The sequence below is a fragment of the Lygodium microphyllum genome, chromosome 2 (genome assembly GCF_053477565.2).
Source record: "Lygodium microphyllum isolate KBCC chromosome 2, Lygodium_microphyllum_v1.1.10, whole genome shotgun sequence".
NCBI classification, from domain to species: domain Eukaryota; kingdom Viridiplantae; phylum Streptophyta; class Polypodiopsida; order Schizaeales; family Lygodiaceae; genus Lygodium; species Lygodium microphyllum.
In genome coordinates, this window is record NC_141136.1 from 147,077,391 (window position 1) to 147,221,569 (window position 144,179).

Below are 144,179 nucleotides of genomic sequence, written 5' to 3' on the forward strand. Positions count from 1 at the left end.
GAAACTATGCATAATCCTTTCCTAGACCATTCAAGGTCACAGAAACTAAATCATCATCTTCCACTGGTGACCCAATGGAAGCAAGTGCATCTGCAATCTTCTTCACCTTCATGTGGTAGTCGTTGATGCTCATATTTTCTCTTTGCACATTGTGCAACTCTTGCTTGAGCTGCATTTTCCTGGCTTGCGTATTTGTGCTATACATTTTTGACAAAGTATCCCATGCCTCCTTTGGCGTACTTGCATCCTGAATATGCACAATCATAGAGTCTGAAATGCTGATACACAGCCAATACATAACTTTCCTGGCTCTCTCATGCCATGCTTTAAATGCCTGCATTTGCTGTTGATTGGGAATATCAGGAAGAACTGGTTCTTCTTCATTTCCTGCAACAAATTCCCAATATCCTTTTCCCATAAGGAAATTCGTCATTCTAAACTTCCGTGCTTGGAAGTTGTTCTTGTCAAGCTTTTCAGTGACAATCTGTGAAAGAGAATCAGATGCCATTACAGAAGACTGCAAAAAATTCTGTCACTGCAAAAACCACAGCTTCACCCTCACAAGGGAAAATCTGCAAAACTGGCGAAAGTGGTATTTGACCACGCAGTCACTTCCTAGTGACGATTTTGCATAAACAGGAACCAAGGATGATTCTGAAACTCCCAATGTCTCTGCGCACAAGCATACGATGCAATTTCTACATTAACTTTTCATCGACCTGTAGAACAGTGGGGCTGAACAGCATAAAACTGAGCCTTTTCCTGAGTGCGTGCAGAAAACTTCCGCCTCCAAAACAGGCCCCAAAATGGCCTCAAATCAAAAAAACAGGGGAGAGCTAAAGCTCTCGCCCGCAGCATATACTGCCCTCTTGCTTCACCGCGAAGGGCGTCTCAACCTGAGACAATGCACTCCTGCAATTTTCGGTTGTGCTACCTGCAGAGATCTGCTCCCAAAACAGAAAATGAAAGCAACACTGCTCCTCTTACCAGACCACCGTGAGCTTGGCTTGCTTTCTTGAGCCCCTTACCACGAACAAGGCTCTGATACCATGTCAAGATTGTGGGAGAGAAGGAAGGAGTCTCGCTTGAAGCTTTCTTGCTTGCACAATGGGGGAAGACACACAAGGGTGGAGGCTGAAAACAGTTTTCCTCTTCTTAGTTGTGTAAGCCAAAAGAACTCAAGTACAAAGAAATAGAAGAACCCTATATATGGGTCTCAAACCAAACTCAACTAACTAAGGTGGCATACTAACTGAGCCACGAACTAGAGTAGATAAGGATAGCTATCATGTAGCTATTATTCATGGGCGGTGTACCAACCGCGTCTGCAACTGACAAGTCGGTGACATAAATACACAACGGTCACCCTGGCGTATCACGAGTGGAGCTCGATATCTCAACAACTACCACTATAATAAACAAGAATAGAAGAAAGATTAACAATAACTACTACTACTACTGCTACTACTACTACTACAAACAAGAAAAGAAAAAAAAACTACTACTACCACTACTACAACAACAACAAACAAGAAAACTAAACAACAATAAACAAGAAAAGAAATAAAACTACTACTACTATCTCTACTACTACAACAACAAACAAAAAAACAATCACTACTACTATAACCATGACTATAGCTACGACTACCACTACAATAAACAAGAAAAGAAGAAAAAACAATAACAACAACAACTACTACTACTACTACAATAACAACAAACAAGAAAAGAAGAAAAAACTACTACTACTACTACAACAATAACAAACAAGAAAACTAAACAACAATAAACAAGAAAAGAAAAAAAGCTACTACTACTACAACAATAACAAACAAAAAAACTACTATTACTACTACTAGTACTACTACTACAATCACGACTACGACCACGACTACGACTACCACAACAACAATAAACTAGAAAAGAAGAAATTAAACAACAACTACTACTATCACTATCACTACCACTACTACTACTACGACTATCACAACAATAACAAACAAGAAAATAAGAAATTAAACAACAACTACCACTACCACTACCGCTACCACCACCACCACCACCACCACTACTACTACGATAACCATAAAAAAAACAAACAAGAAAATAAGAAATTAATCTTCAACTATTGCTACCGCTACCATGACTACCACAAAAACAACAAATAATACAAAAAGAAAAGAAGAAACAAAACAACAACAACAACCTCTCCCTCCTTCTCTCTCTCCCTCCCTCTCCCTCTCCCTCTCTTTCCCTTTTATGTTTAATATTTTCTCCCTCTCTCTCTCGTTCCTTCTTTCCTTTTCTGTCTTCATCTTCCTCTCTCATTTTCTCCCTCCCTCTCCCTCTCCCTCTCCCTCTCTTTCTCTCTTTCCCTATTATGTTTAATGTTTTTTCCCTCTCTCTCTCGTTCCTTATTTTCTTTTCTCTCTTCCTCTCCCTCTCTCATTTCCTCTCCCTCACTCTCATTCTCTCTTTCCTTATTATGTTTAATATTTCCTTCTCTTTCATTTTCCTCTCTCTCCTCTCCCTCTCTCGGTGCACAGATCGGATGCCATAAGCACGCGTAGTGAGCGGCAAAAGGTCCCCAAGAACAAAAGAACTCTACTTTTTGCACACAAATCAATGTAGAAGACTTGCACGACATGAGCAAGAGACCAATTAGGTGCAATCTCCCCCCATGCCTTGTGTGAGCGCTCCACAAAGCATGTATTTTATGTATTAATCATCTTCAAGCTCAAATAATAGCCCAAATTACAAAATAGTACGCTTTTGGCTTTTGAGTTTGCTTTTGTGCCAAATAGAAATAAAGCTAATGGGCACCCAAGAAGTCAGGCGTACCCAAATACAATGTCCAAGTACAAATATCTAAATCGTGCGCCCATGCGCATACAAAAATAATAAATAAATATCAAACGCCTTGATAAATAGACGTGACAAAATATAGGTACCATGCCTAAGGTATGCGCCCATCAAAATATAGATGATAACTCGAATATACGCTATCCTCCAATGCTTTCCACTACCACCGCTGCTATCTCTACACATCAATTGAAGCATTCACAATCGTTAGTAAAATAATACAATTAAATCGACAAAAGTGAATACCTAGCAGTCTTCATCTACATAAATAAGTTAATTGGTTAGAAATCAATCCTAGCCTTAATTTATTACCAGTGCACACTCTAAACTCATAAACGCTTATTAATTTAAATATGTATTTTGCGGAATCACCCGCTATGGAATCACCCATGTACACATAAAATTAACAAAACACCCAAAAAGGATAGGCGTCCCCATCGACTTCTCGCACAAAGAATCCACTTTGTATATGAGCCTTGGTAATAAAAGTTTACGAAGTCCACCGTAAAACCTCACGGCATCTTCAAGCTCAAATAATAGCCCAAATTACAAAATAGCACGCTTTTGGCTTTTGAGTTTGCTTTTGTGCCAAATAGAAATAAAGCTAATGGGCACCCAAGAAGTCAAGCGTACCCAAATACAATGTCCAAGTACAAATATCTAAATCGTACGCCCATGCGCATACAAAAATAATAAATAAATATCAAACGCCTTGATAAATAGGCACGACAAAATATAGGCACCATGCCTAAGGTATGCGCCCATCAAAATATAGATGATAACTCGAATACACGCTATCCTCCAATGATTTCCAGTGCCACCGCTGCTATCTCTACACATCAACTGAAGCATTCACAATCGTTAGTAAAATAATACAATTAAACCGACAAAAGTGAATACCTAGCAGTCTTCAGCTACATAAATAAATTAATTGGTTAGAAATCAATCCTAACCTTAATTTATCACGAGTGCACACTCTAAACTCATAAACGTTTATTAATTTAAATATGTATTTTGCGGAATCGCCCGCTATGGAATCACCCATGTACACATAAAATTAACAAAACGCCCGAAAAGGATAGGCTTCCCCATCGACTTCTCACACAAAGAATCCACTTTGTGTTTGAGCCTCAGTAATAAAAGTTTACGGAATCCACCGTAAAACCTCACGGAATCCACCTTGACATGGAATCTACCATGTAATATGCCTCCTGGAAAAGTATCTGAAGGAGTACTAATGTCGTCATCATCTTCTGTAAAGTCAAGTATTTCCTCACGTTCTTGTTATTCCATTGCTCCAAGATAATTGATATGGACAGGTGGCTTTTTTTTTTTGACAATTGGATGCTAGATGTCCAGGTTGATGGCATTTATAACAAACTATAGGTTTGGCTTTAAATACATTGTTGGTAATGGCAAGAAGTCTAGGAATATTTGGATTTAACTGTGAGGATGGCTTAGGGTTTGGATTGGTATTTCATGGCAAAGCAGGTGGTCGTGTCCAAGACTTACGGAATGAAGATGGAAGAAAATGACTTTGATTGAATCTTCTAAAATTTGAATTGAATTGTTTGGAACCATAGTTACCATTAGCTTGAAATTGTTGTGGTCGCTTGTCTCTTCCGCGAATCTTGTCTTTAGTGTCATGAACCAAGGAAATTACATCTTCAAGGGTTGTTGGCTTGAACATATTGACTTCAGCATAGTAATGTCCAAGTAAGCCAGACATAAACTTGCGTTTGTGAGTCGCTTCAGGTACATCTTTGAGCATGCGTAGTTGCAATAGGGCATTCCAAAAACGTTCAGTGTATTGGGAAATAGGTTTACGATCTTTTTGCTGTAGAAGATCCCATTGCGAATTTATGGCTTTTTCATGAAATTGAGGAGGAAGAAAATTTAGCAAAAACTTCTTTTGGAAACTCTCCCAGGTAGTGGGACAATCAATGCTCTTGCAAACCACAGTCCACCATAGAGATGCTCGATCGACTAAATGATTAGTGACACATTTAATTTTGTCTTTCTCAGCATATGTCTCTTCATGAAAGTAATCATCAAACTGATTGATAAATGCAAGTACAGTCTTTCCATCTCGAGATCCATTGAAAGTACAAAATTTAAAGTTTCTTTTACTTATCTTTGTTTCTTTGCGGATGGATTGGGCTTCGAGTGTTGCATCGATGGTACATCGTATAAGATCTTCGGGTTGCGGTCCATCTTTGTCGGTGGTAGATCGTTGGAAATTGGCCAATTGAACTTGCAAAACTTGTCGAGCTCTTCGTTCTTCATCAAGCTGCATCATAATCAAATCCAATTTTTGTTCCATCATTGGTTCGGGTAAATCACCTTCAGCCATTAAATCATCCATGTTTTGTTCCGTCATCCTGTAAAATCCAAAAGACCTCACACTCTCGAAATCTGATTAGCGGGATGAGCATGGCTCAAAGTCGGGTATACAAGGCTTATATATTTTGTTTGGCTTTTGTAGTCTTTGTCTTTTGCGATTGTGGTGTTCATTGTCTTCGTAGAAGTTGCGTATAATCTTCGTATGATCTGCATATGAACTTCTGCATTTGGTGAAACTGGTTTAGCAAGTCTGCAAATAGGAACAGGGTCTTCCAGAGAGCAATTAACGAACTCTGTGCTTCTGCGTATGAACAATCTTTATGGGAATAGTTGGAGTAAGTCTGTGGTGACTTGATTAACCTTTGTGACTTGTAGAGGTAAATTAACTTGGTGACTTAGAGGACTAAAGAGCTTAAGTAACTAAGCGTGGATTTTGTGGACAGGAGGACGTTGTGAACAGATTCGCCACCATCCATATTATATTCTTGCCGCCCGTCGTCGAATTTCGTGATTGAAGCTTTTTAAGCTTCTTATAAAGCTTATCACTTAAGCTTTGACTTAAAGCTTTTGAAAGTTGTGGGCTATGGAAGCTTACTATTCTCTGTTGAAAAACGACTTGAAGAACGAGATTTACAAGTGGTCCTCCGCCTCCTCAGGCCGGTCCTTAGCGATCAGAGGATGCAGATAGGGGTTCTAGACCGTCAGGAAGTCACCGGTATCGACCGTTCGTGATGAAACTGACTGTAGATCTCGATCATTCCAGGAGCTCCGCCTTCACGCAAGATGGTAAGTGATTGGAAGCTCTCGATCTCAGCTTCGCTTTGATACCATTGGTGCACAGATCGGATGCCGTAAGCGCGCGTAGTGAGCGACAGAAGGTCCCCAAGAACAAAAGAACTCTACTTTTTACACACAAATCAATGTAGAGACCTTGCACGACATGAAAAAGAGACCAATTGGGTGCAATCTCCCCCCATGCCTTGTGTGAGCACTCCATAAAGCATGTATTTTATGTATTAATCATCTTCAAGCTCAAATAATAGCTCAAATTACAAAATAGCACGCTTTTGGCTTTTGAGTTTGCTTTTGTGCCAAATAGAAATAAAGCTAATGGGCGCCCAAGAAGTCAGGAGTAACCAAATACATTGTCCAAGTACAAATATCTAAATTGTGCACCCATACGCATATAAAAATAATAAATAAATATCAAATACCTTGATAAATAGGCACGACAAAATATAGGCACCATGCCTAAGGTATGCGCCCATCAAAATATAGATGATAACTCAAATACACGCTATCCTCCAATGCTTTCCACTGCCACCGCTGCTATCTCTATACATCAACTGAAGCATTCACAATTGTTAGTAAAATAATACAATTAAATCGACAAAAGTAAATACCTAGCAGTCTTCAGCTACATAAATAAATTAATTGGTTAGAAATCAATCCTAACCTTAATTTATCATGAGTGCGCACTCTAAACTCATAAACGTTTATTAATTTAAATATGTATTTTGCGGAATCACCCGCTATGGAATCACCCATGTACACATAAAATTAACAAAACGCCCGAAAAGGATAGGCGTCCCCATCGACTTCTCACACAAAGAATCCACTTGTGTATGAGCCACGGTAATCAAAGTTTACGGAATCCACCGTAAAACCTCACGGAATCCACCATGAAATATGCCTCTTGGAATCATCTCTTTCCTCTCCCTTCCTCTCCCTCTCCCTCTCTTTCTCTCTTTCCCTATTATGTTTAATGTTTCCCTCTCTTCCTCTCCCTCTCTTTCCTCTCCCTCCCTCTCCCTCTCCCTTTCTTATTTCCTCTCCCTCTCCCTCTCTTTCTCTCTCATTTCCTCTCCCTCTCTCAATACACATGAATTTTAACAAAAACAAGTAAAAGAGAAAGAGAAAACACAAAAACAAAGCAAGAAGGAAGAATGCACTCACCGTAAAGGCTCGAGGATAGATTCAGCGGTTCCTCTTCGCGACGGCGACTCCTCTTCGCCCTCCGTACACTTCCTCCTCTTCTTTGCGAATGGCAGCGGGGCGACGGTGAGAAGCTTTCCTTCTCCCTCTTTCTCTCTCCCTCTCCCTCTCCCTCTCAAATGCAAGATGAAGTTCGCTCTCCCTTTCGCTCTCTCTTTTGTGTATGCACGCAAAATAACGTACTCGGGTTTCAGCCCGCATTTTTTTTATTTGAGCACCGTCACTATCGACACTGCTATTTTGTGTCGGAAAGAGCCGTCACTATACCTCCATATCCTTGTAGGGCTAACTAGTACTAGGGCCTCAAGAAGTCCATAATGAGTCATGGAGAGGTTTGGATGATTTCTAGGAGTCTATGAGTTTAATGGGCAGAGTCCCCTTGGCACCCTTAACTGCTCCTATCCAAGGATCCCCCTACGGAACAACCTCTTGCTCCATCGAAGGGTCAATCCGAACTCTTCAAGGTGGCAATACTAATCCCCCTTGGAAAAGGGATATAGAGCCAGCCTTGGAGGAGGTCTAGCATGCTTTCCTTTTTATCATGCAATCAGAGCAAGATCCTAACTTTGCAGCAATTCTTTCCAACTTGGTCCTATTCCTAGATTCTTGGATTTCTCCTAGTTTCCCTTTGGATTTTTCTTTCCTAAATTCCTTTTTGAGATCTAAATTCTGATTAGTCTTTCTTTGTTGGATCTTTCCTTGGTTATCATTAGTCTCTGTTCTCACTCTTTCTTGTAACCCTTGTTAAAGGTTGGTTGATTGACCTTATTACGATCTTCTATATGTTGGAAAATGGTTAAATTTTATCTTAATTTGTGGAAACTAAGTTGGAACCTTGGAATCGTGATTTTTCCTTAGAAGCTACGTGAGTCAACAAGGCAAGTATTTTTTGTAAGAATTTTTAAAGCTTTATTTTTCTCAAATGAAATTTATACCGTCCTTTTGGTTATTTCATGACCTAGGACTTGTATTTCACTTTGTTATGTTGCCAAAGTGAATTGGTTTGATTATCTTAGGTTCTAACAGTTATATATTTAATTCAATAATTTTTAATGAACTATGTATGTAATTTAATAATTTCAACTTAATTAATAATGGTAGAAATTTTCTCTAAAGAGAGTACTTCTAATCAACAATTTTAATCACCTATTTCAATTATCTTTATTCACTTTATATAGTTTATAAATACCAAGAGTTTCTATTTCTCTATGTTTATATGCTTTATAAATACTAAGAAAAAAATCCTCTATATTTATGAATTTTGAATACTAAAGAAATATTGTTAATGCAATTTTCACTTTTCCTAGAGCTAAAAGAAATATTCTTGATGCAATTTCTTGCTTCTTTAGATGGAGTTCGATGAATATCAATGAATTCACACGCATGGAGCCACATTGACTCTACCTTCCCATGCTTTGTCCGAGAGCCAAGGAATCTTTGGCTTGGTCTTCCTATGGATGGTGTGAACCCATTCAATCTGCGCTCAACTTCTTACAATGTGTGGCCTATAATCCTTGTCAACTACAATATCCCTCCATCGCTTTCTATGAAGATATGACATCTCATCCTTAGCTTACTTGTTCCCGGCCGCCACAAAGTCAAAAATATGGACGTGTATCTTTGTCCATTAGTCGATGAGCTTAAGATTTTGTGGGAGGAGGGGGTCACCGTGCAAGATATGAGCAAGCACGATAGTCGACGGTTCACCAATATTCGAGCCATTCTCATGTGGACCGTGCATGACTTTTCGGGATTCGGAGAGTGCTCAAGTAAGTAGGCTTCCGTTCTCGTTGGTAATATCTATCATAGCTCGTTCAAGTTTGTATTCACTAGATAGAGATGTTGGGACATGTCTGGTTACCTCAGATTATCATGCATGTTCATTGTGTAGGCCACAGTTGGACTCCTGAAGGTCACAAACCATGAAGAAGATGGTATATCAAGGACACGCCGCTTTCTTGCCAAAGGGTCATGAACTCATGGAAGGTTTTCTTGGACGACCTCCAACATGTATAAATGCCCAAAGCTAGTATGAGCTGAAAATGGTCCACATGGAGTCACATCTAGATGAAATGTGACGGTTCTCAGTTTTCTACGAGTTGCCATATTGGACCCACTTACAGATCAACCACTTTTTGGATCCCATACATATTTTCAAGAATGTGGGCAGCTTGCTATGGGACCACATCACAGGAAAGAGAGACACTGTAGGGGCACAAATGGATTTGAAGGAGGTAGGCAAGATGGAGGCTCTTTGGCCGCAATTAAGTCTTGATGGTCGCTTGCAGCTACATCACACTCCTTGGGGTTTTGCCCACTAAAGAAGAGGGCATTGTGAAGCAAATAGTCAAGTCTATCCGCACTCCGATGGGTATGATGTGTTCTCTCATGTTTGTGTTTTCTAAAGACGACCAATTATCAGGGCTAAAATTCCATGATTGACATAAGATATGTCAGATTTGTACTACGAATGGATTGTAAGTGGCATGTGTATTTTGATATTGGAGTGTAGTCGTTGTTCATAATGCTTTCTCATTTGTGGCAGTTTGTACTAGCGATCGCGATCACAGGATGCCTTACTCCAAAAATACGCAGGGCGATTTATAGATTGTCAACTTTAGTGCAATGGATCTCACAAAAGGAGATTAAGACGTCCTCTACTGAATTCGCGAGGCGGGGAGCAGTGGAGACGGTCTGTCTCTTTGAGAAATACCTGCATACCAGCATGCTCGAGATACAAATCCACCTTCTTGTGCATCTTTGTAGATGAAGTGGAGATTGTTGGACCTATCCATATGCAATGGATGTTCTTCTTGGAGCGCTTCATAAAAACCCTAAAAGGCTTTGTGTGACAACGAGCTCGACTAAAAGGTAGCATGGCTGAGGTTGGTTGGTGTCTGAGGCACTAGTACATATTTCACAATGGCTACCAATGATGGATTCAAACAACAGTATGCTATGGTCGCTAAAGGAAGATGATAGACTGACCGGAGATGTGGTGGTTGGAAATGGGATAGAAAAAAGAATGGATGCTGCAATGGAGGAGAAAGTGAATCGCTTCTGTATGTTGCACCATGCCTCTATGGAGACGTGGCTCGCTAAGCACTAGCAAGCTAGGAAAGATTGAGAGGAAGCGCAATCTGAATTTCAATGTAGTATGCACTATTGACTGATTCTATATCCCAAGGACATGGAGGAGATGCCACGATTTATGTTGACGCGATGGTTGCATGGATCTTTGACCGTAGTGTTTCGCAAAGGGACGGAGGTCTCAACCGAGGAGTGGAAATTCTTGAGGGGATGTAGTCCAAAGGTGATGACAATTTTAGGGTTTGTCATATCTACATTTTATATGCGACAACTAATTGAGTGTTTCAATGTATAGTATAGAATATATAGTGTAGCGTGGTCGCACGGACGGTATTTTCGCGTGGAGCGTATTGAAAAAATGCGCTCCACAACAGATTGTGGTATCATGGCAAGGTTCGAGCAAGAGAGCTGACGACAAGCAATGGATCCAAACATAGTTATAGATGAGATGGAGTATTTTGGGAACTTGCAAAGTATTGTCACAGTGGATATTAACTTCTCCATGATCCTATTCGATGTGCAGTGGTTCAAAGTGGTACTTGAAGGAGCTGAAGCAATAGTTTGACGAGGTACATCTGGATTTCTCGAAATAGATTCCCAAAAAAAATGGACGGATTTGCGCGTCATGTTTGTGTTGCCGGATGTTAACTCCAACACGAAGAAAGCAAAAGGAAATAAAAAAGACCCAGGGCAAAGGTGGAAAAAAGGTAGTCCAACTAAAGAAAGAATAGGAGAAAAGGCCAAAAGTGCAAGGGCAACCTTAAAAGTCCAAGGCAAATGCAAAAGGGGAAAGGTGAATTTTAAAATACAAAGGGGCTCCCTGAGATCTTGTAAAAGAGTGCCAGGTGGTGGAAAATCCAGAAAGCCAAAACAGAAGATAAAGACAAAGGCCAAGGCAAAGAGAAACGGAAGACAAAGGCGCACGAGGAAAAGCGCAAGTCAAACTATTGTAAAAGAGCGCAAGCGCATCATGGTTTAATTCCAGGAGTGCACCCGTGCAATTTGTAAATGTAGACGGGCGGTGGAAAGGAAGCTAGGAAGATAGAAGGACAATGGGAAAAAGGGCCTGGGCTACTGCCGGCCATGTAAAAAGGGGAAAAGGGGATGACCGCCCAAAAAGGGATTTAGGGTTTTGTATATAAAGTTGAAAAGTGAATGAGAAGCTCATTCTTGTGTGTGGCCAAAAGTGGCTCTCCTCTTCTTCTTCTTCTCCTTCTTCTTACTTGCTTGAGCTTGTGCTTGAGAGAGGGAGTGTGAGAGTGTGAGGGAGTGAGTGTGTGAGGGTGAGGGACCGAGGAGGAGAAGCTCTCCATCTTCTCCTCTCTTCTTCTCTTCTCGTCTCTTCTCTTGTCTTGCTCGCGGACATGGAGCTTGGAGTGTGGAGCTTGAGGATGGAGCTTGCTTGAAGCTTGCACTTGGATTGTGGAGCTACCAGAGTGCGTGGGAGAGGAGGTAACTCGAACGGCATCAAGGTAAGCTCACTACACCCGTAAGGTATGCATTGCGCATCGGCTATGTGAGAGGTAGCCATTAGTGCTCGGCTTGGAACGCTTGAAACAATAAGCGGTCTGAGGGTCTCGACGGTTGAGTGAAAGTTTCCACATTTTAGTTCCGTTGCTGGGACAAACGGATTCAAGCCTTGAGCGCTTGCGCGCTTCGAATCGAGCATTGGAGTAGGGTTTCCCCGAACCGGTGCTTGAGGTAGATAGGTAGGAAGCGAGGGGGTTGAAGAGGGTATTCGATCTCCTTGGCAAGTAGGTTTTTTACTTTCTGAGATTTATGTTGTGGAATGGAGTAGTATAGGTATTTATTTTGTGATTTGGATGCATTTAGGGTAGGAAAAAAACAAAGAAAAATAAGAAAAAAACAAGTAATCAGTAGGGTTTTCTATTGCTGTATAACAGGCTAAAACATGGAAACAATGGACTAGATTCAAGTTTCTAGGAAGATAGGGACAGGAAACTAGCTGTAAGGTTCTACAGTGCTGGGAAAGGACCTTAAGAGGCCTAGGAGGCTAGGACAGACCTCATTTCCTTGGTTTGCCTTGTGAGAGAGAGAGAGAGAGAGAGAGAGAGAGAGAGAACTTCTGGTTCACAGGACGAGGAAGCGCTGCCCCGATTTCTAGGCGTCGGTGATTTGTGCTACTCCAAGTGAGTCTGGTGTTTTCCAACAACTGCCCTGATCAGATCTAGAAAGTCTATGGTGATTGTGTGCACCAGACAGTGAGGAGGGGTTAAACGCGCGGGAATTGCGCCCGCCGCCGACGCACTTGGACGAACTCGCTGTGGTCCAATTCCCAGAATCGGACCACCCGAGTTCAGGAGTCAGACCGTCCGATTCCCAGAATTGGACCAGCCCGATCGAACGTGCCACGTGGCACTCGGACCAACCCGTCCGATTTTGGGAATCGGACGCTCGGACTAATTCGTCCGACTCGAACACTCGGACGAGTCCATAATCGGACCACTCACAATTGGACCAGGCCGTCCGAGTCCCAGAATCGGAGTAGCTCAGAATCGGACGACCACCCTGTCCGATCCGATTCCCAGAATTGGACCACTTGAAAATCGAAACACTTTTTGATCCGACTCCTAGAATCAGACGTGACCAAAATCGAACCATTGGTCCAATAGGACCCACCCAAAATCGGACGTCCAATTTTGATAATCGGAATCCTAAAAATCGGACATCTGAGAATCGAACAAAAAACTGTCAAAATCGGACATGTGTCTAGAACACAAATTCTAATACATCTAAACCCCGAGATTGACCCCTAAGGCTACATAGAGCTGAAGGCACATCACAGATCCATAACCGGGCTAAAATTTAGAGCATGTAGTTCAAAATTTGGCTATAAACGGTCCTCCAAATTGCATATGGCGTCTACCGTAACGGCCCTGCGTGCCGGGGAGGACTGCCTCCCCCCCCAGGACCCCCGCAGAGGGGGCCCTCCGCACCTCCCCCGAGTAGGTTGGAGAGAAAACGCGCGCCGTGACAGGTCCTCCAAATTGGGACCTAGTGTAGTAATGGCTCTACACGAGCATGGATTCTCACTTGCAAAAGAGCAACCAAAAGCCCATACCCAGGCAGAGAGAAACAGAGACCCTAGAACTTCAATGGGCCAATCTAGCCAACAAGGGCAAAAAGGCCACACCATGAGAACACAAAGACATTGTGTTCATACCATGTCTAGTCAAAGCGAAGTGCAATATCAGCAAGCTACAAATGCCAAGATGACTAGAAATGACACTCTTGACGAGAGATGTACCTTGAATAGCATTGCACTGACGATCCAAGACAGCAGTGGAGAATCCACATCTGGTCGTGCAGTCGAGAACTCAAGGGCATCTGTCAGAAGGCTTAAATTTACAAGCCAGGACTCGGAAGATGAAGACATAGTACCACCTGCTTATCTTAGGGTCAAACTTACCGCGAAAAGAGAGCATATTATCGATGCTCTGATTGATGAAGGAGCAGATTTTAACATCTTGACCTATGAATCATGGACCCTACTAGGCCAACTAGAGCTCACACCGACTAGTGCAACTCTTAGCCCCTATGGGGGACACCCACAAGCACTCATAGGGAAGTGCAAAATCCTTGCGACAATTGAAACGGAAAGCTTGCCTATCCTATTTCATGTTCCTTCAAAAAGTGCTAGCTGCAGGAAAGAAACCCTCCTGGGAAGACCCTTCAAAAGGGTGACCAAATGTGAGGCTGACTATGTAGCACAGAGGATACACTTGACACTACCGGGTGTGAGGATAGTCACCACCTTTAGCAAGGGTGACCTCATCAAACCTCAAGGGAAAGGCAAGGAAGCTGCTGACGTAATAGTCAAGCCTACTAACGAGAGCAAGGACTTGTTGGAAGAGTTAATACAAGCACAGGTCGAACAACGAGAACTAGTAAGTGAGGCCAGGCCTGAAACAAGAAGGTCAAGAGACAATGCTAAGGACGGGCTTTGGACTTACAAATATCGTAGGAGACCCCAAAAGAAGCCCAAGCCTTATAGACGAAGGCATCAATGGAGAGTCAGCACAACGCCGTGATGGATATCCAAAGCGTTGCTACGTGCTCAAGGATACTACGCAGGTAACCAATGGATTTGCGTACCAAAATCCCCTGCTAAACCGCCTCTATCAGCTGAAGGCCAGAGTGCCTCAAAAGCATGGCATAGGAGGAAATCTAAGAGAAGCTCTAGATCTCAAGGCAAGAAACCAGACATGATTGTTCAAAGGAAAGAGCCCCAGCCTAGCATGCTAAATAGACAGATGTCATACGTAGCCATTGAGCAGGCACAAGAATCATTAGTGCCCAAGGAGCCTTTGCTTTCCCAAGGGGAGAGCAAGCATCATAGGCACAACATTGCTCAAGGCAAGGCTGATCGCTCAACAAAGCAAATGGCACAATCGTCTAAAAGCCTCGAGCAAATCATTCAGCCAGTGCCAAGTCCACCTAAGAGTCCTAGATCTCCTACATCCTCTTTTTCCAAATGGGCACAGGAAGCACAACAATGGTTGTCAAGGGAAACTGCTCAATTCCAATCTCTATCTCCACCTAAGCTTCAAAATGTCCAAGAGGTGGGACATGACTCCATCTGTAGCTCTCGACCCAAGGATATGCATGAGCAACCTAATGTGACTAGATCAACTCATGCTCGATCTACGCAGATGAGTGCTCAAGGGCCAACAAAAGACACAACCACTTCTGATCGCCCTAGGGACTTGACACCGCAATCCACCAAGGGTAGCCAGCCCACTAAACTAGCTGCTACTACTTCCAATCAGGGACCACACCAGTCACAGCCCTTGGCTGTGACAATGCCCCTTGTGGAATGTGTCCTTAGTAGTTTATTTGTGGAGGAGGTGTTGCAACCAAAGCCCTCGACAACTCAGCACTTTCAAAGTGCCTAAAGCCTAAGACGAAGGAGTTAAACGCAAGGGAGTTGGTTGAAAAGCTAGACTTTCCGAAAAGAGCGGTAGTTGTGCCCTCACAATCGGGCAAGGCTAGTCAGCAAACCACGACTATGCCCCATAAGGACACACTAGAGAAGGGAAATGCTGAGGCCCGACTAAGCACATCAACGGTCAATATAGCCCAGGATCCTGAGTCATTGAGAGAGGCACCTTCACTGACTAAGAAAAAGAGGAGAAAGCAGAGAAAACAACAATAGTTGCAGGTGGTTGTGGACCCCAAAAACATTGAGACGAAGGGCGCTGGAGAGCGGATGAATAAAGCATCAAGTCCATCCACCAATGAGCCCACTGATGCCTCTCCTAATAGCGGTGAAACCTCAGACACATCCGTGTGTTCTAAGAAACCAAAGCAACCATTGCCATCAACAGTTGCTTGCAACACTCTATCCACTGACAATAGAACTCACATTAATCAATCAAGAGTGGATACAATGCTGTCACAACAGGGTGACAAATCTATACCAGTCACATCCGAGAAGAACCATGATGAAATAACAGCAAAACCTCAGGAGAAACGTGAGAACCCCAAGAGCATAAGAAAACCTAGCGTGGACCAATCTTGCTCATCTAGGCCTGAGCCCCCAGCCATGCTAAAGCCTAAGGAAACTCTTAGAACTTTTGCATGAGATAGCAACCAAGCAAGCCCTCGTTGAACATAGAAGTGTCGCAGAATGCTTAACTGAGTTGGAGGCTAAGCTCAAAGTGGTCGCATGTGTCTACGTCCTTGCGGACGTGGGCACGATCCCCAAGGAGCAGCTTGGAGATTACTTTACTTTTCCTCTATCATGGGAAGAACAAGAACATCTTAACGGACACTACGACAGGCTCCTGCATGAACAGATGCGACTCATCCCTGACGAGGAGGCTGACGAACTACGCTTAACCGTCACGTTCAATGAAATGCTCTGCCGACCTAATCTCATAGACATAGAGCTACTAAAGCGACTGTCAGTAGGCCAGAGTCAATTTGAGCAGCGTTGGTGCAAAAGCCGCATTGCAATGGCCGAACTAGGGGCTCAGATCATGATAGTCTCTAAGGAGCGATTGGCCAAATGGCGATCCCAAAGGGACCCAACCTATGTGGCACCAACTTCCCTTCGAGTACTCACTGACATTCGGGGTACGGACTTAACTGGGACTAGGCTTCAGGGCCCTTTGATTGATAAGGTTCTCACTGAGGAGGAGTTACATATTGCCAGTAGATTCGGTTAAGGTTCCATGCTACTCAACGTGGCAAAATATCTATCAGTGTTAAGTCAGCTGCCACGAATACTAGATGCATGTGCCACGCTCCGGTACAACCCCGAGTTCTACACTTGGTTCTTATGCTCGTGATGTGACATGGATTCATAGATATGTATATAAATAAACACTAATTTTTGTGTCACCATGTATAAACAATATCAACACACACAAGCAATGATAGTCAAGCGCAGGGAGGAGAGTCGGGTTGGACAGGCTAAGCTCTTCAGGTCCTCCTCTCATCACACTTTTGAAAGTCGTGTGACTAGCCCCACCTCCAAGTGAAGGGCATGCAACCCACATTACCTCCAGAGGAAGCCTTGACCAACAACTCTGATGGTGTAGACAGGGTGGAGTCTCTTTCTATACACCTTCTTCCCTTTTTGGTCTATCCTTTCGAGGATGTGCCCTGTCCCACTCCATGACAACCAGTCCACACAACTTAGCATAAGCCAATATCTGCTAATGACTGGAGGCCACGCGAACATCAGCATGGAGGCCATTTCTCTACAACAAACACCACATGCCTCACCCCTCCCCTTCTTGTCATATGCGCTTCATAAACCACACTAAAATCCCTTCCATGCAAACAGTTGTATCCTGTATCAAGGTTAACCCTGGGATTGCGTCTTGCAGGTTTCCTTTTGCGCGGAACGCATGGAGAATCATGGAGATCTAGCATGCAAAGACGCTCTTTGCAAAAGGCGGGAGCATGTGGCACACGCCCCTCCACCGGAGCGCTATGTGCCCACCATCAAGAGGTATGCCAAGAGGCGAGGCCCTAAGTGACACTGTCGAGGGCGAAGGCCAAAGAATCCTCGAGTCAAAAAGGTCGAGACTCAAAACGCGCAACAGGTGGCAACACTAGTGGCACGAACCCCCAGCTCCCACTCAGGCCCCAGATGCTCAAGGGCAGAAAGGGTAGCTCGGGAAAGAGAGGAATTTAATGAATTATTTAAAGACATTCTGGAGATGGTAGCGGGCCGGGACTACACCATTCATGTCCCAGTCGACATGTTCCCTGCTCAACCCCACGGGAGCCCCACACCAGTAGAGCCCCAAGCACCCGGCCACCCAGACTTGCCCCGCCTCGTACAAATCGAGTAGCCCCATGTTGTATACAGGGCTTATCAAATGCTACCGGGCCATGACTTTTTGTCTTTAAATGGTTAAGTATTGACATGTTCCCGAATTGTACGAACTTTGCATATCTGTGTTTAATACATTTCACGTCTTTAGCAAAAGAAAAAGCTAATTAAGCACAGGTGATAAATATCTAAGTCAACACCATAGAATTCCGATAAGTGATGTCTCCTTGCATTGCACTGGTTTATTATAGTTGTGGCATGTACAATGCATGTACTCTCATGAAGCGACAAGTGGATGCAGGATAATACAGGTCCTTGTGCGAAAATGTTCAATGCCCAATCACCACAACACCAACAACCCCACAATGAGCTGCGGCAAAGCCACACTGCCGAAAGCACCCTTGCCAACCGCCCCCATGGCATGGTCCAAAGCACATTCATGGGACACTCTCTCTTTCTGGGTAAAACTCTATAGTTGGCTCACGACAGTCGTTACCTCACTTGTACCAACATTGAGTGTGTCGCAAGGAGGTTTACAAAATCTCAAGTGTATCTCTTCATCTCAACAACAGTTCCTCTAGCATCAAGGCTGGTGACACAATCATCTCTGTAATATCCATCCTTCATAGCCTTTGGATCCCAACATTTCTCAATCCAAATGAAAGGCTAACAGCCTCAATGTATGGCATTGATTGTATTCATTTTTCCCACCAAAATAAAAAATAAAAAAAAGAGAGAGAGAAAGAAAGAAAGAAAAAAAAAGGGGGGAGAAAAAAGAAAAAGAAAAAGAAAAAGAAAAAAAAAGAGCACACACGATCACGGCACCACACCTAGGGGTCCTCAAATTAGGTACGTCTAATGACCTTGGTCGGCTGGCTCCGTCCCTAATCCCCTAGCCCTTTGTACATCCCCCACAATTGTTTAGGGCACATTAAGGGCAAGACATACCTAGGGAGCTTGCCTCACCTATAGTTAGACCTGTCACCCTGAACCACTTGTACAATTCTTTTGCACTAATCTCAATGCCATTACAATCCATAGTGGTAAGCAAGGCATGAAAGACAATGGAAAAGTACACCATACCTTTCACGCACTATAGGTAGTCACTAGCTACCAAGAGTTAGACATCAAGGAGCTCACTTATGCTACATGGCCTTGACAAGACCATAATGATATCTCAAGCAATCTTCAAGTGTACTCCCTGTCTTCATCGACAAATTTTTCCATCAACTTAGCCCCTTGCTTCACTGATTGCTATACAAGGAACTAGGCCGATAGTCTTCTAACTAAGTAATACCTAAATATGCACGTGTACACACTTAATATTCACACTATAACCTATACAAGGTTTGGGTCCTCAAGTGTAGGACCATACTCCAGGCTTGCTTAGAGTTTGACCTGTCTCCCAAACTACTCAAAATATGTATTGTGCACGATAAGAAGACTAGCACTACCCCTTGAGAGACCACATGCGAGGTTTTCCAATTGCAGGTATAAGGCGTTGTTCGCTCTTCATCAACACTCAACTCTGACTGCTTATCCCTTACCATCCGACAAGCCCGCAAAGAATCATCATGTGCAGAATCCCCAACAAACTACCACTTGTGCTAGCCCTCAATGCAACCCCCAACACACAATAGCCCTACCACCAACTCCAACAACCTTGCACCAGCCACCCTGGCCACTAACAGGCCCTGAGGACCTTCTTCCACACCACCACCAACACTCCTCCACAGAAACCACCGGCGTCCTTGTCACCCACGTCTTCGGTACATGCTACAACCTGCTACCTATGACGGTGAGTGCCATGGGACCGGCACTCGTCTAGGAGGGGGGTAATGTTAATCCCAACACGAAGAAAGCAAAAGGAAATAAAAAAGACGCAGGGCAAAGGTGGAAAAAAGGTAGTCCGACTAAAGAAAGAATATGAGAAAATGCCAAAAGTGCAAGGGCAACCTTAAAAGTCCAAGGCAAATGCAAAAGGGGAAAGATGAATTTTAAAATACAAAGGCGCTCCCTGAGATCTTGTAAAAGAGTGCCAGGCGGTGGAAAATCCAGAAAGCCAAAACAGAAGATAAAGACAAAGGCCAAGGCAAAGAGAAACGGAAGACAAAGGCGCACGAGGAAAAGCGCAAGTCAAACTATTGTAAAAGAGCGCAAGCGCATCATGGTTTAATTCCAGGAGTGCACCCGTGCAATTTGTAAATGTAGACGGGCGGTGGAAAGGAAGCTAGGAAGATAGAAGGACAATGGGAAAAAGGGCCTGGGCTACTGCCGGCCATGTAAAAAGGGGAAAAGGGGATGACCGCCCAAAAAGGGATTTAGGGTTTTGTATATAAAGTTGAAAAGTGAATGAGAAGCTCATTCTTGTGTGTGGCCAAAAGTGGCTCTCCTCTTCTTCTTCTTCTTCTCCTTCTTCTTACTTGCTTGAGCTTGTGCTTGAGAGAGGGAGTGTGAGAGTGTGAGGGAGTGAGTGTGTGAGGGTGAGGGACCGAGGAGGAGAAGCTCTCCATCTTCTCCTCTCTTCTTCTCTTCTCGTCTCTTCTCTTGTCTTGCTCGCGGACATGGAGCTTGGAGTGTGGAGCTTGAGGATGGAGCTTGCTTGAAGCTTGCACTTGGATTGTGGAGCTACCAGAGTGCGTGGGAGAGGAGGTAACTCGAACGGCATCAAGGTAAGCTCACTACACCCGTAAGGTATGCATTGCGCGTCAGCTATGTGAGAGGTAGCCATTAGTGCTCGGCTTGGAACGCTTGAAACAATAAGCGGTCCGAGGGTCTCGGCGAGTGAGTGAAAGTTTCCACACCGGCCCATTGTGAACAAGTGCATGAACTCATGTGTTTTTTAAATTGTATTACAACATGGTATATGTCACAATAGTTGAATCTCTCTTGTACGTGATTATGAACATGTAATTTTCTATCCAAACCCCCGACAACCTCGATGGTGGTATGTTATACCTTCAGCTCCCCGAAGTGCGAGAGTATATGATCAAAGCGATGTTTCGAGCGTAGACGAGGACAATATGCAAATAGAGGGGTCGATATTGCAAGGGGTGGAGGCCACCGAAAGCTTGAAGAATGTAGAGGAGCTAGCATCGGGTAACAATGATGGAAATACAGGAGTCCAAGAGTTCTTTGAGAATGAGGTGGACTCATCCTTTTGTGGTGACATGACTATCGACCTTCCGGTGTATGCAAAGTTATGTCAGGAGATTGACATGGGACCATAGGGTACTTCATACTTGGAGCATCCACCTACTCAATTCGTTGACGAATCGCTTATAAGGGTACATAAGATATGCATTTTAAGTAAGATCATTTTTTTAAGATTTATATTACAGTGCTTTGTATGATTTATATTAATTATGCTAACAACATTTTTTGTATGTGCAAGTAACCTTTATGGATATTTAGATCATCAAGATGAGTCGAGGGATGAGCGATGAGGAGCTACAGGAGATCTTCATGCGTATGTCTCCAAATCAGATGGCGAGATTCAGAGATATGGCAGACTAGGAGCTGTCTCAGACACCGTTAGGCTGCTCTATTAGATCTACTTTGGCACGCTCTGATGCTTCAGTTTCGAGCAGCGGTTCGAGAGAGCGTGGCTCATGTAGTTGCTGTGGAGGTACAAATGCAATGTCTCTGTCTCGTTGTTTTGCTGGAGTTGCGTCACCTTTGGGATTTGTCACACCAACTTTTGCTTAGTCGTCTGCAGGTGGCACCCCTATGGGTGCTACTCCGATAAATACTACCCCAGTAGGTACACCAGATGTACAGGGGTCTCCTGGATATGCCCAAGAGCATGGTCGCAGGTGGGAGAGGACCCATCTTAAGCATGCCCCAGAGGGGTAGACCTACCTTGTAGATGATAGGTCAAGAGCCATCATCATGAATGATGAGGGGAGGAGGGCGATGCCTCGCATGAGAGAGTTATGCCAACAAGTTTTTTGACACAACGTCTTGGATCATTGGAAGAACGTACCGGAGGGGAGCAAGGACTACATAGTAGCATCCTTGCATGAGGAGTTTCTGGTACCAGCCGTAGCAGATAGGTTTTCTACGGGCTGGATGATGGAGTGCATGCGTGCATATATGTCACATAGATGATCAGACGCACGCACGGCACTCAAGAGTAGGGCTTCAAAGCTCGAGTAGCTAGACGCGGATGACTAGCGCCAATTCAAGGAGGAGGTTACAAATTCTCTAGGACGTTGGAGACAGCAACGCGAGGCAGCGAGGGCACGACTAGAGGCCGGAGTGGTCCATCATCTTGCAAGTGGTGGCCACATGATATATTTAGAGGACTTTGTAAGTTTTTCTTTTGTTTTGCTTGCTTATTTTTTTGCAATATCCTTTGTACTAACAATTGCGTTTCTAATAGTTGTATTTTGTTTTCTTTGCAACACTCCATTACAAATTGCGATCCCACTAGCCTTGAGACTCGATATGCAGAGAGGCACAGTCTCACTGCATTGATGGACCGATTGTATGGACGCGGCGGCCGTGTAAGTCACTCATCTTTCTTGTCCGTAGTTACTATGTTTAATTAGAATGCATTATTGTTGGTGGACTGATGTGTAGTTGTTTCTTTTTTGCAGAGTTCGTTTGATGCTCCTTTGCAGTGGGACGGGGTTTCGGATGGCGAGGATCTATAGCTCGCCCTTGGATCCCTGGAGCTCACATACCCTTCTTTTTTGGTCATGTGATATATGTAGACATTTTCTATGTAGTAGTAGTATCTTGCCATGATTGTACCAGTCGCTTTCATTATGCAATCATGTATTTATTTCATGTATTAGTGTTATGATTTAAGTACACTTTGCCTTTATTTACACGAGCATTGTACACATTACTGAAACTATTTTGTATAGCCCAAATAAAGCACATAGTGCCCACAAATTTATTTTTTCCATGTTACCGTCACTATTAGTATCGCAAATTTACTACACGCGTTGCTATTTGCGTCAACACAAATAGCAAGGCTGATAACGATGCTAATACCGATTGTTTTCTATGGCATCGCCAATAACGATGCTTTTTGCGATGACGAGGGAAAATTTCTTTATGAACATTTTTGTCGCTTTTAACGTCGGTATAAGACCTATATCTTGTAGTGATTGAACGATGTCTTCTCAAACTTCCCTCCTCTCAGAGTGATGCCCTTGAGACTGATTAAGCAAAGCCTAGTTGTGTGATTGATGTGATGACTTTGAAGAACATTTAAGTGGTGATCAAACAGAGATGAGGTGGCGACAACTCATGATGATGATGATGAATTTGAAGAATCCATCATCCAAATTTTTGGCGTGGATTTCCTTCTTCATTTTCAAAATTTTCTAAGGTTATAATCCTTAGTTAATCCTCCCCTATGTGCCCCTTTCATGCATGGGCCTTTTCAAAAGGCTGGGGCATTACATTATGTGATTGGCTCAATGCCCTTAGACCTACCATATTCACATTATTTGGGGGCAAGAAACCTTCTATTTTCAAGTGGGTCTAAAGGCAATTCACCTTTCATTTTAGTAATCACATGCTTCTACGCAAACAACATGCCCTTGCCCCTCTTTTTCCTCCCTAATATCTCCTCTCTTTTGAACCTAGCCTACCCAAATAAGAAAATTCATTTTTAAAGTACACATAGGAGCAATTTTTGTAGGGATTTTCAATGGAAAACCCCCCATTAAAATTTTGAAAAAGAGGGAAAGCCATGCCTCTTGCCAACATACTAACTGCAACTCATCCCCACCACATCATCAACCCCATGCTTCCAACATTCTTGTAGCCTTCAATGCAAATTTATGATGGTACAATTCCTTGTTATTACACCTGCCTTGAAATCACATGACATGTGGAAAACCTATGTGGTTGAAAATGCAATATGAGCAAGAAATTTATAGATTTGACAATTTGAATTTGCATACATAGTCTACACAAATTTGTAGCACCTTTGATTAGATAGTGTAGAGAGGAACGTCAAGTAGTGGCCCTGTAATGACATGGCACCATGCCACTTGTAAGGCTTTTAAATTAGGAACTATGAGAATTTGAACTCGAGCATTCACATTGATAACACCAATGGTTGCTAAACATGCTCACATATGTACAAACAACATGCCTACAAATGAATGCTAAGAGAAATGGTATGAAATGCTGCAAAAATGAAAAAGAAATAGAGTGGACAGACAATTGAAACTTGCTCAAGCATTACATGTATTATGTGAAATGAAACATAGGCCATTGCTCATTTTTTACTTTGGAGTGTTCAAAGTAATACATGGCTGCTCTTTTGGGAAGATAGAAATGCCTGAAACCTACCCAAAATCGACTACAATGGCCAAATACAAGTGAAATGAAATTGCAATAGTTTATGCAATGACACATGACATTTGCACCTATGAGCTACACATTTGCTTATTTTGCTGAAGCGCATTGCACGCATGCAGGCTGTCATTACTCTTTGGGTATACACATATGTTAGGTGGTCTATTCTTGAATTTGCTATTCCCAAGCCAGCTTCATGGATGTGCAAGTAGAGAGTGTGCTTAATATCACATGACAAATGTAAGTGGAATCATAGAATGACATAGCTCCATGCATTTCTTCAATGTACCTTTCAACTTTACATGTGCTTGATAAATTTGAAAGCAAAATAGATGCAATCCAAGTTACTATTATCACTCCTAGAAAAATGAGATGGCAAGTTTGGTGACGCTTCCAAATAGCACAAACTTTAGTTGCACCCACAACAATATGCCAATGCCTCCACCTCATAGAGATTGGCACAAATATTGACCTTTGTGAACCAAAAACCAGGCCACCATGTCAATTTTGTAATAGTCATAGACGTGTTCTTTTGAGCTACACATTTGCATAAAAAACAAGCATGTACTTGAAATGCAACTTGCTATGAAATGACACTACAAATTTTGATTTTTTAATATTCCAATATTGCCAATGTTTATGCAAATCAAGCAAAAAAGGCATTAAATGCAAACTTCACCCTGAATATTGCCCCATAGTGATGTGTCTACCCGAATATTGGCAGTGATATTGTTACTTGCACATTTACTTCACTTTTTTTATTTCCATTCTTATAATTACAAAAGTGCACAACTTGTAAAATTTCAAACATCAATGAGATGCTCATACATGACGACATCAAAACACAAAATACGTTCCTACATTAGAGATGGCAAAAGCATTTCATTGTGAATTATGCACTTGGGATGATTGTGTAATTGGTATGCAATTCACTTGCTCTTTTGCTACATTTGGCATCACCTTCTGCCTTTCTCCTTGGATGATACCTGTCTTTGACAGGCCCTCCATCATTTGCCTTGTAGTCTCCTCTAGATCCCTTCCCACACCGTTGTTCAATTTGGTTTGTGATACTTGCGACCACATATCATGAAATCATCCCCAACAAGTTCCTCTTCAATGAATACACCTTCTCCTTCTCTTAGCATAGCAAGAACATTCTCAACATTGTTTTGAGTCACTTGCATTTTACTCAAAATGCATTTTACTCTCTCAAGTGTCCTCCACATCTACTCTCAATTGCATTTTAAATCTCCATGTCAAAAGTTATTGACTGCTTCCTTGTCTTCCTTTCCCTACTTGTCATGTGCGAATAGGATGGATGCCTTGATGTGCAATATATTCCCATCTATAGCCATTCATTCTGAATTGTGGAGATAGCTTTTTGGCCTTAATCATGTCCTCCAAGTCAAGCTTGGCCTTGATGAGAACCATTGTCTCCCTAGCATCCCAAGGGTCATTATTCACACCTTTGTTGTTTGGTGGAGGGTAGTTGTCATTGTTATTTTCGCTAAGCTAGATGCACTTGATCTTTTGAAGATACATTTGCTTCTCATGGATTATGCTCATTATTTTCATTAGAATCTGGTATCCATTATCTTGGTTCTTTTGTTGTTGCTTGTGTAAGAGAGCCTATGGATATCCAAGCTTGAAGGGATGCACATTAGAGAATGTGATGTTGTTGTGGTGCATGGCCACATGACACGGAGAGTGATGCATCCTATATGTGAATCCAAGAATAGTGGTGTTCATATCCAAATTGAGTTGAAAGGATGTTACAATAGAGTCATCTAATCTGTCCAACTCATTTGTCTAGGACCACTCATGTGAAGACATGCTAAGACAATTGCAAGGCATCCAACACAAATGACAAATTAGTAAAATGTCCACATTTAGGCCTACATGCACATACAATATGAAAACATTGCAACACTTCTATTATGTTTTTACATAAGAATAGCAAACCTTACCAAAAGAAGTACAAACGAGGTGAACTTGTAACACTACATTGATGTGATCTATGTTATAGAGATTCAAGGAATGAATTAATAACACAATAGCATGGGATTGGAAATGCTACAGACTCAGAGTAAGTCAACATGATAACTTTGGCCTCATTTTAATACAAGAAAAATTTTGAAAAGAAATCTTCTTTAAATAATCATTACATTTTTGGCACTATAATAAAAAAATATTGATGATGACCATATTTGACCTCAAACATTCCTTATCTTCCTTCCTCTTGCAAATTGAGAGTAGCATGAGACATAAAGGAGTGTTGATTGTCAAGCCATTGAGGTCTCCAATCATTTAATGTTTTTTTGCAAGGGGGGACTGCTCTTCTTGGTAGGCTAAACCTCAAGATTGCATAATATGGGGCTAGCTAACAGTATATGACAAAGAGAAAGGTCTAAGAAACTCCTTGTTGACATGTGGTGAGAGAGAGAGAGAGAGAGAGAGAGAGAGAGAGAGAGAGAGAGAGAGAGAGAGAGAGAGAGAGAGAGAGAGAGAGAGAGAGAGAGAGAGAGAGAGAGAGAGAGAGAGAGAGAGAGAGAGAGAGAGCCTGGAACCACGAAGTAAGTGTGTAGTATACTAGTGCATTGAAAGAATATTTGTGCTTCAATCAAGAGCTTCGAACTGCTTGATGACCTACAAGCACACACATAAAGTGTTGAGCAGGGAGTTTCAGTTGGAGAGACATGCCCCTTCCCCCCTCAGCCCTGGCGCCCCAATAGGGAATTCTCATTAGAAAGGGGAGTTTTTTTAGAAAATAAAAATACCCCCACGTGACCTTGAGGGGTTTCTACGGTTTCTTGAAAAACCATCCTCAACCCTTCTCTCTTCTCCCACCCTAATTGGGAATTCTCGTTGGAAAGGGGGGTTTTTCCAGAAAATTGAAAACCCCCCATGTGACCTTCAAGGGTTTCTTGGTTTCTTGAAAAACCATTCTAGTAAATGGACGTGTGAAGTACTTGGCTTTTGGAAGTTCCACAGCCCAGTGATTAGCCCTTTTCTAAAGACTTTGCCTAGTCTTTGTAGTCCCTCTATTTTTAGGGGGACTACATGAACTTCCAGAAGTTAAATTATGTGGCAACATAAGAATTTCTCTCTCTTCTCTCATGAAATGATTTTTTAAATATTTATTTGTATTTTTAAATTATATTCCTACCCAATTAGCATGTGCTTTGCTACGAGGTCCACACAAGTACAGACTTGTGTGTGGTAGCCTTTATTTTTGCAAGTAAGGACCCTATTATCACAAGAAGGGCATTCTTCAAGGTTACCTTTCTTTAGGAAAGGAAAAATTTTTCTAGTGCCTTTCGAGAGAATAGCCAATAAAAAAATGCATTTCTTAAAAATTGTTTCTAAATATATAAATTAAAAAAATCTATTATGTAAACTTAAAAGTTACAAGTCTCTACTAAACTAAAAATGCAAACCACATTGTAAGGCTTCAAAAATTATCATAAATGAAAGCTTAGACATTCTTTATTATATTGAGAAAAAAATCTTAATGGATCAACACATGCCGTCAAAAGCAACAAGAAGATAACCACTTTCTTATGTTGTCATCACATTAGGATTTTGATGCTCATTCAAGCCATCCCAAGCAATGTACATGGCATCCCAATCCACAACACGAGGATTTCTCTCACCATTGTAGGATAAAAACATCAACATATTTAATGTCTCCAAAGTTAAGTGATTTCTCTCAAGAGACTTAATTCTATTCATTTGAGAAAACCCTCTCTCACAATCCACTGTACTTGCAACAATCACTAGACAAGCTCGGCAAAGTTTCTTCATTTCTCCATACAGTTGCTCCAAATGCTCATCAACTCCACATATTGCCCATGCCTCATGCATACTCATGCCTGGGCAAATCCTTTTCAATCAGATCATGAAATCCTCATACTGCAAGTTACATGCATTCACATCAACCAAGTCCCCAAATTTTTCTAACAAAATAGGCATCCAAATCCTTCCCATTGCAAACATTGCCTTGTGCTCAATAGGATAGTCTTTTGGACTAAACACTTTTGCTGCTTCAAAGAGTTTATGTCTTTGAATCATAGACACAAGGATGATATAAAATTTCTAACAAATTGTCTACCTATAGATTTTCAACTCTCCCAAGAGTTTAGATTGCCACTTGCATCCTTATCTCCCAATGAACGAGTGTGAAGAGCATGCACTTCTTGTCCATATGCATCACATGTATAGTGGAGATATCCATCATTGGCTTTTTCAACAAAGGATGTGAATTGTTGTGCTCCAATGCCAAATACATATCCAAGAAACCTTGTCTCCAATGTCTCCATTGTCACTACAAGCTCAGTGCCAATGGAAGTCACATCAACATTTTTGCTTTGGAATTTTAGATTGAGCATGTTTAAATAATGAAATACATCTGCAACAATGTGTAGAAAGAATTGTATCTTGAAAGATGTAAGAAAGTCATACAACTCATGACTTTCTAACTTCAAAAGATGCAATAAGACAAGCATAAGTTTTACAAACCTTAGTGCAACATCACCTCATGAAAGCCAACGAATATCATGCATTCTCAAAACCTCTTGCACAGGCAACTCAAAGGCATTGGTAAGCTCTTTCAGCTTCTTATGGTGTTTATAAGAGCTTCTAACCCACTTGTATGCTTTTTTAATAATCTTTTCCAAGAGTTTAAAAACAGAAAATGGCTCCAATGCAACCTTGGTAGCTAGTGCCTCTCTGTGTGCCATGTAATGCACACCCACTAGATGGGGAACTTCCCTTGCAAACTGAGTCGCAAGGCCATTTTGACTACCAGTCATTATAGTGCATCCATCACTTGCAAAACGAACAAGTTTTGCCTCAGGCAACTCAAGCTCCAAGAGGTATGATGTAATACTTGCATACAATGCATCTGCGGAACCATCTATTGTCTCCAATAGTCTCATAAATTGACTGCAAATGGACCCATTCCCTTTTTTAGTAAGATACGTGATACATACAAACATTCTATGATTACATGATATGTCTGTGCTTTCATCAACCATTATTGAGAAGTATGGACTTTCCTTTAGTTCAATACTGATCTTATCATAATATACATTATAACAAGCTGTGAGAAAAAGCTTTGCAGCATATGAAGATGTGTATGCACCATAAGAGTTCAATGTCGGTGCATTTCGGCACATCATAGAAAACTAGTTCCTCAACATCTGCCTCAAAGTCAGAAATAGGTTTTTCTCTCAAAGCAATTGCATGAATCTTTTGAAGAAGTAATTTGATGCGAGATATCCTTTTTTCCTCTTCACTATCATGCAAAACTTGCATATGCTTTTCAATGGGCAAAGTGGTCCTTTTTTGCTTTTCAAACCACATCTACTTTGCCTTTTTATGCTCTTTTGATTGTTGATGGCCTTCTAGACTAGGTTTTTGAACATTCTTGCTACCTGTTGTGCCAAAAGGATTTTGCATTTTGAAGTGTGCACACCAAGGACAATGTACTCTTTGTTGCCCCTCATCATCATAAGATGAATAACTCCATTTATAATACACCTTCCAGTGCTCCTTATAAGTTCGAATACCCTTGTGCTTTTTGGGAGGCTTTTCATTTGTCCTTTGACCATGCATAGCATATTGGGCTTGAATCTCATGAAGATTCTTTAATGCATCTTCAAGAGGAGAAGCTAGATCCACATGACTTGGATGTAATCCATCTCCCCCATCATCAATCACACTTTGCAATGGTATATTCAAATCCAAACTCACTGATATATTAGCATTAAATGCATCATCACATGTCATACCATCACTGCTAGCATTTTGCAAAGAGCTTGCATTCCATACATGATCGTTTCCTACATCATTAAAAAAACCTCACATGTAGCATTGTGCGGCATTTCCAAGTGCATATTTGTATCTATAACCCATTCACCATGTATACCATCACTTGAATTTCTGACATCTGTGTTGCATATTTCAGTATGCAATGTCATGGCTGACGTATCTACATCATCATTTTGACCTGCATGAGAACTAATCGAATTTGATGATGATCCCACAATGTCCCTTTGTGCAGTTCTCTTTCGAGAGAATGCACTAGAAATACTTAATTGTAGAGTATCTCTCTTTGGCCAACCAGGACCCATAATCTGGAGAAAGTCATATAGCTTATATGCTATCATTAATCAATACACAAAACCACACAACAATGGTACTAGGCTTAGCATATACACACGCACGCACGCACACGTCACAAAACCACACACACACACACACACACTCTCTCTCTCTCTCTCTCTCTCTCTCTCTCTGTGCAAAAAAGAAATGCATAAACATAGATGAATAACTCAAAGAAAGATATCATATGTGCACGGTGCACCTACCTTGATAAGTGGAGTTGCAACTTGAACTGTGTATTCTGGAACAGTGGAAACTTGAAGGCGGGCCGCGAGAGCCGGGCGGCCATTGGAGCACACGTCGGGCGGGCATTGGTGATTGGCAATGGGCAAGGCCCAAGGGGTGAATGTACTGGTGACTGGGCAGGAGTCGTTGGGCGGGCACTGGTGACTGGTGACTGGGCGGGGGGCCACAGTCTAGTGGGCGCCGAGCAGGGAGTCGAGCGACGGGCGGGGGCACTGGGCGGGAGTCGCTAGCGGGTGGGCACTAGGCGAGAGTCTCGGGCACTGGGCGGGCCATGGGAGTTGTTAGTAGAGCGAGCGCCGGGCAGGGAGTCGAGTGGCTCGCGGGCACTAGGCGGGTACCAGGACTCGGGAGTCATGACTCACGAGCGTCGAGTAGGCATGCGGCGGGCAAGGGGACCCGGGGGCTAGTGGCCATAGTGCACACTGCACACTAGTGACTGCAATCTAGAGTCTGGACTTTGCATAGTCCAATGGATGGGGGGTCGGGGCCACCGTAGACGTGACTTGTGAGAGTCGAGAGTCAAGACATGTCACACTGAGCAGTGAGACGTCCAACTTCCAAGCGAGCGCCGAGGAGCCAGGGCCCAGGGTCCAGGGATGATGCAGGCAGGCTGCAGCCAACAACACTAAGCAAACGTTGGGCGAGGGGATGCATTGTGCCAATGTGCACTGTGCAGATGTAGACAATACTAAGTAGACATGAGCACTGAGCAGGCTGAGGCGATGGCAGCAGCGTCGATGTGACTCTTGAGCAGTGACTCATGAGTTGTAATGAAATTCAAATCCCTAGTCACAACTCACAAGTCTTCCAGGACGGCAGGACCGTTTGATCTTGGAGGAGAGGATCTGAGCCTTGAGGATGATGGATTATTATAATTATAAATTGTAATCTTATTTTTAATAATAATACTACTTATTTTTTTTAAAAAAATATCTGCTTTTCACAGGCAAGGTTATGATATTTTTACATTTCTTTAAAAAAAGCAATTTTTTCATTTTGCCTTTCGCAAGAAGTCTTGATTTATTTCCTCATTTCTTTAGCAAGGGAAATTACCATTAGAAAGGCGTAGCAAGTTGCAAAAATAATCCCTGGCACTGTGCTTTACATCCGCACACAGTGTGCGGATGTAAGCTTTCACTGTCGGAGCCCCCTAGGTCACATTCATGTACTCAGGCATGGCGTCATGCGTGGCCTCTAGTGAGCTGCTCCAGAGTTTTCCAGGTAGCCCTGATATCCCAATAAATGATGGGCTCAAGAGTGCTTCGCACGCCATTTATATCAAGAATTTGTCTTTTAAAAAAAAACCAAAGCAACAATAATCGTCCCCCCCACGATCTCCGGAATAGGCAAAACATGTGCACTTTTCTTCTTCGTTTTTCTTCGTCGTCTTTTGAGGTGCTGTGTGAAGCCGAAGCTCCGATTGCCTTTTCATATTCATGTAAACGAGGAAGAGGAAGGACGGGAAATCATTGTGAAGATGCTCGATTTTCTACATTCAGATTCAGAGTGAGGAGAAGGAGAGACGACAAGCCGCCATGAACGCCAACCGCGTGCGCATTCCTGTCCTTGCGAGGCAGGTGAGATCGATTGGCTCTAAGCGTGTGCGAGCCGCACGAAGAGACGGAATTGAAGACACCCATCAACACGAGGTAGTGTTATCACCTCAGCCATGGCAAAAGTCCTTTCTTTGACAAAGGGATCAAGACATGCACGCACACCTCTCTCTCTCTCTCTCGCTGTGGCACCCGCGCATGCACGCGTTATCTTTCTCCTTGTGCTGCACGTATGGCGATAATGGAATGTTATTTGTGAGGTGGAAGGAAGGGAGATACTACTGGCCTTTAACAAGGACGTTCGCGGTACCATTGCTTCATGAATTTACCTTCACAGAAGTTCAGGTTCGAGTTCAAGAAATCAATACACGTTCACCTACCTTTACTGGATAATTGAAGACACCTTTGTTCCACAAGCCTTTATGGCACGCAGCAGATTGATATGGTTCAGGCCTCTTGTCCTTTACAATATTTTGAGTTGGAGAAAGCTCAAAAAATGATACGTTGTGACTGGCTACTAAATGTAGCAAGGCCTATTTGTAGAGCTTAGTTTTTTTAAATAGCTCTGTGCAAATGCTGTCCGTCATTTGTTCAACTTTTTCACGCATTGAAGGAAAGAAAGTCTGTTCCATGAATGTGGATTTGCTACTTGCTGTGGAATTGGATTCAGGCTGCTGAAGACTGTTTTGTTGTTGTTTGTTTGTTTTATGAAATCCTTTTGCATTAAAAGAGTAAATACATCGTGACTGACAAGAGAAGACACGTTGACTTGTAGAGCTCGATTGTTTTCGATAGCTCTCTGCAGGAGCTACTATCCTTTGTTTCAATAATGTGGATCGTGTAGCCTTTATCCCCACCAGGTGAATCTGGTTTAGGCTTCTGAATCTTCTTTATTGGAGAAAATTGATACATTGTGACTGTATAGAGTGTACTTAGATACGTCTTAAGGTGTACATCCTAAATTGTAGAGCGTACTCAGGTAGTTCTCTGCAATATTTGACCATCCTTGATTACACATTATGAAGATATGGCTGCACTGGATTCTATCACCAAGTGGAGTTGTCCAAAGCCATTCTTAGCAGTCTTATATATGTTTATTGTAAGAATGTTTCAGCTGTCAATCTGCATTTCCTTTTCAAGAACTAATTGAAAGGTACAGAATTTTCTAGGTGAGCTATTTGGCATCTATCTTTCACAAAGAATCAAACTTCTTTTCATTTTCTGATCCTGGGCATGCATGCACATTTTGTCAAAGTATGGTTTGACTTGGAAACATAGAGCATTACTCAACACCAGTCGAGGCTGATACTTTTGTGAACTTGTCTTTGAGCAACCATTCATTAGGCTGTTTCAAATAGTGAAGTAGGCAAGCAAGTATTCCACTACTGAACATTTGTCATCGAACACCAGCTTGGACAAAGCAACGTTGGATGTGCAGCAGTGAGTCAGCTGGAAAATCAGAGGGGATTGCATTCTGTGCGGGTCTCTCACTTTAAATTGTCAGATGATTCAACCTCTACTGGAGGTTATTTTCTTGATATTCTTCTACTGTCATATTTTGGTTGAAACTTATAATCTTAAGTAATAACACTTGAATCAAAATCTTGAGCTCTTAAGAAGGTTTGGTATTAACAGAATAGAATCTGAATTATGCAGGTCATGGTGGGGATTCTAGGTCAGAACAAGTCAGTACAGCATCAAGTATAGGAACATCTCAATTATCTACAGCATCTGATGGTTTGATGGAGGAGATTTTGGAAGCAGATTTTGGAGACCCCACAAGGAAATTGAAGGCTGAATTTGAAACTGCAAGGCTGTGCTTCAAGAATATTCCATCAGCACTAAAGGAAATGCCAAAAATGGATCCAAATGGTACATTCCAATGCACTCCAATGCACTCAAATCGTCGAACTTTTGAATATAAGCTACTTAGATATGGGATTCTGGGTTGTATAGGTGACGTTGAGGAATATCAAGACTACTTTATTTGAGGAAGCACATTTTGTTGCTCAGAATCATCAAACTTTTTGAATGTAAGCAACTTAGCTACCCAATCATGGGTCAGATAGGTAATGTTGAAAAACTCAAGGCTGACTTCCTTTGCTTCCTTTGAGAAAGCAAGCCTTGTTGATAGAAAAAACATTGGCAGCTGTTATGTTCAGGGCACAGTTTGGTTCTTGTCTAAAGATATGATGTATTCTTATGTGTCCACTTGAATGTGTGGGTATTGGGTTATGACCATGTCCATGGGGTGTGCTAAAGTGAAATGTAAGGCATGCGAACATAGTGGGAGGCAGCAAGGAGCTGAAGGGGTTGAGAGTGATTGTGGAAATAGGTGACCAGCTGGGTGTATTTATTATGGCCAGCTGGGTTTCTTGTTGTGATCAGGCATGGAGCTGTTTTGACCTACTTGGATTTAGGCAGCCCTAGTGGATTTTCTTGTTTTGACTAGGCATGCAGTACTTGTGAGCTACTTGGACATAGGGCAAATACTATCATATGCAAAGACAGCCGAAGCTAAAATGAAAACATGGTGTGTATTAGGAAAAAGGATGGTGAGGTTCATGTGTAGTTGGTATGGATGGAGTTGAATGGAGCTAGACAAGTTATATAACTGGGGAATCTTTTTGAATTTTGAACTTCACTCGTAATGTAGGTGGGAGCACAAGGAAGATGTTGCAAGATGAAAGATGCTAGAAAGGAACTAGCATTGCAGTAGTCTCTCTTACAGGTTGGCTGTTGTAAGCAGCCAATCGCAAGCGATGAGGTATCTAGAACCTGCCCATCTTGTGACGAGTTGCCAGAACTTGCAGTTTAGGTTCAAAGCATGTGGTCTAACAAGGAACTTGAGAAATTTCAACATCTGTTAAGAGGCCAAAATAGTGATTACCACTCCTCTATGGTAGGTTAAATCATCAACACATGAAGAAGAATACGAGTTATTATAAAAACAGCGATGATGATGCAATCAATTGCACAGGAGCTCTTGGCTCTCTTACCGTCTAGAAGACTTACTATAGGGTCGTGGTAGAGGAATATCAACTCCTCTATGATAGAGTTAAATTAAGTGAATCTCCTCGGGTATGTTTGGCTATGGTGAGAGGTCTATGAATCTTCATTTTGTGGATGTTGCTCGAAGCTTATCGTATGCTTCCTTGGATGTCTTGCATAATCGGATGTGTGGAATAATGGCTCTCTTCACGGATAAAGCGATTAGGGCATGCGCTTGGGCGTCACGGCCATTCCGTTGAATCTGATCTTGAGTGGGAGCCACCTTGCGATGTGGAAGCAGGAGGTGGTGCTGGTGTTGGAGAAGCTCGCCTTTGCTTGGTACAGGAGGCGTTGCTGAAGAAGAAGATGATCCAGCATCATGAGAGCCACCTTGCGATGTGGAAGCAGGAGGTGGTGCCGGTGTTGGAGAAGCTTGCCTTTGCTCGGTGTTGTTGGCTATATGCCATAGATTCTTTGCGATGAGAACATGTCGCATCATGTAAGCCCACGTTGGGTAATTGGTGCTGTCGCGAGAGAGCTTGTCGTTGCCAAGAAGCATACCCAACAAATCATTATTATTGTTGGCCACGAGTGATGATCAGCAATAAAATAATATTTTCCAAGTGAAGAGAGAGAAAATAGATGCCCAAACAATAATAAATCATTGAGGTATGTTGCTCGCCTCACTGAAGTTGAGTAATATAAAGGATACTAATTTCTCTTGCTGTTGTTTTTGCAAAGGAGAGAGAAAAATATGCAAGAAATAATTAATTTCAGAAATCAGATATTACCCCGATCAAGGTGGTGATCAACAATATGCTGAAATCAGAGATTAATGGCTGGAAACGCTACAATAATGTGGACAGCAGCTGAATATACTGAAAATTCGCCCAATAATACGCCAAAATAATAAAATTTGTCGTCAATGCTGGGAGAGAATAGGGCCGGCAGCTGAATAATATGATTTTGGAGCACATTGGGGGCCAAGAAGATGAATTGAGGCAAAAGCCCCAAAATTTCCTGGAAAAATGAAGAGAAATTGAAGAAATTGGGTAAAATTTTTACCCAATTAATGCCCAGTGCCACACCTTAAGCTTCATTGAGCCTCGATATTGATGAAATTTAATGAATTTCAGAAAAGCCCCAATTTTTTTTTTTTGAAATCGAGGTGAAATTGGGCTCAAATGTTGAAAAGCCCTAAATTTTACTGGAAAATTGAAGAGAAATTTGATAACTTTTTGTAAAATTTTTACCCAAAGATGTCGAATGTCGTGCCCAATGATGAATTCCACGTGAATGTCGATGTAGAATGCCGAATTCTCGAAAATTCCAAAATTTTTGGTGAAATTTGAGCAAAATCCAGCCAACATGAAAACCCCAAAATTTTTAGTGATGAATGGCTAATTTTTTCAATTTAGTGACGAATTTTTGAGAAATAGCAAGAGGCCCCAAAATTTTTTAATGAAATCTAGGATGGATTGGCTGATTTTGATGGAAATCCCCAAATTTTCCCCAAACTGTGCTTGAGAGGGGCATTGGGTAGAAATAGGGGCTTGGTAGAATAAAAGAAGTGATTAAATGTCCTTGTTTAATAGACTTTGGGTTGTTGGGCACTTGTTGGTGATGTGGGGGCAGGATTAATAAGGATCAAGCAGCACATTTGACATGGTAGGACTGTCGACTGAGCCTAGGTGTGTTGGCTGAAATGCATGGACTTGTCGGTGTTGAGGCATGTCAATTGCCAGTGTGATGGGCCAGGTGTCGTGTGTGTATCGGCTAGGTAGGCGAGCTTGAAGGGCAGGCCACAAGACGGCAGTAGGCTGGCTACCAGCGTGGGGAGGTCACAGCAAGGCAACGTGATGACAGATGGTGAATCTGATGGCTGGGGGCTGGCAGCGACCACGCCTATAGGCCGACAACTGGCTGATCCAAATTGTTGGATGCAATGAACAAACAGGCTGTTCTTTAGGTGGCAGCCACACGCAAACGAGCGAAGATGACAACACAAGGTGTGCAATTGAGTTGGCACAAGGATGATGGCTTGAGGGATAGTTGGCTGAGCAGGAGGAGCTCAATGGCGATGGCTGGTGGCGAATGATGGCGAGCGTAATGAACGAAATTTCACACCAATACCACTGTGGCCCATGTGTGAAGTAATTGTGCGATTAATTTGATTGAAAATGAATGAGAATGAAAGAATTAATCGATGCACAACAACACTCCATCATGAATGAGAAGTAATGAATTAATGTGAGAGAGAGAGAGAGAGAGAGAGAGAGAGAGAGAGAGAGAGAGAGTACAATGCTCTAGGTGATCACACTGAATAATGCCACACACGTGCAAAATGAGGCACAAAGTGTCTTTAAATAATAAAATATGAAACCCGAATGGCTTAAATGTCATAAAAAACCCTAAAATAAACCCTAATCCTAGTGTCACTTAGTGCTAGGACATTAGGGGCAACAATTGCATTTAATGACAATTTAAATACCTAGGGAGCCCGGGCCATGGATCAAAGGGCATCAATGTGTAGCCCATGAGATGGCCTACATGGATGGTCTTGAGGGTCAAGCATGGGATACTATGGTGGGTGGCCTTGGCCTTGAAACATGACATGTGGTTGTGGTTGCATCCTTGCGAGTTTGGATTTACATATCGGTCTCTTTAAGCTTTGGGCACCTTGGCTAGGTTGGATAGGATGTACATTTGCCAAAATGAGTCTTTTCTTCCAGTAGTGATTGACATGTGGGTGGAGTGGCAGCATGTCCTTTTTGATCATGACCCTTGATTTTGGAAATGACTCGTTGGTTGGTGCATGTCACGACAACATGAAATTTTGTGATGCTAGAGAAGTTTCATTAATTTAATAATCAAATGTGCAATGTTGTGATGCACATGTAGATATTTCATGGTAATAGGCCAAAGACAATGAGTGTCAAAGGAAAAAGTTGTAACAAGGTAGGTTCTAGGTGGCAGTTGGTGTTAGTTTGGCCCTAGGACGATTAATTGGCCTGCAAGTGTTAATGGTGACACTAGGAACTAGGCATTAATTAATTAATTAATTAATGCATATCCATGGCTCCATTAAGGCTTGGGACCACTTGGGGTTGCAAATGGCCTAGCTAATTAAATTGTGGATGGGTACATCTACTTTTGGGTAGGTTAGAAAGGGCTGAAATTAATTTTCATTTCAGAATTAATTAGTTCAGAAAATTAATTAAATGGCTGAAAATTGTTAGAAAATGGAAAAAAGAGGCAGCCACTTGGCAAAAATCCCCATAAAATGGGAGAAAAGGTTGTTTGGGGTTGGTGGAGGCTGATTCATGCATTTAGGTTCAAAGAGAGAGAGAGAGAGAGAGAGAGAGAGAGAGAGAGAGAGGGAGAACCATTTCTTGATTTGTTTGGGGGTTGGTGGAGGCTGATTCATGCATTCAGGTTCTGAGAGAGAGAGAGAGAGAGAGAGAGAGAGAGAGAGAGAGAGAGAGAACAGGCTGCTGATCAGTTTTCCAACTATGGGAGAGGCTTGTGAGGTTGGTGACTGCTGCAAAAGCTCTATAGGAGGCAGGCAACAGCAGCCAGGGTCTGGTGCCAGCATTTATTGCACCCTCTTGCAGTAGGGGACAACTTCTAGGTTGATTTGGACAGGGCAGCAGCCATTTTCGGTGTTTTTGCGCGTGGAAACTTTGATAATTCTCTTTCTACGTCATTCTCTCACCTTCTCCAGCCTATTTTGTGATAATCTTAGCAAATTAGTCATTTGGAGCAGATTGCAGCCAGATTTGGTGGGCAACAGAGGAATTTCTGGTGTAAACCCTAATTTGTAGCAGAAATTAGGTTTTAGCAGCCACATTGGGGCCTGTGCCAGCAATTAGAGGTATCAAAGACTGAAATCGGCAGCTGGAATTCAAGGAACTGCCAGACATTTTAGATGCCAGCCCATCTTAGTTGATTTGGGGCAGCATTTGGCTAGTCGAGGGTCAACGTTTGACAAGTCTTGGGTGAAGATCAAGGGGCAGATTGCTCAAAGGGCTTGCTAATCATTTATGATAGCAAGGGGCATCTGGATCAGCAGAGGAGATCAAAGAATCTCAGTTGTACTCCTTCCAATTGCAATATAAGTTAAAGAATTATTGTACGGGGCACTGGTTTTGGGGCCAACAGGGTGTCCAATGTCCAAGATTGTATAGTAAAGTGTGCATTTCAGTTTTGTGAATTTGTTTGTTGCTGTAATTAAGTACTAGATTAGGTCATTACCTCCCTATCTGAGGAGGAAAATTGGTTTCAATGCATGCCTTCAAGGCTTTGCTCGCCTGCTTGCCTTTAGGTTTCAATCAGTCTTTCTTTTCGAATGATTAGTCTTTTGGGCATCTGCAACACATTGTCTTTACAATATGGTATTAGCATGCATATGTTTGTAGATATGTCAGCTCATGTGTGAGTTTGAGTTGTAGAGGCTTGGGTACATTATTTAGGTTATTTAGGCATTTTTTATTTTGTCATTTTATGGTCATATTTGGCATTTATTGTTGGCCAACCAACATTAAATGCTGGTTTTCCTGACATATTTTATGGCATTATTTGTGCCTATTTATTCCGGGCTCCTCCTCCTTAGTTGGTCAGTTCACCACCTGGAGGTCTCGTGGAGAGAGGAGCCGGTGCTGGTGCCCACGCAACCAGTGACTCACTGTTGCATGCGACAGTCTCGTGTCTGATATATGGATTTTATTTCTCGAGCATACATCTGAGTTCTCATTCGTATTGTGTTCTTTCTTTCCCTTTCTCTTTTGTCTTGTGTTTCAGCAATTTATTTCAACTTATGTTTAGGCTTCCATTGCTGCACCACTTCTGACATGGTATCAGATTTCAGGATTTGTGTTCTTGCTGTGTTTTCTTGCTGATTTCAGGATTGTTTTCACCCTTGCTGATCAGGTGACAGCTGTTTCATATAGGCGACCTGTTTTACGTGGGTTTTCTGTAGATTTGCCATCGCCTGCTGTCTACAGGCCGTGCCTGCATTTTCAGTTTTCAGGCTGTTGCAACAGTTTTTCAGTCTATTTGTGGCAGTATTCAGCCTGCGTTTTGGTGTTCTTGACTCCTTCCTGGTTGGGTGATTGTACTTTCAGGTCGTTTTTGCTGTTTTTGATTTATTTTTTGATCTTTGCAGCAGCTTTTGTCTTCTTTTGGTTTGATTTTGGGTTATATACTATATGTGAACTCTTGGTTTTTGCAGTCTGTGCATGTATTTTGGCTGTGTTCCTTGTCCAAATACCTTCTTTTCTCTACTTCTCTTCTAAATCCTCTACAGATGTGGCTTTGTCGTGCACACCCACTGATGATACATTACATGGAGGTTTAGGTGTGTCAGAGATCATAGCCTGTTTTCAGGCAGGCAGCAGCTGCACAGTCCAGCTGCACAGTCGGACTGTGCAGTCGGACTGCCACGTGGCAGTCCGACTGCCTGCAGCTGATTTTTATCAGGCTGCGCCCTATTTTGGCGCCCCATTCTAGGCAGATTTTCGCCTATTTATTGCTGACGTTTTCAGCAGTCTGGCATTCATTCTCTGTCGCAGATTACAGACCGGTGCCGTGCAGATCTCTGTCTCTGTTCGCAGATTTCAGACAGCAGACAGTGCAGACTGCAGCAGACTTCGAGGTGGACAGCAGGTCGCATCGTCGAGGTGGAGACACGCAGTCCAGCGCACTGCGCCCGTGTATATCTTTGTATTCAGCATTCTTTATACAGCAGATCTTCAGTGTACACTGTCTCTTTCTCTCCCTTCTCTCTCTGCGTTCTCTCTCTCTCAGTCCTACGCTTCCGCACCGCTGCACTCTGACATGGTATCAGAGCAGTGTTTGAGGGCTGACTGAGCGCAGAATCAACCTGAAGTGGAGTTTCCATCGCGACACAAATTTGCGTTTTTTGCGTTTAAGGGCAGACAGGAGGGCTGCGCCTTGGAACAAGGCTGAAACGAGTGTGGGCGCAAAGGAAAGGAGTACAGGTGGTGGATTTGCTGCTGTTTACTGCTGTTTGACGCGGAGAAAGTTTGAGTTTTCAACCTAAAAGTGCAGGTTTTGCTTTTTCATCGCCTCCGGCGGGTGAAGAAGCTTCGGGACGCTGAAGAGCCTTAGCAGGCTGAGTCTACTCAGTCAGAGGGGGCTGCTTTTGCGTTTGAGAAGGCATTGCAGGTGAAGATGTCTTCAGAGATGGACCTGGAGTTCCAGGCGATTATGGACCGGAAGGTGCCTGTCCTACCGGCTCTTCCTACAGATCAGAAGCTCGACGGCGACAACTACCGCATTTGGCGCGTTATGATGTTGGCCATTCTGGAGTCCTATGATTTGGCGGAGTTGGTACAGGAAGATATTGACCGGCCTTCGGTAAGAGATGAGTCCAAACTCTCTTCCGATGCTCGTGCGGAGTTGGCCAGGGCCCAGTCTCATTGGGACAAACTGAATGCCAGGATTCGATCCTTTCTCTTTCTATCATGCACTACAGCCGTGATCGCTCACATCGAGCACTTGACGGTGGCTCGTGAGATATGGCTGGAGCTTGATCAAATGTACAATCGGATGACCCTGATGAAGAGGGTTTCTTTGGAGGTACAGATGCGGACCTTGTCCGTCAATAAGTCTTCTTCGCTAAGGGAACACATTAACAAGCTAAGGAAGCTACAGATGCAGGTTCAGAATGCGGGGAAGCCGATCTCCTCCGAAGACATGGCGATTACACTCTTGTCCCAGTTGCCGCCACGATTCGGTACATTTTACTCTGCCCTTATTGCTTCAGGGCGAGAGTCTACTCTTCGGTGGGAGGAGTTGGTTCCTATGGTCTTGGACCAAGAGGAACAGTTAAAGGGATAGAATGCTTCCAAGACGGAGGCGTTGACAGGTCAAGCCTCTCAGAAGAAGGGGAAGGACCAAAAGAAGAAGAAGGGGGATAACAAGTCCAAGAAGGACAAGGACAAAGACTCCACATGCCATATTTGTGGAAAGACTGGCCATTGGAAGAAGGATTGCCCTGACAAAGACTCGAAGGACACCAAGAAGAAGGACACCAAGGATTCTGGAGCGGTGGCTGCACCCTCATCAGCTGCATTTCTACATCTAGTTGTCATTGAGGACGCTTCACCGAATGCTTCTGATGCTGCGATGGCGGCTTCCCAATCTCGAGAGTGGATTATTGATAGTGGTGCCTCACGGCACATGACTCCTTCATCAGATGGTGTTGCCCAGCTGCGCCCGTCGCGTGGGCAGGTTCTCATTGGAGACAGCTCTTCAGTTTCTATTGCAGGTCGGGGTAAGATGCAGCTTATTCCGGATGGACGAGGTGGCACCCATACTTCAGAGGTTTTGCATGTACCAGGATTGGGGTACCATCTCCTTTCAGTCCATAAGATTTGTTCCCTTGGTCTTTTGGTGGAGTTTGACAGTTCTACAGTGCAAGTCCTTGATCGTGAATCGAGGAAGGTTCTATCATCTGGATATGAGGAGAACGGCATTTACAAACTGAAGTCTTCCACTGCCCTCTCTACTATTCTTCTTACCTCACAGTCACAATCTGAATTATGGCATGCTAGGTTTGGTCACCTGAACTATGACTATCTTCGGAAGGCGTCACGGGGACAACTTGTTCGAGGGTTGCCGGATATAGTGGTGAGCCAGCAGCCATGTGTCTCCTGCATAAGGGGGAAGCAGCATAGGGATGCCATTCCCCACACCGCTTCGCGGCGGTCTACTTCACCGATGGAGTTAGTATCTACGGATCTATGTGGCCCTATGAGGAATGAGTCCCTGCGTGGGAGCTCGTACTTCATGCTGATCGTGGATGACTATAGCAGGATGACATGGGCCTACTTTTTGGTACTAAAATCAGAAGCTTTCTCGCACTTCAAGGATTGGCTTCTCTTTGAGGAGAACCGATCAGGCCGGAAGTTGAAGACCTTGCGATCCGACAAGGGAGGTGAATTTGTCTCTAATGAATTTGCTCGGTTTTGTGCAGATAGAGGAATTCACCAGGAGTTTGCCAATACAAATACTCCACAAGAAAATGGTATTCTCGAACGGAAGAACCGCAGTGTGATCGAGATGGCGCGCACCATGATGGAGCACCGACAGACCCCCCAGGTTCTGTGGGCCGAGGCTGTGGCTACTGCAGTCCACATTCTTAACCGATCTCCTACTTCGGCCATGGAAGGGATGACTCCATTTGAGGCGTATTTTGGGTCGAAGCCAGATGTTTCTTACTTTCGGGTCTTTGGGTGTGATGCCTATGTTCACATTCCCAAAGCTCACCGTGACAAATTCGAAGCGGCTTCCCGCAAACAGGTATTTGTTGGCTACAGCTCCCAGTCCCAAGGCTACCGACTGTATGATCCCGTCAAGCGGGATGTATATACTAGCCGTGATGTGCGGTTTGTGGAGGTTCCGGTTTCTTCAACGGGTGAGGAACATCCCGTTCTTGGAGATCCAGGGGAGAGTTTGGCTCCTTCTACAGTTCCACTGGAGCCTGTGCCGTTTGATTATGATTCTGTTTCTGACACAGAGTCTACTATTCCACCGGATCCTTCTGAGGAGTTACCACCGGTGGACATTCCAGAGTCTTCTATTGATGGAGAACGACGAGGGGAGGTTCGGCCTCCTCCTCGCTGGGCCCGTGACACACTCCGTGATTCAGGGATTGAGGGGGTTCCTGAGGAGTGGGGACCGCAGGATGGTCCGCGGCGGTCACGGAGACACCAGGCGCATTCTTCGGAGCTTGTGTGCTCCAATTACTGTTTGATGTCCCGAGTTATGCAGGATCGAGAGCCCACCTCCGTGAAGGAGGCTTTACAGTCCGTCCCATGGAAGAAAGCTATGGAAGCTGAGTTGGAGGCTATTGAGAGGAATGGCACTTGGTCACTTGTGCCACGCCCCCCGAAGAAGAAGGTGATTGGAGTCAAGTGGGTCTTCAAGACCAAATATCTCAGTGATGGTACTTTGGATAAGCACAAGGCTCGCCTTGTTGCTAAGGGTTTTGCCCAGCGCCCAGGGATTGACTGTCATGACACCTTTGCCCCTACAGCTCGTATGGCAACCATTAGAGCTGTTCTTGCTTTGGCTGGCCATAGGAGATGGCCTGTTTATCAGCTGGATGTGAAGTCGGCCTTCCTGAATGGTGATTTGAAGGAGGAGATCTACGTCGAGCAGCCTCCTGGCTTTGGTTCTTCAGATGGGAAAGTCTACAGGTTGAAGAAGGCCCTGTATGGTCTCAAGCAGGCCCCGCGAGCTTGGAACGAGAAGATTGATTCGTTCCTCCAATCTCAGTTGGGATATCGGCGGTCCAAGGCCGATCCGCAGCTGTATGTTCACACTTCCGAGGATGGTTGTGTGCTGTTTGTATTATATGTTGATGATTTGATTGTCACAGGTGATGATGCACAGCAGGTCCAGGAGACAAAGTCAGCTTTACATCGGACGTTCGAGATGACGGATTTGGGGCTACTCCATTTCTTTTTAGGACATGAGATTTTTCAGTCTCAGAGGGGGATCTTTCTCTCCCAACAGAGATATGTACATGAGCTCTTGGTGTCTTTTGAGATGGAAGATTGTCGGGCCCTCTCTACTCCTATGGATCCGAACTGGAAGGCCACTTCCCACTCAGCTTCTCCTTTGGCGGATGCTTCCCGCTATCGACAGTTGATAGGGTCTTTGATTTGGCTTCTCAACACCAGGGTTGATCTATGTTTTGCTGTTGGGCTCTTGGCCGGGTTCATGAGTGAACCTAAGACGGTGCATTGGCAGGCTGCTCAGAGGATACTTCGGTATCTGAGGGGGACGTCTGATTTGGGGATTCATTACCCCGCAGGGACAGATGGGTCAGAACTTGTACTTGCAGGTTGGAGCGACTCGGATTGGGCCGGTGACGTGGACCACAGGCGGTCTACAACAGGTTACTGCTTTACTTTGGGTGCAGGTGTTATTTCTTGGAGTAGCAAGAAGCAGCCCACGGTAGCCCTTTCGTCTACTGAGGCGGAGTATCGGGCCGCGTCTTCCACCACATGCGAGGTTGTGTGGCTTCGGAGACTGTTAGAGGAGCTTGGGTGCCCCCAGACTCGTCTTACATTGCTGCGATGTGACAATGAGAGTTGCATTGCCTTGGCGAGGAATCCTGTTTTTCATGCCCGGACGAAGCACATTGAGATCCAGTACCACTTCATCCGAGAAAAGCTTTTGGATGAGACCATCACTGTGGAGTATTGCAAGACGGAGGATAATCTTGCGGATTTGTTTACGAAGGCGCTTCCTCAGGCTCTACTTCGGCAACATTCCAGATCCCTCAGGCTTCTGCCCTGTCCAGGCTCTGAGAGGGGGTGTCAGAGATCATAGCCTGTTTTCAGGCAGGCAGTAGCTGCACAGTCCAGCTGCGCAGTCGGACTGCCACGTGGCAGTCCGACTGCCTGCAGCTGATTTTTATCAGGCTGCGCCCTATTTTGGCGCCCCATTCTAGGCAGATTTTCGCCTATTTATTGCTGACGTTTTCAGCAGTCTGGCATTCATTCTCTGTCGCAGATTACAGACCGGTGCCGTGCAGATCTCTGTCTCTGTTCGCAGATTTCAGACAGCAGACAGTGCAGACTGCAGCAGACTTCGAGGTGGACAGCAGGTCGCATCGTCGAGGTGGAGACACGCAGTCCAGCGCACTGCGCCCATGTATATCTTTGTATTCAGCATTCTTTATACAGCAGATCTTCAGTGTACACTGTCTCTTTCTCTCCCTTCTCTCTCTGCGTTCTCTCTCTCTCTCAGTCCTACGCTTCCGCACCGCTGCACTCTGACAAGGTGAGGCTCTTGCAGCTTGAGAGAGGGGTTTGAAGATGAAGAAGTCGAAGGCCCAGTGTTATCACAGTGGCAAGAAGGGCCATTTACGAAAGGACTACAAAGAGTTAGCAGCTTTAAGGAAGAAAAAGAAGTAGAAGACAACGCGGGATGCGGACTCCTTCGACGGGTCATTATCTTCCTTAGATTTCGACTCAGATCTTCTGGCTAAGGCGAAGTCCAAGGCATGGAAGGGATCCTCTTCTTCGGATCATGGAAAGGGGTTGGTGGCCCCTTTCTTAGCTGCTTTCTAGTGGTGGTAATGAGGTCATCTCTCAAGACTTTCTAGTGCCAGAGAGGGAGTGTGAGAGGGTGGTGAGATGGGGTAGCCGTGTCTCATCTATATTTCTATATAGATGCACAGGATCCAGAGAGGGACATCCCTGATGCATTGACCGAAGTTTGGTAGGTACCAATCTTGGAGCTAGGATTGACATCCAGGTTCATGATGGTGTGGTTCCTTGACAAAGAGTAGGTGGCTTTCGTTTGGAGCTCACATGAGGGGACACTTTGGCGGTCAGGCCAAAGGAGGGGAATCCATGATCATTTATGTGTTGTGGCATTGGTGACATGATGGTCACATATGCTACATTAGAGGCATTGTTGACAGACACTGAGAGTAACTATGATTTTCTCTATCTTCAAGAGCTTGTATGATCGACATCGACATCAGGTTCTCTTCAAGGCACCTTGGTGGTAGCTTGATCACCCATTGCTTGGGTATCCATGGTTCTACTTGGTGGTTCTATGTTGTATGGTTTTTGATTCATTCTCATTGTAACATTGTATTGTATCAGATTACCCATGATCTGAGAGAGGGTGCTAGCAGATATGTTAGCTCATGTGTAAGCCTGAGCTGCAAAGGCTTGGGCACATTATTTAGGTTATTTAGGCATTTTTTATTGTGTCATTTTATGGTCATGTTTGGCGATTATTGCTGGCCGACCTGACATATTTTATGGCATTATTTGTGCTTATTTATTATGGGCTCCTTCTCAGTTGGTCAGTTCACCACCTGGAGGTCCCGTGGAGAGAGGAGCCGGTGCCGGTGCCGGTGCCTACGCAGCCAGCGACTCATTGTTGTATGCGATAGTCTCGTGTTTGATATATGGATTCCATTTCCCGAGCATACATCTAGGTTCTCATCTGTATTGTGTTCTTTCTTTCCCTTTCTCTTTTGTCTTGTGTTTCAGCAGTTTATTACAGCTTATGTTTATGCTTCCATTGCTGCACCACTTCTGAAAGCATCAACATTTCATGCTGAATTGCAATATTTGCACTCTTTATTGGAACATTTGGTCAGTATGCAAGAGGCTGGGGAAACCTCTGTTGACTTGATCACATGCTCTGAATGGCTAAAATGCAGAGTTTTAGCTCTCCAAGAGGAGGAATATGCTAAATTTAAATTGTTGGCTCGTTTGGATGCATTGCATGATAATACTTGTCAGATTTATCACTTCTTTGCTCGTCTACATTAGAAATATTCTTGGGAGAATATTGTGCGATTGATGAATGAGCAAGGCAATATGGTTGTTGAGCCAACATCTATTATCCGGATGTGCCTTGAATACTATAGATCTTTGTTGGGTCCACAGGAAGTTCTTTCTAGTGCTGTTCATTTTACTCGTCGATACATTTGTGACTTGGTTCATAATCAGGTTAAGGCTGAATGGGTAGACTTGATGGAAGCATATATTATTGAGAAGGAAGTGCTTTCCCATTTACCACATAGGAAAAGCTCCAGTTGGGGTGGCCTCCTTAATGAGTTGTTTTTAGTCAATATGGAGTAGCTTAAGGACCCTTTGACTCGCCTTTGCCAGCATGTGTGGAGACTGGATTGATGCCTTTGGATTGGATGATTGCAATTATTCGTTTGTTGTCCAAGGTTCCCTCACCGTGTACTTTGAAGCAGTGGAGATTTATTTCCTTGTATAAAATCTTTTCCAAAGTTGTTATCAACAAATTGCAAAAAGTGTTCCCACAGTTGATTCATCCACATCAGTATGGTTTCATTAAGGAACGGAGCATTATGCATAAAATTTCGAATGTTTGGATGGGGATTGATGATGCCAAAGCCTTTGGCCAATAGGTTGTCATGATCCAACAAGATATTGAGAAGGCTTTTGATCATGCCAACTGGTCTTTCATGCGGCAATTGATGTCCACCATGGGCTTTGGCCCCATATGAGTTCTCTTATTGACAGTACTAGCTAGAATGTAGTGGCACATGTTGTGCTTCATGGGGGAGTCGTAGATGAGATTGTCTTAGCTCACTCTCTATGTCAAGGATGCCCTCTTAGTCCTTTATTGTTTGCATTGGTCACTCTCCCAATGCTCTCTTTGCTGAATAGGAGGGCTAGTGATGGGGAGATTGTTGGTTTATCTCTTTCCAATGGTCCCCAACTTTTGGATCAATCATTGGTAGATGATTCATTTATGTTTTTTAAGGTTGACCAGACTGACGTGAATTAGGCAATGGCTTTTTGGTGTCTATTTGGTTTAGCCTCGAGCCTTCATATAAATGCTCAAAAATCCACATTGATCTCTTGTACAGAGACTGATTTGCAAGCATTGGGCTAGGAGCGAGCTATTATTTCTAAAGGTGATATTACCGAGCACTTGGGATATCCCATTGGTGTGGATGCGTCTCCTAGAGCATTACTTGATTGGATGTCTTGCCGAGTCCATGATAGGTTTATGTATTGGAAATCTCAGGGCTGGTCTCTTCATGTGTGGCTCGAATTGGCCCAATCTATCATGATGAGTGTGCTCTCTTATGTTTTATCCTTGCTTTCCTGGACCAAGAAGTCTTTTTTGGAATTGGTGCAGCCCATTTGCTTTATGTTGTGAAAAAGAAAGACAATCATTTGGGTTAGGTGTGGATACCTTGGTAGCATGTCACAACTCCTAAATGGTTGGGGGGAGTTGCGTTGTTAGTTGCGTTGTTAGATGTAAATCTTCATATGGTAGCTTTGAGAATGGCACTTTTGCAAACCTTGTGTGTGCAAAGTCACCCTTGACTGATGTTGCCAAACTTTTTCTTGAGGAGACTGGTATCGCTCATGGTGCCACGGTTATCCAAACATCTTGGTGGCATGTGCTGAATTCTACAAGGCCTCTCAAAACATCACAATCATTTCTCCTTGTTCATTTGATTGCCTCTTGGCAATAGATTCTTTGCTTTACAGTTTGGTGTCCTCCTGATCTCGGAAAGGAGGCTAATTCGTTATAGGTAGAAGTGTTGGCTAGTTCTAGGCTGCTTCATTGGCCATATAAAGATTTACATAGAGATGAGTTTAATCATATGACTTGATTGGGGCTGCAAATAGTGAGTGATGCTGTCATTCTTGTGCAGTCTCTTCTTTATTCATTCCGTTGCGTATGTTGGTACTTTTGGGTGCCCAAAGGCTATTTGAGGGGGGGTTGTTGAGAAATCAAATGATGTATGCCCATAGCAAGAGTAGCTTGAGCGATATAATCCATTGCTTGCTCTTCAGCCTGCTTCCCCTTGGTAGAACTGGATGTTTGTGAAACCTGACGACTTTCTAAAAAGGTCGACTAATCAGATCTACCATAAGTTGGTAGAGGATAAGAGATGGGTTACTAAGAAAGCCAATAAGGTTTGGTGTGTTCGGGATAGTAGATTGAAGTGGCAGGACAGATTTCTTCAATTGTGGAGGTCTAAGATTCCTTGTTAAAGGAAATTACTTATATGGAGGCTGCTTTGTCGGAGGTCTTCGTAGTGGAGATGTGCTATGTGCCCACAAGATCTCACATGGTAGATGTATCTTTTGTACTACATATGATGAGACACCGATTCATCTCTTCATCCCCTTCCCTCTAGCTAGACAGATTTGGAGCTTTGTTTCTTGTGTATGGACCTCGGTGACTCCACAACATTGATAGCTGTCCATTCTTGGGTCTTGGGAAAGATGCCTTCGTCCACTTTGCAATCAAATCATCCTTGCCTCTTCCATTTCTCAAATGGCCAGCTCTCTTGCACATCTAGTGCACCCGTAATGCCTTCATTTTTGATTTGGCCTTGGATATTCATTGTCACGTGGCCTGTGTCAAGGATTACTGTTATGGCAGATCTCTTCCGTGGTTTCGACAGATGTGGTCCTTCTTGATGTGGCTGCTCCTTGGCTAGATATTGTTCGCTCTACTCCTATTGTGCTACTAGCATGATGTTTGTGTGCTAGATTTTGGTAGCCTATTGGGTTAACTTGTCGATTCTTAGGATTTTATGGTTGGCTAGAAGGCTTGATGTAAATACATTTACTTATTTAATCTAAGCTTCTTCATGAGAGAGAGAGAGAGAGAGAGAGAGAGAGAGAGAGAGAGAGAAGAGAATCCATGGTGTGATGGGCCTGTTGCTGCTTGCACAGATTGTGGGTGGACCCTATTTTTTAGACAGATATTGATGGGCATGCTCCAGCTTCCTTTAGTTGTCTTGCAATGGTTAGAGAGAAATGAACTGGAATTGATGTGCTGTTTTGGCAGCCATTTGTACACACACACACGCACACACAAAAAACTTTCCTTTCTCATTTGATTGCATCCTGGCAGGAGATCTTATGTTTTTCAGTTTGGCGCCCCCCCTGATATTCGTAAGGAGGTGAATTCTTTGCAAGGAGAAGTACTGACATTCTCCAGGTTGTTGGATTGGCCGGACAAAGATTTGCAGAAAGTCAAGTTTAATTGGATGGCTTGTTTGGGGTTGCAGATAGTTTTTGATGGTGTTATTCTTGGGCAGTCTCGTCTTTATTCTTTTCAGCGTATTCGTCAGCACTTTCGGGTACCCCGTGGATATTGTGACATGTGGTCATCCATACAGGCCAGACTTCAGAGGTTCTTTCCTTTGCCTGTGCTACAGCCATTGTCTCCATGGCGTGATTGGAAGTTCGTGCTTCCAGATGATTTTGAGAAGAGGTTTGCTAACCAGATACATCATCAAATGGTGGAGGCCAAGAGATGGGTCACTACCACAGAGGGCAAAACTCAAACCCGAAACGCAAAACTCAAAACTCAAACACAAAAACTCAAACACAAATAGAAGAAGGGAGAGAGAGAACACAACTTTGAAGTGAATGAATGCTGTAAATGAATGTAAGAGTGTACAGTGTGCTCAAGGGCAGAGCAATGTCGGAGTGTGACGTCCACCGAAGACGGATCCCAAGTCTGTGACCACCAGTCGGAGGGTAGGAGTGCTGAATAGTGAATGGCAACAGGCTGGTCACCAAAATGCAGCAGTCGGGAGGTTGGAAACTGGTAAACGCAGCAGTGTACCACCGATCGGGGGCTGGAAACTGTGCACAGTCTGCTGTAAACAGCAGGCTGAAACAGTGTCTGAGAGTGATAGGGCCTGCAATGCTGAAAACGCAGGCTGGCTGACCTTGGAGATGATGGACAGCAGGCTGAACAGCAGTCTGGGACAATTTGGAGCAGTCGCGCCAGCAGCTGAGAGCTGTGTCGCCTATAGCAATGGACAGGCTGAAGATGATGTGGCTGCAGTCGATGATGGTTGGACAGTAGATGGAGACGGGCTGCAGGCTGGAAACTGGGCTCCAACAGCAGGAGAGGGTGTGTGGGCTGGTGTAACCTGCAAAACAAGGATGATTATTGAATGGGGGCAGCCTGTCTATTTATAGATGTGGAAGGGCACCCCAAAAATTAGGGTTTCCACTAAACTTTCTCGAACCGCTCCTCGTTTTAGGGTTTCCACTGAACTCTCTCGAACCGCTCCCCGTTTTAGGGTTTTACTCTTAAAGAGCATTTTTAGTGTGTTTTGGGGTGTTTAAGAGGCTAATCAACAAGTAATGCATATTTTAGTTGAACAGTATGTGCTTAATTCCATGAGGCCTATTAAGGTCTCGTAGTCTTTTCTCCTTTCTCATTTGATTGCATCTTGGTAGGAGATGTTATGTTTTGCAATTTGGCGGCCTCCTGATTTTCGTGAGGAGGAGAATTCATTGCAAGGAGAAGTATTGGCTACCTCCAGGTTGTTGGATTGACCTGATAAAGATTTACAGTGAGGCAAGCTTAATCAGATGGCTCGTTTGGGGTTGCAGACAGTCCTTGATAGTGTCATTCTTGAATCCTAGGTAGCCCCGTCTTTATTCTTTCCAGCGTATTCATTAGCACTTTTGGGTACCTTGAGGATATCATGACATTTGGTCGTCGATACAGGACATGCTTTTGAGGTTCTCTCCTTTGCCTGCGTTACAACCATTGTCTCCTTGGTGTTATTGGATGTTTGTGCTTCTTGATGATTTCGAGAAAATGACAGCTAACTAGATATATCATCAAATGGTGGAGGGCAAGAGATGGGTCATTGGAAAGGCTAATAAATTATGGCATTTTTGGGAGAGCAAAAAGAAGTGGCAGGAAAGATTCATCCAACTATGGAAGTCTAAGGTTCCGTATCAGGGTAAAGTGTTCATGTGGAGGTTGATTATTGGGGGTCTTTCAACTGGGGATGTGTTGCATGCCTGCAAGATCTTTGCTGGTCGTTGTGTATTCTCTGCACTACATGTGATGAGACATTGCTTCATCTCTTTGTCTCTTGCCCTGTTGCTCGACAGATTTGGAGTTTTGTTTCTTGTGTGGTCCTCGACGACTTAGCATCGGATATCCGCTTGTTTGTGGATTATGGGAAAGATGACCTCTATGTCTACTTTGCATTTAGATTATTCTTGCCTCTTCCATTTCCTTAGATGGAAAACCCTGTGGCGTATTTGGCATACTTGGAATGCCTTTATTTTTGATTCACTATCGAGCATCCATGGTCATGTGGCCTGTGTTCGTGGTTTGGTGTTATGGCAGATCTCCTCTATGGTCTCAGCTGATTTGGTTCTTCTTGACATAGTTGCTCCCTGGCTGGATATTATTCACTCCACACCAGCTGTCCTTTCTGTGTGATATTTTTGTGTTGAGTCTTGTAAGACTTTCATTTGTGTCTGTTTTTTCTTTGCTGACCTGATGCTCTGATGTAAATATTTACTACTTAATTCAATTATCTTCACGAAATAGAGAGAGAGAGAGAGTCTCCAAAGAGGAGAAGAGCAGAGAACAGATGAGATGCTGCCCTGAGAGACTGATTTGCAGCAGACATGTCTGAGTTAAACACTGATTTTTTCGACCAAGTGGTGGATAATTTGGAACCTGATTCTGATGCTGGGAAAGGGGAAGGCATGGTTCCTTGTACCGAGATGGAGGTCCCTTGTTTTGAGGTTCCGCCTGGCCTTGATGTCCAGCCACTGATTAATCGCAGGAAACATGCCTTTGATGCCATGAGGGAGGAAACTGATGGAATGATGCCAACTCATAATTAGGCATGCTCCTACATGCAGGTCATGTCCATCATTGAAGACTCTCAGGTCCTTGATTGGGAATACTTATTGGAGTTTGCGAGTTTGCCAACGGACAATTATGTTCAACACAACCATGAAACATTCTCTGATCAGGATCAGGATGATGTTTTAGATGCAACCATTGATACCAAGATAGTGCTGTTCTTTCTTGGCATTTCATGAAAGAGGGGTCCTCTTTTTCAAGGGAGGATCCCAATTCTTTCATGGCTATGCCAATGGTTCAACTCAATGCTATTGGGTGCCCATGTGGAGGAAATTTTCGTGGGACCAGGGGGCTTTTATGAAGTAATGCTCAAATCAAGTGTTGTGTGACAACCTCTTGGCAAAAGTGCCTTTTGTTTTTTCATCATCACCTTGTTTATGCGGTACCATGGAGATTGATGGCCAACTTTTAGTGTGTGCTCCAACAAGAATGCTCAGTTTGAGTGGAAGTGGAGGCCTGCCTTGCTGTGTATTGGCCTTTACTTAAGGAAGCCATGCCAACCATTGGCAGGATTATGGGGCCCCTTAGCTTGAGGGCTACTGATCGCAATCGCATGTGTATGTTGTGGGATATTGCTCGCAAGCAACCTAACTGGTTAAGGCTAAAGTGTCTTGAAATGCCATCCTTACATTACTATTTGAAATGGGGCACCTTTGTTGGACATTGTTTCTCTTGCGAGTAGTTGGGGTATTTTATGGCTGAGTGCTTGTATAAAAAAATAATTCCAGAGCTGAGAATTCCACTAGTGGCTGAGGAAGATCTCATGATTTAGCTCAGGTGAGGAGGTTCCAACACCACCCACCAACATAGACAAAGGGAAAAAACCTACGGAGTCCTAGGATCAATTGGAAGAGGATTGGATGGATGTCCATTCCAAAAGGAACAAAAAGATTAATATAGACATCTCGGCTGCTAATTCGATGCTGTCCAAGATTCCTTATGGATCTATGTGTGACGTAAAGATAAGCAGCCCATGGTGTATCCATTTGCTGAAAGGGTCTCTTTTGATCCACGGAATGCTTTTGCCAAGAAAACCCCCGTGGATTGCTTCAAAGATCCCCCATCCGTAGTTGCTTTTGATACACGAGGCAAGGTGTCACGAAGACATGAAATTTTGAGATGTTTTAATCTTGTTGATAACATTTGATTAAGTTATTAATCAAATGTGCAAGGTTATTTAGCACATGTGATGCACATGGTAGTCATTTCATGGTAATAGGCCAAGGACCCTGCGGATGTAGTGGGTGTCAAAGGCAAAAGTTGTGATAAGTTATACTAGTTGGGCTTTAGGGGTCAATTGGTGTCAGTTTTGACCTTGGGATAGTTACTTGTCCAATAAGTGTTAGTGGTGATACTAGGGACTAGCATTAATCAATTAATTAATGCCAATCTAAGGGTAAACAGAGGTTAAGGAACACTCCGGGTTGCAAATGGCCTAGCCAAATTAATTATGGATGGGCACATTTAATTTTGGGCAAAGTCACAAGGGTTGAAATTAGTTTTTAGGAGTATTTAATTTTAAAAATTAATTAAATGGCTAGAATCTAGATAATGCTAAAAAATGGGTTTAGAAGGTTGCCACTTTGGGTCTTAGTCACTCAGTTAGTTTATAGCTTGGGAGAGGAAGAGAGAGAGCTACTGGTCCATTTTCTGATCGGAGAACAGCAATTTGCTGTAGAAGACAGCTATCTAGGGGCCTCAACAGACAAGGGACGGTAGAGAGTCATCTTCCAGGGGCTGGCAATAGCATTGCTGATCAGGTGACAGCATTTTGGAGGTGCTTGGCAGTAGGTGACTGCATTAAATGCAGGCTAGAGTAGGCAACATGCAGAATTTAGGGTTATCTTGCGAAGAAGATCAGATTTCTCTCTCATCTTGGCTTTTTCTCACCTTCCCTAATCCATTCTTAGGAAATTTCAGTATTTCTCAGCCATTTTGAGCAGATATCGGTCAAATTTGGTGGTGAGTAGAGAGACCTCTGCTGTAAACCCTAAATTTCTGCAGAAATTAGGGTTTAGTAGCGACCTTGGGACCCGTGCCAACAGGAGAAGGCATTGTACATTGAAATCAGCACCATGAAATTCATGGAATTGACAGGGATTTCAAATACCAGGCCATCTATTGTGAATCGGGGCAACATTTGGCTAGTTGATGGTTCCATTTGTGCAATTCTTGGGTGAAAATCAAGAGGCAATTGGCCCAAATTGCTTGTTGATTGTATGTACTGCAAGGGGCTTTTGGATCATCAAAGGAGATTGTGGAATCTCAACTTGTACTCAATCCATTAGCAATTAAAGTTAAAGAGATACTAAAAGGGGAGCCAGTTTTGGGGCCAACAAGGTGTCTGTTGTCCGAGATTATTAAGGTAAATTGTGCATTTCAATTTATGTTTATTTTTTGATTGCTGTTTTAAGTGCTTAATTAGGGAATTACCCCACCCTTTTCAAGAAGGATGGTTTCACAAGGTGATCACTCCATGGGATTGGCATTATTCCACATCTGTTTCCAAGAAGGGGATTGATCCCTCTCTCTTTAAATCGATGAGTTAGCACATGAACTCATTTGTTGTATTGGATGAGGGAACGCTTGAGCTGTTAGCACAAAAAGTTAAAGTGAGATATGATTCACAACACTACTCTAGCATTGTCATGGTGGTTCATGAGAGATTTCGGTCGCTTTGTGGTGATTAAAGTTGTACTTGATGGGGAGGTCCTGTGACTGGTTGGTCTCTATGCTTTGAATGATCTCGTGTCTAGAAATGATGTGTGGAGTAGACGAACAACCTCTTTGACACTTGGCAGACCAAGCTTGCTGATGGGAGACTTCAACACATGTGTGGATTCATTGTAGTCTACTTCAATGATGGATGCTCCTGAGAATTGGGTCGGGGTAAGAGTTTGCCTTGAACATTCTTAAAGAAGACCTTTGGTCTTGGTTGCATCAATCCAATTTGGGATTCACATTTCATTCGGTATAGTATTATGCTCCATGATCTAGATTGGATCGCATGTATGTCTTGCATACAAAATGTTGCATTTTGCTAGAGATCTTGGAGATGCAAGTCTTGAATCAATATGCCTTATCAGATCATTTTCCTCTACAATTCAAGATACTTGCACAATTTGTCGCAACTTTTGCACAATTCTTGGAAAAGCTTCCTTTGTGCTTTAATTCCTCTTATTTGAAACACTTGGCTTTTAATGGCTACATGGGATAATTGCTTGACCACTTCTTGTTAGACTTTCCAATGAGCGGCAATTGATCCTTTGAGCAATTGATTAGTAAGTGGTAATAGGAGCCCCTTCTAAAGAGTGAGTATTACAAAATTAATCAGACAACTGAGGGTAAAACTTCAAGGATTGTTGTGAAATATATACTCCATGATATTTAATGTCACGTCAAATGCCAAATTAAGCCTCAACAGAGATAAATTCACCCAAAATCGATGAAAGTTTGAGATTTGTGAGCAAATTTTTATTGGAATGCTACCTGATGTCATGCAAAATGTTAAATTAAGCCTTGAACATGATGAATCCTAGCAAGATTCGCAAAAGACCCAAAATTTACTCGAATATTGAAGAGAAATTTGAAGAATTGTTGTGAAAATACACTTGAATGATTTTCAATGTTTACAAACTCAAAAGAACACAGTTAGGGTTAGGGTAACTTAGAGACAATCAACACAATGGAAATCTGAATCAATGATTGAATGCTGAATATACAATGCTTATGCAACAAATAAACCATGCACGAATGAAAAATGTACCCTGAACTCTTGTGTCTCGAGGACCAAGGCGGAGGTGCTACGTTAGAAGGTAGAGAGGATTGAAGCTCAGCGGAGAGTGTAGTAGATAGTGTGGAGAGTGAAGTATGACACCCAATGCAATACACTGAAAATGTAAGATGAAAGTACAAGGAACAACCCTTAAACCTTAGGGTTCTAAGAGAGTGTTCACACCCGAAGTGTGTGCAACACTATAAGTGCCCGTAAATGTGTAACATAGGCACATAAAATAAAGAGAATAAATCAAGGGAAAAAAATCTATTGTATGGAGAGTAAAAAGTGCCCCAGTGTCCTATTGATCACCGAGACTCCTCCGTGAGCGTAGGCGTGAGTGAAACCCAACAAACCCCCTTGGAGTGAAGAGTGATCAAAATACTAGGATCATCCTCCACCAAAGGAGATCAAATTTGAAGCATAGCGAGTAAAGTCATCAATAAAAGTCACAAAATAGTAACATCCACCCAATGACTTTGTCTGCATAGGGCAACATACATCCGAGTGCACCAACTTTAACTTGGCTATGGCTCTAAAAGCAACATCATGGGGAAATGAAAACCGATGCATTTCTCCAAAAATACATCCCTTGCATGAGTGCTCAGGAGGTCTCTCCAAGAGAAGTTATCCATCTAGCATCTGTGTACGCTGTAAGAGCATCAAGCTACCATAGTTCACATGCCCCATGCGAGCATGCCATAACTCCGCCTGTAACATTGCAGGAGTAAGAGTGGATGCTAAATATGTTGATTGATCAATTGAAAGAGTATCCAACTCATATAGCCCATGACATAGAGTGCTAATCAAGACTAAAGTCATGTATTCCTTATCTCGCACCATGCGTCTGTCATTATCAAAGGTGACTTGTAATCCACACTGTGCCAAAGAAGAAACAGATAGCAAATTCTTCTTTATATCTGGCACAAGCAAAGCATCCTGTAGGTGGATAATAGAGCTATCAATGGCTGTGAGCACAATGTCTCCAATATCTCTAACAGGGTATGATGCATTGTTGGCACATTGTATAGACTTGCCAACTGGTACTGCACCAACTGAAGTAAATAAATATTTGCAAGATGTGATGTGTCTAGAAGCACCATTGTCAAAAAACAAAGTGCTTGCATCCTTAGTAGAGCTAAATGCTCTATCAGCCCAAGAAGAGTCATAACTGCATGTATAAAAACAATAGTCCCTGTTTGCAACAAAGGACATTGACTTAGTAGTAGTGGAAGGAGCATCAGAAATAGATACTCTTGACTCCTCCTTGGGTATGCGCTTTCTACACTCAGTGATGTAGTGGCTTGGCTTCTTGCAATAATGGCATTTTCCATTCTTGGCTTGCGTGCCCCCTTGTTTTTTATTACCTTGTGAAGTGCCTGAAGTGCCAGAGCTTTGCGGAGCATTCTTTGCTTGGCTGCTCTTGTCCTTTTGTTGTGCCATAAAAGCCTACTCAGAGGCTATGACATCCACACCACTGTTTCTTCTTGTCTGCTTCTCCTCAAAGAGCAAATTGACCAACTAAAGAAAAGTAATCAGTTGTGAGGTAATCCTCATGGTGAGGTTCAAGGCCGTATGAAAGGCCAAGTACGAGGGTGGCAATGAGTTCAATGTAGTAGATATCAACTATGCATTTGAGTAATACTCATCGACATTCATAAGCTGCTTATGCAAGCCCTGAATTTTGTTTAGGTGATCGTGTATAGAATCACCCTCATCCATCTTTAGTGTCAATGTGAGATGGAGAGGATCGAAGCTTAGTTGAGAGTGTAGTAGACAGTGTGGAGAGTGAAGCATGACACCCAATGCAATAGACTGAAAGTGTCGGTTACAAGAGGGTGTTCACATCCGAAGTGTGTGTAACACTGTAAGAGCCCGTAAATGTGTAAAATAGGCACATAAAATAAAGAGAATAAATTAGGGAGGAAAAACCTCTCGTACGGAGAGTAGAAAGTGCCCCAGTGTCCTAGTGATCACTGACACTCCTTTGTGGGCGTAGACGTGAGTGAGCCCAACAAATCCCCCTAGAGTGAAGAGTGATCAAAATACAAGGGTCATCCTCCACCAAAGGAGATTAAATTTAAAGCATTGCGAAATGCTTCAAATTTGTCACGAGGAAGAGCTTTGGTGAAGATGTTTACTACATTACTGGTGGTAGGATAATAGACAAGGCTGATATCTCCTGCATGTAGCCGCTCTCTAACAAAGTGATAATGTATCTCAATGTGTTTCGTGCTTGCATGAAACATTGGGTTCCGTGCCACTGCAATGGCACTTTGATTGTCAGTGAACAAAGGAGTAGACTCTGTGACAGATACATCCAGATCATGTAGTAAGCATCTAAGCCATACACATTCAACTGTGGTAGTGAAAGCTGCCTTGTATTTAGCTTCATATGATGATGTGGCAATAGTGGATTGTTTCTTGCTAAGCCAAGATATGCAAGATGAGCCTAGAAAGAAATAATTGCCACTTGTAGAGTGACGTAAATCATAATCACCAGCCCAATCAAAATCACTGTAAGCATGTAAGTGTAGTGGTCCCCCCTCGGTATAAAGCAATCCAAGAGATCTAGTACCTTGCAAGTAACGGAAAACACGCTTGACAGCTTGTCAATGTGACATACCTGGCTGATGCATATATCTGCTCAGGGTTAAAACTACAAATTATATTTTCGGCCTGGCATTGCATAGGTAGATAAGGCATCCAACTGTTGAAGCATATGTGTGTATATCAAACAAATCACTGTCATCATGCAATGACAGCTTCAGTCCAGGTTCCATTGGTGTACAGAGATTGGCTTGCAATCTTGTAAGCCAAACCTCTCAAGGAGTTTACCAAGGTATCTTGATTGTGATAAACCGATAGCTCTAACATCATGTATGAATTGAATGCCCAAGTAATAATGCAAAGAACCCAAGTCTGACATCTCAAAAGTTTGATGTAAATTTTGTTTAAATGCTGAAATCCGATCAGCATGTGTCCCTGTAAGCAAAAGGTCATCAACATATAGACAAATGATCAGCATGGATCCCCCCTCTTTACATACGTACAGGGTAGACTTTGATGAGCTGTTTATAAACCCTTGACTGAGTAAAAAGGCATCAATCTTTGCGTACCAAGCTCTAGAGCTTGTTTCAAGCCATATAAAACCTTTTTCAGCTTGCAAACCAAGTGTTTGGATCCCTCAACTGTAAAACCAATGGGCTGCTACACATATACTTATTCATGAAGTTCCCCATGTAAAAATGCAGTCTTAATATCTAATTGATGCATAGTCCATTCATAATGGGCAGCCAAAGAAACCATAGACCTGATGGTAGTCATGCGGGAGGTAGGAGCAAATGTCTCCCCATAGTCAATGCATTTCTTTTGTGCATAGCTCTTGGCTACAAGCCTGGCTTTATATTTGTCAATGGATCCATCTACATTCCTTTTTAGCTTGTAGACCCATTTTGTTCCAATGTCTTTCTTCCCAATAGGCAAAGACACTAAATTCCATGTTTGATTCTTAATGATGGAATCAAACTCAGCTTGCATTGCTGCCATCCAATGCACACTATATTGTGCATCCTCAAAACATTCAGGCTCTCATCATCAACTGTATTTGTTGCCATAACAAACTTCATGGTATGTGCAGTATCATGCATATGAGCTTGCTTTCTAGTACAACCAGCTATGGGAGCATCCAAATGACTATCTTTCATAGTTTGTAAATACCATCTAGGCATTTGTCTTGCCTCCTAATTGTGCACAAGCTCTTACTGAATTTCAGATTCAGCACCTTGCTGAATATTCAAATCAGCCATTGGCTGCTTTTTTGCATTTCCCAATGGAGCAGCTGGCTGAACATTAAGTTTACTTGCTGAAACTCTAGCTGAATCACCAATGAAATGGGCAGCAGACCTTCAAATACATCACTGGCAGCCTGATATGTGTCAAAACCAGCAAGGGATAATTCTGTTTTTTCATTGAAAAGTACATTCTTACTGACAAATTTCTTTCTAGAGACAGGATCATATAGTCTATATCCTTTGCTCTAACTGCAGCACCCTCAAAAATGCATTTGACAGCCTTGTTATTCAACTTTTTTCTAAGTACCTACCTTGGGAATGTGTGCATATGCAATACACCCAAAAGTACGAAAGTGTCCAACAAAAGGTTTCTGGCTGTTTCAAGCCTCAAAAGGCGTGACATTCTTTAATGCTTTGGTGGAGCATCTGTTCAAAACATGGCAAGCACACATAATGGCTTCCATCCAAAAAGTGTGTGGCAAGCTCTTTGCTTCAGCATACATCTGGCCATCTTCATGAGTGATCGATTCTTCCTCTTTGCAACCCCATTTTGATGTGGAGTATAAGCAATACTGAATTGATGAACAATGCCCTTTTGCTTCAAAAAAGAATTCTGCATAGAGGACATATATTTCCCCCCTCAGTCCGAACGGAGAGTCTTTACTTTGCAGCCAGATTAGTTTTCAACAAGTGCTACAAAAGCCAAAAATGCATCATACACTTCTGAATTTTTCACTAAAGAATAGACCCAATAAAAGCGAATAAAGTCATCAATAAAAGTCACAAAATAGTAACATTCACCCAATGACTTTGTTTGCATAGGGCCACATACATTTGAGTGTACTAATTGTAACTTGGCTGTGGCTCTAAAAGCAACATCAGGAGGAAACGAAAACCGATGCATTTTCCCCCAAAATATATCCCTCGCATAAGTGCTCAAGAGGTCTCTCCAAGAGAGGTAATCCATCTAGCATCTGTGTACGCCGTAAGAGCATCAAGCTACCATAGTTCACATGCCCCGTGCGAACATGCCATAACTCCGTCTGTAACATAGCAGACGCTAAATATGCTGACAGATCAAGTGAAAGAGCATTCAACTCATATAACCCAGGACATAGAGTGCCATTCAAGACCAAAGTCTTGTGTTCCTTATCTCGCACCTTGCATCTGCCATTATCAAAGGTGACTTGCAATCCATACCATACCAAAGAAAAAATAGATAGCAAATTCTTCTTTATACCTAGCACAAACAAAGCATCCTGTAGGCATAGAATAGAGCCATCAATGGTTGTGAGCACAATGTCCCCAATACCTGTAATAGGGTATGATGCATTCGTTGAGATATTGGCAATCACACCTAGCTTAGCCTCTTTGTATGGAGCAATGGGGGTCAGGATGCAGAATCCCATATGCACAGTGGTGAAAAGTGCAGCCTAGTCTATTCCTATAAAGCATTGTACTTGCTCTCTTTTTGAATATAATGTCATAGTACTTTTGTACTTCCAACAAAGTGTCTGTGTCATTGTCAACACACACGATTATGTTTATGAGTCCAGGCTTACATCTTGGAATCTAATTCATTTGTGTAACATTTGGTCTTGATGTTTGTTACCTCATGAGCTCACTCTTCCTCTTTTAACCTTCATAGCCATGCTTTAGATCCGACATTTTTACATGGTATCAGAATCCAGTTGGGCATGGCTTACCTCTACAAATCACTCCTTTAGCTCCTCTCAACCTTTGGTTAGCTCAACTTGACATAAATCCTTTATCTTCCACCTCCATCTTCACTCTATCTCTCTTAGCTGCTGCAGACAACACCTACCTACCTTTGTTGGACAGCCATATCTCTTAAACTAGGCCATATCTCTTTGAGCTTTCTCTTCGAGAGTTGTTCCTTAGGTCAAGACACATCTTTCCAGTTCAAAATCACTTGACATTGTGCAACATACATCCCGACATTGCTTAACAACTCAGATTTGGCACAAATTTCACTACTGTAAATAGGACATGTTTTCTCTTCCTACTGTGAGCATTATTCCACGAGTTATCATAGGGCATTTGTTAGTTATATAGGTGACTTACTTGAGCTAAGAGGGCTTGAGAAAATTCCACTCCAGTAGAGAGATATTAGAAGATTACTTAGAGGTGGTGCTTCAAGAAGCCATAGCCAGCGTGCTTCTGTTCAATTGATGGCACCATCATCACGCCTCACAATGTCAAGGGCTACCATAGGGATTTTGAAGTTTATCATATGGGCTATCTTATGACAAAATTTCAACTCAAATGGTCAACTAAGTGAGTTACTACAACCAAAATATCAAGTTGCTATCCTGAAACTGTAACTGACAGCCATAGCTAACTTACTTGAAACTTCAACTTTCCTTCGTTTTCTCTCTCTTGGCACTCAAACGAAACCTCTACCACTCTGATCCAATGAGAATTGAAGTTTCTAGCAAGATTTTAGTATCCAACAAGCAAGCCTTGAATGAAGTACATGGAAGAGATTAGATACTTTGTTTGGTGTACAATCAAAGTCATCTAGATACGGATTATTGATTGAATTTTTTAGGCTAGATATAAAAACAAACACATCTCTTGCAACTCACTTAAACTACATGGAAAGTCTCTTAACTCAGCTTGTAGGAATTGATCTCAAGATGGATGAAGATATTTGTATTGGTGTGTTGTTGAAAAGCCTGTCTCTTGACTATAATAATATGTCATCTACATTAATCAACATACTAGTTCTAAACTAGTTGATATTAAGGCCTTCCTGCTAGAAGAAGAAAAGAAGATAAAATTCAAAGAAGAATCAAGCATCTCTAAAGATGAACAAATGTTATATGTTGGTATCAGGTACAAGGGCAAGAAAGATCAATTGATATGTGACTTTTACAAAAGGATCGAGTACACAAAGAAATAGTGTCATGCCAGGAAGAGGTCCCAAAAAGGCCTATTTAGTTGCTGTTAAAGAAGAAGAAGACCATGGAGCAAAAGAAGAAGAAGACCACCCAAGCCTCATCAGTCCTTCTATTTTGATAGACTTTTTTAGCCTTGTATTGTCTAGACGTAATGCTTCTGATATAAGCTTGTAAACTCCTCATGTAATTGTACTATGCCTTTGTACACTTTATGAGGCCCCTGTTACAGCCTCCGGATGTCCACTATGTCTTTGGTACCCACATTTAGCCTTTTTTGCGACAGCCTCTAGTGTTTACCAAGTTTGTGGTGTGCCCACACTTTGTAGGTGGTTGCTCACTAAAGCCTTTACACACTTTGTACTTCTCTGGTTGTGATTGAGGAGGGGTGTTGAGATATTGGCAATCACACCTAGCTTAGCCTCTTTGTATGGAGCAATGTGGGGTTAGGATGCAAAATCCCATACACATAGTGGTGGAAAGTGCAACTTAGTCTATTCCTATAAAGCATTGTACTTGCTCTCTTTTTGAATATAATGTCATAGTACTTTTGTACTTCCAGCAAAGTGTCTGTGTCATTGTCAACACACAAGATTGTGTTTACGAGTCCAAGCTTCCATCTTGAAATCTAATTCACTTGTGTGACATTTGGTCTTGATGTTTGTTACCTCATGAGCTCACTCTTCCTCTTTCAACCTCCATAGCCATACTCTAGATCTGACATTTTTACAGCATTGTTGGCACATTGTACAGACTTGCCAATTGGAGCTGCACCAACTGAAGCAAATAAATCTCTACGGGATGTGATATGCCTAGAAGCACCATTGTCAAAAAACCAAGTGCTTGCATCCTCGGTAGAGCTAAATGCTTTATCAGCCTAATAAGAGTCATAACTACATGTATAAAAACAATAGTCCTTGTTTGCAACAAAGGACGTTGACTTAGTAGTAGTGGAAGGAACATCAGAAACATACATTCCTGACTCCTCCTCCTTCTCCTTGGCTATGCGCTTTTTACACTCAGTGATGTAGTGGCCTGGCTTCTTGCAATAATGGCATTTGTCCTTCTTGGCTTGCGTGCCCCCTTGTTTTTTAATATCCTGTGAAGTGCCTGAAGTTTCAGAGCTCTGCGGAGCATTCTTTGCTTAGCTGTCCTTGCCCTTCTATTGTGCCATAAAAGCCTGCTCAGAGGCTATGACATCCACACCATTGTTTCTTCTTGTCTGCTCCTCCTCTAAGAGCAAACTGACCAACTGAAGAAAAGTAATCGGCTGTGGGGCAATCCTCATGGTGAGGTTCAAGGCCATATGAAAGGCCAAGTAGGAGGGTGGCAATGAGTTTAATGTAATAGATATTAGGTGTGCATTTGAGTAATATTCATTAACATTCATAAGCTGCTCATGGAAGTCCTGAGTTTTGTTTAGGTGATCTTGCATAGAATCACCCTCATCCATCTTCAGTGTTTCAAGCTCTTTCTTTAAGAAAGAGATCCTTGTCTCATTCTTACTAGCAAACATCTGCTCCAAAGTCAGCTAGGCTTCTCGTGAAGAAGCTGCATACCGAATGTGAGGTACAATAGACCCTTGAACTGCCAATGCAATCAGTGACAAAGCCTGTGCATCCCGTGTATCCCATGCCTTTTGAGCTACTGATCATTGGTGTACTGACTGAAGTGGAGCAGGCTGAACAAGCTGAGTTGCTCGTTGTCCACGTTCTCCTTGAGGAGTAGCAAGAGCCACAACTTTGGGCCTAACTTCTTCTCCGCTTACGTAGTCCCAAAAATTCTTCGCAATCAGCACATTCTTCATCATGAAGGACCAGAGTGAATAGTTGTTGCCATCCAACCTATCCTCCTTGGATACATAGGTAAATACATCACCTCCTTGATTTGCCATGATAATCAATGCCAAAAAGAGCAAAAAGAGCAATGTCCAAGCTAGGACCAACTTGGAAATCTCAAAATTTCCAGAAGTTACAGCAAATAGGTTGCTGCAATTAGAAAAATGAAGTTCAATCTGTCAAAACTGTCTGTAATGCACACAGTCCAAGGTGCATTTAATGCACAGCAACACTGTAGAAGAAAAAGGCCCAAAATTTCTTGCCCTAAAATGCTTAAAAACAGTCTATTTCAGACTGAAATTGCTCTGCATGTACTAATGTCTTCATAAAACCCAAAAGCCCAAAAATTCTTGACTGATTTTTAAGAAAAATTTGCATCAATCGTGTCCTAGACACATATTCAGATTGCTGTGCTTGCCCGAGCAGAAACCTTTGTTCCAGAGATTAATCTGGAATAAAAAATATATTTACTTTGACAAATTGTATTTTGTGGTCCCTCAGGAGCAGTCATAGTCGTGTTGGTAGCTGGAGGCAGACTGGAGGACTGGAGAAGGACCGGTGGCAGACAAGCGGTGCTGGGTACAGGGGCGCAGGCAGGCGAGTGTGGAGCAGCAGGTGCTGCTGGAGATTAGAGGCGGCATAGAGTTGGGGCAGTGTGGAGATGGCGCAGAGACCAGGGTCGGTGTAGGGGGCTCAGCAGGGGTGGCACAGGTCGTGCCGGAGGCAGCGCAGGTGGGGCAGTAGGTCGAGCCAGAAGAGGCGCTGCTGCTGCTCGCCTGTTGCAGGTGAGCAGCAGTTGCAAACTTCAGGTCACTAGTAACAGGTACAGTGTGAGGCAGTTGGCAGGCACTCTTGGAGGTTGAGGCCAGAGCAGAGCTGAACTGAGCTGAACTCAGCTCTGATACCAAATGTGAGAAGGTGGAGAGGATCGAAGCTCAATTGAAAGTGCAATAGACAGTGTGGAGAGTGAAGCACGACACCCAATGCAATAGACTGAAAGTGTAAGATGAAAGTACAAGGTACAATCCTTAAACGTTAGGGTTGTAAGGGATGTTCACACCTGAAGTCTGTGCAACACTATAAGTATCCGTAAATGTGTAAGATAGGCACATAAAATAAAGAGAGAAAATTTGGGGGAAAAAACCTCTCGTACGGAGAGTAAAAAGTGCCCCAGTGTCCTACTGATCACCGACACTCCTCTGTGAGCATAGGCGTGAGTGAAACCCAACAAAATTAAGCCTCAATGTAGATAAATACACCCAAAATCGATGAAAGTTGGAGATTTGTGAGCAAATTTTTACTAGGATGCTGCGTGATGTCATGCCAAATGTTGAATTAAGCCTAGAACATTATGAATCCTAGCAAGATTTGCGAAATACCCAAAATTTACTCGAATATTGAAGAGAAATTTGGAAAATTGTTGTGAAAATACACTTGAATGATTTTCAATCTCTACAAACTCAAAAGAACACAGTTAGGGTTAGGGTAACTCAGAGACAATCAACACAATGGAAATTTGAATCAATGATTGAATGCTGAATATACAATGCTTATTCAGCAAATAGACCGTGCACAAATGAAAAATGTACCTTGAACTCTTGTGTCTTGAGGATTGAGGTAGAGGTGCTGAGTGGGAGAGTGTGTTGTACTCCTGACGGATCCTGAAACACAACAAAGGCAGCCTCTGAGTCATACACTAGCAAATGTAACATTGTATGTCGGAGTTTGTGACAAACAGATAGTGAGGAGAGAGAAAATCTGCAAATGCAGGATGTGGCAGCTTGTATGGCAGCCAGCTGTACAAAATGCAGGTTGTTCTTGAGTCGCCTACAGCAAGGCGGCAGCGAGCAGTGGAAAACACAAATATGGCAGTTGGCTGCAGCAGGAGAGTGATTTGTAGTAGAGGTCAAGGCTGGACAGCAGCAGTTGGCAATGAAAACTACGTGATGAAGGCTGTAAATAGATGCTTGATGGATGTAGACAGCAACAGGCAGCTTTGCTGAGATATTCTCCTTGAATGGGGTTTGGGCAGTGAAGCTAGAAGGCCTGAAACTTGCAAAAATGAGATGGGGCTAAATGGAGGGCATTATGGCTATTTATAGAAAGTTTCTCGACCTCGTACCGCATACCGTATAAAAACTCTCTTGAATCACGCACGATTTGAGGGTTTTGATTAATTAAGCATTTTTGGGGATGTTTGAGTGGCTTATTCAGAATGTAATGCTTATATTAGCTCAACACCCCCTCTTAGGCCCAAAAACTGAGCTAGAAAGGAAGGCCAACCCAAAGTTTTGAGTGTTTTGTTTTTAGGTGTTTTTACTCCAAGGCGGCCTATCCCAAAGCAACGAGGGCATCGGAAAAAGCGTGCAAGAAGGTGGCTGCACAATTGCCTACCAATACTATAGAGGTGATGGTTACTTACCAAGGGAGTCAAAGTGGTCATCCTAGAGAGGCCAAGGCAGTGGACAAAGGATACATGTTAGCTATCTAGTGGCTTACGAAGTCCTACAAAGGCAGGTGGAACCATAGTGAGTTTTTTTTTTTTTTTTTTTTTGGTTTGGGTGTTGATAATGGCTGTTTTAAAAAGTAGAGATGGTGGTTGATTAAGTAAGGGATGGGAGACTAGTAGCCAAACCCAAAGGCTTTCACAACATAAGCAAGCTATCCTCACCACTATTAGATGTTGGTGACGAAGGAAGAGGTTTAATGTTGTGTGAAGCTAATATGGTGGGTATATGGAGAGGTAAAAGAGATGTGCAGAAAGTGAGCTAGTAAAGCAAGCGAGCAAGGGAGATTGCCATGTCCAATGCTGTAAATATGGTGGATCCAAAGTTGACCACTCAAAAAAGAACGAAAAGAGATAAATGCATACAAATACATATTGACAAGAACAGAATGCCTATGGATTGGAGTGATACAAGAGGCAATGCAAGTGTGATCATGCTCATGCAAAATGTTGTGTAATGGTGCCACTTAGACAATGCCTTTGCAAGGGAATTGTTCACTTGCCCTAGTGTCCTTTTACAATCATGTCATCTTGATGATGTAGATGAAGATAAAAAGTACAATATATAAAAATTTCTGAAAAGAAACTGTAAACAACATCTTGTCATCGATAAGAGAAGAAAGCCGCCCCCTCTCAAACTGAAAGGGAAAGCTCAAGGGAATCACCCTTTCCCCGTCAATTTGAAGAAGTAGAGGAGCGTGTATCCAAGCTGATCTTGGGCAGAATATATTGCAATACCAGCCGATTGATCCCCTTGGTTAATATGTTTGAAAAATTGTCAGAGGCAAGCACAAACTCTAGGTGCATGGTGCCTAGCTTAACTTGCTCTTTGGTGAAGTGGAAATGCACCTCCACATGCCTCATCCGTGGTGTAATGATCCGATGGCCTGCAAGGGCAATGGCACTCTGGTTGTCGTAATAGACAATGGTGAAAGAGTTGCATGGAAATTGGGGTGCCACTAGTAAGCTCCTCAAATAGATAGCCTCCATTGTACCATTAAAAAGAGCCCCATACTCGATCTTGGTTGTGGAAGCCACCATTGTCTCCTGCTTATGACCGGTCCAAGAGATGGGTACCATGCCCAAGGTAAAGAGGTAGCCACCATGGGAATACTCAGTGTTAGGATCTGCTCAGTCAGAGTTAGTGTATCCTTGCAAACATAAACCAGATCCATAAGTTAGGTGTTAAGAATGGGTACATAGCAAGTATCTAAAAACACGAAGACATGCAATTCAATGTGATATCCTAGGTGCATTGAAATACAGACCAAGCAAACCAATTGAGTAAGCTAAATCTGGTCTAGTGTAAATCAACCAAAGAAACTTCCCTACCATAGATCTATAGGTATGCTCTCGTCAAAGGGTTGACGGAGGGTATCCTTAGAAAGATGGATAGTGGGGTCAAGAGGCATGGCCACAAGTTGTGCCTGATCTGTGTAACACTGTTCCACTAAGTGAAGAGTGTACTTCCATTGTGATAGGAAACTACTATTTCCAAATCAAACTATCTCCATTCCTAAAAAATAAGACAACAAACCAAGGTATGTCATCTTAAAAGTAGACAAAGCTAGGCCTTTATTTTTGCTATGGTAGCAGAAGCTAAGCTAGTGATAAGTAAATTATCTACATACAACAAGATGTAGCTAATCCTCTCTGAAGTAGATAGTGGGAGTGATGTACTCTTTGTCTCTTCACACTTTGGTGCACATGCATTACTTGCAGATACAAATGATGACATGCATACCTGGATTCTTGATTCAGGTGCTTCCTTTCATGTCACCCCTCATCGTGAGTGGTTCTCTGTCTATACGGAGGGTCGACATGGTGTTGTCCATCTTGGGGACAACTATGCATGTGAGATTGTAGGTATTGGCAGTGTGTAGTTACAGTTTCAGCATGGCTCTGTCTTTACACTTCAGCATGCACGGCATGTACCTCAGCTCAAGAAGAGCTTGATTAGTATAGGGCAACTAGATGATGATGGCTTTCATACCACCTTTGGTGATGGAAAATGGAAGATTTGTAAGGGATCTAGGGTTATTGCCACAGGTTGCAAGAGTGATACTTTGTATCCACCTCATGTATCTAGTGTGCGTGACCATGTTGTTGCCGTGATTGAGTAGCCAAGCGTTTCTTTGAGGCATGGCCGGTTGGGACATATGAGTCAAACAGGAATGAAAGTGCTTTCTCGTTTGGGTTACTTGTCTTGTCTTCATTATGCTGATTTTGAGTATTGTGATCATTATATTTATGGCAAATATGCACAGGCGTCTCACAAAAAGTCTCTCTCTCTCTCTGAAATCTTCTCCTCTAGAGTTAATACATTCGGATATATGCCAAATGCCAGGATTATCTTTAGGGGGAAAGAAATATTTGGTCACCTTTGTCGATGATGCTACACGGAAAGTATGGGTTTACACTCTTCGTAGCAAGGATGAAGTACTTGACAAGTTTAAAAAATTCTTGGCATTGGTTGAAAATCAGACAGATAAGACACAAGTGTCTTTGCTCTGACAATGGTGGGGAATATGTGTCTAAGGCCTTTCAGGCATTTTGTGATAGCAAAGGGATAAAGAGGGAGCTCACTGCCCCTCATAATCCACCCCAAAATGGAGTTGCAGAGCGTATGAATTGGACCATACAGGATAAGGTCCATACGATGCTGTCTCATACTGTATTATCCCATGGTTTTTGGGAAGAGGCTGTTATGACAGCTGTTCACTTAATAAATCGATCACCAAACAGTTCTTTGGGGGGGAGGGGGGATTTGCCCAAGAAGCGTGGTCGGGCAAGCCACTTTTATATGCTCATTTGAAAGTGTTTGGCTGCGAGGCTTTTGTGCACATTCGTAAAGAAAAACGCAACAAACTTGAGCCACAGTCCTGTAAATGCATTTTCCTAGGATATGGTGACGAGGGTGAAATGGGATATAGATTGTGGGATCCTGAGAAAAGGAAAGTAGTACCAGCAATGACGTTATCTTTTGGGAAGATTGCATGCACAAACAGCCCGAAAAGACTAAGGAGGTCTGTAGGGTTGTATTCCGGGAAGAAATACCTTTTGGATAGCAAAATGTGCCCGCTGTACAGCAGTAAATACCTGCTGTAAATGAACCTATAAATGCAGGAAATGATGCTGGAAATGGTCAGCCAGCTATTGCCCATGAAAATGAGCCATTACATGTGCAGGAACAACCAAGACAACAAGCTGTTAATACTGATTTGTAGGCTGAATTGCCAGGACAGCATGCTGAAAATGGAAATTTGCAGGAACAGCGAGCAAACAATGACCATTGGGTTAGGAGATCGTCTAGGGCTACCAGACAACTTGACATGTTTGTTCCTGGTGCAATTAATGTGGCTGATTATGTCATGTTGACATACTGTGGTGAACCGTCTTGCTTCAAGGAAGCAATGGACAGATAGGATAGTAAGAAATGGTATAAAGCCATGTTGTCAGAGATGGAATCTCTTGAAAAAAATGGCACTTGGGACTTGTTGCAATTGCCTAAAGGGCAGAAAACCCTTCCATGCAAATGGGTTTACAAGATGAAGGTCACTTCTGGTTGCTCATCAAAGTACAAAGTAAGACTGGTTGCAAAGGGGTACAAGCAGGAGCATGGAATTGACTTTGATGAGATTTTCTCTCTTGTAGTCAAGATAACTACATTGAGAACCATTTTGGGCCTGGTTGCAGTTGAGGATATGAAGCTCATACAGATGGATGTCAAGACTGTGTTTTTACATGGTGATCTGCTTGAAGACATATATATGCAATAGCGTGAAGGGTTTGTTGAACAAGGGAAGAAAAAAATGGTATGTAAACTCAAAAGGAGTTTGTATGGGCTGAAACAAGCACCAAGAGAATGATATCATAAGTTTGATTCATTCACGCAGTCCCAAGGCTTTCATAGAAGTCAAGTGGATCACTGCTTGTACACCAAGAAGGCAGTAGATGGCAGCTTGGTTATCTTGGTTTTGTATGTTGATGACATGCTGATTGCTGGCATGGATACTCATGCCTTGGATTCATTGAAGCAAAGTCTTCATGGCAGCTTTGATATGAAGAATCTTGGTGATGCAAATCACATTCTTGGCATGCGAATACTTAGAGATAGATCGAAAGGCTTACTCTATCTATCTCAACAGGAGTATATCTCCAAAGTTTTGCAGTGTTTCAATATGGAGGGGGGGAAAACAATTGGGGTTCCATTGCCTCCATATGTGAAACTTAGTGCAGAGGACACCCCTACATCTGATGATGAGAAGGTTGAAATGGCCAAGATACCATATGCTTCAGCTGTTGGCAGTTTGATGTATGCTATGGTTGCTACACGTCCTGAAATTGCCTTTGCAGTGGGAGTGGTTAGCAGATACATGGCAACCCCTGGCAAGAAGCATTGGGATCCAGTGAAAGGTATTATGAGATATCTCAAAGGCACAAAGGAGTTGTGCATTTGCTTTGGAAAGCAGAAGGCATCTGTTGTTGGCTTTACAGATGCAGACTATGCTGGTCATGCAGACTGCAGGAAGTCCACTTCTGGGTATGTGTTTATTTTCACAGGAGGAGCAGTCTCTTGGATCTCCAAGCTACAAAAGTGTGTTGCATTGTCTACTATAGAGGTAGAGTATGTGGCTGCCACTGAGGCATGCAAGGAGGCTTTATGGTTTTCGGTGGGAGAGCTTGGCATCACAGAGTTACCTGTTCTCCATTGTGATAGTCAGAGTGCTATCATGCTAACATGGAATCTTGTCTTTTCTTGTCTTGTTGAGTTGTGGAATTTGAACATGGGCAGCTTATACTTTGTGTGTGTGCACCCATCAATTCAAGATTGTTTTCATTTTATCGCAAAACTTCATATCTGTCCAGCCTGTGCACAATCCTGTGTGATGTTGGTGTTCTAGCATTGCACTTTTTCCTTTATACATTTGTTTAAGACAGAAATCCTACTCACTTTTGTTTTACAGTTTATTTCCTGCTTGTTCAATCTGATGTGCTGTTTCCTGCTTGTTCATTCTGGTGTGCTGGGGTGTGTTTGAGTTAATGCCTGTGTGTGGGCTGGATTGTAAAATCTAGAATTGAGGAGATCTGTTTCGAATTGAATCTTGGTTCAGTCAGGTCTCTTTGGGGTGTACACCATATTGTCTAACTAGAAAGCTGCTGAGGCATGGTTTATTTTACATGCTTCTTTTGTGATCCTAGACAAACATTTTATGCATTTTATATCTGAAACTTTACATGCTACATGCATGTATTCTCCCATGCAAGGTATATGATTCCTCTGTTGATTTTCTTCTTCCTTCAAGGTGTTTATGCAAATCATAATTTGAGGCTTGATCGAATTCGGGTTTATGGATTTGATTATGACTACACATTGGCTCATTACACACCAGATTTGCAAACACTAATATATGACCTTGCAAAAGAACATCTTGTCAAAGAGGTAAGGGTGCTCATTTTTGTGTTATTTGTTTACGCATATGAGCTGGATGTAAGTTTTCGTGTCAGTTTCAGCACTGGAAGGATCTTATAATTGATGCTTGCTTTTTGCATCTCATGAACGGGCAGCACAGATACCCAGAAACTTGCTTGAAGTTCGAATATGACAAAGGATTTCCAATACGAGGGCTTTATTATGATAAAAAGAAAGGATTCCTATTGAAGCTTGATTTCTTTCATTCAGTTGAACCTGAGGGCTGTTTTTTTGGACGGCGAAGGGTGAGTTTGTTTTCGATCCTCAGTTTGCTACTCAATCTTAAGTAAATACTGTGTTACTTCCTGGCCACAGTGGATAGTTCTTATCATGCATTTCTAAACCTTAAGTAAAAGTTGTGTAGTCACTCTCATATGCAAGATCAAGTACTGTGATTTTGAGTCTTAAGTGAATAGTGTAATTTTGTGATTAGTGTAATGTTTTTAGATGCAGTTCTAAATCTTAAGTACATACCGTGCAATTACTCCAGAGTGTGAGATCTTCACCTAGTTATGGAGTTTATTGCAGTAGTTAGTGACTTTTGTGATTTATGAAATTTCTTTACTAAGTGATTTACAATTTAACTGAAGTTTTTTCCCTCCAGAGAAAAGAATGATTACTCCAAAGCAAAAAAATTAGCCCTGTAAGGGACTTTACAGAAAACAAATATACAATATAAATGAAGTCTATTGTAAGGCTTGAACGAATATCCAATGAGGTCGTCTATAATGCCAAGCCATCTGTGGCTAACAATGAAAGAAAGTTACTTTGACTTCTTGGGAACATATATATCATCTTAACACTCAACCAGATAAATTTAAATGCTAAATGTGTCCCCAGATTTGTGGATCAGAAAGTTGATTTATGTACTCAATGTAAGGGACTTTACAGAAAACAAACATACAATATAAATGGAGTCTATTGTAAGGCTTGAATGAACATCCAATCAGGTTGTCTATAATGCCAAGCCATCTGCAGCTAACAATGAAAGAAAGTGACTTTGACTTCTTGGGAACATATATATCATCTAAACACTCAACCAGATAAATTTAAATGCCAAATATGTGTCCCCAGATTTGTAGATGAGAAAGTTGATTTATGTACTCAATATAGAGAAACTAGTAGATGCACAATATCTTTTAAAGGATGCCAAAATCTTTTTGGACAAAGAATTTGAAGGTGTAGTGAAAAGAGAGCAAAGTTGATGCTCTTGGTCATACAGGTTCATGAGGACTTCAGTGAACACATTTCCTACTGAAGTGACATTTGATATCCCAAGCTAGCTCTTAGTATCTTTTTGCATGTTTATGTTTTTGATATTCAAAGTTAAAGAAATGACCATGATCATTGTGTAGGATTTATGCACCTACAGCCTCACGTTGACCAAAAAGTATGTGGTTTGAGCAGGTAACAGAAACTGAAATTGAAGATGCATATGGTGGCAAGCGGATCAGTGCAGAACACATGCCAAACCTTGTGGCGCTCATGGATCTTTTCTGTTTAAGTGAGGTGTAGACATCATTAAAAAATTTCCAATGATTTAAGTGATTAATAGAATGGAGATTAACTTGGATGTTTTATATTCTACCTTGCTGGGCATATATGTGTTCCATTGACTTATGAATTTAAGAGGGGATGAATGTCTGAAAGAGTAACCTTTTGCTTTTCTAGCAGGGCTGCTTACTTTGGTTTCTGTTTGCACAAATCTGCTATCTACAGGTTTGGAAATGAGATGATACTGTTAGCATCTTTAGGCATGAAGTGCGGTTCAGACTAAGATGGATGTTGGGAAAAACACAACCAAGAAGCATGGTAGTTTTGCGTTAAGCACAGACTGCCAATGCTGGCATTCTAGATGGATGGCTTAAAACAATTAATGTGCTTTTTTTCCTCCCAAGATAGAAAATCCCGTAGGACCAGCTGGTGGCTGGAAACTGAGCAAAAACAATACACCTATAGAATCCATTTGGCAAATTAGAGAAGAAAGGAATCAGTACAATTTCCCCACCTGGCTCCAATCCATGTGGAAGATTAGAGAAGAAAGGAGTTAGTACAATTTCCCCACCTGGCTGCTTTCAAGGGAGATAGTCTCATACCATGGGTTCAATAAACATCCAATCCAAAAGAGAGTGTCCTACAAATGCATGTGGGGGAAGGTGTTGAAGAAAAAATTTCATGATCTCCAAGTGGCTGGGAAAGGCTTCTGTGTTTTTACATGCTGTCTGAATCACCCTAGTCTTTCCATGATTTCCAAGTGGCTGGGAAAGGCTCCTGTGTCCTCTGCATGCTGTCTGAATCACCATAATCTATCCCATGTCGTTTAAGTGTATGTGCAGTCTCAATCTAGATCTGGGAGATGGTCTTTAATGTTTGAGTAGCTCGATGATCTATGGCCTATCTGCATTTGACTGTAAGGAAACATACCATGCAATAACGGTAGTGATGTAAGAGCGGTGGTACATATAATCTAGTTCCTTAGGCTAAGGAAATTTGTCCGTTAAGTAAAGCTTGATCATCAAGTATTAATCTCCAAGAAAATTGAGCAAGCACACATAAAGTGGATTGTGTTTTTGCCATATTCATGGCCAACTTTTTTACTTTGTCACATGATTGGCATAGCTAGCTCTTCAAGGACACATACAGTCATAAGCTACATGAGTATACGATATATCACACTTGCCATTAGTCCTTTAGCTACCAGTGAGCTGTCATATGACACACTTCAACTTATGAGCTCATTTCACTAATACATGTTACTTGGCTCTGATCTCTTCACATAAGGTACATCTAAGTCACTATCATGGGTCCCACATGGAAACCTCTTTGTATGGCCCCATATGCTGCTTCGTATGCTGCATCATGGTGTATGGCATCTCATACATCAAATCCAACTCCATGTTACTAACAGCTAGGATACTGATTTCTGATTATATATGACCTCAGTCCACCATACACATTAGACCCTAATGCATTTATAGTCTTTGCAAATATCCTTTAGTTGCACCATAACATCAAGAGGTCGTAACATAAAGGTGATACTGCACGTATACAAAAGTAGAGAATCCTCAGAAACAAGAATTGTCATTGTTGAGGATAAAAAGATGATACCTTCTTCAATGTATTTTAATAAACTCAATCCTTTTTCTTTACAAGAAGCTGATCTATTTTGACTTTCCTGTCATGAGTAAGGCAAATATGGAAAGTTCAGATATGCTTATGACTCCATATGCCTGTGCATTCTTTCAGGTTTTTCAGCATAAATTCATCCAAAATGGACACAAAAAATACTTGCATCAGTTCTAACCATATGCTCTGCGAACCAGCTTATGTAATTCTTTATTGCAATCAGTTGATAGTAGCATAGCACATTCTAACAGTAAGTGTTTTATTCATGCAGGTTTGTCTAATTACAGATGTAATCCAACATTTCGTTGATGAGAATCTAGAGTTTGATGCTTCTTATGTATACGAAGATGTAAAACGGTCTATTGAGTTTGTACATAAGAGTGGCCTTCTGCACAAGAGGATATTGGAAAACCCTTCAAAGTATCTTGTCAAAAGTGTAAGCTAATCTAATTCCAATTTGCCATCTCTAAATTCTTTCTTTGCTTGTATTGAAATGAATAAGCTTATGCACAATATCACTTGAGGCTTACTGTTAAATTGGAACTTGTATCTGCACATCAGTTGCTTGCATGTGTTGGAAGATACTCTTCTACTTGGTTTGACATAATAGAGATTTGTTCCTTGAATTTGTTGAACTGAAATGCTTGAAGTATGAGCCCGCCAGAATGGACTAGGTCACAAGCTACGTGTCTACATTGTTATGTGATCAGCAAGCTTGGTGTATTTAACTGAGTTGGCTTTTATTTATGCTTGACAATGTCTCCCAGAAGTCATTCTATGGCAACAACACTCTTGTTATCCATAGTTGACAAATGGGTTTCTATGTGGAGATTTACAAAATCTCTTTCATATGAAGACAAGGGGTACCTTTCAAAATGTGAAATGGAGAACTTTGAGAAGTACACTAATATAATTGTGAAAGGTAGTGAGAAAATCAGCAAAGAAACATTTGACAAAGAAACCTTTGGGTGATACTTGGGCCAAAGATTAAGAAATGGTGAAATGGAAACGGTAACAAACAATCTTAAGAAAGAGTTTTCAAGTGAAAAGGCAAGGAAATGGCCATTTCTTGTGACTGCAATCTGCATCTCTGTGGCTTTATCCAAGGTAACTCCCCATGGTGCGTTTATAAGTCTATTTGAGGTGTGCATTCCAGTGTTTGATGTGGCTGTATTTTGCACTGCCATATATCCCCAAGGACTGAGGTACCTCCCTCAGGATTGCATCAGATGCTCTCTATGCCTGCACAGCTCTAAAAGGACGAATCCAACATGACTTTAATTTGGAAAGAGTATCACCCTAGATAGTGGTCGAAAAACCCTCTTGGAACAGGCAGTGGGAGTGCCATCTGATCTTGTAATACATTGGACATTTGTATATATAGTGCTCCTTTATCTATGGCTCAAGCTGGCAGACCAAAAAACATTGATCCTCAGTGACAGGGCTGGGGGAGTGGGGTTTTTGGGTTTCGTTTACTCCATAGTGATCTGTCTCTATCTGAGGATGTGCAAGCTGACCAGTGGCAGTCTGTATTCTATGGGAGATTTGTGTCCATATATATTGGGAAAATTACAAAACCATGAGGGGTGTCCAGACAGATGAAGAAGTTGTGGTCAATAGAAAGCCATCTTCGTCCCTAGAGCTTACGAAAGGTGAATCACTGATCCAATCTAGTTAACCCATGCTTGTGTAGTATTGACACCATGACCTTGATCCTTTCCAGCTTTGCTGAGAGGTCTCTGCTAGTGCAAAAAAGTTTGAAAGTATCTAAATTCTGCTCTAAACCCTTAGGAGAGTGTGAGGTGAGCACAATATCATCAGCATACAATGAAGTGATATTTACTCACAGGGTGAAAAATATCTGGCATCAATGGGGCTAGTCTGAGACAGATTGCTTTTGCAAGGATCTTGTAGACAGTTCTAAGCAAAGTCATCAGCCTCTATCGTATGATCTCCAATCTGTTGAAACTACCCTTTGGAATGAGATGAATCAATCCTTCAGATAGTCTAACATATCCCTTGCTGCTAGAATCCCCTGGAAAGCTATGATGAGGCCTGCACCGGTAAGATCCTGATAGCTTTTTGTACTTGTCCATTGCATCTTCTCCTGAGCACTTGCTCAAGGGTAAGGCTAAAAGTGTCTTCTCCATCTCCTTTGTACAAAGAGCCATCAGTTGCCTGCCCATCCTGTTGGTGACTACCCTCTTGGTGTTCTACTCGTGGATCCTAGCAAAGCTGTGTAATACTTTGTAGCCACTTGCCATGCCTCCAAAGGGCCCTGTGCAATAGATCCAATAACTTTCTTGAGTCTCTGTATGCCTTGTCTAGAGTGTTTTGGGCTTGTGATGCATAAGAAATCTCTATTAATTGCCTCCTAATTGAGTCCAAAGGAAGCTTTCACATGGAAATTGTACTCCAATCTTGCTTCCTTGATGGCATCAAATCTTTGCTCTAGCACTGCATCCTCTCAGCTATGCATTTGCAACTTGGATGTCTCTCCTCCTGTCTTTGGAGTGTAGCCAGTGATGTTTTGGCAGTCCTCTCCTTCTCTAGAAGGCCGTGTCTCCTCATGGCCTCCTCCTTGAAGAAGGAGCTGATCTCCTACAGGCTCTTGCCCAAGTCTCTAGTCACCTGTTTAGCTGAGAAAGGTCTAGATCCCCAAAACCATGCAACCGACCCTCTAAGATCATCATCATGAAACAAATGCTTTTGAATCTTGACATTGGAGTAGGGTCCTCTGACGCAGCATTCTTGCATGTCTGCTAGCTCCATTTGACAATTCCTAATCAGCTGATACTGGCCCCACCGTGGCGGTTTTGACCCTTGAGGAGAAGGTTGTGGGGGTGAAGGGGAGATGGAAGCGGCTTGGGGCAAGGAAATGGATGAAGGCTGCTAGGGTGGAGGGGGAGGCTGAGGGTGTTTCCATGTCTAGACAGAAGGAACCAGTTGTCAAAAGATGACGTACCAGTGAGACAGTAGGGTTTGCGGGGAGGAACACAGAGTGAAGTCGGCAAACATGGAGAAGAGAAGAGAAGAGAAAAGAAACTCTGATGAATGGAATGATGAAGTTCTGAATCATGGAGTGAATGTGATACAAGGGAACAAAGGTGCTGTAGCACAAGGAAGATGATGAAGACAGCCACGAACCACAAACCACAATGTCCTCCTAAAGGGGTGTAAGGGCAGTGGAGAGGTTCGAGAGAAGAGGTGACGGACTGAATGAATCAGCCGTGAAGAATGAGTGATAGAGGCAGCCTATAAATAGGCAAGAGATTGTCTAGGGTGGCACTCGGAGGGAGGGCATTGGTTGTCCAGGGTGGCGCCCCATTATGGGCGCCCAGTCCCTTTTTGGGGCTGTCCACTATGAAACCCTAAATATAAAATGCAAAACCCTAAACACAAATTGCATGTGAAGGGTTTCTCAATACCCCCCCTCAGGCCCAAAAAGGAGAACAAGAGAAGAGTGAGGGGGAGATGGAATGCTACATGCTGAAGAATGCTCGTGCAGTAGGTGCCACTTGGACAGTGTCCCTCATGGGGAAATTGTTCACTTGCCCAAGTGTCCTAGTACAAAGATGATGAAAACATGCAATGCATAGGAGGAATGTCGGACTTTGTGTGGTGCTGAGAACCATAAGGATATGCCCGTACTTGATCTTGGGAGTTGTCTCCATGTTGACCAAGTGACCAAGGCAAGAAGAAGATGTAGAGGATCCCTAAGATCCAAGATTTCCACCTGAAAGGTAACCTGCAGTAAAGAACAATAGATAGAGTGAACCGGAGAACCCAAAACTCAACCTCGGGAGGGAAGCCACTAGCTCCATGCATCCATGCAAGAAGGAATATGAAGGGCCTGTCACCAAGTCGCGGTTGAACCTCCAAGGCCTTGATTTAGGTAGATCCTCGAGATCCTGGGTATCTATAGGTGAGATGACCGCTTGAAGGAAGCCATCCCAGCCAAGGGTAGAAGAAGAAGGTAAAAGGCCTCTGCCAGGGTGTGCGAAGGATCCCCTTTGAAACTGGAGGAATAGGAACCCCCTTTGAAGTGGCAGTAGATGTAGATGCCCCCTTGGAGGGCAAAGAAATATCATTCTCCTCTGAATCTTGCTCTGAGGCAGATAGGGAATCCAAAAACTCATGGATTACAGACTTCGAAATGTTTGAGGATAAAGGAAGTGTTGTCGGTCGTGTCGAAGGTATCTGGGGTGGTGAAGAACTCCCAGAGGTGGTCTCTCGAACCTGAGTAGGTGAGGGTGAAGGGTGGGGCTCAGACTGAGCAATGAGTGGGCAACAATTGCTTCTTCTCGATGGAGTGGACCGGGAAGAAGAAGAAGAGGAAGGAGTCAAGCAACCACTCTCTCGAAGGAGTGGACTGAGACGGTATTAAACACTCACTGTCTCTCGATGGAGCGGATTGCAGAACCGCGGGCCGTGGTAGCCACTGTACTCGAAAATAGGTGGGAGAAGACTGCCGCTGGCATTGTGATGATCTCCAGGAGGTTGTAGTGCCAATCGATCCTCTATGTGCTTGAAAGGACTTAGTGCACATTGGATGCGTCTTATTGCCTTGAGCATAGTACTCTGATAGCTGATGCAGAATGATCTTTGTGGCCTAGAAAGGAGAGGTGGCATAAGGAATGCTTGGTGGAAGACGCATATACTTCGGGGGGTTGGGGAGCAAAGGTCGAAGTCGGCAAGCATCGGTGGTGTGTTCGGTGATGCCACAATAGAAGCATCCAGTAGTTTGGTCATCTGTTGGTAAAGAAGCCATGGGTAATAGTGTGTCTTGTTGAAGAAGGAAGAGGTCAACTACGAACCACAAACCGCAATGTCCGTCTCAAGGGGTGTGAGGGCAGTGTGAAGCACGAACCGCAATGTTCACCACAAGGGGTGGGAGGGTAGTGGAAGGGTTGGAAGTAAGCTGCCAGTGGGAGGAGGATGCTGCTAGCAGTAAGAGGTTGCAACCAGTAGAAAAACACAGATGAGGAGAGAGAAAGACTACCAGTAGTAGCAGTCAGTATGTTAAAATCAGCTCCGATTAGTGTGTGATAGGTTGGAAATAGGTGCTAGACTGTTGTAGACAGCAATGGCCAGCTTGGACCGCGATGTCCTCCGCATCTGGGGTGTGGGTAGCAAGCTGAAATACTTGAAATCTGCAAAAACGAGATTGTTTTCTAAATGGAGAGTGATCAGCAACAGTCGCTCTGCTATAAACAGCTGCAAACTGCAGGTGGAAGGCTAGAAACATGCGCCAGACTGTAGATGATAGCAAGGAACAGCTGAGACTGCGATGTCCTCTTTGAAAGGGGTGTGGGCAGCAAGCTGAAAACACCTGAAATCTACAAAAACAAGATTTTAATGCAATGGAAGAAGAAGAGAAGTGGATGCCGAACCTGCTACTAGTCTTTGCTGTCACTGGAATGAGAGATCCTTGCCACTTTTTTAGTAGATCCATCTCTGATACCATGTCAAAAGATGACGTACTAGCGAGATAGTAGGGTTTGTGGGGAGGAACAAGGAGTGAACTCGGCAAACATGGAGAAGAGAAGAGAAGAGAAGAGAGAAAAAACTCTGATTAAAAGAATGATGAAGTTCTGAATCATGGAGTGAATGTGATACAAGGGAATAAGGATGCCGTAGCACAAGGAAGATGATGAAGACAGGCACGAACCACGAACCACAATGTCCTCCTAAAGGGGGGTGAGTGCAGTGGAGAGACTGGAGAGAAGAGGTGACGGACTGAATGAATTAGCTCTGAAGAATGAGTGACAGAGGCAGCCTATAAATAGTCAAGAGATTGTGTAGGGTGGTGCCGGAAGGGAGGGCATTGGCTGTCCAGGGTGGCACCCCATTATGGGCGCCCAGCCCCTTTTTGGGGCTGTCCACTATGAAACCCTAAACGCAAAACGCGAAACCTTTCTCAACACCAGTTGGCCGGAAAATGTGCTGCCGACGGCGATGGGTGGGTGTGGTTGGCAGTGATGGAAAAGGTGCAAAATGAAAACTCCCAGGCGGCAGGCAGAAGCAGGGTGCTTTTTGGTAGTGGGCATAGGTGTTGAATGACAAACTGTGCAGGAGGAGTTATAGCTGGCACAGGGGGGAGACAATGGCAGTGATGGTGTAGGCAGCAACCAAGGAGTAGTGGTAGTGACAAGGAAGGGGGAGTGATGCCTAGAGCAGGGGCGTTGGCTACACAGCAATGGTGGGAGTCCAAAATTGGGGGCTGTAGGGGCAGCAGTAGATTGAAACAAGGCGACGAACAGTGCCACAGGGGCAGTGGTGAGGAGTCAGGCCGGTAACAAGGGAATGATTGAAGATCTAACAGTGGTTCACAAACTATATGTATTTCCATTGTATTAACTTACAACAGCCAGAACTTATAATTTCATACTCCCTTCTTGGTGGATACAAACACATGAAGATCATGTATTGTAGATAAGAAAAGCGTGTCAAGTAATGGAACTCTCTCATCCATTTGGAGGCTTAAATTACTGTTGAACCATTGTTTTTGTTAATGGAGACGTTTGGTGGGAGTAGTTTTAGGAGCTAGTTATAGGGCATCCACTTCTATTGTCTAGCAGACTCATTTTGTCCTAGCATCTTTTGAGTGTATGAACCATGTAGATGTGGACCATGTGATTGACTTTGTGGCAGGTATGAAGCTCGTGAGGCCGCATGTGGTAACATGGCCAACTTGGCATGGGGCTATAATTTGCTCGTGTGTCCAAGGAGGCAGCATGTGGCTGTTGAGACTATATTTACGTAGGGGCAAGCGTAATTGCAAGCAAATGATGTGGTAGCTAGGCATCTCAAATTGTGCGTGGAGGTGAGTGTTGAAAACTACTTCTTCACTTGACACACTTCATTTAGGGTTTCGCACTGACAATCCCAAAAAGGGCCAGTATCCACATTTCAGCCACTTTTTTAGTGGGTGCCCACAGAGTGGTGCACCACCCTAGACAGCTTATGCCTATAAATATGCAATCACTTCATTCATGCCATCATCTCTCTCTTCAGTCATTCTTCACCACCTTCTTTGGTCACCAACACCACTTCCCTTCTCTCACCAGCCCCTTCCATTGCCCGGACACCCCTTCAAGAGGACATTGTGGTTCGTGGCTCATGGCTGCCTTCACTATTCCTCTTTTGCTTAAGGTACCCTATTCCAGCATTAGGGCTTGTGTTTGGAGCATCTTCCACTTGGCATTACCATCATCTGCTTGGCGTTGGCACCCTTCTCCTTTAGGCTCCACCTTCACCTGCATTTTTCAGTCTGGAGGTCTTCTCCTTGCTTGGGGTCATCATCTCCAGCTTGACGTCAACATCCTAGCCTTTGGCGACAGTCTCCGTCACCTGGCATTAGTGATTTCATCACTCGTCTATCACAGGGGCTGCTAGGACCTGCTTTTTTGCAGCCTGGCTTCTCCTCCATCACCTGGCGTCACTTGTTTGTCACAGAGGCTGCTAGGACCTGCATTCTTGCAGCCCAGCTCATCCTCCATCCTTTGCGTCATCATTATGCACCTGGTTCAGCATTTGGGCTGCTCTCCCTATGTTTTTGACAGCTCCGACACTCTGGGGTTTGTGTTTTGCTGCCCAGGTCACTGCCTAGCATTAGAGGATTGCGGTTCACTCCCTCGACAATTGGTGATAGCCACTGCCCGGAGGACTGCATTTCGCTCCCTTCACTGTGCAGATTCCTGTAGGTGCTGTTGCTTGATTCAGATAGGACAATGTAGTTATCTTCAGAGCTTTGGCTCCACTACATCAGCTTTTCTTCTCATAGCATTATTCAGTGCATCATCATTTCTTGTGTTTCTGAGTTTCTCGTCTCTCTGTGTTTGCCATACATACTCTGGATTACTCCCGTAAACCTTGCTGTCTCTTTGTGCTATTACTTATTTTGATATGGTATCAGAGCTTACCTGTTATTTTGATAGTGGGTACAATTTTGTGGGTGGTCTTCAGCATGTTAAGAGGGTGGGTGGTGCCTATGCAGTGAGCAGGATCATTTTCCTCCAGTTTTAGCTGAGTTGCCATTTGGTTCAGTGCTCTTGTTGCTGAGGCAGCTCAGAGATCAAAATAGCCATTGCACCCACGGGTTTCAGTTATTGTTTCGCAGGCCTGATCATCATCAGTTTGGGCCTATGTGTCGTTGTAGTCCCTATTGTGTAGGATTCCCTCGGGCCTCGACACTGTCAAGTATGTGCCTGTTGAGCTGGTCACCAGTCTCATCTGCATTTTGTGTGTTTGTTTATGCACATGGTTTGAAGGCTAGTTGGTTTAAGAAGAGGCACACAACTAGTTTGAATGAGTGGTTAGAGTGGACGGGCTTCAAATTAGTCCGTGTGGGGTGGTTTTCAGCTTATATTGGTGATCCTGGGGCAGGTTTATCCTTCAGTTTCTGGTCAGTCTACAGGTATATGTGGATGTGCGGCCTATCCACATGAGATTGGGTGTGCTAGCATGGCTGGTGGCAAGTCAAATGTGCATTGTCCTTGTATCTGCTGAGCATTGCTTGGCTGCATAGCAGACACATCAGGTGGTGCCAATGGTTTTCTTTCGGGGAAAAATGGTAAACCTCGTGTGAGGGGGATGAATCTTGAAATATTTACATATGTAGTTAGTTCAGGTCTTATTTTTGACATGGTTTGCTGGAGAACAAATTTTTTGGTAGGAATAGTCTGGTCGGCTATTTTTATTGCTATTTATTCTGCTGTGAGGTGCTGCTTTCCTGGCATTCTTAGATCAAACCTACCTTGCACACAGTAGTAATTGTTAATAGATTACAAAGGTCTTTTCATATATGTTTTATGTTTAGGCCATTGCATTTAGTATGTAGGAGATGTAAACCAGCTTTATCTTTTGTGGTTTCTTTGCAACAGGAAGGATTAGTGCAAATGCTTCGGAACTTGAAGGATAGAGGGAAAAGTCTTTTTCTTCTGACCAACTCACCATTTCCTTTTGTTGATGGTGGAATGCGTTATATGTTTCAGGTTTGTATGCACTTTCCTTATGGTTTTGTATCTTTTCCAATTCATGTCAAATCACGTATGGCCAGCTTTCTTTGAAAAAATGAAACAGATGTGATCAGCAATATAAATTCATACAATGATTCCTTTTTATTTGAAATGTTACCAATGCTAATCAATTTGCAGCAGGTTGGAATACATTTCAGTTTAATGAACATATCTCCTAGTTGATGATGTTGTAATGCTGCAGGATGATACAAACATTGCACAAATAGGTAGTTGGGTTTGAAATAAACTTTTTAAAGAACTGAATTGACTTAACAGGTTGAGATTCATTAGAGATGACCTGTCTGGTTTTTAACCTTGTTTTCTTTAACCCTGGCTTTGTATTTCACCACTCTATGTGCACACATTCATTCTCTGGTATGCTGGCATGAACACATATCCAGAGGCCTTTTTTGGTCAGACTCTAGTTTTTAGGCCCTACATGCTCCTCTGATGTTGTGTTGGTTTGGCACATTAGATTATACTCTCTTGTGTAAATCTTTTGACCTACAATTTTTTAGTGCCAAAGTGGATAGGTTTTGAATGTTATTACATGTCATAATCAAGTTATGGCGGTGCAACAAGTTTTTACTTTTATTCAGCAATTCTTACAGCTCAAAGGAATCTTCTAGTTTAAGCCTGTTGTCATGCTGCAGTACTGACAGTGTTGCAAACAGGAAGATGAGGATTCCCGGGGTTCTTGGCGAGAGTTGTTTGATGTTGTGATTGCTCTGGCGGACAAACCAAATTTTTATACATCAGAGCGGCCTTTCAGGTTTGAAGTGTTTGTCCTACAAGGCCAGTTGAATATCTACTGGTGGATGTGAGATGCTAATAATCTGTTAGTAAAAAGGGAAGGATTTTGGTTCAAAAGATTTTGTGGTTGAGGGTTTGAACCCATGTAATTGGTACTGTAAATCATAATTTGCTTCTTGGTGCATCAGGCTTCTTAAAGTAACATGAAGCTGATAAATACTGGTTATCTTATTGTGGTTGGTCAGCACTACATCACTGTGTGCTAGGTGAATGTATTAAAAACTTTTCTTTACAGGTTCTACAACTTGCAGAAGGATGTGCTAGCATTTAGTAGGGTGGAAGCTTTTCAGAAACATTCTGTTTATTACCATGGTTGCCTAAAACAGTTTCTGGAAATTACCAAGTGGAAGGGACCTGAGGTTGGCCAAGAATCCTTTTTAAGCTACATGGATTCGGGTTAATTTCCTGGCATTGCTAAAAGTATTATCATTTTTCTAGAGCCATATACAGGATGCCATGCTGAGTTTTGAAGTACTGAACTGTCTTCACCTTTATTTGTCCTTAGTCTCTGCGATTTTTGTACTGTATTGTGAATTCTTTGCATAGGTTTTATACTTTGGGGATCACCTGTATAGTGACTTGAGAGGACCTGCAAAGGCTGGTTGGCGCACTGCAGCAATTATTCGTGAGCTGGAGGTATAAATGTGAAATTCTTGTTATATGATCTTGCATTTGATCCTGATGGGGTTCGTCTTTTCATCTGAGCACTCCAGATTGTATTATAAATGTATGACATAAATAAAAGGCATGTTCTTTTGGGCGAGGGACCGGGGCGGGGGCGGGGCATGTGCAGAGCAAATAGATGTATGAATCTGTGGGCCATAATGTGAATCAAGAACTCACAACAGCATAAGTTTTGATGAAAGCACCTCTGCAGAAAATTCTAATAAGGGTGAAAGTGCATCAAGCCCTAAAATTAGGAAACAAGAGATTATGGGCAATGATACGTCATCTGCGATCTACTGGGCTGTCTCCTCTCAAGAGGGAACGTCTAGTACAAGGGATATGAGAATAGCCTATGAGGGGCCTATAATGCCAAACCCAGGGGACTCAGCTCTCGCATGCCTGAGCTCCAGGTAGCCAAAAAAAGGCCTCTCTCATTCCTCCTCATGCACTTTGAATCACTGCAAAGTCTCTCGCATCTGTCTTGGAGAGTGAACATTTTGTCTTCAGGTATGAGAGTGTCTGAGATACCAAAATCTGCTTTCATTTGATGGCTTGACTATACTTATCTGCCAAATTTACCAGATTTACCAGACTATGATGCTAGAAATAAAGTCACTGTGTATATCAAGGACTTGCAGTCCATTTCATCTCTGCAATGGGAAGAGATATAATGCTAGCCTGTTGTCCTGTAATGTGATAAGCATTGCTATACCCATGTACCATGCAAGACTTCAGTGCACTAGAAGCCAATGGGAAAAAGAGAGCTTCCTTGGCCTAAAACTGTTGTCCAAAGATCTACAAGAAAGGGTTAAGTGATCTCTTCCCATGTGACTTCTGAGAAGTGTTGAGAATGCTCTAACCTGCCCCTCGAGTCTTCCTTCTTCAATAGTCAAAGGAGGAGCCAGGAAAATTGTTTAAAGATTAATGATATACTTACTGAAACTGTTTTGAGCTCATTTAAATCTTCCTCCCAGTCTAGTTGAATAGTCAAAGGAGATGTCAAGCAGATACTTCAAAAAAGGGTCATTCTAGAACCACTTGCTTGGGTCCCTATCCAACTGCTGAAGTTGCCTCTTTTCGAAGGCTTATACCTCCATTCCGCTGAAGTTGCCTCTTTTCGAAGGCTCATTCCTCCATTCCTCGATTCCTCTGTACAATTACCCCAATCCAGACCACTCTTGCCATAATTTGCTATCAGTCTTATCATGTCTGCAATCCTCTCTGGCCAACATCTGAAGTCACATCTTTTTGTAGGTTCATACCTCCATCCCTCCTCTATACAATTGCCCCAATCTGCACCGCTTCTGTTATAATTTGTTATCAGTTTGATCATGTCTGCAATCCTCTGTGGCCAAAAAGCTGAAGATCTCTGCAGATGCCCATTTCTTGCACACGTGGATACTTACACGTATGCTGACCACTCATGCTTGAGATTTATACTGTTTCCTGAGTTAATTTTCCACTTTATATGGGTGATGGAAGGTCTGGTAGTAAGTCATGGTCACATTGTGAAACCAAACTAGAGATAACTGAAACCTTTCACCTTTGTCAGAATTCCCACAAAACTAGGCCTTTGGGCTACTGCATAGCTTGATCCTCTTCGTTTTCTTTTTGTGATTGTGTGATTGATGTTTGAGACTGGGTATAGCAGCCCACCTTCTTCATCAAAGATGCTCATTGAAATTTGTGGCTGGCTGTCTGCATCTCTGGTAGATTTTTGGTTTTCATCAGTGTAACATGATTGCTAACACTATAACCCATCAACAGTGTGGCCAAGTCTTATCAAGGCATTGTAAAGAGATTTCATTGTCCCATGAAGCTCCACAATTGTCCTGACCATCAGGATCCCAAAACCTTGGGTGATGGATGTCCTCCAGCCTACCCCCTTTTCTGGGAAAACTACCTAATGTGGCAAGGATTGAAACCCAATCTCGACACCAAGAGGTGGTTTTCTCTAAGACTGGACTGCATGCAGAAGAACACGTTTGACCGGGATGCAACAAATGTGTGATTCATCAGGCTTAGCAATGAACAAATGATAGCTGCTAATTCCACCACTCATGGCAATGACTCAGATGTTGCAGGTGATTCATTTTTCATGCTATGGCAGCATTTACAACTTCAAGAGTTTGTTTGTTTAGTGGTTTGCCCTTATTATACCCTTGTTTTCTGTGTTGCAAGCAACTCATTTTCGACGTTATTGCAAGATTTGGCTCCTTAAAAAGTTTGGTTGTTTGACTGGTGGTTTGCTCTTATTATACCCTCAACATATTTAGGCTGACACACTCTCTCCACTTTCATACGGTTGGGTTAGGCCATCAACCAGGTTGGATATACTATGACACTTGGCGATCAGGTTGGATATGCTATGACACTTATCAAATTACATGCTTTGATCATGTCCAAACTCTTGATGCACTGCACCTTGCTAAGTCCTCATAATGCAAGATCCAGCAGTGGGTTGTTGATAAGTGTGCATTGGTGCATATTCCATACAAAGTGAGCCATTAAGTGTGCATTGGCATAACAATTTAGTTGCACTAAAGTGCCACAAAAGATTATGAAATGTCAGGAGCCTATGGACAAGGTTTGAAACAGCCGTATTTGATTTGCCTTTGTGCACTCAAAGTATGCCTTTTCTTCTAACTTGTTATTGTTTACAAAAGAAGTGGTATCCTTCTTGCAGTCGTAGCCACCAGTGGAGATGGATGGCAGACTTAGGTGAGAGGATGTAGACCAGTTAGAGTTCACAGGATGCTTTTGACAGAGGATTAGAGTTATGGCTCATTGTGATAGGACTTGCACTTAGACCTAGACCCTCAAACTTGTATGGATGGATGGATGGATGGAGACATTGGGCATATAGGAGGATAGAGACTTCAGTGTGATCTTGGGGAGTGGGTATGGAGAGATTCATTTGCAGACAGGCCTTGGGATGTGCCCTTCTTTGGCATACCACGGAGAGCAATATATATGAGCTGGATCAGAGTGGTGGCAGCTACAGCTGAGCATTGGACTACCTAGGATATATCATTTGCCTTTCAGACTTTTGGAGGAGATTGGAGGACATCTTTAGATGAAGAAAGATTTCACTCCTTTGGTTACTAGCACACAAGAGTTTGGCAGTTGGTACATGGCGTGGCTATGGTAGAGACCCTATCCTTGGTTTCTTAGTTGGAAGATGGTGGGCATTAGTACGACACTCCCCGTTTACATGGTCCAGATGCGTGTAGTGTATGAAAAACCTATTCTATTTAGGGAGTTGTTACCAAATGGATTTAGTCTCTTTGGTTCCAGGTGAGGAAGAGTTGTCACCCTTGTTTTGGGTTGCCATCTTGTCTTGAGAGTTCTTTCCACCCCTGATTTTCCCCTTCGAAGTAATGGTTACTAGAGCCCTCTCTGAGAATGATAGTGGAGAAGAGGTCTTTTTGTGGATTTGATCATGTAGCCTCCCGTAATGTAAGAATTGACATTCAAACTCATAGAAGGTTGGCAATTGGGGTAACGAAATGGTATATTGTATAAATTGGAAGTATTTAGAAGGCAGGTTGTTTAAGAAGAATGTATTATGATCATCATTCGACTTTGGGGAGCCAGTAGTTGCGAACTCAGCAAGGTAACTACCTATATTTAGTAAACTTGACTTTTAGATCATCCCCTTTCTTAATTAAAAAAATTGTGCACTTCATAAGTTGGGTTCGATCTCTTGTAGCATAGTGGTCAAGTAGATGACTCCAACAATTAGGTGCAAGGGGAAAATGTTGTAACTAGGAGTGGAATTCAGTAAGTAACCCTTGCATTGACTCAACATTTGCTGTGGCATCACGAGCTCTCCATTTGCGGATATGGTTAGGGTGGGCTAGTAGTTGAGGGTCTCGACATAGGTTCTAAACCAAATGCCAAGTGCCAAAGATCATGAGACTTAGTCACTTGTTACATGAGGCTAGACCAAGTGGTGAAATTTGACCTATTGAAATGAGTATCTTGATTGTAGCAATAGGAGTGGTAGTGCTCAGGGAGGAAGAGGATGGGTAGGGTGAGTAAGGGTGATAGGGTGAGGGAGTGGAGTACACTTGGGAATGAACACAAGAGTCTGCACTATGCATATGTGACGTGTGCATAGTGGATCCATAAGTGGGTGGAGACTAACTTGTCATGGACATGCTAGTCATATCAATAGGCTAAGGAGGAGAGATAGGGACACTATAGGCAGAGGATAGAAATCCTCGCATGGGAACGACCCATGGAGTGTATGATGGTGCACCATAAGCAAAGGATGGATATCTTTGTGTTTGAGAGGCTGATGGAATGGGTGGTGCATGTCCAAGGGGAGTGAGAGGGATACCCAACATAGCCATCCGTGATAACAGATGTGCTCACTGGCGGGTGTGTGTGAGGCACAATGTTAAGGGGTGGGATTCCATCTAATGATGGACCAAGGTATAGAGTGCCATTCCCTTGTGGGTAGCTAACATGTTGTGTTGAAAGGAAAGAGTGCTAGGAATAAAAACAGATGATCCTAATCCTAGTATGCTTGATGCAGATGTGGAATTTGATCCTGCTATTGAAAGCAAATGAAAGAGAATTGGTAGAAGGAGGCATGGGAGAGAGTGTCACAACTCTATAGAAACAAAATTTGTATCCTTTTTCATTAATTTGTCTATATAATGATTTATTAAATTTGTTTCCTTTGCACTAATTAGATATAAAGAAAAGTGCATTGTAGCTGGCCACTGATGAGTGGTCACAAGTTATGGTGGACCCACGTGGTGGGTTAGAGAAAAGATAGTTCACACTCTCACCTATATGGCCTGATTGGGCACCTGTGACCAGAACTCACGCATATCAGGGTTAGACTCACACACAGAAAGGATTGATGCCTTGAAGTGTGGGCTAGATCCGCCAGAACAGACAGTTACAATCAACAAGATGGCATGATCATGAAATGCTTGTACAATGTGCATGTGTGGGCTGAAAGCTTGAAATGCACATTTCTTTGCATAGAAAAGTCACATGAAGATTCTAATACCGTTTTTGCGATGTACGCGGAAAAAGCTTTCATATGACACCCATATTGGAGGGGTCCCTAAATTTTAGGAGGTCCCTAAATTTTAGGAGCCTCGAATTAGTCCAAAAATGCTAGTTCTAAAAAATAGGGATGTCATTCTAAAAATAGTAAATTGTGTACTCTGACTGTGCTTACTAAATTTGGTTGTTTCTATTCTTGACAGTATTTAACCCAAAAAGGAAGGCCATAGAGAAGAGACAAGTGTCAAGACACTTGTCACACAAGTTTCCAAGTGTCCCACCACTTGTCACATCTCATGACATATGGTTGGACACTTGTCTTGTGCTACTCCACTTTTCCCTTTTGTACTAGCTCTTCCCTCTCTTATAAATAAGAGCTCGTTTTTCTTCATTCAGCATCATTTTTCTTTGCTGTAAACTTATGTACAGCACCCACAAATAGCCAGAAACTGGCCCCATCCATCCCCATCATCATCCCCCACTTTTTCATTATCAAGTTCCTCCATATTCCCTCTTCTATCATTGCTGTTTTACAGGACAGCAAGCCTGTAAATTCATTACAGCACCTCCTTCTCGAGCTCTTTCTTCCATTTTAGCAACAAGAAGCAAGCCCTATCCATGTATTGCTGATCAACGATGGAGAAAGGCTGATTTCCTCTCTTGCTTCTCTCATATTGTAAAGAAATCAGTTCTTATCATTGCATAAGAGATAATGCATGTGTGTTTGTACATCTTTGCATAATCTTATGAGAGTGAGAATTACTTCTCCTCACTCTCAGGTTGATTGTAGCTGAGCTCTTCCCTAAGGGACTTGGGTTGAGCAGAAATACATTCCTTCCGGGGGGGGAGGGGGGGGGGGGGGGGGTTTGGCCATCCTCAACCCTCAATCTTGTCTCCATTACTTTTAGATTTTCATGGCTGTAATTTTATGAGTAATTTTCATTTTCAGCTTTAAGTGTTCATTTTCTTTTATATTAAATCTTGAAAACAAGCGAATATCATAATTGTTAAGCATACTACGTTGTTCGGCGCGTTTACAGTGGTATCAGAGCTTTGGCTCGGTCCTCACCCCAGCACTGGTAGTGCTTACAATTATAAGTTTGTTTGTTTTTAGCCTTTGCATTGAGTGCTTGAGCATATTTTTCTTGGAGTCTCAATGGATCAGTCGAGTGCTATCCTTCAAGCCATTCAAAGTCTTAGAGAGGAGAATCAGCAAATTCGCGAGCAACTTCTCAAACTAGAAAAAGTTGAGAATCCCAAAGAATTCAAGGAAATAAGCCCATCTGCTTCAAGGAGACAAAGCCATACCAATGAAAGGAGCCGATCAAGAAGTCCAACTACTTCTAAGAGGCAGTCCCATTCTACTTCAAGACAAAGAAAGAGATCGCGTCGAAGCTTATCCTCTTCTTCAAAGTCATTTGGCGCCTACTCTGATGGACCCTCTTCTAGTGACGAAGAGTCACACCCTTCTCGTGGAAGACCTCGTCATCGTCAAAGGCGTCGACATTCTTCACCCTCGTCTCTATCTTCATCCCCATCAAGCATTTCATCATCTTCAACCTCAAGATCCGGGCATGGATGAAGGCATAAGAAGAAGAAGAAGACTAAGTCACTATCTCAACTTGAAAAGAAGATCAAGTTCAGTATGTATGATGGTTCTCGAAATCCTGATCTTCTTCTGAAGTTTATTCGTCAATTTCAAATTTTGTATGGTCGTGACAAGTATTAAAAAAAAAGAAAAGATTAAGTTTGCAGCTTTACATTTGACCGACTTAGCCCATACTTGGTGGATGGGGTTGAAATATGATCATGCTGCCCCAAAATCATTGCGGTCCTTTGTTCGCATGATACAAAGCCAATTTCTTCTTGTTCATGTAAAAAGAGATGTAAAAATGGAATGGGATCAGCTTTGGCAAAGGAAAAATGAGTCACTTAGTGACTATACCAAGAGATTTTGGGAGCTACTTTTGAAGGTCCAACATTTCAAGAAGATCGGCAGTTCGGAAAAGCTTAGGAAGTTTCAAGGAGGTTTGCATTTTAAACTTCGTACTGCTCTTAATCATTATCATTCTTCTAGTCTCACGGAACTCATTGACCCTGCTGAGACATGGGAAATGGAGCACAATGGCAACAAATCATTCTAAAAGAATGATAATAAGAGAGTAGCTGATGATGAGGAGTATTCAGCCCCAAATGAAGGACAAAAACAACGGCAAAAGCAGCCATCAAATCAAAAGAAGATGAAGCCCTATGCACCTCCTAATGCTCCTCAATTTCGCTTCAATCTATACCCACAAGCAAACCAACTTTCCGAAGAAGAAAAGTAGCGTTTCATGAAAGAAGGGAAGTGCTTTAAATGTAGACAAACAGGCCACATAGCGAAGCAATGTCTAAACAAAGGACAAAGCAAGGTTTCTGACAATAGGCCTAAGTCGCCAGTGAAAATCAATGCTATCAGTGATGTAGTTGCAAACACAACTCACACTCTAGAGATGCGCAAATTATTAAAAGCTTGGGGACAGTTGCAAGGTAAGCAAGCACTATTCTTGATAGATCTTGGGGCGAATAATGTCATTTCCTTGCAATTAGCTAAAGAGCTTGGATTAAAGAATGAAGAGATGGACACTCCGGCAGAAGTTCGCCAAGCTTTAAATGCCGATGAAGGTGACACAGTGAAGACTGTGACACTCTACATTAGCAAGCTCAAGTTTTAAATTCAAGGCTACAGTGACGAAGATACCTTCTGTATCGGAGACCTTGATGGTTGCGATGTGATTCTTAGCATGCCCTGGAATCATAGAGTAGATTCAACCATCTTCTCTCAGAAAAAGAAGTAAAACTCACCAACAAAGGCAAGAAGTACGAGATCCAAGCTGGAGTTTCTGGAGACACCATACCTATGGTAAGCCATATGCAAGTCTTAGAGCAATTAAGGATTGTGTTCAATGTTGTTTGCTTTATGTCACTGATGTAAAAGATAATATGAATGGTGAAAACCAAGAGCGACTTCAGCTCTTGGAAAAGTATAAAGATTGTTTTTCGGAAGATCTTCCTTATCAGCTTTCCCCAGAAAGGCCAGAAGACCATCATATTGATATTATTCTGGGCAGTTCTCCTCCTAATATAGCACCATACCATATGAGCCGTCCTCAACAAGAAGAAATCAGAAAGCAAGTCGAAGACCTACTCAACCGTGGGCTAATTAGGCTAAGTAGCTCACCATTTTGTTCACTGGTTCTTCTTGTTCAAAAGAAAGATAGCACATTCAGGATGTGCATTGATTATCGAGCCCTCAACAAAATAACTGTGAAGAATCGGTTTCCTATTCTCAGAATTGACGACACTTTGGATCGTCTAGGAGGCTCAAAGGTTTTCAGCCGCATTGATCTAAAGAGTGGTTATCATCAAATTAGGGTAATACCACAAGATGTACACAAAACTGCTTTCCGCACTTCATACGGTCTTTATGAATTCTTGGTGGTTCCTTTCGGATTAACCAATGCACCAGCCACCTTTAATCGAATGATGGAGCGCATCTTTAGAAAGCATCGACAATATGTCGGTATTTTCTTTGATGATATTCTTGTCTTTAGTAAGAATGAAGAGGAGCATCATCAGCACTTGGAGATTGTTCTACAATTACTTCAACAAAATCAACTCTTGGTAAATGGTAAAAAGAGTGAATTTTTCATGCATAAAATAAATTACCTTGGGCATGTCATCTCTTTTGAAGGGATTCAGACGGATCCTGAAAAGATCAGGATAATCCAAGAATGGCCTCATCTTCATGATGTACATGAGGTGCGATCGTTTCTTGGCTTATTCTCTTATTACCGCCGCTTCATCAAGCATTTTGTACATATGGCTTCTCCACTTCATGACCTTACAAAGAAGAAGGTCTCTTTCCAATGGAAGGAAAAAGAGAAGGCAGCCTTCACAAGGTTGAAAACAGTTCTTACTTCTGGACCTGTTTTTATCATTTTAGTTTTGGTAAAACCATTTGTGGTGGAAGCAGATGCTTGCGGTGATTGTATTGGTGCAGTGCTAAATCAAGAAGGCCATGCCGTAGCCTTTGAAAGCTGCCGTCTAAATGATGTGGAGAAAAGGTATGACATTTATGAAAAGGAGCTCTTAGCAGTGGTTCATGCTTTGAAGATATGGAAACATGATCTTTTAGGCAATGAATTCCTTATTAAAACTGATCATCAGAGCTTGAAGTATTTCAAGACTCAAAAGCATTTGCAGGAGAAACATGCAAGACGGAAAAATTTCTTGTCTATGTTTCATTTTCAAATTATGTACACTCCAGGGAAACAAAATGTAGTTGCTGATGCACTTTCTAGAGTGCCTCGCATTGCAACTATTAGAGTGGCTCATCATGAAGATTTTCAAACGATGAAGAATACTTATGATGAAGATACTGATTTTGTAGCAATTTGGTCAAATTTACAGCAAGGAGGTTCTCATCCAGATTATTCCATCAAAGACGGTTACCTTCTCATGAACAATCGCCTTTGTGTCACTCTTCCTGTTCGACAAAAGGTGCTTAAAGAAAGTCATGAACCCCCTTATGTAGGGCAAGAGGAAGGGCAGCCACTTGGATATGTTGAAAGCTTATGTTAGTGAACATAAGTCACAATGGGAGAAATATATTCCATTATTGGAGTTTGCTTACAACAATACAGTGCACTCATCCACAGGGAAAGCTCCAAATGAAATAGTACAGGGTAAAGTGATTCCTCCTCCAATTATTCGCACTAAAGATAAGATTTTTGGTGCTGATGAGTTTGCTTCAGATTTAAAAACAGCAATGGATCAAGTTCGAGCCATTATCAAAGTTGCCCAAGAGTGACAAAAGAAGCAAGCAGATAAACGAAGAAGACCTTTGGCTTTTGAAAAAGGTCAATATGTCTTGCTAAAGTTTGATAAAAGCATTCTCAAACAAGGTTCCAGTCAAAATTCATCTTTTCCAAAGCTCTCCAGTAGATACTTTGGACCTTTCAAAGTGATTGAGAAAATAAATGAAGTTTCTTATCGACTTGAGCTTCTTGCTCATTGGAAAATACACAATGCTTTTCATGTAAGTTTGCTAAAACCTTACATAGGACCAGAACCAAAGGAACCCATTACTGAAGATCCCCCAGAAGTTGAAGAAACAGAGCAACTCTTGGAACTTGAACAGATTTTGTTTCACAAGGATCGAACCATGAGAAGTGGCCTTGTGACACGAAAATTCTTACTGAAATTCAAGAATCTACCCACAACAGATGCACAGTGGGTAGATGAAAAATTCATGAAGGATTACCCAGACATTCTTCAGCCATATCAAGAAGCTTTTCAGCTGAGGACAACTGAATAAAAGCCAGAGGGCTGTCACAACTCTATAGAAACAGAATTTGTATCATTTAATTTGTTTATATAATGATTTATTAAATTTATTTCCTTTGCACTAATTAGATTTAAAGAAAAGTGCATTGGAGCTGGCCACTGATGAGTGGTCACAGGTTATGGTGGACCCACGCGGTGGGTTAGAGAAAAGATAGTTCACACTCCCACCTATATGGCCCGATTGGGCGCCTGTGACCAGAACTCACGCATATCAGGGTTAGACTCGCACATAGAAAGGATTGATGCCTTGAAGTGTGGGCTAGATCTGCCAGAACAAACAGTTACAATCAACAAGATGGCATGATCATGAAATGCTTGTACAATGTACATGTGTGGGCTGAAAGCTTGAAATGCACATTTCTTTGCATAGGAAAGTCACATGAAGATTCTAATACCGTTTTTGTGATATACGCGGAAAAAGCTTTCATATGACACCCATATTGGGGGGGTCCCTAAATTTTAGGAGCCTCGAATTAGCCTAAAAATGCTAGCCCTAAAAAATAGGGATGTCATTCTAAAAATAGTAAATTCTGTACTTTGATTGTGCTTACTAAATTTGGTTGTTTCTATTCTTGACAGTATTCAGCCCAAAAAGGAAGGCCATAGAGAAGAGACAAGTGTCACATAAGTTTCCAAGTGTCCCACCACTTGTCACATCTCATGATATGTGGCTGGACACTTGTCTTGTGCTACTCCACTTTCCCCTTTTGTACTAGCTCTTCTCTCTCCTATAAATAAGAGCTCGTTTTTCTTCATTCAGCATCATTTTTCTTTGCTGTAAACTTATGTACAGCACCCACAGATAGCCAGAAACTGGCCCCATCCATCCCCATCATCATCCCCCACTTCTCCATTATCAAATTTCTCCATATTCCCTCTTCTATCACTGCTGTTTTACAGGACAACAAGCCTGTAAATTCATTATAGCACCTCCTTCTCGAGCTCTTTCTTCCATTTTAGCAACAAGAAGCAAGCCCTATCCATATACTACTGATCAACGATGGAGAAAGGCTGATTTTCTCTCTTTCTTCTCTCATATTGTAAAGAAATCAGTTCTTATCATTGCATAATAGATAATGCATGTGTGTTTGTACATCTTTGCATAATCTTGTGAGAGAGAGAATTACTTCTCCTCACTCTCAGGTTGATTGTAACTGAGCTCTTCCCTAAGGGACTTGGGTTGAGCAGAAATACATTCCTTCGGGGGGGGGGGGTGTTTGCCCATCTTTAACCATCAATCTTGTCTCCATTACTTTTACATTTTCATGGCTGTAATTTTGTGAGTAATTTTCATTTTCAGCTTTAAGTGTTCATTCTCTTTTATATTAAATCTTGAAAACAAGCGAATATCATAATTGTTAAGCATACTACGTTGTTCGGGGCGTTTACAGGGAGTTGCAAACCGGCAATGCCAACTCCATGCTCAAATGAAATGGAGGATACAGTGTTAGGTATATTTGTGGATGTATGTTTGAGTTTAGACCTACAGTGAAACATAATCAAACCTTGCATGATTCAAATCCTACAGATCCAAAGAAGAAACAAGGAAGGCTTGTGTTTCGCATGACTTAAAAGGGTTACAAACCTTACATCGGGCTTGGTTGTGATGAAGAAGATGGGTCACCAGTCATCTTGGATGTAGCATGCTCTCTAGGCTCCTTGAGTCGATAGGTGGCGAGCCTTGTCAACTTGATTGATGTTGCAAGAGTGATGGGAATATTTGATGTTCAATAATTCATTGAACTCCTCTTCCATCACGAGCCCTACATCTAGTCAAGAAGAAGAAATAGATGATGCATTGTCCTCCTCATTGAGGCCATAATGTCTCCTTAAGGCTTGTAGAGATGGAGAAGTCTGAAAAGACACTATGGGATCCCAAGAGGAAGCAATCTTAGATATTGTAAATTGGTTATGTACTACCCATGTATCTTGCACAAACCAAGCCTCCACGATAAATGCAAGATACTCTTTAGAAGAGCACTAGCTTTGATACCATGTGAAATGATGCTAGGGTTTGTGTGGAGAAAACACAAAATGTATGAACACAACTAAAACACAATAACTCAAACGAGAACTCAAAAACACAAAAACACAACACCACAAAAACACAAATAGAGAAGGAAGAGACTCTAAAGTGAATGAATGAATGCTATGAATAAATGGAAGAGTGTACAAGATGCTTAAAGACAGAGTTACCCAACAGCTGATGACTCTTGTGGGAACAGACTGCGTTTGCAGCCTGGCCCACTTCTGGCGTCTGAGGACTGCGCTTCGCTCCCTCAACAATTGCCCTTCATCTTCAGGTTATTTCGATAGCCCAATGCTCGGAGGATTGCGTTTTGCTCCCTTCATTGTGTAGATTCTCTACAGGTGCTGCTGCTTGATTCAGTTTGGACAGTGGAGTCATCTTTTGAGCTTCGTCTCCAGTGTGTCAGCTTTTCTTCACATAGCATGATTCAGTGCATCATCATCGTGTTCTCTTGTGTTTTTGAGTTTCTCTTTTCTTTCAGTGTTTGCCTTACACAGTTTGTTTTTCTCCCTGCAAACCGTCTCTTTGCTTCGTCGCATACTTTGTGAGTGCCCTCTTGAGTCTTGATGATCCCTTCCATTTGTTCCCGTGGTTTTGGTGCTTGATAGTTTTTAGAGAGTTTCTGCTCATGTAGTAGGATGTTCCCATAGCGTGATGGCTTCACATGAGTTGTTACCATTTTGTTTGGTTGGCCTGAAAGCCCGATGTAAATATTTCCATACATTCAATATACACTTATTTACCGAGAGAGAGAGAGGCTTAAAAGGGACTTTGGTGGCAGCTTGATCTTATTTATCATGCTGATATCTTGACCAGAGATGATTCAGTTTCTTGGTGTTGCAGTCTCTTTAGTGACCCTGCCCGCAGAACCCTAAGCTTATGCGCACAGAAGTGTATTCACACGCTTACATATTGTTTTCCTTATCAAAGAACAATGATCTTTAGTAAGGGATAGAATTGTTACACTTCTAATCTAGCACGCAAGGACCATCATCAAGCTGTGCAGTTTTGGAAGGTTTCAGACAGATACTTACAAAAATCTATAAGTCAAATTATTTTGTGATAGGCCATGATACAATCTAGGCCTGTGAAGACCAAGGCATAAGGTAACCTAAGGATACCTTGTGAGTGAACAAGGGCACAAGGCAGAGGGAAGCCTTGACTTGTTTGGTCGTAAAGTATTCGTGATACATAAGGGATCCATTAGGAAAAAGATTCTATTTAAGAGTTTTCTAGTTTTAAAAACGTGTTTAGTCTTTTTCGTCGTATATTGGAGTGCAAAAGATGGGTCGATATTTGTGTTTTCTCAGTTCTTCAAAACTTCTTTGGTAGGTCTCCACATTATGATGCTTTGTTGTACCTCTTGTAGAAAATTTCCATATGCATAATTAATGACAAGTGTGAAGTTATAAGTGAGGTTTGTATATCATTTTAGAAATAGAACACGAGTGTTTTGTTGGAGGAAAAGAGAATCTATTGATAAACGCCTTAGAAGAAACTTCCCAAGGTAAAAATTAGAAAATAGGCTCTGTATAAACCAGAAATCTAAAGTGAATTGCCATTCACGTGGTCTGTAAAGGCAAACCATGTGTCCAAACTGTGTCTCTAAATGGAAGAACATGCTTGAGTCCATCATGTGAAGAAAAGCATCTCTCCTCATGCTTTCACCCTGTAATCTCTCCCATCTCTTGCGGAGCGTGTGGACAATCTTTGTCTGAATCCTGAAGGTCAAGTGAGGTATGTTCTGCAATTCTGTGGCATACCTGTATCTCAGTCTAGATGAATCAACTCCCATTTGTGACAACCCCTTGGTCCACTCTTTGTGCAAAGAGTCCAGCATGGGATCATACTCAAGTGCCAACGGGAAACAAGAAAGGAATGGCTCCCCTGTTAATCCTCGTATCCATATACAGGGTCTCTGTCCCTGACCCAAGCTACTGTCCCCGAGTCACTACCATAGTCTCAGCTGTAATACGGAAGACTTTCCTGAGGGCCCTGCTCCACATCTCCTATGCACCATGATAGTCCCACAAACAGGGCTTGTGTGTGATGAATGCAGATTTAAAAGTGGCTACACAGAACCCAGAGGATGAATGACAATTTTTTGTGCAAATGTGTAACTGTAGCATTAAATAGGAACATAGAAGTGGTTCATTGTTCCTTCACTGATATATTGTTGCTGATACAGAGGGAGGTATGGACGCAGAATGAAGACAGATATCGTTTCCAGCAGGTATTAAAAGTTAGACTTATTATTGATATCCGGGTTTATAGAAAAGTTGCTCGAAAGTTTAAAGATTGCCAAAACTTGGTGAAGCATCACAAAAAGGCTTGTAAACCTGCAAGTTGAAATACATTTACAGGTAGTTCGAAAATCTGATTTAATTTTGCAAACAATTCCTAAAATCACAATTGTTTTTTTCCCAGGCAAAGTATCACATCATGCAGGAACTCTTAGGAAAATTTCATGGCCTCGCTTTGAAAAATCCAAGAGGGGAGGAGGAGAAACTACTGTTGTTATCTTTGAGAGAGGAGAGGCAGAAAGCCAGGACTGCCATGAAAGCTATGTTCAATCCACATTTTGGCTCGACATTCCTCACCGACACTGGAAAAGAGTCTGCCTTTTCTTACAACGTACAGCGTTATGCAGATGTATATACGAGCAAGCTGGAAAACTTTTTACGCCTATCCATGGAAGCTTGGCTCTACACACCTTTTGATGTAAAGATTCTGCCACATCATGTGAAGGTATGCTCCATATTGTGTCTTAACCAATGTTACATGCTCAGTACTTGTGTGGCTTTGCATTCTCTGTTCCTGGTATATTCATTGTCCTTGGATCCGAGCAGCTTAAGATTTCTAACAGAAGATCATCATTGATTTTCACAGGTGAGCCCGTCAAGTCTTTTGAAGGCAGCACCATAGCATCAGAAGGATACATCAACAAGGTTACGATTCCAGAGAGCTGTATTTTTACTGGCCACTGGAAGTTAGTGATGTCAATTTATACATAGTCAGTGTTGGCGAACCATTTTAAGTTTTCAGGTAAATACGAATCTCTCTTTTAGTCAATCTTTTTGCAGACAGGACAGTTCTCATTGTGCACACGTCCATACATTTGATTGTTTCTATGAATGGGCATATGTGCATGTATGTGTGTAAGTGTGTATGTGTATGTGCATGTTGAGCGAATGAATTGGTCCAGGTATGTGGGCACCTCTCCCTGGATTCGCATGTGCATGCATGAGGAGGCTCGCTTATCCCCACTCTTTGCAATAGTATAATATCGTTCTCACACACACACACTCTTCAGTCCTAGGAAAAGGCGCATTCTTCCTTGAGAGAGCAAAATAAGAAATTTTGCATACACCCTTCCAATTTATGCATCAAACCCATGCTATGGAAAAAAAGTTAGGCAATGTTGGCATTTGCCTGAAGTGGGCATAGTTGAAAACATAGAGCAACCACTTGCTGTAGTTCTCAAGATGATGCTATATAAGAAAACAACTGTGTAGTCTACAGTTTTAGTGGGTAGCGAATATGAAGTATGGTATGTATGAGGTTAGCGCCCCCTCCTCCAAGAAAAATATGGGAAGTTTGGGTAAAGTCAAATCCCTTCGCCATGAGATCTGCTCTCGTAGGCTCAACACTGACTCTGCTGGCGGTAAATTGCAGGTATGTTGCAGAGCCACGATTCAAATGTTCTTTCTTGTCCGATAGCGAAGTGAGGTCACCTCAAAGATTTAAGTCGTGAGCCTTTAAAGAATATTAGCAGATGGTGTTCTTTCTACACATTACGAATGCCCTGAAGGAAGGAAGAGTTCAACAACTGTGAACGAAAAATGCATTTTCTGAAGCAACGGAACAACGATAAGTTTTGAGACAAGCGTGTGCCGTAGCAGGGTACAGCACCCGAGGCAAGGACACGAGTGTGTGCGTTACCTCCTTTGCAACGATAAAGGTGTTGATTAGAACCTAGAGGTCAATCGACCTGCACGAGCCAACCTAATCCACATAAACATTCTGGAGGATGACAAACTTGATTTGATTAACCTAGATTCCTTCAAAAAGGAACTTCATCTAGTGAATGGAGTACCCTAACAAATAGTAATTAAGACCACATTTTAGGGAAAGTTTTGAATAGTCTGCAAGATGGAAATTATGAAGTTTGGACATGTAATCAAGACAACATTTTCCTATTGAGTTGAGGTTGGATGCAAAGCAATTGCAAAACAAAACGGCGAGTGTGCTCCTTGTTGATATGTAGTAAGTTGTGTGTGTATCTTGAATTTCAAGAATAATTTTGATCTCTTTGTTCACTTTTTATGTCCCATATATCCCATCTTACCATGAAAAGTTTGTTTCTGGGAGGTTTTGCAAATGCATCTTTGGGGGTGGGAGGGGGCAGAGATACCCTTCAAATGGAGAAACCCCTTAAAAAAGAAAACAATGGGTCCCCCTTTCCTTAGATAGGATCTTTCATTTTGCCCCTTTTCTTAAAGAATTGATTGCTATGGATATGAGCTTCGTGATAGTTGGCACTACAATCCCTTGACCTCAATGGATGCAGAGTTCTTTCTCAATTAAGAAAATTTAAATCTGGATCTATGAGCACATACAGAGATCTCATAAGTCCATTTAATTGCCCTTGCATGTGAACAAATGTCAAAGGCTTTACCTAAGACTTTCATCAACCTTTATAAGGTGTTGACAAAAAAGCTTATTGCATTTGTCATTGATAGTTGCATGGGAACTTGCATCATGCCATCATGCTCCATCGAACGACATGAGAGGAGTGGCAGTGAAATTGCAAGTGCTAGAACTAATGAAGGACAAGTAATGGCACATGAGATGGCATAGAGGGAGGTGCATGTTAGATGGAGGAGGTAAAAAGACAATGATGATAATGACGTTTGTTGATGGGATGGAGGTGGTGATTGTATTAGTGACACTTTTTGATGTTGACAAGCATATTTCTTGTAGTAGAATTCACATGTCATTGTCACATATAATCATTTATACATCATTAACATTATCTTGCTACATGCTCTTCCTTGAGCCATACTAGATGTTATCTGTAAGGCTTCTTAATTACTCCATAATAGTGAAAGGGAGGAATCCACTTGGGCAAGAAATTCAAAGTTATGCACAAGCTATTTCTGCATCAACCCACCTTCAGTCATGCTACCTTTTGGCCTTGCATTTTTCCTAATGAAACCTTTTAAGCTTTTCAAGAAGTGCTTGAGAAAGAACATCCATTGAGCGTGCATTGTGTCACATATAGCAATCTCATCCACCAAATGGAATATGAGATGTAGTTGGCTTATGAGATTGGTTCATGGAAAAGTCTCCTCCACCAAACACATGACTTGTGCAAGAGACATATGGCCCTTCTTTCTACACTTATATGATGTATCAAAAGTTTATTGTGTATCCTTTGTTTTAGATATAAAATTTCGTATTCAAGATACTGACTTTGAGTAGCATTGGCTAAAGTTTCTTCCACATAGTCACCAAACTTGCAATTATTATTTGCTTTAGTAATAGACATGTAGTTTGCATAGGAAGTAGATCAATGACGAAGAATACAGATGTGGCCTCTCATATTGAGGCTGCCCCAATGCATATGGATGCTATCCATAATTGATATGTGGATTAAAATAAGAAGCTTGTCCATCCGCATCATATACATCATGAACATGTGCATCATATTGCCCACAAGAATGTCGAGCATACATATCATGCCGCCCCAAAGAATTATGGTCATATGTACATCCAAAGAAAGTTGCTCAAGGAATTGATTACCATAATGTGGGTGTTGCTACCCACCATGAAATGGCTTATGACCACCATAATATTGATCATGGAATGATTGAACACCATAAGAATAATTACCAACATGCTGTCCATAATATGCATGAACTTCATTTACATGTTGCCCATAAGGATTTGCATAATCATCATATTCATGTTGTTGTCCATAGTATGCATGTTGCTACCCATGACCATAACCGTAACCATGTTGCATATATAATGGCCATCCATAAGAAAAAATCCCATCATAAGAAGAATGTTGCTCAGAACAATGTTGATCATGAGGTTGATATCCATGCCATGCATGTGCTTCATATATTCATGAATGAATATGTGGGGCTAATTTCATCAATTCATTGGCTTTGGATCATTAGTAGGTTGAGCGTTTGGCAATCTTCCATCCTAATTCATAAATGTCTCTTATCAGTTTTGCTATTTCTTGATCAAACTTGGAATCTCTATCCATTTGTGAGTATATAATAAAAATGGATTGTCATTCAAAGAATAGGGAATATCTTGTTGGATATTTCTTCAAACCAAGTGATGTATGGCTTCAAACAAAGCTTAAGGAATAGGGAGAATATAGATTTGGTAATCACTTGGTTCCAAACTAGGCAACTCTCTCAGCTACTATGAAACAGGGTGCCTTGTCAAGCTATCCACAGTGTTGCTTACAAACATATTTGACCATAAAATTGTAATAACTCCATGTTTGATCCAAATTGCCATATGAGAGCTCATTTGAAAGCTGACATCCAAATCTATTAACTTATAATCTTGTTTCAATTTGTAAGTATATTTTATTGCTCCAGAACTGGTAAATATCATGCATGTCCTGTTATAAACTACATATAAGTACACTTTATCCCTACTCTCTTAGAGCTTATGAAAAAGAAAGGCTGCATTAAAATAATGAAAGATATACTTCAATCTTATTTTAGAGTTGGTTAATATATAAAGCAGTAGCCCAATATATCGAGCAAAAATGAGGAGGCGCATTAGTTTTTGCATTAGTTTTAAGGCTTTTATTAAGCCTAAGGTTTAAAACAATAAAATAACCGGTTCATCTTTTTGTGTTCACACTATCTCGCAAGTGGATATTTCAATTTTGAAGGCCCAAATGAAATCTCATTTGCAATCCGATTGGACATGCGACTTTGTGGCGTTGAACTCCATCAACCTAGCCTCTCCCATGCACTTTATGGCTTCCCGATCCAGTAGCTGCTTTATAACACTGAACCTTGCGGGGATTAAATGGAGAGTCAAACGACCTCTGACTGATGAACCGAGACTTGTGTTGGATTCTTGATGTTGCAATGCATCTAGGAAAACTCTAGCTCGGCCATCCACCATTGCTTGATTTTTCATGAAAATTGACTCTTTAACGCCTCTCGAGCACTTTCCGGCTCCAAAACGAGCTTCAACGCTTCAAGAACGGGTCCAAATCAGGTCCTAAAATCCAGCTCTCATTGGCGACTACGGGATAGGGTGACTTAGCCCATTGAATCCCACGAACGAATCTGCACATAAATAGAACCACAAAGAGAATCAAACTGATGCAAAATAGATACACAACAAAACACATCATAGCGCTCACCCTACCCCTTAACAAAACCAAGGCATGAAATCCACAAGGAGTAGGCCTAGCACAAATTGATAAGAGGCGAGAGCTAGTCACTAACGTGCTGCTCCAACACGGCCAAGCTAAAAAGAACTATCAAAGAGGTCATTCTAAGTGGTAGTATGAACTACCTTTCTAACTGAGGATAACTCAACTAGGAGCTCCTATGAGGCGAGGACTCCTATATCATGATCAAGAAATATTTGTTGTTAGCACATTGGTCCTTTAACCTCTTATTTTCCATACTCGGGCGTGCAAAAAGGAGGGAGCTGAGCATCATGACCCAAGGAGAACAAGGCATCGGCCTTAGGTCATGTCTCACTATCCAAGAACCTACCAAGCCCTTGTGAGGCGACACTTAATCTTTTTTTAACGCTCACTTTTATTTTTGCTCCAACCTTCTCTTATTCTTATTCCTTTGCTTTTCAGCTAGTTGCCACCCCTAGGAAGACAAGGCATCGGCACCGGGTCTTGTCTCATCCCTAAAAACCTACTAGGCCTTCGCAAGGCGATAAACGACTACTCAAGGATTTTTCTTTCTTTCCTTTTCTATTTTTATAGGGGTTAGAATCTCTTTTTACACACCTTCGTATATTCATATATTTTCTTTCAGATATTTAGGGTTTTGCTTCTTTATATCATCATTTTAGTAGGCTTCTCTAACTAGCTCGCACTAATAGGACCTCCTAGATTAGCCGCCTAGCAGGTTAGCAAAATAGGATCACTAGAACTACCATCAAAAATAGATCTTTCAGAGCATGTGAATGCCTTTATAGGAGACAACGACTACTCAGACCTCCCACAGACATACATAACATAAACCTGGGACTTCATGCCTTAAATGCCATTCCCCAACAAACAAAAAGAAAGTACCCCCTTACACATGTATTGTTATTTGCTTAAGTAAAAAGACTCAAGAAGGGGATGAAACCACTTGGAATGGCCACAAGAAGCTCCTCCACAGCAAAGACTCCCTCCAGTAACTTCATCAACCTGTATGATGCAATCACTAAAACAACAAACCATTAAACGTACCTGCACCAAACAGACATATGGCCCTCTTGGCCTGAAGAAATAGCACATTTCACTGCAAACTGACTGGTCCTCTTGGCCTAAAATGGATAGGTCATTCTAATCCATGCAATACATGGTCTTCTTGGCATATACACCACATCCTATTAAACTAGCCAAGATACAAAAGATAGCATAAAATACGAGGACTAGTCTCATGCTACTCATGCGAGTTAGCTATGATCTACGCCCTTTGCAGATCCACTAGCCCAAGCCTTTCTACTGATATCTCAGTAATAATGGCCATCTCTTCTTGGGTACTATGAGCTGAATGAATGACCTCATTGGGCTTGTATATCTCATCTCCTTGGTTGTCATTCAAACGGATCAGTCGTCCCAACTTTCCAGAAACTCCTCCTACAAGGAGAATCGAGGATTTATGATCATTCAACCCTTCCCTATTTGGATCATTACATGTATCAATGGTACAACCCAAACTAGGTAGAGCTTCAAGCCTAGACCCATCACATAGATGCATCTCAGGGCGGTCCCTATTGTTAGATGTAGCATTATGGCCTTTTATCACACCTACGTGGAAATCCATCAAAGCATGTCCACATGCAATTCCTAGCCCTTCATCTGACACACCAACCATACATTTAGAAATTTTGGGTCTTCAAACCCATCTCATTTTCCTTTTTATATGCTTAGACTATCCCATTTTGCCACATTGGTCTAATAGACTCAAAGCGGACTTATTGCTATAGCCAGATGGCCTCACATCCTTATGACTTCCATCGAGCATAGTTGGACCTTGGGCATGTTGCATCTTCTTCATATGAGATGTCTTCTCTTCCCTTTGTCCACTCTACAACTGCTTAGCCATAGGAACCATGATTTTACTAAAAAGAATAGCATCTACTCGAAAGCATGATTCATCACTAAATTGAAAAGGCTTTTCAACAGCCTTACTAGCAACACAACTAGAACTACTCATAGCACACTTATCCATACTCATAGGCTCGATGGTCCTATCAATGCCACCATCGCAACTACCTCTCATGGGAGCATTACAAGTCTTGATAAGACTTAATGGGCTTGGAATCTTTTTATCTCCATGGGGTGTATTATCCCTACTATTGCCATTTTTTGCTTGGAGAATTTGGCTACCAAGGTTCCCCTCATAGGCTGCCTTGGTATCAACAAGCGAGCTGTCTCCTTGTGGAAATGGTTGGAGGCTAGGATGCACTTGTATTGAGCGGGAAAAACTCCAAAAGTTTCACCAACATCTTTGAATATGTCCCTTATAATCAATGGCATGCATCTTTGCTTCCCTTAATGACTTAGGATTCCGCATTCCCACTTGGATTTGCATGTTAATCTCTAAGCCGCTCAAAAAGAGCTCACATAGCACATCACCTGGGAATGCAAATAGCTCTTCTTGGCCAAAGCCTCAAAATATCATCAAAGGCTCTAGCATATTCTTTAACAGAAGGGTAGGACTCTTGCCTAATCTGCATCAGCTACCCTAAAACTTGGGTCATAGGCACCTTCTTCTCATATTCATCTAAAAATCGATCACTCAACTCCTCAAAGGACTTAATAGACCCCCTTGGAAGACTCCAATACCATTTTCTAGCCTCTCCCTTTAGGGTACTTGAGAATAAGAGCATCCGATGAATATCATCATACCCACTTGCAAGGCGAGTTAGGACATATTCTTGTAAATGCACCATCGGATCCTCATTAACCAACTCATGAAACACTGGGAGATCCCTATAAGGAGGAGGCCATTCAGTCCTTTCCTTTGGGATTAGCACTGGGCCATTAAAATCCTCGTATTCCTCTTGACCTAGTACCAGCGTATTAGGGTCTTTAATTTCATCCCCTTCCACCTTTACTGGTGTTGAAAGGTCATTGCCTCCATGAAATTCCCTTTTCACCAACTCATAAAGTGGTTTAGGGAGGCATATAGCTCCTAGCATGTCTTCTAATCCTTTCTTAGAGGATCTTCCATATCTTACCCCTTCCTAGGTAGTTCCATGATGGGTTTATCTAGGAGCTTCTACCCCTCATCAAAAGCAAACTTATCCTTAGCACTTAGGACCTGGGGGTCGTGCCTTTTATAAACAGCTTTCCCTTTACAACTAGGGCTTCTAACATCCTTGTGATACCTAAAATTTTGGCACGATGCCCCACCACATAGGATGTTTCATCCATAAATGTACTCCACTGTATGCGGATTTTTTCCCATGGCACTACGGCTTTAGCATAATCACTTGTTGATGCTATGACCGCCATAGCTTCCAACATACTTGTTCCATGCCCTTTAGGTTGATGGATGGTTATACATGATTTCTCTTGGGTGCGAACCTCAGCCCATGCCATTGCATTAGAGGATGGAGTAACCACTAATTGGTTACTCTTCTCATCACCTAGATCATCTTCTATAGAGGACTCATGCTCCACATAACTAACTAAGTCCATCAATAAGTTGTGTATAGGGAAAGCCAATGTTTTCCATCCTTGAACAAACCCCATTTTATGGTTAGCTTAGCACACTCCTAATGGAAATTATAAACTTAAGTCCCTTTGCAACCTAGATTCGGAGACCGCTACTTATAGGAAACTCTCGGTAAACGCACCACTGACGGGACAAAAAATGGGCCAACACTCGTTATGGCACTAGCCAAACCTCATGCATACAATAGACAATCCCACCACACGGCCGCGATCCAGGAGCGTCTGTAATAACTAAATGCACACTAGATACATCTAATATTGCATTTGTAGTTGAATAAGAGTCCAACGTCACCTTCCCCAAAACCCCTCAAAGGGGTATCCTACACATATTGGCAATAAGTGCCACGTATCACAGACACAGGAGGCACCTCATCGAGATTGATTGCCGTAACCCCACTGTAGCTTTCCTACATCTTGGGGATTGGCCCCTTGATGTGCTGCTTTTACATATAAACACATTCACACAAGATTGCTCTCTTTGTCAGTGAGATCTAGGAGACACCATGTTTCCTCACTAAGAATCTTCCCCAAGAAACGAATGGCTAACCTACGGAAAGGGGAATCTCACTCTCTTAAGTGTGGGTCAACTATAATTCAAACAATTGCAACGCATTTCTAGGAGTTGATACCACATGTATGATCAATGCAATAGTGGATGTCTCATCGTGCACAAAAATTTATGTTTCGAAATCACCCTATGTGCTAATACACAAACCGTCTTTCCATGAATTCCAACTAATATGCGTATATGCTTCGTTGCAAGAATCTAGTACCAAGGCAGACCTTCTGCTACCAGATCCCTAATTTTCAAATAGGCTGTTCCATAAATGCTATGCATATAAAAACTAATTAGAATTTGTATTATTTCAACCCTCAAACTATTGCACAAAATCCTCTTCCCCCTCAACTGTTTAAGTTTTGCTTCGTTGCATAGGTATATAGAGGTTGTTTTGTCATGGTTTAATATATAAACATCAATAAATCACACATTGTGACAAAAAAAATAGGAAAAACTGAGGCCAAACCTCATGATTTGCCTTACCATACATCCACAACCACTTATTATATTTTTTAGTATTTTTCTAAGGTATTTTTCACAATTTTCTCTAATTTTCACTATTTTTTCAATAAAAATTTGATATATTTTCAGAGCTGTGGCTCTTGATTCTTAGAAAAATGAAAATATAGATTTTATCAGCATTTTATCCCATGTATATTGGTTTATTCCACCCGAAAACACCAAAAACACCATTTTTCTCATAAAAACCATGTTTTATGGGTTTCTAAAAATTATTTCCAGCACTTTAACTTGATGTTTTCTGATTTTTTCATCATGCAAGCATAGAAAAAATAGTAAACAGCATGTCTACCAATTTTCACTCCATAAGAACAACACTGGCTCAATCAAATATTAAATTCAAGCAATTTTCCTTTGTAAAATAGAATTACCGGTTTTTTTCCTTCTTTGCGGGTTTTAAAATCTAATGCGGGACTGTAGATCAGCCCTCATTCAAGGCTCAACCCACCTCCAAATAGCTAACTCTAGCCCTCCATTGATTCAGGAGTGATCTGGTACCATGCCGGACAAGCATCCTTCAACAGGTTCTCTTCTTCTTCATGGGCATGAACTGCCCCTTAAGGGGAGAGAGAGGGAGGAGAGAGAAATACTAAAAAATGAGATTTTTAAATCCTCCATTATAATGGGCAAGATTGCAGCCATCCTGTTCCTCTCCCTGCCCTGATCGAGAATCTCCCTCTCTCTCTCCAAATGGGTTTGAATCGGAGAGGCATCGAGCAAAAATGAGGAGGTGCATTGACACTTCCCTCTGTTCGATAGTCCAAGAGTTGGGCTCACAAGGGATATATTCAGGAGAGTAAGTAATTATTTGCTTCTTTCTCATAATGTGTGTCTTATTCTTCTTTTTCTTTTTTTCTATGGGCCATCTTGTTGAACTTTGTAGATTGCAGGGCTAATATGGTGTAGCAAATAACCATGTTGCAGACAAGGACCTGAAGGGTCTTGGACATGACTCTGGTGATGCCAAGGAAGAGGTTCTTGGGGAACTTAAAGCAAGCAATGACCTGGGTGACATGAAAATGCATGTAGAAATACCCAATGAGCCTGCTATCTATAAAGAGCAGAAGGGGAACTTAGAAGGAGTGCTCGCTATGGTTCCTGTCTCTGGAGAGTAAAAGGGGGAGTTGGAGGGAGAAGGGGAGCCCACTATGGTTCTTTAAAATGAGTAGAGACCAAGTGAAGTTAATATGTAAATCAATCACTTTTGAGTTCAGCTATTTGTTTAGTCTCCCTGCACATATCTAATTTGTTAACTTATTTTGTAGCCCTAAGAGCATGGTGGCTCAAAGAGGAGTCTTCCATGGAAAATAAGCTTCCAGATGATGTTTGTTGTTAACCCTCAAACGAACGAAGGTGGAAAATCCGGAAAAGCTAAAGGCACATCACAGATCCATCACTGGGCTAAAATTTAGAGCACGTAGTTCAAAATTTGGCTATAAATGGTCCTCCAAATTGTGCATGGCTTTTACCGGAATGGCCCTATAGAGGGGGGCTCTGCCCCCTCCGCACCTCCCCCAAGTAGGTTGGAGAGAAAATGCGTGCCGTGATAGGTCATCTAAATTGAACCCTAGTGTAGTAATGGCTCTACACGAGCATGGATCCTTACTTGCAAAAGAGCAACCAAAAGCCCATACCCGAACAGAGAGAAACAGAGACCCTAGAACATCAATGGGCCAAACTAGCCATCAAGGGCAAAAAGGCCATGCCATGAGAACACAAAGACATTGTGTTCAGACAGTGTCTAGTCAGAGCAAAATGCAACTTCAGCAAGCTACAAATGCGAAGATGATTAGACATGACACTCTTGATGAGAGATGTACCTTGAATAGCACTGCACTGACGATCCAAGACATCAGTGGAGAATCCACATCTGGTCATGCAGTTGAGAACTCAAGGGCATTTGTCAGAAGGCTTAAATTTACAAGCCAAGACCCAGAAGACGAAGACATAGTACCACCTGCTTATCTTAGGGTCAAGCTCACCGTGAAAAGAGAGCATACTATTGATGCTCTAATTGATGAAGGAGCAGATTTTAATATCTTGACCTATGAATCATGGACCCTACTAGGCCAACCAGGGCTCACACCGACTAGTGCAACTCTTAGCCCTTATGGGGGACACCCACAAGCACTTATAGGAAAGTGCAAAATCCTTGCGACAATTGAAACGGAAAGCTTGCCTATCCTATTTCATGTTCCTCCAAAAAGTGCTAGCTGCGGGAAAGAAACCCTCCTAGGAAGACCCTTCAAAAGGGCGACCAAGTGTGAGGCTGACTACGTAGCACAAAGGATACGCCTGACACTACCGGGTGTGAGGATAGTCACCACCTTTAGCAAGGGTGACCTCATCAAACCTCAAGGGAAAGGCAAGGAAGGTGATGACATAACAGTCAAGCCTACAAATGGGGGCAAGGACTTGTTGGAAGAGTTGATACAAGCATAGGTCGAACAACGAGAACCAGTGATGAGTGAGGCCATGCCTGAAACAAGAAAGTCAAGAGACAATGCCAAGGACGGGCTTTGGACTTACAAATATCGTAGAAGACCCCAAAAGAAGCCCAAGCCTTATAGACGAAGGCATCGATGGAAGGTCAGCACAACACCACGATGGGTGTCCAAAGCATTGCTACTTGCTCAAGGGTATTATGTAGGTAACCCATGGATTTGGGTGCCAAAACCCCTTGCTAAACCTCCCTGGTTGGCTGACGGCCAGATCGTATCAAGAGCAAAGAAGCGTAGGAGGAGATCTAAACGAAAAACCATGGCTCAAGTCAAAAACAGTGGAGTGACCGAGCCCCTCATGGTCGAAATTAAGAAACCCAACGGGGCCAATTGGAGGGTAGATCCTCAGCCTAGTGTGCTTGACAAGCAGACATTAGGTGTAATCGTTGAGGATATGCAAAAGTCACTAGTGCCCAAGGAGCCTTTGATTCCCCAAGAGGATAGCAGGCATCATAGGCACAACATTGCTCATGGCAAGGGTAAATGCTCAACAGAGCAAATAGAAAAATCATCTAACAGCCACGAGCAAATCATTCAGCCAGTGCCAAGTCCACCCAAGAGCCCTAGATCTCCTACATCCTCTTTTTCCAAACGTACATAGGAAGCACAACAACGGTCGTCAATGGCGGCTATTCACTCCCAATCTCTATCTCCATCGAGGCTTCCAAATATCCAAGAGGGGGGACATGACACTAGCCGTAGCTCTCGGCCCAAGGATATGCTTGTGCAACCCAATGTGACCAGATCAACTCATGCCCGATCTACACTAACAAATGCCCAAAGGGCAACAGAGGATGCGACCACTTCCGATCGTCCTAGGGACCTAACACCACAATCCACCAAGGGTAGCCAGCCCACTAAACTAGCTGCTACTACTTCCAATCAGGGATCACAACAGTTACAGCCCTTGGCCATGACAATGCCCTGTGTGGGACGTGTCCTTGGTAGTTTACCTGTGGAGGAGGTGTCGCAACCAACTTCCTCGAAAACTCCAGCACTTTCAAAGTGCCTAAAGCCTAGGCTGGAGGAGTTAAACTCAAGGGAGTTGGCTGAAGAGCTAGACTCTCCGAAAAGGGAGGTAATTGTGCTCTCACAACCTAGCAAGGCTATTCAGCAGGCCACGGCCATGTCCCATAAGGACACACTAGAGAAAGAAAATGCTGAGGCCCAACCAAGCACATCAACGTTTGACCTAGTCTAGGGTCTTGAGTCATTGAGAGATGCACCTTCACTGACTAAGAAAAAGAGGAGAAAACATCGAAAACAACAGCAGCTAACTACAGGTGGTTGTGGACCCCAAGAACGTTGAGACCAAGAGCGCTGGAGAGCTGGGGAATAAAGCATCAAGTCCATCCACCTGTGAATCCATTGATGTCTCTCCTAATAGCGGTGAAACCTTAGACACATCCGTGTGCTCTGAAAAATCAAAGCAGCTGTTGCCATCAACAGTTGCTTTTAACACTCAATCCACCGACAATAGAACTCACATCGACCAATCAAGAGTGGATACAACACTGTCACGACGGGATGACAAATTCACACCAGTCACACCCAAGGAGAACCATGACGCAATAACGAAGCCTCAAGAGAAGCATGGAACTCCAAGAGCATGAGCAATCCTAGCGTTGACCAATCTTGCTCATATAGGCCTGAACCCCCAGCTATGCTAAAGCCTAGACAAACTCCTAGAACCTTGCATGAGATGGCAACCGAGAAAGCCCTATGTTGGGGTAAAGGCATCTCCGCCGTGCCGCCCCGTGTATTACTACACTGACAGTACCCGCCACTGCACATTGTAGGTGGCGGGCGCCCGTCACGTCACTTTATTCTTTACATTCATTTTTTAGTGATTAGTAAATAAAGGAAGGCCCGGTCACACATTGTGACGGTTGGAGTTCCCATTTCTTGTCTCTCTCTTTCTTGCTCTTGCTCTCCCGCCATAGCTCCTGTGCAAGCTTCGATCCTTCTCACCTTTCAACTGGTATCAGAGCTTGGCTTCCTCTTGCTCGAGCTCGACTCGGTGCTTCTCTACCTTCGCATCGACTCCCTTCACGCATTGGATCTCCATCTCGGCAGCCATATCCGATCTCCCCGAGCTCCCGTCACTCCCCGGCTTTCCGAGCACCTTTCCGGCCTATTGAGGCACCTTCAAGGCATTGATACTGAGGTATTTGATCATTCTTTTAGGGTTTTATTTCAGTCTACAGGTTGCAAACAGCAAGGGCATCCATGGCTTCAAACCCTTGAAGCTTATTCTCCTCATATTGTGCCTTACACCTATCAAGGCTCAAAGAGGCTTGTCATAGGCCTTTGATAGGCCCTTCTTGAGCCCCCCATTACCCCCTTTTCAGCCCATGTGGAGCAGCAACAAGTTCAGTACCAATAGGGCAGATTGCACCATATTTTTCCAGGCTGTTAGCACTCGTCTACTTCAGCCCACTTGGCCATTGCTTCTTGCTCTCTACCTTGATCAAGAGGGCTATAGACTTCATGTTTGATGTCATTCAAGCTTTGGGCATTGGTCTTGATCATTCGAGGCTGATTTCTTCAGATTTGGGACTGTCATAAACTGTCATAACAGGCTGAAGACAGGGCAGCACCATTGGCATTAGCATTTGTTGCTTATACTCCATTCCTGTTGTGCTATTTGATACCCGTATGCAGTCTACATGATGCCTAGTGCCTTGGGAATGTATGCACATGATTATGCCATGATTTTGGCTTGAAATATTGGCTGATTTGGGATTGTTATTTACTGTTATATAGTGCTGGAAACAGGGCAGCCACAGTTGGCATTGGCATTTGATGCTTATACTCTACTCTGGTTACCTTGTTTGATGCCCGTATGCGGTCTACATGATGCCTAATGTCTTGGGAATGTATGCATTCGATTTGCCCATGATTTGGCATTGTTTTTGGGCTGGAAATTGACAGTTTTGGACTATTTAGAGCTGCTGTACATGAGCGGACTGAAGCTCATTTGTCACATGTATTGCTTCTCTATCGATACCAGATGTATGCTATGGATTATGTCATGATGTATTACACTTTGGGGATCGACTTCGAACTCATTATCGTGATTCCGGAATGCTTTTGAGCATCGCATTTGCTCCATTGTTATTGGTTTGTCATTGGCAGTTTGGTCGACTTGACTGGCATTTGGGCCGCTTATGCCTATTGTCTGTACTTGACGGATAAGCTCTATGCATTACATGCTTTGGTCCGTGGTTGATGCCTCTTAGTTCGTCCATGCTTGAAAGATATTTTGGAGCTCCGATTTGGATGTTTTGAGCACTTCCAACTCATAGGGATATTGACTTTGGCTTGCTACTGGATGTATTGACTTGACAGAGATCTTGCCATTGGGATTATGTCTTGCTTAGTGGTTGCTACATCAGTTGCTTCATGTATGTCATGCTCTTGGGAAGCGTATGACGCATTGACTGTGTCACTCGTCATCGGTACTTTGTCTTGGGTTGCTTGAGCCCTTAACTCGATTGTACGCCTTTTGTGCCAGTGGAAGCATCTTGCATGCTTACTTGACCTTGAGCAGGGATTACATGCTATTGGAGCAGTCTATGTCATTGAGCAGTTATGGATGTATTGAGACTTTGGGATTATACTCCGACAATTGGATGTTGCATTGAGTATATGTCTTGGTTCACAAGATGCTTATGAGCTAAGTCTCAATTTTGGATCCGCTTTCTTTTGAGCAGACACCTATTTGTGTCAGGTTTTGGTAGTTAGTTCTATATTTTGCCTAGATTGTCTGGGGTGTGCCTCTTACTGGCAGATGCTATTTGACATCTCTCGGTGTTATGCTCATGTATTTTCACTGTCATTTGGCTTTGTTTTGTCCTATTTATGCCGGCTTTGGACCTAGCATTGTTTAGTTGACATTAGATCCAGTTTTGGGACAGTTTGCTCTCATTATTGCAATTTTGAAATTTATTACAGCAAGCATTTATTGGTGGACTAAGTAGTATTTTTTATGCTGAAATATCCTGATTTGGTATACCGCACCTAGTACTAAGTGGGAAGCATCTTTTGGCACACTTTTCTCGCCATTTGGAGCTAATTTCAGTGGATTTTGGGCATTTTTTGCAATAAAACAGCCAGCAGTTTTACATTGTCTGTGCATTTCCAGCCTGCATTATGGCACCCTCTTCGACTGGTAATGCCATATTTAACATCACAAAGTTGGATGGTACCAACTATTCTTATTGGAAGAGTCAAATTTGGCAGGTCTTGGTGCAAAAATCTCAGATTAAGCCACTTCGGTTGAGTGGGGAGCAGCCTGAAACTATGGACAATGACGAATGGCTTGAACTTGATGAGCTATGCAAGTCCACGATTGTATTGTCTCTCACTGAACAGGTACATTATAATGTATTTGAGGAAGCACAGAGTGCATGGGATCTATAAAATAAGATCAAGAATCTTTATGATAAGAAAAGTCTGGCGAGTCAGATGTACTGGTTGAAGCAGCTTATGGATCTGCGCATGAAGGATAATGCAACTATGTCTGCTCACTTGAGCCAGTTCCATGCTATACTGAAGAACCTGACTTCGCAGGATATCACCTTTGGAGAGGGAGTAACTCCTCTTTTCTTGCTTGGGACTCTGAATGAGTCATGGGATGTATTCCGCAATACCCTCTGTGCCTCTAGTGCTACTCTGAAACTGAATGATGTTGAGAGTGCTCTTCTGCAGGAAGAGGTTAATCACAAAAACTTGGATGCCTCTCGTGTTTTACATGCTTTGATAGTTAGAGGCAGGAATGATAGGAATGATCGTGGTAATAACCGTGGTCGTGACTCGCAGAAGGGTCGGTCTAAATCTCGTGGAAAGTCGCATAGTAAGTCGCGTGGGCGCAACGCTAATGTCACTTGTCATCATTGTGGGAAAAAGGGTCATATCAGACCACAGTGTCATGAGTTGCGCAATGAGAAGCGCAAGGATAAGAGCAAAGAGAGAGTGCAGGAGAAGTCCTCTGATCGCAGCATAGTACCTACGAAGTTCAACATCAAGATTGAAGAAATTAATGTCATGCAGACCGAGGATTCTGATGGTAGTGATGAGTTCATACTTGCAGCTAGTTCTTCTGATGCTTCACACTTGACTGAGACACCTAGTATGTATGCACAGTGCTGGTTATTGGATTCAGGTACGTCCTTCCATGTGACGCCTTATCGTGAGTGGTTTCACTCTTACCGTACTGTATCTGGATCGGTCAGACTTGGAGATGACAGGTCTCTTGATATTGTGGGCTGTGAAGATATTCAGTTGCAGTTTTTCACTGGCAGTTCCTTTTTGCTCAGGGATGTACGTCATGTACCTGCGCTTACGCGCAGTCTTATGTCTGCAGGACAGTTGGATGATGCAGGGTTTCATGTCTGTTTTGGGGATTCTGCCTGGAAGATTACCAAAGGCAGACTTGTGCTTTCTAGAGGCGCCAAGGCTGGCAGCCTCTATCCTCTTGTTGTATCTGGGTCTTTTGTAGACCATGTTTTGGCAGTGAGCTCTATCCCACATGTATCACTTTGGCATGCCCGTTTGGGGCATACGTCTTTGAAGGGAATGAAAATGTTATCTGGTTTGCAGTATCTTCCGCCTTTGGACTATGCACGTTTTGACTCATGTGATCATTGTCTTTATGGTAAGCAGAATAGGTCTACGCATAAGAAATCGGGTAGGCCATGCATGAGTGAGCCCTTGGCTTTGGTGCATTCAGATATTTGTGGGCCCATGCCGTGTATGTTTATGGGTGGCGCGAAGTACTTTGTTACCTTCATTGATGATTTTTCTAGGAAAGTGTGGGCTTATCCCATAAAGCAAAAGTTCGATGTCTTGGCAGTCTTTCAGCGTTGGCTTGCTCTTGTTGAGAACCAGACTGGGTACAGGCTGAAATGCCTTAGGACTGACAATGGGGGAGAATATGTCTCACGTACTTTTGAGCAGTTTTGTGATGACAGGGGTATTAAGCGTCAGTTGACCGCCCCTTACACCCCCACCCAGAATGGTTTGGCTGAGCGCATGAACAGGACTATTCAGGAGCGTGTCCGCTCTATGCTTAGCCATGCAGGCCTACCACAGAGCTTTTGGGCTGAGGCAGTTAGTATGGCAGTGCATGTCATAAACCGATCGCCTTCTAGTGGATTGGATTTCTAGGTTGCAGAGGAAGTTTGGGCTGGTAAGCCACCCTCTTATGCGCATCTCCATGTCTTTGGATGTGAGGCATTCTGCCATGTGCCCAAGGACAAGAGGAGTAAGTTGGATCCAAAGAGCATTAAATGCATCTTTCTTGGTTATGGTGATTCAGGAGAGATGGGCTATCGCCTATGGGATCCGCAACCGCGGAAAATAGTACGCAGTCATGATGTAGTCTTCCATGAAGACAAGATGCACAGGCAGCCTAATAAAGTGGTTGAGATCCGCAGAGTGATCTTTCAAGAGGAGCCTAGAGCTCTTGCACAGCCAGTTGAACAGCCTACAGCTGCAACAAATGCTCATGGTTAAGGTGTTGGACACGCAACTGGGCAGGCAGCAGAGCCTATAGTGAGATGGTTTGCTAGAGACAGACGTCCACTTGATAGATTTCAGCCCTCTATGCATTATATTTTGGTTACAGATGCAGGAGAGCCTTTCACTTATGATGAGGCTATGCACAGGGGTGACAGTCACTCCTGGGAGAGGGCTATGCAGTCTGAGATCGACCCCTTGCATAAGAATGAGACTTGGGATTTGGTTGCCTTGCCTAAGGGCAAGAAGGCTTTGCCATGCAAGTGGGTGTACAAGCTAAAAAGTACCCCTGGACACCCCAAGCCGGCATACAAGGCTAGATTGGTAGCAAAGGGTTTTAAGCAGGAGCATGGTGTAGACTTTGATGAGGTCTTTTCTCCTGTGGTTAAGATGACTACCTTGCGCTTGGTCTTGGCTTTGGTTGCTCAGCTTGACTTAGATCTATATCAGATGGATGTCAAGACAGCTTTCTTACATGGAGACTTGCATGATGAGATCTATATGGAGCAGCCTAAGGGCTTTGCAGAACCTGGTAGGGAGCACCAAGTGTGCAAGTTGAAGAAAAGTCTTTATGGCTTGAAGTAAGCACCTAGGGAATGGTATCATAAGTTTGATGCCTTTATGCAGTCACAGGGATACAACAGGAGTGCTATGGATTCGTGTCTTTACACGAAGAAAGCCCGTGATGGTTCATTGCTTATTTTGGTACTCTATGTGGATGATATGCTGATAGTAGGGAAAGCTCATGATGAGCTAGATGCTCTTAAATCTCAGGTGAAGAAGAGCTTTGAGATGAAGGATTTGGGACAGGCCTCTCACATACTTGGTATGCGCATTAGACGCGACAGGCATCAGGGACTCCTCTACTTGTCACAGAGGGAGTATATTCATAAAGTCCTTGAGCGCTTCCGCATGCAGGACGTAAAGCCTATTGGCTGTCCATTGCCTTCTTATGTGAAGGTATGACAGGCCGATTGTCCGCAGACAGATGAGCAGAGGGCCGAGACGGCCCAGATCCCTTATGCTTCAGTCGTGGGCAGTTTGATGTATGCCATGATAGCCACTCGTCCAGATATTGCCTTTGCAGTTGGTGTTGTGGCACGCTATATGGCTACACCTGGTAGGAAACATTGGGATGCTGTGAAGGGTATCATGAGGTACCTGAAGGGCACAATAGATATGTGTATTTGTTATGGCAGCTAGGATATACGGATCGTGGGGTACACTGACTCCGATTATGCAGGACATGCAGATAGTAGGAAGTCCACTTTTGGCTATGTATTCACCTATGCTGGAGGTGCTGTCTCTTGGATGTCCAGGGTTTAGAAGTGTACGGCTTTGTCTACCACTGAGGCCGAGTATGTTGCAGCCATTGAGACTTGCAAGGAGGCCATATGGCTAGGCCGTCTAGTTGCTAACCTTGGGATTGATGCTATACCTACACTGCATTCGGATTCTATGAGTGCCATTCAGTTGGCTAAGAATTCGGTCTTCCATGCGAAGACAAAACACATTGAGGTAAGGTACCACTTCATACGTGGTGTCGTGGAGGACAAGTCTGTTGACCTTGTCAAGATCTCCACTGACGAGAATCCTGCAGATCTGCTCACGAAAAGCCTCACTACTGAGCGCTTTGCCTTCCTCAGGAGATTGATGGGCGTTGGATGAGATATTGCCTTTCCTCATCCCTTGTACCTATGTACAGTTGTACTGTCTTTTTCTTTTCTTTCTCTCTCATTAGGGCAGATTTGCCTTTAAGTGGGAGGTTGTTGGGGTAAAGGCGCCTCCGCGGTGCTGCCCCGTGTATTACTACATTGACAGTACCCACCACTGCACACTGCAGGTAGCGGGCGCCCGTCACGTCACTTTATTCTTTACATTCATTTTTTAGTGACTAGTAAATAAAGGAAGGCCTGGTCACACATTGTGACGGTTGGAGTTCCCATTTCTTGTCTCTCTCTCTCTTGCTCTTGCTCTCTCGCCATATCTCGTGTGCAAGCTTCGATCCTTCTCACTTTTCACCCTCGTTGAACATAGAAGTATCGCAGAATGCTTAGCTTAGTTGGATGCTAAGCTCAAGGTGTTCGCACGAGTCTACGTCCTTGCGAATGTGGGCACAATCCCCAAGGAGCAGCTTGGAGATTACTTGCCCTTTCCTCTATCCTGGGTAGAGCAAGAACATCTTAACGAGCACTACGACAGGCTCCTGCATGAACGCATGCGACTGATCTTTGATGAGGAAGTTGACAAACTGCGCTTAACTGTCACGTTCAATGATGTGCTCTGCCAACCAAATCTCTTAGAGATAGAGCAACTAAAGTGACTAACAAAGGGCCGAAGTCAATTTGAACAGCATTGGTGTGAGAATTGCGTTGCAATGGACGAACTAGGGGCTCGGATCATGACAATCTCTAAGGAGCGATTGGCCAAATGGCGGTCTCAAAGAGACCCAACCTATGTGGCACCAACTTTCCTTCGAGTGCTAACTGAAATTCGAGGTATGGACTTAGCTGGAACTAGCCTAGAGAGCCCTTTGATTGATAAGGTTCTCACTGAGAAGGAGTTACACGTTGCTAGTAGACTTGGACAAGGTTCCATGCTGCTCAATGTGGCAAAATATCTATTGGTACTGAGTAAGCTACCACGAGTGCTGGATACGTGTGCCACACTCTAGTACAATCCTGAGTTCTACAATTGGTTTTTATCCTCGTAAAGCGACATGGACTCATGGATATGTATATAAATAAACAATGATTTTTATGACCCTATATAAACATCATCAACACACACAAGCAATAAAAACCCAAGCGCAAACAGAAGAATTGGGGCCAATAGGCTACGCTAAGCCGGTCCCCCTTTCACCAAATCATGTCCGCCTCCGAGCAAAGGGCATGCACCCGCATTGCCACCATGGAAAACCCTGGCCAACATCCCTCATGATGTAAGTAGGGCGTAGTCCCTCTCTACACACTTTCCCTTCCCGGCCTATCCTTCCGAGGATGAGCCCTCTAAACGTAGGACCACCAACCGACGTAACTTGGCGTGAGTCAAGATTTGCTCGTAGTTAGAGGCCAGAGGGACACCATTACAACAAGTACAACGTGTTCAGTGCCTTCTCTTCTAGTCATATGCGTTTGACAACCCACACGGAAATCCCTTCTATGCGAACAATCTTATTCCATATCAAGGCCTAACCCTTGGATTGCATCTTGCAGGCTTCTAGATGGAACACATAGAGAACCATAGACATCTGGAATGCAAAGACGCTCTTCACAGATGACGGGAGCGTGCGGCACGTGCCCCTCCACCAGTATGCTATGTACCCACTCTCAAGAAATATGCAAAGAAGCGAGGGCCTAAGCGACACCGACCCAGATGAAGGCCGGGCCAAGAGAGTTGAGACTCAAACAAACGCGCAGTAGGTGACAACGCCAGTTGCATAGACCCCCAACGTACGCTCGGGTACCAGGTGCCCACGAAGAGAAAAGGCGGCCTGGGACAGGGAAGAATTTAATGAACTGTTTAAAGACATTTTGAAAATGGTTGCGGCCCGGGACTAGTAGGTCTCGCAAGACCAATAGCTCTTCTTTTGGAATATTTATACCCACCTTTAGGTGATATTCAATACCTTCAGCATCCATGAAATTTCATTGCTTTTCACCTTCCACTTCGCAGATGAATGTCCCATGGATGACTTCTTGACTCCTTCAAGGGAGTAGTCTCCTCTTCGGATAATTCACTGGAACCAACTTCCTCTTTCAATGGAGACTTAGCTTGCTCCTTGGGAAGTTGAAAGGGTATTAGAGCAGTTTCGAGTTTGGTTTGGGGATGAGTTACTTCTTGGCTTGAGGTCTCGTCTTCTGAGGATGCATCCAAGAACGCCACATAACACGCACCTTCTGCGTCGTTCTGTTTGACCTGCCGAACTGGTGGTTGTTGGCAAGGTGGATCTTCATCATCTTCTCGTGAGAGGGGTGGATTAACGCGGCAAGAACCACTATTGAAGGAAGTCTTATTCTTCTTAATCCATTTCTTATAGAGGTTTTGCATATGATGCGACTTATTAGCTAGTACAAAGGTACCATAGTCATTCTATCGAATAGCATAGGATTTTCTTTTTCGGGAGCTTTTGAAACTTCTTCCTCATTTGTGCCTTATGCGAATAGGATAGACTCTTCTAGCTCACTTTCATAATCTTTTTCTTCACTGTCATCTTCGTCCTCTTCAAATTCTATTTTTGCCTCTGTGGGGGTTCTATAAGAGAAGAACATACTCTTTGTTATGTCCTTTGCTTCTACTTTTGCATCTGTCTTTGACTCTCTCTCTATCTTTGGCTTTGTGTCTATCTCGGGCTTTGCTATGGCCATGTAACAGGGGGACCAATATATCCATGCTTTTATCTCACTGTCAGAGGCGATTTCAGAAGTCAAATCAGGTTCAAGCAGGAGGTATTCACCTATTGATAAAGACTTTGCTTCTTTCGAAAGTTGGCTTATAATACCCACTGCCTGTGTTTTCTTGGGAAAGATTGATGGCCTCTTTGTCTCCTAATGTGCCATCTGTTTTCATTGGAAGAGTCTATTACTTCTTTGATGGAAGTGGATCCATTGCCTTTTTACAATCCATATAACTTCAGTACCACCTTGTTGGGTCCTCTACCTAGGGTTAGGGTTCCTTCCTTTGAACCAATCCATTCGTGTCCTTTCTTCAAAAAGCCATGGTTGTCCCAACAACAGAGCGTATGAGGTCCCATAGGAATTTGATTTGACCACCAGATATGCCAGCCCAATAATCTTATTGCAAGGGTTGTCTTCACATATGGGAGAATGTCCAAAGGCTGGATTCTAATTTGGTCTGCCAATTTGATAAGCCACTGCTGGGATGCATACCTTATAAGCCTAGATCCTTCATTGTCACATCCATAATAATGTTCACTGATGAGCCTCCATCATCAATGCGTTTGCTATAAGGCATCCTTCAATCCACACGCCAATCTCTGGGGTTCCAAGATCCAAGAAGGCGTTAGCTACATCCACTTCTTTTATGAGTTTTGTGGCTTTGTTAGACTTGGTTGTTATTGAGGGAGCAATCCTTAAGCCTCTTCTTCTAGTCAATATGCTTTTGAATTTCTTTTGACAACTAGGAGACAACATTAGTAGCAACTATCAGAATATTAGGTTTGGTTTAAAGGTGCCTAGATCTTTGACCAGGTCATATTCTTTGATAGGATCCACAGGCTTCTTCAATTGGCTAGGGAATGGAGCCACATCCATTTTTATCTTCCTTTTTTCTTCTAGGAGCAACAACATCTATGCTTCTTCTCCTTGAGGAGGTACTTCGACATCCTCTATCTCCTGGACCTCTGGTCCTATCTTTGGAATTGTCTTTATGGCTCTCTATGTGGCTCTATAGTGCTTTGTACTGCATTATTCTGTGCTGCACTATTCTATTTCTCCCTGGGAAGGGTAAACTTCACTGTCTAGGCAGAGGGAACATTCTCTTTTAAAACTGTGGGTTCTCCTTCCTTTGCACATGTTATTATGATAACTTCCAATTCCACCAAATTAGAAGCATGTTCTTGGGTCTTCTATTGAGTCTCGTGAGTAGATTTTACAAGAGCGGGACTTGGACAGTCTTTTATAGTGTGGCCATCTCCTTTGCATAGACTACATACGGATTTGTAGTCCATGGACCTTTTAGGGTTTGGACAGTTCGGTGAGATATGACCCTTTTCTCCACATCTATAAAATTCCACCTCTGATCTCTGGCCCTTGCTAGATTATCATCCTTTGTAACTCTCATGGGGAAACCTCCTTGGACTCAAATTCGGACCAAACTCCCTAGGCTTTGGTCTGATGTCGTGCGCAGTAATTTTGGATTTGAGCAGCCTGAATTTTGCTTCTTCACTTTCTTTCTTCTTTTGTGCATCTCCTTCAAAGAGCAGATATACTCTCTGTATGGTTCTTCCTCAAACAATATGAATAGAAGGCTCTAGGGATGGTTGGTTTTTGGGTACATTCATGGATAAATGTCCAGCTTGATGGCACTTTCCACACCATATATTAGAACACCTCACATCTCTCCCACCTCCCGTAGGAGTGGATATATTGGTGGTATTCACCTTAGCATATGTAGCTATTCTGTAATTAGATCCATAAGCTCCTTCTTTATGCTTGTAATTGAATTGGACAAGTAGTCCTTCAGGTTTTCACCTCCTAGAGTACTTGTGGTTGTAGGTCCTAAGGAAAACTCCCTTTTGGATGATGCCTTCATCCAAATGATGGTTGGTTCATCTCTTCCGTATGGATTCCATTCGCGAGACATGAGCTTCTACTTGTTCACCAAAGGACTACTAACTTAGGTTCATGAACGCCTCTCACATCCGCTCTTCAAAACCTTCACGCCTAAATTTAGTGAGAAATGTCCCATGTGCTAAAAGTTCTTGTTGCTTGTCTCTCATACCATTGAAACACCAAAGTGGCACGGAATATCACCAATCAATACTCGGGGGTTCTGGCATTGTTATCCACACATGCTACCATAAACTTTGCTACATGAAGATTAGGGTCTTCATTGTACTCTCCCTTAAAAATGGGCAGCAGGACTACATTCGCTGGTCTCATCAATATTTCCAGGGTGGATCTGACTAGAAAGGGGACCTTGAGTCTCCATGGGGACTTCTGTAAAGAGTGTTGCTAGGGTATCAAAGGAGGCTTCTAGTGCTAGCTCTTTCTCGGCTTTAATTTTTACCTTCTCTCTTCTCACGTACCTCTGGACTCATTCTAGTCCTTGTCTCTTGATTGCATCATTCATCAGGGAGTTAGTTCCACACCCAGTTGGTCTACACTCAACATAACAGAATCAGAGGGGGCTTTAGTCTCTGGAAGACTCTCAGGACAACATATCTTCTACTTCCTGCTTTTCAATGCCTTTGAATTTAGCTTTTAGACCACTACAGAGGGGAAGATATTTGGTTCTAAAGGTATCAAAACTCATTCTTCTGAGGATCATTGTGATGCTATCATCATAGTAGTGCCAACTTCTAATGGTTTCAATAGTGTATGTTGTGAAGAACACTCTATCTACCAACTTCCAATGGGTTGCTAATTGGACAAATAGGAGAGTGTCAATGTACCATGCGTCCCACATGCCTTGCTGTTGAGCATCCATGAACAAATTCCAACTCTTTTCTTTCTTGTTTTCGTGAACTTTCACTAACCATGGCTCTTGAAGTGTCTTCATGATTTCCCACTTACTGATGTCTCGTAACTTCCCAATGAATTCCAAATCTCCCATGGATGATCATTCTCTCTACTTCTGCACTTCAGTTTGCTCCTAAACAATTTGCCACCCAGATGCATGTCTCTGTTGCCTCAATAGGGATAGAAAACAGTCCACCACATAGAGCGTGCATCATGATGGTAATATGTTTCCATCATTGTGGAATGAAATTCTTGTAAAAATTATCTTTGGCAATGAGAATCTCCAATTCTTCAGTGGTAGAAGAAACTTTGCAAGCATCCATTGAATTCATCTCTTCTTGGCAATGCCATTTCCTTCATTTTCAACCTCTTTTGATGCTTGTTGATGGCAGTTTTCCTCAGCTGTACACCAACAAAAAACATTGAGCCCCAAGAGGAACACCAAGAAAACGGGGAATCTACTACAAGAAAATATACCTCATATCATCAACAACCATCTTTTTCATTTTTGATATGTCCACAACAAGGAAAAGAACACCAGGAACAAGAAATCTTCACACAGTTTCATAGAAACAATTCTCCCATGACTTTAACTTGAAAAATTTTGATTATGCTCTTCATATTCTTCATAGAATTCTTTAAGAAACCACAAAGACACAAGAAAATACACCACTTTGAATGGAAATCATCACATAGTATTCTTCTTCAAAAGTTCCATAGCTTTCTCTTACAATCTCTCACTCATAGATATATTGTTTTTCATAAATTTGGCTATCTCTCACTCTCTCTTTCTCTCATTCATTTTCTCTCTCAATAGTACAATGATATAATAAAGAATAATAATTCATAACCCCTATTAGGTTGTGGATACCACTATAGTGTCCCTTAAGAGCTCGTTATTGTCACTGTCACTTTAGTCTTTACTTCAAGTCTTCAATAGCTACTTCTTTAACTTATTCGAGCTAATTTGTAGGGGGTTGATGATGTTTACTGCTAATCCGTTATGTCTGACGAGGTTTCATTTATCTTGGTGGGGAAGAGTGCCATGACTTTGTTTGTGGAGGGCACTTGGTTGGGCAGTTGACTACACAAAAAGCTTAAGAGCTAGATATTGGTGGCATCCATTTTTCAGGATTCATTTGAGTATGTCAAGAGTTATGATATATGTCAAAGATATGGCAGTAGGGAGAATAAGAAGCACCCACTAACTCCTATTATGGCTATACTACCATTCAAGAAGTGGAACATTGATTTTATGGGTCCTATTACCCCGTCGTCTTCTACACAGAAGAGATATATCATAGTGGCAAACTGACTATTTTATGAAGTGGTTAGAAGCACGAACGACAAAGAAGGATGATGTAAAGGAGACTATTAGCTTCCTGCTTGAGTAGATTATCTGCCAATTTGGTCCACCAAAAGAATTAGTGACCATGGAATCCATTTTCTAAATAAGGTGATTAAGAGCTTGGCTAAAGCCTAGCAGATTAATCATAATAAGATGACTCCTTATAACCCATATGCAAATGGGTAGGTTGAAAGTACAATAAATAGCTTGTGGGTATTCTGTCAAAGATAGTATCAGAGAAGAAACAAGAGTGGGGTAAGAAGTTATTTGTGGTAGTGTGGGAGTATAACAAGACATTTAAAAAAGACACAGGCCACACCCCATTCAATTTAGTTTATGGGGAGGAGTGTATATTACCCCTAGAGATTGAGTTACTGACCATAAGATTCACAATTAACCATTCTTTGGGGACAAAGATGCACTCTTTGAGTGCTTTACAACTTTAGCACACTTGGATGAGCTTAAATTGTAAAGTCTATTATACCAGAAAGTGACTAAGCGTCGGATGAAGCAATTGCATGATTTAAAAGTGAAGAAATATACCTTTAAGAAAGAGCAATTTGTTGTATACTATTATGCATGCAGGGAGTTGTTTCCAGGGAAACTAGAGCCTAAGTGGGATGATCCCTACTACAAAATAGTCAAAATAGGGAAAACTAAGTCCACAACATTACTAGTAGCTGATCTATAGGGATTGGAGTTTAAAAATAAGGTTAATCTTAATAAGATTAAACCTTGTTATCTCTCTAAATGTATTAATGAGAATTATGCCTTGCAGGTCCAGATCTCGACAAACCTACAAGAGAAAACATTGGTTGATGGGATGGCTAATTTCTTACTCAGAACACCCATACTTGGAGTAGAGATATAATCAGGGAAAGCTTATCTGGTAGAGTAAGAGGATAGATCATTAGTTTGGGAAATCAAAGTCTTCACTGCTTACAAATTCTAACAAGTATCATTGTTATATTCAATGAAGAAGGTGGGATGGAGCCTTCGGTACATCCTTTGAACATGCTAAATTTTGATTATCATAATTACGAGTAGAGGTGATGATAGCTGGCTGTGTGAACCCATCATGGACGTATATATTATACTTTGATGGAGCGTCCAGGGGTCCCAACAAGAAAGGGAGTATAGGCATGGTTATTAGGGATCCCCGACGTAGAATCATGAAGAAATTAGCTACCTACCTTGGGGTAGGCTTTACTAATAATATGGTGGAGTACAAAGCTTTGATAATGAGATTGAACATTGCGAAGAAGAGTGGTATTTTCCAGTTGTTAGTAAAAGGGGATTCTGGTTTATTTTGAACCTATTCTCCATATGTACTATAGTATTGCGAAGAAGAGTGGTATTTTCCAATTGTTAGTAAAAGGGGATTCCAGTAAACCTATTCTCCATATGTACTATAGCATTGCCATGAACCTAATCGATGACTTTGAGAGAGTGTCTCTTCAAGTGATTCCATGACATTGGAATTAGTTTGTTGATTCATTAGCCAACTATGCATATGAATAAGAACTCTTTTTCGATTGTGGTCCTAGTTTGGATATATTTATTGATGGCAAGATAGAACCCGGTCGATTATGGGGACTTTTATTAGAACATGCTCTATATGGTGGGCAATGGTTAGTGTGGGTGATGCAAAGAGTAGCTGAGACCCATTTGTCGTTATTATTTTGGACCCATAAGTTGGTCAGATGATATTTTATGCGTACGCCTCTTGCTATCTATGCAGGAGGTACGGGTCACAATTTAATACATTTAAATTAGGGTTTGGAGCCCAAATTTTTCCTTTGGATGGAACATCTCGTTGTCTAGCAATGTTACTCCAAGGAGGGTTTTCTATGAGTTAGATTGCTACATTCCTTTAGGCCAAGAGGACCAAGTTTTAGATGTGAAATGTTATATCTCTTTAGGCTGAGGGGGCTAGTTTGTTTTTTGTGAAATGTTATATCTCATTAGGCCAAGGGGGCCATGTGATTGTTTGGTGTGGGTGTTTTTAATTGGTTTTTGTTTTAGTGTTGTACCAAACAGGTTCAATAGACTGCTTGGAGAGAGTCTTTTTTGTGTGGGAGCTTCTGGTGGCCAATTCAGGTGGTGTCGTCACCTTTCTGAGTTTTTTCCCTTAAGCTCCTTATATATATATATATATATGTATTTGTAGGGGTTTTATTTTATTTTATTGGGGACCGGCAAGTCGTGGCATCAAATCCTAGGGTTTAGTGAGGCATGTCAAGGGGGGAGGTTCGAGTAGTTGGCCACCTCTTATGAAGCCATTGTCTAGCATTAAAAGAGCCATTTTGAGGAATCCTGAGTGACCGTGTCTTGCTAGCCTCCTAGGCAGCTATTTCTAGAAGCTTCTATTAGTGGTGAGGCAGCTAGGGAAGCCTGCCCAAAACTATATGATCAAGAAAGAAATATCTTAAGAAAAACCAGTAGAAAGGTGTGTAAAAAGGGGTTCTAATCCCTAGCAAATAAAAGCTGAAATAAAAAGGAAAAAAATTTCCTATAGTTGTCTATCGCCTTGCAAAGGCCTGGTAGGTTCCTAGGGATGAGTCAGCAGACGTGGGGGGGCTGATGCCATGCCCTTTCTTGGGGTGACATCTTGCCACAAAAGAAAAGAAAAAGGAAGGTTGGAGGGAAAATAAAAGCAGCATTAAAAAATCATTAAGTATCACCTTGCGAGGGCTTGTTAGGTTCTTGGGTGTCGAGATATGACCCAAGGTTAATGCCCTATTCTCCTTGGGTCACTACTCTCATCTCCCTCCTTTTTATTCACTCGAGTATCAAGTTCTTAAGGAAATGAAATCTAAATAAAAAGAAAAAAATGATAAATAAATGAGATCAAGCTGTAGGAGTCATCGCTTAGTGGGAGCTCCTAGTTCTAATGTCCTCGGTTAGACAACCACTTAGGACAATCTCTTTGATAGTTCTCATTAGCTAGGTTGTGTTGGAGCAGTTAGTTGATAACGGACTCTTTACCTCTTGATTAGATACTGATTAGCTTCTCCCTCGTCGATTTCATGTCGTGATTTTTGTAAGGAGAAGGTCGAGAGCTAGCATATGTGTTGTTGTTTCTTTCTTGTCATAGCTTGATGCTTTTGTGGTTATGTCTGCGTAGATTAATTCATGGGATTCAACGAGAGGCTGAGATGCCCTATCCCATGGTCACCAATGAGAGCTGTATTTTGGGACCCATTTTGGAAGTGTTTGAGCCCATTCTTGGAGTGAAAAAGTGGCCGGAAGGTGCAAGGAAAGAATTTTCATGCAAAAGTAAACGATGGTGGATGGTCAAGCTTGATTTTCCTAAGTGGATTTCAATGCCAAGAACCCAACACAAGTCTTCGTTTGTCAAACGGAGGTTGTTTGACCCCCTATTTATCCCCGCAAGGTTTAGCACTCTAAGGATATTTCACCCCCTCACCCGCTCTGCATGGGAACCACCCCCCCAAAAAAATTAAATTAAATTAAAAAAATTAAATCTCCCCTTGTCGTCACTGAATAGGTGGCAAGGGGGAGACAGCTTGGTGACAATGACAACGAGGAAGAAGGTGACAACAGTAGAGCTGACGAAGATGATGAGGAGGAAGATTAGGACAATGTCGATGAAGTCGATGGGAGGGAGGGGCACACATGTGCCACCTCTCCCCCCCCCCCCCCCCCCATCTCTCTTTTACCCCCAACAATTGACTGCATGGTGGCATGCTCATCTGTCCCCCAAAATGTAAGTGGAGGAGAGAGCCTCCATCATGCCTCTCACCCCCTAATAATACCACATCTTCTCCCTATATAATCCCCCCATCATAAGGAAAAGAGGGAACGAAAGGCCTTGAATGTCACGCTGAAGGGAGAGGGAGAGGGTGATAGAGAGGGAAAGAGAGGGTAAGGGTGAGAGAGAGAGAGGGGGGAGAGAGAGAGAGGAAGAGAGAGAGAGAGGGTGATAGAGAGGAAAGAGAGAGAGAGAAGGAATATGCCAAAGAGTCTCCTCTATTTCCCCTCCTAAGAGGGTGGCCAGTTGCACCTATCTATTCCCCTTCCTCGCGAGATTTTCCTCCACCCCGCAAGCTCTCAACTTTTCCCCAATTGGCTCCTCCCTTTCCCCTCCTAAGAGGATGGCCACACGCACCTATCTATTGCCCTTCCTTGCAAGATTATCCTCCACTCCACAAGCTTAACTTTTCCCCAATTGGCTCCGCTAATCGAGTAAGAGGTGCTAAAGTCTTGTGTGAGTTGCACCTAGAAGCAAAGAAGGTCGAGAATGGCCCCCAAGCAAAAATTGTCACGCACGAATGGCAATCCGACAACGAAAGCCTCTAGCGAGGACATCACTGCCCATCCAATTACAATACCAGTCATAAGTAATGTACTTCCAAATTAATAGATGCTTGCTTTGATTCTCGCATGAGATGCATTAGAACCGAACTATACCACATGAGAATATCTCGTCCAAAAAGATAAACTTTGTCTTGATTATTCGAAGAATTAAGTTCTCAAATGCATGTATTAGGAGAAGTTAATTGCATTTATATGCCATACGATAAACTCATAAATAACATATAAGGCTTCAAGCATTGTTGTCTTCTCGTCCTCGCAATAATAGGTTTGTTTCCGCCACACCGATGGTATGTTGTAGCTTACACGCTTGACGGATGGCATGATAAGCAATTTAGCCTAAGGAAATTCATTTTCAAAGCTCTAGGCTTTGCCCAAGCTCTTGCTAACAACACGAATTGATAGCTCATGTTTGATAGATTGGGAATCTTGATGTTGAGCTTAGCTAGTACAAATAATGATAATAAGGATTAAAAACTAAGTTGCCTTGAGATCCATCCGATAACTACTATGTTTATCAATCCTATTCAGAGTTGGGCTAGATACAAACAACATCTTCAGGCCTCAAAGGCAACTGAAGAACTCAGGGGATTGGGAAACCTTGGGACCAAGTAAAGACCAATACTTCTAAGCTTGTTGGGAAAAAGGTTGTGTTGTTGATCAATGTAAGTGATCAATAGAATTTACATTCTTGCATAGTTGTATGAGACCTTGGCATGAGTCTTAGCCAAAGTGTTGAGTAAATTTTGCATAGAATCGCTCCTTGATCCCAAGGGGGAGAGCACATATGTGATGGAAAGCTCATCGCGACTATTCTTGCAATGTTTGGAAAAGAATACCATTTTTTTTGTTGGTTGATTGAACAACAACCTAAATGATTTTGCATTCAACTGTTTGTTGCTTTCTGGTTGGATGATTATCCCAAGTGCTTGTGGTTGATGATAAATTCATGGCAAGGGTATGTGATGACAAGTTGCCATAGGGATAAAGGAATGTTTTCTTGGAAGATGATATTAGGCTTATTACCTTGATTGTTCTTGATTCTTAACTGGATTTATTAAGAAAATGATATTTTGTGCAGGTGGATCATCTACAAGGTCACACCGCACTTCAACTCGCACTGCTCAATTCACGAGCCAAAGGTCGAGTGGTGAAAAGGCCAACCACGGAAATTGTGTCTCACTCCTAGGCCGCTTGGGTTCACATGGAGCTCTGGACACCCTTTGCCTAGTTCGGAACGGTGTTGAAGACTATTGTGAGCCCAACGTCTATGGCATTGGAAGATCATATTCTAGATAATGGATGGAATTTGTGGTGCCATGTGATTTGGACCGTGTACTTCTGCAGGGTAGAAGGGATACATAATTTCTCTTGTATGGGCAGGAGATAAAGATTAACTAGAAGATAAGTTAAGGAACTTGTTTGTCAAAAGGACTGTTGCTCTGTTTTTGTGTCAGTGCTATAAATTACACGAATGAACCGTGTTACATAAAAGGCTTAATTAAGGAAGATGATTTTGAATGTTACACATACATGTGATAGGACTTAATTAGAAGACTAGAGCTATCAAGGGAAGTAGGTGGGCAGAACCCCCGACGGGTCCATCCTACGGCAAGGTGATCTTAGAGAACTGGGAGGCTTCTCACAACGTTTTGTTGCGACCCTTAGAAAGTGTTAGGTTAGAACCTGATTCATGCCGTTTTAGGGGATTGGAATGGGACTATGCCCTATGGGCAGAGAGGTTGAGTGGTGCATCCCTCTCGTTTTCCATTCTCTTTAAACCATGTACAACACGGGTCTGCTTTGGATTGGGTATCTCTACGTAAAGTAGGATGTCCAGGATTCGATGTTAGAATGCTGTCAAGAGACCTTGACCACTAGGGACCCAACTTTTAGGTTGATCCTAATGGGTTCGTTTGTAAACATTCCATTGCGAGGTGGACTCAATAAACCCTAGGCGACAAACCCCGTAACATTCTATGGGAGTGCCGAGTGGTGTTGCTTAGATTCGTCTCTCAATAGACCGCTAAAAAACATGCGTGGATAGCCAACAGGCAAGCACATTACAATTGGTATTAGAGCTAAAGTAGCTATGTGATTCGGGAGTCAAAAAGTGCGCGACGGGGTCAAGGTTTATAGATTTCAACATCATGGAACTAGTTTCCTACTATAGGGCCAATGGTGGATAGGGATCTTTGATCCACCCTTGAAGCCAAGGCTCAACAATATCCCACCATCATATTACGACAAAATTCTCTACAAGGTGATGGGACCTAAAACGGGCCGACACTGGCTCTTGCACTAGCCGGACCTCTATCATGCACTCAACAACCCCATGGCCTCGTGGCCAGGAGCATTGATGACACATATATTGCCTTCCTAAATATCTTGCGTTTGTATCACGTCTCGTAGTCCAACTCTAACCCAATTAACACTCCTCAGAGGGAGTCCCAACACATTGCTAAAAAGCAGAAGTACAAACATAGGAGGTCCTTCCACAGCTGACTATCGCTACCTCACTGCGACTCTCCTACATCTTGGGGATTGGTCCCTCGATGCGTCACTCAACATATATAACACATACGAATACAAACTTCTCTCTTTTATGATTTGTGTATTTCCAGGAGATATACCATGCTTCCTCACTTTACTTTCCTCTTAGACCCAACGCCTAGCCTACAGCTTGGACAACCAACCTCACTCAACATTGGTCACAATCTAGAGAATACTTGTTCTATGCATCCAGGAGGTATTGTCTGATACATTTTATCATTTTATGCTTCATGAAAATTGTGCATGCCCACGTGCTCAAGCAATTAAAAATCAGCATTTGTGTTTAGTGCAAAAGCATTCTTTCAATGACTTTGACTATCACTCGTATGCGGCGTTGCATGAACCTAGCACCGAGAAAACCCCGTGCTACTAGATCCTTATTTTAAATTAACGATCGATCTATATGATATGCATAGATAAAAAAAATTAGCATTTTCTTTCTCTCAGCACTTAAACACCACTCTCATTCTCTTTACACCCTCACCGTTTAGATTATGTACGATGCATAGGTTCAGGGTAATATTTTCCATGGTTTTTTGTTGTATGAAAAGCAATAAAAACTCACTAAAACATAAAGGTAGGGCTGAACTGAGGCTAAACCTCATACTTCAAACCCCCTATACATACACATACATGAATCTTATTTTTCCTTAATTTTTGGCACTCAAAATCTATTTTCTCTTATTTTTCTTATTTTTCTTGTATTTTTCACAATATTAAATAACTAAAAATGCAAGATGAGTTGTGGGTTGTGGCCCTTAGGTTCATTTGCAGCAAAAACATAAATTTAGTCAGTGTGTCTTATTATATTTTTCATTTATATATAAAAAACACCCAAATTTTCCATATTTCATATGTTTTATAGGTTTTACACTATTAATTTCAGTCTCACAACACTTATGCTTTTTTGATTTTCTGAGTATAAACTGATCAAACTCATAGCAAACAACATCATAATGCATAATCATCCCATGGGAGCAAATATTCATGAAGCAAATTGCATAAAACATCAATTCCCTTTGTAAAAATGAGATTACCGTTCTTTGCGGATTGCGGGTTTTTATTTGCCATGTCTCGGGACTGATTTCCAGCAGCCATTAATGCTCATGACAGTCCACAATCAGCAATCTTCATTCCTCTTGAACCACAGAGCAATTCGGTCTTCATTGGACAAGCATCCGTCATTCATTCATCTTCTTCTTCTTCACCAAATGAATCTGCCCTTAGGGGAGAGAGAGAGAGGAGAGAAAAAGACTAGAATCAGAGATTTCCATTGAGGCCACCATTGGTCCAAACTCAAAAGGCATGCTCAATTTTGGCCTCCCAAGTGTCCACATTTTCATATCTTGCCCATTTTGTGGCCATTTCCCCGTCCTGGCTCCGATTCAAGCTTTGAAAAATCCTAGGCGTCCGGCTTGACATCTTGCATTGGCTAGAAACTCCTGACAATCCGTACGGCAGTCTAAAAAATTATAAAAAATCAACAAGTGTCACTCGGGCGCCTTTAAAGCACTTGACGCTTAAAATCGTCCCAGCTGGAGCCACCGCCTTCGACGTTGAATATTTTTTCCTTGATATTCGTAAATTTTAGCTATTTTTAAGCACTTCTCGGCATCAGAAATCCGCTCTCATTGGCGACCACGGGATAGGGCGACTCAGCCCGTCGAATCCTACAATAGATCTGCACAAAACAACCAAAGGAAGCATCAAGCTAATACAAAATAGATACATATTAAACACAACACAATGATCACCCTATCCCTTGACAAAACCAAGGCATGACATCCACAAGGAGTAGGCCTAGCATAGTCTGTTAAAAGTCCGAAGCTAGTTACTAACCGATTGCTCTAACACGGCCAAACTAAAAAGAACTATCAAAGAGGTTGCTCTAAGTGGTGATCTGAACTTCCTACCTGACTAAGGACAACACAACTAGGAACTCCTACTAGGCGAGGACTCCTATAGCCTGATCAAGAAATATTTTCTTAGAACACATTTCTTCTTTTAGGGTTTTATTCTATTGATATACGCGGGTATGTAAAAAGAAGAGAGCTGAGCGTAGTGACCCAAGGAGAACAGGGCATCGGCCTCAGGTCTTGTCTTGGTATCCAAGAACCTACCAAGCCCTCGCTAGGCGACACTTAATCCTTTTTTTATGCTCACTTTTATTTTCGCTCTAACCTTTCTTACTTTCTTCTTTTTTTTCCAGCAAGATGCCACCCCTAGGAAGACAAGGCATCGGCCCCGGGTCTTTTGACTCGTCCCCAAGAGCCTACCAAGCCTTCGCTAGGCAATGATCAATTGCTTCTAAAATTTCATTTCTTTTATTTTCTTTGATAGGGGTTAAAACCTCTTTTTACACACCTATGTATATATTTATTGTCTTTTGGGATATTTAAGGTTTCTTTTCCTTCATCCTCATTTTTCCTTTTTCGGCAGGCTTCTCTAACTACCTCACAGCTAATAAGAACTCCTGGAATACCTGCCTAGCAGGCTAGCAAAACAGGGTCACTAGAACTCCCTTCTAGAACACGTCTTTCAATGCTTGACAATGTCTTTACAGGAGGCAACGACTACTCAGACCTCCCTCAAACATACTAAACCTAAATCTCGGGACTTCATGCCTTGGACGCCGGTCCCCAACAAGAAACGAAAAACCCCTTTAACAAGTACACAAACATGTATAGTATAAAAACCATAGTACTCATAAAGGAAAGATATCACCTGGATAGGGCCACGAGAAGCTTCCACGCAACAAAAAGCTCCTTCCAAGCTCTTCTTCTGAACCTGTTTAGCACAAGACTAAAACAAGAAACCATTAACCGCACCTGCACTAAACAGACAACGTCCCTCTTGGCCTAATGAAAGCTGGACATAATATCCAAAGCAGCTAGCCTTCCTAGCTTAAAGCCAAATAGGTCATTTCACGTAATACTGATGTCCTTGGCATACACATCACACCCTATCAGACTATCCAAGGTGCCAAGGATAGCATATCATAGGTCAACTAGCCCCATGCTACTCATGCATGTTAGGTAAAAGCTTGATCTTGTATTTTTTGATCTTAGGTTTTTCTTTTGTAGAGCCACAAGTCCAAGCCTTTCCACAAATAACTCATCAATAAGGCCGATCCCTTCTTGGGCATTATGAGCTGAATGAATGGCCTCAGTGGGCTCGCATGTCCCACATTTATTGTCCTCCAAATAAATTGGTCGTTCAAGTGGCTGAGTGTCTTCTTTGGTAGAAATAATCATAGCTTTAAACTCATTCGAACCTCCCCTATTTGGGTTTTTTCATAGATCAGTACTGCGACCCAAACTAGGTAGAGCTTCAAGCCTAGGCACATCACATGGGTGTATCCCAAGGTAGTGTATATTATCAGATGTATATCCAATCTTATCCTCTTGGGGGTTCAACAAAATATATCCAGATGGAATCCTTGGCCTTGCATCCGACATTCCTGCCACACTTTTGGAGATTTTAGGTTTCCAAACCCATCTCGCATTTCCCTTATATTCTCGCACTCCCTCAATTTGCTGCACTGGTCTAATAAACTCAATACAAACTTATCCCTGCCCAACAACCCCACGGCCTCGCGGGCCAGGAGCGTTGATGACACATACATTGCCTTCCTAAACATCTTACATTTGTATCACGTCTCGTAGTCCAACTCTAATCCAATTAACACTCCTGAGAGGGAGTCCTAGCACATTGCCAAATAGCACGAAGTACAAACATAGGAGGTCCTCCCACAGCTAATTGTCGCTACCTCACTGCAACTCTCCTACATCTTGGGGATTGGCCCCTCGATGCGTCGCTCAACATATATAACACATACGAACACAAACTTCTCTCTTTTATGATTTGCGTATTTCCAGGAGATATACCATGGTTCCTCACTTTACTTTCCCCTTAGACCCAACGCCTAGCCTATAGCTTGGACAACCTCACTCAACGTTGGTCACGATCTAGAGAATACAGGTGCTATGCATCCAGGAGGTATTATCTGATACATTTTATCATTTTATGCTTCATGCAAATTGTGCATGACCACGTGCTCAAGCAATTAAAAATCAGCATTTGTGTTTAGTGCAAAAGCATTCTTTCAATGTCTTTAACTATCGCTCGTATGCGGCGTTGCATGAACCTAGCCCGAGAAAACCCCGTGCTACTAGATGCTTATTTTAAATTAACGATCGATCTATATGATATGCATAGATGAAAACAATTAGCCTTTTCTTTCTCTCAGCACTTAAACACCACTCTCATTCTCTTTATACCCTCACCGTTTAGATTGTGTACGATGCATAGGTTCAGGGTAATATTTTCCATGGTTTTTTGTTGTATGAAAAGCAATAAAAACTCACTAAAACATAAAGGTAGGGCTGAACTGAGGCTAAACCTCATACTTCAGACCCCCTATACATACACATACATGAATCTTATTTTTCCTTAATTTTTGGCACTCAAAATCCATTTTTTCCTTATTTTTTCTAAATTTTTCTATTTTTCTTGTATTTTTTGCAATATTAAATGAGTAAAAATACAAGATGAGTTGTGGGTTGTGGCCCTTAGGTTCATTTGCAGCAAAAACATAAATTTAGTCGGTGTGTCTTCTTATATTTTTCATTTATATATCAAAAACATCCAATTTTCCCATATTTCACATGTTTTATAGGTTTTATACTATTAATTTCAGTCACAACACTTATGATTTTCTAATTTTCTGAGTATAAACTGATCAAATTCATAGCAAACAACATCATAATGCATAATCATCCCATGGGAACAAATATTCATGAAGCAAATTACATAAAACATCAATTCCCTTTGTAAAAATGAGATTACCGTACTTTGCGGGTTGCGGGTTTTTATTTGCCATGTCTCGGGACTGATTTCCAGCAGCCATTAATGCTCATGATAGTCCACAATCAACAATCTTCATTCCTCTTGAACCACGGAGCAATCCGGTCTTCATTGGACAAGCATCCGTCATTCATTCATCTTCTTCTTCTTCACCACATGAATCTGCCCTTAGGGGAGAGAGAGGGAGGAGAGAGAAAGACTAGAATCAGAGATTTCCATTGAGGCCACCATTTGACGGGCGAAGACAGGCGATAAGACCAGCCAAGAGAGGGAAGATCAGCCCCATGATCGATTGTATGGGTTGTTTTCAGCCTGCATACTCTATCTCCATCATGAGAGGGCGCAAAAAACGGCCGCCATGTTGCTCCACGTTTTTTCTTCATCTCTCATTCTCTCTCCACATTTTTTGCTTCATAAGGTACATAAAATTTTTGGGGGAGGGGGGGGGGGGGGGGGGAGGGGGGTCCAAACTCAAAAGGCATGCCCAATTTTGGCCTCCCAAGTGTCCACCTTTTCATATCTTGCCCATTTTGTGGCCATTTTCCCGTCCTTGCTCCAATTCAAGCTCTGAAAAATCCTGGGCGTCCGGCTTGACATCCCGCATTGACTGGCAACTCCTGACATCCAGTACGGCGGTCTGAAAAATTATCAAAAATCAACAAGTGTCGGTCGGACGCCTTTAAAGCACTTGACGCTTAAAATTGTCCCAGCTAGAGCCGCCGCCTTCGATATTGAATATTTTTCCCTTGATATTCGTAAATTTTAGCTATTTTTAAGCACTTCTGGGCATAAAAAATCCACTCTCATTAGCGACCACGGGATAGGGCGACTCAGCCCATCGAATCCCAGAGTAGATTTGCACAAAACAACTAAAGGAAGCATTAAGCTGATACAAAAAAGATACATATTAAGCACAGCACAATGCTCACCCTACCCCTTGACAAAACCAAGGCATGACATCCACAAGGAGTAGGCCTAGCATAGTCTGATAAAAGTCCGAAGCTAGTCACTAGCCGATTGCTCTAACACGGCCAGACTAAAAAGAACTATCAAAGAGGTTGCCCTAAGTGGTGGTCTGAACTTCCTACCTAACTAAGGACAACACAACTAGGAACTCCTACTAGGCGAGGACTCCTATAGCCTGATCAAGAAGTATTTTCTTATAACACATTTCTTCTTTTAGGGTTTTATTCTATTGATATACGCGGGTATGTAAAAAGGAGGGAGCTGAGCGTAGTGACCCAAGGAGAACAGGGCATCGGCCTCAGGTCCTGTCTTGGTACCCAAGAACCTACCAAGCCCTCGCTAGGCGACACTTAATCCTTTTTTTATGCTCACTTTTATTTTCGCTCCAACCTTCCTTACTTTCTTCTTTTTTTTCTAGCAAGATGCCACCCCTAGGAAGACAAGGCATGGGCCCCGGGTCTGCTGACTCATCCCCAAGAACCTATCAAGCCTTCGCTAGGCAATGATCAACTGCTTCTAAATTTTCCTTTCTTTTCTTTTCTTTGATAGGGGTTAAAACCCCTTTTTACACACCTCTGTATATATTTATTGTCTTTTGGGATATTCAGGGTTTCTTTTCCTTCATCCTCATTTTTCCTTTTTCGGCAGGCTTCTCTAACTGCCTCACAGCTAATAAGAACTCCTGGAACACCTGCCTAGCAGGCTAGCAGAACAGGGTCACTAGAACTCCCTTCTAGAACACTTCTTTCAATGCTTGACAATGTCTTTACAAGAGGCAACGACTACTCAGACCTTCCTCAAACATACTGAACCTAAACCTCGGGACTTCATGCCTTGGACGCCGGTCCCCAATAAGAAACGAAAAACCAGTTTAACAAGTACACAACATGTATAGTATAAAAACCACATTACTCATAAAGGAAAGATATCACCTGGATAGGGCCACGAGAAGCTTCCACGCAACAAAAGGCTCCTTCCTATTGAGAGAGATAGAGAGTACGAGAGAGATACACAAGACATGCTCCCAAAGAATGATTCATATTGATATAGAGTTAGTATATGTAGGTGAGACCCAAGTCAAGTGAGAGATGATATATATAGTTGTAACATCCCCACTCAAACAAAGGTCTCTGGTTGCGAGTGAAAAAACCCTTGGGGAGAACAAGGGAAAAACCCGAGCCCCTACACATACCTATGATACAAAAATGATTTACTATAAAGTTTTCTTGAATACAATGATACGTGCCTCAATCAGTGAGACAAGAACTTGGAACAATACCAAGTGCATGTCTTAATGAACTAAAGGGAGCTTCACTAAGAGCTTTTGTGAAGATGTCTGCAACCATTTGATCACTGGGACAATGCTCCACCATAATGGAACCTTTCTTGACTTCATGTTGAACATAATGATAATGAATAGCAATATGCTTTGATTTACTATGTTGTATATAGTCTTTGGTAAGACTAATAGTACTTTGGTTATCGCATCGAAGAGGCGTACTAGATGATGAAGGATGTCCCAAATCTGCAAGTAGTTGTCGAAGCCAAACTAGCTCGCGAGCTACTAATGATGCAGCAACATATTCGGCCTCAGTTGTAGAAACCGCAACACATCGTTGTTTCTTGCTGGACCAAGAAACCAAACATCCATTTACAAAGAAACAATTCCCACTTGTAGATCGCATGGATAAGTGTGAACTTGCCCAATCAGCATCTGTATATCCAATAAGATCAAGAGAAGTTGAAGAAGATAAAGAAGAATCCTCTCGACGACGATAAATAAGACCGAATTCCTTAGTACCCTTGACGTACTTAAGAATACGTTTTGCAGCACTCCAATGAATAGTGGAAGGGAAAGAAAGATACTGTCCCAAAAAATTAGCTGCAAATAAAATATTTGGTCTTGTGTTTAAACCAATAAATTGAAGACAACCAACAAGATTAGCAAAAGGTTGATGAATGGCTGATTCTTCATTGTGTGTTGTAGATGTACCCTTGGTAGAGCTTGAAAGAATGGGAGTGTTGGCAGAGTGCGCATTTGTCAACCCAAACTTCTTAACAATATCATTAATAAACTTTGTCTAGCGAAGAAGAAGAATGCCTTGTTGTTAGTGTTGTTGAACTTGAATACCCAAACAAGAATGTATCTCACCAAGATCCACCATTTCAAATGCAATCGATAAAAGCTTTTTCATAGCATCCAAGAAAGCAATATTATTTGACACAAGAATAGTATCATCAACATAAAGAGCAAGAATAATAAAATATTTATCCTCCCTTTTTATGTAAAGATTTGGGTCAGCACAACATGCAACAAAACCTTTAGATGTGAGGAATTGATCAATCTTAATATACCAAGCACGAGAGG

The 144,179-nt window shown here is 42.4% G+C and overlaps 1 protein-coding gene across 1 annotated transcript; it reads left to right on the top strand.

The window, feature by feature from the left end:
- The first annotated feature begins 31,681 nt into the window (after positions 1-31,681).
- LOC148040445 (HAD-superfamily hydrolase, subfamily IG, 5'-nucleotidase) lies at positions 31,682-103,526 on the top strand. Its single transcript, XM_087699457.1, has 15 exons — positions 31,682-31,986; positions 33,301-33,415; positions 33,547-33,762; positions 73,232-73,368; positions 73,494-73,643; positions 74,806-74,907; positions 76,796-76,960; positions 85,410-85,520; positions 86,219-86,316; positions 86,593-86,716; positions 86,904-86,993; positions 101,657-101,701; positions 101,896-102,216; positions 102,358-102,513; positions 103,144-103,526. The coding sequence occupies exons 1-14, from the start codon at positions 31,873-31,875 to the stop codon at positions 102,391-102,393; spliced, it is 1,824 nt and encodes a 607-aa protein (XP_087555583.1). The 5' UTR covers positions 31,682-31,872; the 3' UTR covers positions 102,394-102,513; positions 103,144-103,526.
- The last annotated feature ends 40,653 nt before the right edge of the window (positions 103,527-144,179 follow it).

What these genes read in the sequence shown, in the direction of transcription:
- LOC148040445 (XM_087699457.1), top strand. Translation starts at nt 31,873, where the DNA reads ATGAACGCCAACCGCGTGCGCATTCCTGTCCTTGCGAGGCAGGTGAGA. An exon ending in GCCAAAAATGGATCCAAATG is followed by an intron (nt 33,763 to 73,231) that starts GTACATTCCAAT and finishes TCTTCCTTCAAG; the next exon opens with GTGTTTATGCAAATCATAAT. An exon ending in CCAAGTGGAAGGGACCTGAG is followed by an intron (nt 86,717 to 86,903) that starts GTTGGCCAAGAA and finishes TTCTTTGCATAG; the next exon opens with GTTTTATACTTTGGGGATCA.